Source organism: Hakea prostrata, chromosome 7 (genome assembly GCF_041222555.1).
Source record: "Hakea prostrata isolate BN-2017 chromosome 7, UWA_Hpros_2, whole genome shotgun sequence".
Lineage (NCBI taxonomy): Eukaryota > Viridiplantae > Streptophyta > Magnoliopsida > Proteales > Proteaceae > Hakea > Hakea prostrata.
This window is the reverse complement of record NC_142606.1, coordinates 10114609-10258787: the sequence shown is the minus strand read 5'-3', so window position 1 is coordinate 10258787 and position 144179 is coordinate 10114609. Positions and strand designations below refer to the sequence as shown.

Below are 144179 nucleotides of genomic sequence, written 5' to 3'. Positions count from 1 at the left end.
GCATCGGATACGATTCTAATCTTGGGTATAATCCTTATAATCCTCATCTTTTTCTTCAAAGTTAAGGTCCCAACCTCTCAACTCAATCACTTCAATAATGTTGTTCTCCTTTGTTCTCTTAAGGGGTGTTCTTATCTTGATTCCATACATCTTCAATCACACATTTACTCCAAGTGGTGATCCACTTTCCCAGTCCATCAGGGAATTCATATCCATGGGCTCAGGGTATATGAATCATGGACTTTAATCCGGATACTCCACAGTTTATTATGGCAGGACCTTCGTGTACTCGGACCTGCAGTACGGAACATGGGTTAAAATTACGTGGGTTGTTACACAGTATCCATACCCAAATTATTTTCTTCTGTGAATGAAGGGGAGGCTGAAGCCATGCGAGCAGAGATGTTAGAAGCTATAGGCTTATAGCTAATGGCTTCGAATTTGTGGAGATAGAAATCGACTCTCAACTTTTAACCTTCTAGTGAGTTACTTATTTGAGATAGCCTTACGTTCCACTTGATACTACCTGTAATTGAACACATCAAATTCATAGGTAGTAGATTTTTGGGCTTTAAGCCCATTTATGTTTCTAGAATATCCAACTGTATTACGAATCATCTACCACGGAAGTTATACTCGATTCAGGGCCCAAGTTATTGAAACTAAGGTTTGCCTTAGCCAACTCATGTGCACCTTGACTCCAGCCTCAGAGGTAACTCTTATACGTAAGTAGTATATGGGCCATTGGCCAAACTAAGTTTTTGCAACGACCTGAACCCAACCCATCTACTCGACAGCCCAGATCTCCTGTCGTCTTATCGTCAACTCCAAGCAGCTCAGTGCTTTCTATCCTGTTCCATGCTTTCCAGTCTGAAGACTCTCTCAACTTTATGTTAATTCCAGAAAGAAGGAATCACACATAGATGATTCTAACAAGTAAACAGTCATCTTCATCCTTTCTTTTAAAAAATGATGCTTCTACACCTTTAGCTCATTAATTATCATCTTCCAGCTCTTTTGGCGTGTAACTTTAGAGTAGTAATTGATTCTAAGCTTTGTGTCCACGACAACATCACATCTGTCTTCTCTCCTGGTTTCCTGCTGGTTTCCTGCTGGTTTCCTTCTTATAAACAAACCCTAAAAACGCAGGGAAACGGCACCTGTCGTAAGCGTGTGTCGCGTGACTGATTCACAACGCAAGTGTGACTGTAACCGACCACCACATGACTTTCTCTCGTTCAGTTCAAAAGTTTCGACTGTGAGCTGCCAGTGATGATGCTTATCGATACCGACCTGGAATCCGAAAATCAAATTGAAATTTGCACTCCAACATTTAATCGTCATTTTGAATCTTTCTTAAGCCTGACTTTATTACCACATCTGACAAATGGACCATCGTTGAAAATCAGCTAGAACCAGTCCTGTAATGAAGGAAACAGGAGGAGTTAGTGTTAGTGGGATTCAAACCCACTGTGTCCGGGCAAGGCGTGTGACAGTGTATCCAATCGCACGATTGACGATACTCTATCATAGTATCTGGGGTGGTTGATTGGTACAACAAACAAAGCATCATGGAGCCAACAGCATAGATGCACGCTCTGCTCGAACATAGAGAATCTGCTTGTGGGTTGGAGCAGCTGAGAACCACGTACACTTATAACTCCCAAGTCAGATCCAACAACAATCATAGAACCCTAATTGCAAGTTTTAAGTTTAGATGATTCAATGAATTCATAGAACCCTAATTGCAAGTTTTAAGCTTAGATGATTCAATGAATTGAGAATAGTGTTAGGGCTTAGAGAATATTAGACTTGATTTACGTATAGGAAAGGATATTTATACCCCTGTTGCAATGCGAAAGACAGTTCCATGCGTGTCCTAGTCAGTGAGCAATAATTATACAATTAAAGCCCATGTAAGATAAAGGTTGATGACATGAAAAGGCACAAGGTGAACAGCCTGGCTTGCCTGTTCTGAATGCACATCCAAATCCCTAACACGCATGTGTTTGGCAATGTCATGCATGTAGCATACGTACAGTGTCGGCCCGATCATGAGTGATCGCATTATGCTTATTGGCTCCAATCACTGGTCTGCCCAATGGCATGCGAGAATTCTAAATTAGATCAGGATTGAACGGGGTCCAACACGAACAGACTTAATTATAACTGATAACTATGCTTTGTCTATTCGTTCACTGAAGATTATTCGAACAATTCAAAATCTATATTCCTGACTTTTATCCGGATTCACTTAACATTTAACAGTCATTGAGCTTAAGAGTCAAAAGCCACTATTCCATGTTACCGAAAGAAAAAAAAAAAGAAAAAAAGAAAAAGGCATTCTACTCGGGAAGAAAAGAAAGTCAAAAGAAAAATATCTTTTATGCATATTTGTTTACTTTCTGCTCCGTCCAAGACTCAAATCACCACAAATGGATGCGTGATTACCATTCAGTGCCTCATTTGAAGACCTTATCAATAGCTTTGCATCAGATTCGATTTCGACAGATGATTTTAACACTTTTTTTTCTTCTTCTTCTTTCAGTAAGGTCCCATATCTAGGGCTTGCTATACTGGTTGGCATGGTTTTTTCCGAATTTCGACGTGGACAATGCATGATCAAGTATCCACAACTACAAGGAAATTTTTCTGCATGGAAAGTTTCATGAAACTTCACTTGTTTGAATTATGTGACAAGACAGAGAGTTTATGGAGTATACGTACGTCTCCTTGATAGTGAAACTTGGGATCGTTACACACTCCCAACTCTCTCCCAACTCTGCGGAGTTCAATTCTATTTAGGAAACAGATAAACCCGTCGTAATGTCTTATTTTGATTAAATAAAATAGATAACTTCTCTCATTTTAGGATTTGTATATTGAAAAATTTTAAAAAAAAGGTACATCAAACACATTTTAAAGTAGGCAAAATCATTTTCGAAAGTAATTCTCAAAACTATTATGCCCAAAATATGCATGCATATATAAGCATGTAAATCTAAATGACTCGAATTAGAAGACTGCATGCATTGATACGTTGTATTTGATGACCTTTAGACGTTCAACTTGTGGTTGAATTGAAATTTTTTATATGTCGACAAGGAAATGCTTCTGCATAGGAAAGTTACAAGAAGCTTCACTTGTTTGGATTATGTGATTTGATGACTTTATTGTACATATATTTTTCCATCTTTTTATTGTACATATATAATATTTATTTACCAATCAATGTGTGCTTTTATGACTCATATACCTCAGAGTACAAATTAGAAACTATTATTATTTTTTTCCTTCTTAACGTAGAACTCAATATCTATACCTTGTTTATATTGGATAGAGCATCGATCACAACAAAATTAATTAAAACGCGTTATTCTAATCAAACTTTTGTTTCCAATATATTGTCTATAAGAAGCCAACCACTAGAAACAACTAATAAGTTGTGAATTTTGCTTTGTATTTGCATAAAACCATGCCCTGTGACATTTATTTGAGTGGTTGCAAATCAATTGATGACTTTGGCTACCACTTTATATATATAGGAGACTTCTTAGCAACTCCACCTCAACATATTGTATTGTGCAGTGGTGGTTTCTTCTGCTTTGCATCTTTTCAAGCATCAAGGTAAGCTTAAATATTACATTGATAGCTATTCTCTTCATATATGATATGTATTTCTTTTATTCTAACTAATCTTGTCAAGTGGTGCAAGTAGGAAGAACAATGTGAAATTTCTTTGGTTCTCATTGATTTGCATGTTTGAATTTCTTCACTAAAAGACGATACGAAAGTTTTTGATCAAAAAGAAACCAAAGAACATTGAGTAGCATCATAAAGATGACATGTTAAAGCATTTTTCTTTATTTCTTTTTATTTTTCTTCTTCTTCTTCTTCTTTTCTTTCTTTATTTTTTATTCTTTTTTTGAAGAATTGAAATATTTATATTAGGGGGTGGCGACTATTACATATACCACAGGGAGCATCGAACTGTGGCTTCTTTAATAAGAGGTGCCAAACATGATCGATTGAGTTATTATATGATGGTTACGTTTAACCATTTCGGTGACAATTTGTGTATGCAAGCTGAACGAATTGCAAAGTGGTTTTCCTTGTAAAAAAAACTTAGACTTTATGTACACTTATCTTATAGAACATATAAAGATATCAATCCATTGGCTTCAAGTGGGGTTACTTGCTAAAGGGAAGTTTTTGAGCCTACCTAACTTGATGTGAAGTTAGCACATTACACAAAAATTCACTACAAGGTACCAACAACTAGGGTGAGAATTTCCTTTGCTCTTCTGTTTCTTGTATTTGACAATTGTGTACTCTTTGGATTGGGCATCAGTGCTATTGGCTTCTGTAGACTAAACTAGGCCTCCGGTGGTGCTTCGCTGATGGGGCCAATGTTTGTGCTGATAGTGCACAGAGCTAATGTTGTATAGGTCGCACTCGATAAAAAGTCCGAACATTGCGTAGCAAGGGGCGGGGGCGCTAGGTTGCCACTACTGCATCCCTCTTTTTCTTTACCAAAAAAAAGACTAGGGTGGAATTCAATTGGTAAGATTCAATCAACGATAAAGGTTATACTTTTTTACGTGGGTTATCTTAATAAATTACAAACTCGTGTTGAGTTTCTTTAGAGCAATATATTATGCGTGGGTCCTAACCAAACTAACACTGTCAATCTCAACTAAGTATATTCAAATTTCAAACGTAGAAGGACTAAAATGTCCCTCGAACACCAACATTAGTTATTGGTCCACTAAAAGGACCTACATAAAAAAAAAATCTAAAAAATATTGAATGTTATCTGCATTCGAAACTTCTTAGAAAGTGCCATTGCAACAGTCTGAGAATATGATTTAGCTTTGGTGGTTATTATCAACTAACTACCAAATTATATTTGGTTTGAATACTAACTGACCTCACTACAAACAAGTGTTGGATTATGCTGCACTTGTAGATTCCTTTATAAGATTCCAACAACATTATTTTTATTCATAATTTATCTTCGGAAGATTCTTCGCAAGTTCTTGCTAACCACCCAATTATAATAAATATGAATGTTATTTTCTCCAACTTGTTCACTTTTTTATGATTTAACATCCATCCTTTTATTGATGGATACGAATCTAAATAATTAAAGTAAGAAATTAACCTTTTTTCGGAAGATATCTTTATTTTATAAACTTTATTATCTATTTCTTATTTGTATACGTATTACTAAACTATATAATATAAAATTATCCTAACTACAAGAGCTTTAAAGGTGAAATCGTCGACAATTAAATCAATGTAAATATTACGTAACTAAGTACCATTTGTAAGAACCAACCTTCATTTGCTCATATGTTTGCCATTTATAAAAAATCATGTTAGCGATGAAGACAGAGTTTTCCAACTAATATAGTCCTTACTCTAACCAATCCAATGAATTATTTAAATAAGTAAATTTTTAGTATGAAAACGTGCATGCTGACTTCATTTATATAATCTAATGAATAGATGTCCATGCAATAAGTAGATTACTATTCTTAGTTATCTTTCCTACGTCGTACTTGAACTTAAATTATTTCTTAGAGATCGCTAATCTTGAAAGCTAAGATTTATTATTCTAAGAAATTTATTGCTGATGGAAGCTAAAATCATCCCAAAGTTTAGAAAAATTTTGTGTGCAATGTGTTTGGTTTAGTTTGCAATTAGTAGGGTTAAAAATGATAAATTGCTACGCATGGTCTTGCTATATATAGATTATGCTTTTATGCTTTCACCTAATCAAAATTAGAAGTCACCTCCCCAAAAAATGAAAGGTCCTTAATCCATTGGGAAAAAGAATAGTGGTTGCTTACCTCTTTAGGTTTCATGTCATGTGGTGGAGGACCACACGACGAAGTAGTATTTGAATAATACCCTTTTGCACAAAAATTAAGGGCACTTTTAATATGAATTTTTATTCTTATAACTTTTCTTTGTTTGATGTTTTTAAGTATTTATTTTGTTTTGCATAATGGAAAAAACATTCATAATCTATAATGAAAATTCATTTGGCAGACTATAAAAATTGTTATTTTGCATAAAATCACTTAAAAGTTAAATTCAAATGGAGGGTGTAATAATAAAAGTGCTTTTCTTTTTATTGAAAATCTTATCACCTGTTTGATATCTCACTGACAAAAAAATTATGGTGTTTCTTATTATAAGAAAAAGAAAAACTAACTATTTGATACTGTTTTGTTTTAGGTGCATGATTTTTGAAATATAAATTCAAATTTATGAAAATTTCTTCTTCAATAAATAGTTTTAATGCAAGTCATTGATTTGTTATAGTAGCTCTTCTTTCTTATTTTTTGGTTTAAGAAGTAAGTTTTGTCATACGCCTAAAAAATGTAATTTTGTTTCTATAAATAATCAAAGTTGTCTCTAATAGCCAATGGAGGGTTAGTAAAACGGTTGAGAACTGTCAACGCAGAGTTGTTATAGTGGTTAAAACCAACGCCTCTTAGTGAAGACGTCATGGGTTTGACTCTAGCTGAGGCATATTAATATCTCATCTCCCGGCTTAATAAAGCTCTTAAAAAAAGATTGATAACTTCACTCCTCAATGGAGAGTTCGTAGGTTCAACCATTACTAGCACTTATGTAATATCTCAATCTTCAATTATTTTTTATTTTTTAATTTTGAAAATTGATAATGAAAAGCCCCAATAATTTACAAGTTATCGGCGGAATACGGTAGAGTAACGAATTTAACATTTCTTTACAAATAGAAGATAATCGGGGATCCCGTGGAGAATTCGGTTATCAGATAGCAATCTATATTAAAAATGTAAAAAATACATTATCTCAATATTCGGATATTTTATCGGATCGGATTATTATCGGATATCCGATAAAGTTTCGGATCGGATCTTGTCTCTAAATTTTTGCCGGTTCGGTCGGGCGGGGGGCCCCGCGGCCGCGCCCCCCCCCCCCCCCCCCCCCCCCCTCACCCCCCCCCCCCCTCTTTTTTTTTTTTTTTTTTTTTAAAAAAAAAAAAAAAAAACCCACCCACCCACGTTCGCGGCCCACCAAACACACAAACCAAAAACGGAGGGGGTGGGTTGGTTTTTTTTTTTTTTTGGACAAACGGTCCCCTCCATTTCAGGTTTTAGGTCAAATTTAATAAATAATTTTATTTTATTTTAATTTAATTTCTTTCTTTGGATGAAACTGATGGATAGATGCCACGATCCCACGGCAATTTCAAGCTGCCAACCGTCGAACAGCAGTGGGAGCCACGTTGGTTTAACTGACCCAACCGAAGTAGCCACGTGGAATCATGAAAAGAGTACTTAGAAAAGTGTGCCCTCCACGTTATCTCGGTTTGGAACAATTTACCACAACATCCCACAGAAGTCTTAAAAAAGAGGAAATGAAAGAATCGATTTAAATTCCCGTAAATAACCAAACCGACGTCGAGATTCTTTATTGCTAACAGAGGAACTCTTTCCATGTTTTCTATTTTTTTATACCAAAATAACTCTTCCTATATTTAAACGAATTACTAATTACTCAAGGGGTAAAAGTGGACCCAAAAAAAAAAAAAAAAAAAAAAAATCCTTCATAAAACAAAACCCGCGCTTTCCCGGAAACTTCGTCTTCCCTTTTATCTTTCCTTCCTTTCTTCTTCAATCTGAATGCGTTGTAAACTTCGTGGTTGAAGAGCCATAGACGCGGAGAAACAACGCATGAGACAGAGAAGATACGAGAAGAGGAAAGTAAGACTGAAACCACCAAGAAGAAGAGTTTCTGCATCGCCGGCAACGAGTTTCCGGAAAGTTGCTTACAATCTTTGAGCACCTCTCAAGTTTCCAGGTAATTTGTCACTGTCGATTTGACACGCAAAAAAAAACGCGGTTTCCTAGGGTTACGAAAACCGTGTTTATTTAGCTTGAAAACAGGAGAAAAAGAAAGAAGAAGTAATGTAAAACTGAACATCTAATAATGGAAAAACGATTGAACTGAACGAAAACTGTTTTTTCTTGTGTTGTTGATTATTGTATTGGTTATATTATTCTCGATCTGTGATAAAATTTTTACGCCGGACCAGCAGAGTTAACCACCGGTGTCATCTCTCCTGCGACAGTATCGTGAATATGGCAAATGGTTCATCGCCGTATCACAGACAGTTCGACGTGGAAAGTTCAGGAGGAGATACATTTGAAGAAGATGAAGGGTCGGCAGGTCCTTTTGATATTCCTAATACCAAGAATGCTTCATTGGAGCGGCTCAAAAGATGGCGGGTAGGTTTTCAGTTTTGATATGGAAATGCAAATATCACTGCAATGGAATCTCTCGCATTTTTCATAATGCTCATTTGTTTGAATTAGTAGTGTGGTATATTGTGATTTATTATATTGAGGATCTTGATTCTCGAAAATGTGGCATACTTTCGTGAGTTTAAATGTGGAATAACGTGGTTATTGGAATTGCGATGCAAATGCAAGACAATGGATGGTATTCCGAAGGTTATGAGGTGCCTAGCATAGTAGGGGTTGATGTTGAGTGTTGAGTATTGACTCATTGCTCCTTAGTTGTGACAACATTATTATTTGCTGGCCATGGAAAATGATGAATTCAGAGATAAAGAGAGGGAGTGGTGCTACTATTTATGGTCAACAAATAAGTAAATTATGAAGGACCTGGAAATGCATCTTAACCAGATAAGAATGGGGAATAAAATTGCTAAGTTCAGACGAAGCTGAATGTAAGTAACAAAGGAGAATATGGACTGAACTTTGCGGTAAAATATGAAAAAAAAACTTCAGTAGTAGTTATGTTTATGAGGACTAACGCTCTAGATTTTGCTCTTGAGGGAAATCTTACCCTTTAGAAAGAGCAAGACCTTGCTCGAGATCTGGTATTTTTCCTAGGCCAACTTCAGTGAACTCGAAGGCCTATATCGGGGAATGCTCAAAGTTGGGATTTAGCCTGGATTAGGCATTTTAAACACATGGTAGCCTTAGATTTGTGAGAAACAACCCTAAGCATGAGTTTTAACTTGACCCTAAGTTTGAAATTGAAATGTTGCAAGAATGAACATGTAAGGTTTATATAAAACATGAAATATTGAACCATTAGAATATCTAAATGAAAATCAAGTGATAAGATACGTCAAATAACTTAAATGCCTACATAATTTCATCTATGTGAGTACAATAGAACATCACATTCTCGACTCTCGAGAATACAATAATGCAACCATCATAAGTTCAAAATAAATCATAAGTTTATACCAAGAGTGTTGGGTATAGCTCATGTTTCACATTTTGTTGCCGATGACCTTCCCTTTGCAGCAGCAGCATGCAATGGTCCAGGAGGGCCGCCATGGTGGGGGTGTAGGGGGCGGTGCTCTGGGCTTGTAGAAGTCTTATATCACTTTGGGCCTTGGGATTTCCTTTGCAATTTCAGTTTGGGCCCAAGAAAAGCTGCTGTGGCTTAGGGAAGCTGTTGATGAGAGAAGGTGACAATCTGGCAACAAATATGGCAAATAATGAACCTGGGAAGTTGTCAGTGAGATGGGAGGCAATACAAGTTGAGATTTTGACTTGTCTTGCTTGAGTTGTGGGACTTGAAAGGGTGGCTGGACCGAGATCTCGGGTCACACCGAGATTGGGTTTTTATGAGACTCAACCAAAGTCTCGTCTTGAGCCTTCAAAAAGGTGAAATCTCAAGCGAGAGCATCTTACGAGATCTCACCCCCTGATGAGGACATTATTATGTTGTTGGATGGAGAAGCTCTTCTAGATGGCTCATTTGTTTGAGGGATCATGAAGGGAGAAAACTTTGTTAGTGTGTTTTGGCTGTGTTGACAAGAATTTTAGGTGTCTTGGGAAAGATAAAAAATTCAGGAAAAATGTGAAAGGGTGATAAAGAGGTAGAATGGAGTGTAGGCTGCCAAATGCTTGGATGGAAAGCCTTGTAGAATTTTGGAATGGATGGAATCCTGTTTAGTCAGGCATAACACTATTTGGCTTGACTTCGTTGAGAATCTTTGTTTTTCAATCTTGGACCTACCAAATTGAACAAAAACATTGTTGTAGCAGAAACACTCACAAAGGGTGACTCGAAGTGATAATATTTATTGATAATCTGAGTTGGTTGCCTTTCCAATTGAGTGGAGGGGCCTATTTATATACATAATAAGTTGGATTTCAAATCTAACTTAAACTCCTAATTGAACTCTAATTCAAAAACAGAAGCAATCTGGACAGAAGCTAACTGGATTTTTATATTTCAGTACTTTACATGAATTAGGAACCTATATCGTGAGCCTTTTAATGACTTATTAAAAAATTAATTGAGAGAATTACTGAAATACCTGTCAGATTGGGTAGAACAGAGAATTATGAAACTGCCACTAAAATTACTTAAGACTGAAAAAAGTATGAAAAAGCAATAATGATCTGAGTGCTGTTGAGCAACAAGCCTAGGAGCTTCAGATGGGTGTCTAAGGGTAGGGCAGCAAGTCTAGGGTCCCTAATTGGGTTCTAGATTTACATTAAGTCTCTCCATCTTCAAAAAATTCATCCTTGAATATCTATGTGAGGGGGGAGTAACATGTCCCTTACTTGCAAAAAACCATGAGGGCATGATAAGTCAATATGCTCTTGTTCAAAATCAGTGGCCATCTCATGGGGTCTTCTTTAATCACAGCTTCTGTTGGTATTGGTTGTCTTGATTATGTCCTCATGATCCTCCGTAGTGCCATTCTTGCCTCGTTCTCCTCCTCTTGGGGAGTGCTCTCAATTGCATTTTTGCCTTCCACTATGTTTGTCTTGCTTGTTCTAATTGCTTCGTCTTTAAAGATCTTTTCTACTTGTATAGTCTCTATTGTCTAGTTTCAAATATGAAATCTCCTTTAGGTAGAACAGGGTTGACAACTTGGTCAAGGGCTTTTTGAATATCATATAGGGAAGGTACTTCATTAGATAAATCATCTGTTTGGCAAATTTTTTTTGTTTTCTGTTGTTTTATTCCTGTTTGTGTTAGCCCTGTACTGTTGTCTTCCACCTGTGGAATTTTCTTTATTGAAACTTTAGGCAGCATCTCTTCCTTGAGTTGTATGAGCTTCATCTCTATGGGAGGACCTACTTCTCTTATGTCAAGGGAAAAATTCAAATATGATTCTCCGCCATCATTCTCGAACTTCTCCCCACGAGTAGCTAATGGCTTTTTCTCTAAACCTGTCCCCTTTTGATTGTTGCATATGGAGTATTCTGTTTGTGTGTGTGCACGTGCATTTCAGCAGGTAGGTTGAGAGGTTGAAGTATAAGCTTTCTCCCCTTGTACATAAAAATGCATTCATTCCTTCTCCCGGCAACAGTTACATCATTATCAAAGAACCAAGGTGTTCCCAGAAGCACATCTGTAATTGTTATGGGACCAACACTAGACCATACTTACATTGAATAGAATTTTAACTTAAGGGGTACTAGACATCTCCTAGTTACCTCCAATTTGTTACTATTTAGTAGGGATACTTTATAAGGCTTAGGAAGTCTTTTAGTCTTTAGTTCAAGCTTTCTAATGGAGGATTCTAAGACAACATTGGCACAACTATGACTATCAACAATTACCTGGTGCATGAATATTCTTTTCTTACATGGTGGTTGGTTCTACCATGACCTAATACCACTTGATATAATCTCAATTGAATGAGGGCCCGGTCTTCGAAGATCTTCAAGAGAACCAACTCATATGGGGAGGATAGGTTTGGTTTTAGGGGAAAGAGTTAGGTTAGGTGTTGCAGTTAAAGAATGTCCAAAAGGGTCAATTGAGCTTTGAAATTCTTAATTTTGGCCCATGGTGAGTTGTATGGTCATTGAGTTTTGGGTTTATTTATTTAGGAATTTTAGGTGGTCTGTATACATGTTATGCATCCCCCCATTAATTAGAGATGAATTGATTAATGAATATGACTTCTTCTAAGGGTCTCGGTGCTGGTTGGTGGTGCATGGGGGATTGATACCACTTTCTTTGATTTCTTCTTTTCTTCCCGAGAGGTTCTTCTATTGTTCAAGCTGCTATTCAAGAATATCTTCAACACTAGTAAGTTTATTCCCAACCCTAGTGTTTCCAATTCCCATTCCATGAAAGCCCAACATAGCAGTCCAATTCCAGTTCTGACACCGATAGACCCCAGGTTTTCATATCAAGGAATTTGTCCCATTTCTCATGGGATGGACCAAGTATTGTTAATACCCTAAATATCATTTAAGAGCATGTTACTTTTAACCATGGAGCAGTAATCTAACTTTTCCCTTAAAAAGCAAACATATTGATGCCATATGAATTGGGGTTTTTTTTTTTTTTTTTTTTTTTTTTTTAAAGATATTGGAAGAACTGGCCCTCATTCACTTGAGGCTACATCATCTTAATCAAGATGAAATAAGTGCCCCTTCACCTATAATTGTGAAGGATGATCAGTTTGATGGTATTAGCGATGGGTGGAAATAATGGTTTGTTGGTAGGATGGGAAAAGTTGTTTAAGGGGGGGTTGGTTGGTGTGTTACATACTTACATGCATGGTATGGAATCTTGGAAAATTTTAGATTTCAGGTATCTTGGGGTCATTGGAATGAGATACAACTGCAGAATGAAGTTGAGTCAGTAACGATACTTTGGTATTTTGGTGAAATTTCAAGAATTTCAGGGGGTTGTAATTTTAAATTGAAATTTGTAAAAGGATATGAAATTAGACTATGTCTGGGATGTTCTACTTATGTCTTATGTGTTTATCATGCACATTTTCGTGAAGATTTAAATGTTTTCTTGATTATCAATTGAAATTGCTTCTCATTTATGTCAACTTATACTTCAACCATATTTGGATTTGTAAAAGTATAACATTCATTTTCATCCATACAACTGAGCATGTGCAAATCAAGAAGACCAATTTGTGTTGTGTTTTAGTAAAAATAACCTTGGGAATGTGTTTGTTGGCCTTTAAAAGGGGTTTCCACCAAAAACCATGTCAAGGTCAACCTTAAGATCCATTGAAACTATCAAACCTGGAACAATTTTGTACTAGTTTTTGCCACAATTTTGAAATTTCAGTGTCTCAACCTGGTTGATACACTGTAAGGAAAACGAGTTAACCTTGGTTACATGAGGGGAAAGTGGCTCAAGTGATCTAACAAAAGTGGTATCTTTATTTTTTTCTATTAAGATCTGAAAGGGTCTTTTTGACGGGTCACTGAAGGGATCCAAGTATGGTAAAGAGGTGACTGCTTTGCTGCATCTTTTTGGTGGAAATTATAATGTTTAAACATTTTGTTGCAAGGACTGGTTGCACCTATTCAAATCCAGTCTTTCTTGATAAGACGTCAATTAGGAACAGGTCGTTTAAAATTTGTGGCTTTAAGCTGATTTGAATGAAGGGAAACGTGTTCAGCTACCAATTCCCAAAGAATGATTACAATTATGGGGTGTTTTGAAGTTCAACAGGTCGAGAATGAGATTGTTTCAAGAAAAATGAAACAAATAAAAGAAAAATTAGTCTCGAACATTAGTTCAGAAACTCATTGGGTTGGGCTGGGGACAGTCACTTTTCATGAAAGCAACCAGCTGAAAATCTTCCATGTGAGAAGGAATCATGTTGGGATTAGGTCCTGATTGTAGGCAGACGAGGAGCATCCACATGGTGGGCTGAAGACAGCATCTCCTCAAGGTTCGGGCTGACTTGTGAAGAATGATGCGTGGAGTCTGCTGTAGGAATTTCTTCTAGTTTATTTATTTCACTCTTCTTGTTAAAGTTGCTAAAAGTCATTCGTTTGGTTTCCTTGAGTTTAATGTTATTTTAGTTATTTCACATCAGGATATATCTACCCCCCCTCACTCTTCCATTGTGGTTGTAATTACATCTATTATTTTAAGTAACCTAAGTGCATTGTACAAATATCACATGCCAAGTAAGTTGTTCGGTTGAAGTCCCTGGAGAGAGGTAATTGTTCTGTTTCGTAGTGAGGGACAAACTGCCAGAACACTTGTACTGGATTACTCTGTTCTTTTGATCAATTGCATTTTGTGTCTTACAGCAAGCGGCACTTGTGCTTAATGCTTCACGTCGATTTCGTTACACTTTGGACTTGAAAAAGGAAGAAGAAAAAGAGCAGATAAGAAGAAAGATTAGAGCACATGCTCAAGTCATACGAGTAAGGTTATTTATGAAGCAGATAGGTCTTTCCTTTGTATTGGTTATTATAATTTATCTAATTTTTGACTTATTCTTTTATCAGGCAGCTTTTCTTTTTCGAGAGGCTGGGGAACGAGTGAATGGTACTACTTTACTCAATCATAATTGCTCTGTTATGTTTGTAAATTAGATCTTGTAAAAAAATATGAGCAAAAGGTTCTTTAGATTATGTTGGAGAATAGGTGCTAAAAGGTTATTGTGGGGAAATTACTATCTGAATGCTTATGTTAGGCAGTCAGTTTAAACATGTTCAAGGTCGTAATTCACAATCGGTCTCTCATCCCTTCTCCTCAAAGTGGGAAATCACTGTTCACATAATCTTTTAGAGTGGTACCAATGCTGTGGATGCTTGTCTTGTTATCAATCATTTTTTTTTGAGGGTTTGTTAGACAAATTCTTCCTGTTTTATGTAATTTAGAAAATAACCAAGCCGAACTATGTCACTAGAAAAGCAAACCAATCACACCTCTAAGGTGCAAAATTTAATTTTTTTTATTCTAACTATGTTATACTTAAGAAACAGATCCAGTACAGCCTGTAAGCCCCTCATCACTTCATCCAAGCCCCATACCCAATGCAATCCCTAGGCCCTAGTTTCACCCAAAGATTCTTTTTTCAAAACTTGAAATACGAGGTCTAATTTGTTGAAATTTTAAAATTTGGAGTTCAAAACAAATTGATTTTTTTTTTGGTAAGATCAAAACACTTCCACAATTCCTTATACCTGTTAATTTCCCCATCATCTAGTTGAAGAAAATACACCATCACTTCCTAACAATGATCCAACTCTAGCGCTCAGCACCCTGTTTAGCCTACTCAAATTTGGCAGGTTCACAGTAGATGCTGGATATTGGCTTCAAGTGAGGGCAACATCACCTGGTACCTGAGATGTAAAGTGTAAGGTTGAGGTGGAGGTGAAGTGCAGTTTTTTGGCTGCGTACTTGTTTCAAGAAAGGAGAGGGAGGGTGATGTAGCCCTACATTGAAGTGGATCAACTAGCAGCCAGTCTTGTATGTTCTCAATCCAAAGAAACTAAGGGTTTAGGGTTAAAAGATTCTGGGGGTATATGATTGGGATATATAAGAAGACAGCTAATGGTGGTTGGATAGTGTTGGAGAGATGTAGGGTAATGGGGCGTATGGATGGAAGGGAGGTTCTTGAGATATGGGAAGAAAAGATATTTGAATGGGGTGAAATTTGGAGAACTTAGGTAATGCATGGTGTATGTTATGTAGGGATGATCTCTAAAGGTTGGGACCGTTCTAATGGGGCGATAGGTGTAGTTCTAGGTTAAAAATTTGGATTGTTTGGAGTGTACAAAAAATTTTCAAGAAAGGGGCTTATAACCTTGCATTTTGGATGGTATTCTGGTTATATTCTTGATTAGAAGAAGGGGATGATAGGCATAGGCTTTGGGATGGATTTCTAATGGCTTCTAATGGTTAAGTTTGGGTTGGAGGTAGGTCTTGACAGCTATATGGTTTAAGGAAAACGAAAGTAGAAAGAAAAGGGAGTTTAGGGTTGGGAATTTAGAAGGTTAGAAGAAGAATTGTGTTTGGGGACGATTCAACTTATAATTTTAGAAAACAACAACAGGTCAAATTGTTGATAATAAGATTTAATCTTTTAGGAAATCCAGGTAACAAGGAGAAGTAGAAACGCAAGTGTTAATTCTTCCTAGTCCATGTGTTCTTTTTTCCTACTGCAAGTTCGTTGATGGATTTTAGCTCCTATGGGAATTTCATTTGATTTCTGTTTAAATATTTCTAATGGTGTTTTTCCTGTCAAAAGGAATGTTTCTTTTATATCCATGTTTGCCACTTTGCCTTTGGCTTCTGTTTCAGTTTCTTTCCTTTTTGTTTAAGAAAATTTCTGATTATTTTCTGGTGTTTTAGATTTTCAATAATTTTTGTCGGTTCTTTTGAGACACTGCCCTGAGTATGATGGCTCCTTGTTTATACTGTAGTTGACATACTTAAGTGTATTCCGGATAAAGCTATTGTATAAATGCTTTACGATGCTTATTCTTCTTCTTTTTTTATTATTATTTTTTGTGCTTTTTGGGTGAGGGGAGGAGGCAGGGCTTACATGAGTCTTTATATACTCTTTTATTTTGGGTTTTATCAATTTCTCGTTTACTAGTGTCTTTTGCCTTTTATTATTTATGATTTGATGGGATTAATGCACATCTGTTTGATGTAGTGGTAGGCCCTCCAGTATCTCCACCTTCAAGTGGTGTGTATACAATTGGACAAGAACAACTTAATTCACTTAACAGGGATCACAATTCTTCGGCTCTACTAGAATATGGAGGGGTTAGTATACCACAAACCTATCCTTGATTAACTTCTGCATTTTCTCTACTTTAATTTTACTTTACACTTTTAATTTTATTTTTGTTTCAGATTAGTGGACTAGCAGATCTGTTGAAAACTAATCTAGAGAAGGGAATTAATGGAGATGATAATGATTTGCTAAGTCGAAAGAATGCATTTGGCTCCAACACATATCCTCGCAAGAAAGGACGGAGTTTCTGGGTAGTTATAAATGTTTTGATTTGGAGTATTAATGTCTTCTTCATCACCATACCTGTGCTCGTAGGAGTCACTGAATTTTCATCGGAATCTTCTGTAGATGTTCCTGTGGGAAGCATGGCAAGATCTAACGCTTATTATCTTGATGGTAGCTGCAGCAGCATCTCTTGCACTGGGAATAAAAACAGAGGTTAGCTTGACTGTCAGGTCACAAACCAGGTGTTTTTGTGTTGGTAATTAATGAGTTTGTTGGCTATAATGGTGGATATAAACCATGGTTGCTGAGTGTATAATATGCAACATAATGTCAAAGTATTGATACAGCTGAATGCGTTCTTTTTGACCATGTTAGACGATACAGTGCCAATATGTAACTGTGTACCTAATTGTTACAGGCTGATATAGACCATGGTTTGAGGAATTTGTATCCGGTTGGCCGACTTGTATCAGTATTGGCCTTCGTGGTCAATCCTGTATTGGTGGATCGGTATGGACAGGGGTATAGATGCCCAAATAATAATAAAAAAAAAAAAAAAAAAAAGAAAAGATAAAGAAAACGGGTAAATCTGTCTGATCTGGCTTGGACTGACTAAAAGCCTCTGCTCAACACAGGCTGCCAAAACCCAAACCCTGAAATCTGACTTTTTGAAGATGACCTTTTCATATTCTAAAGTTTGATTAAAGCTGAGTGGATGCTTCTTAAATTTGAAATAACATAGGTTGATTAAGCAAGCATGGATTGCATTAAAGCTCATCAAAAGGGAGATCATGCATGAAAGCCTCTTAGTATAGGTGATCTTTTTGGGGCTTGACTCTTAGTTTTCCTGATGCAGATCCTGCACTTAAGAAGACACCTTTTTTGATATATTCTAGCAATAGTTGATTAGATAAGTAATCTAGTGCTTTATTCACTAAAAATGCAGGTTATGAATATCTACTCCCAAGTGTTTTGAACCCTTTATTAATATGTCATTAAATTTCCTCTGTCCAGTGAATATATTTCTTTTAATGATTTTTTTTTTGTTTCCTCATCTTCTATTTAATTTGCTTATTGGAAACATATTGACTTAATACAGTAAGCCTGGGTTGTTCTTTTTGTGGTATTTCTTGTGAATTTTCTCTGACTTTCTTTTCTTTTTTGTCTGTTATATATTTTGATTTTATTCACTCATGTTACTTCTTCTTTTATAGGGTATCAAAAAAGGATGGTATGATGGGGGTAGTATCGCCTTTGCTGTTATTCTTGTTATTCTTGTTACAGGTACTTCTCAGACTGTTTGATTATGGGCATCTTTTTTTCTTTTCTGGATGCTTCTTGTTACAAATTTTTTCCTTTGAAATGAGAGATTGCTATTTATTTGGAACATTGAATTGACTACAATTTTTTCCCTGCTGTGTGGTTCCTGTTATTTAAGCAAGTAATCTTTTGTATTACTGACCAACTTCTATCCAAGAAGGGACCCATGCATACATTCGTTAAAGGTCTTAATGACTGAAATATCGTACAGAGACCATTCCAAAACCTCCTGCATTGTGAGATTCATCCTACCATCATTGCTCCATCAGCAGCCAGCTAATATTGAAACTTAGGCTCAACTTATGGTTTCAGTCAAGGTATAAAATTAGGTTTTGTTTCGCCATTTCAACCTGGTCAAAATTGGCGAAATCTTGGCAAAATCTGGTACAACTTTGTACCATATTTCGATTGTCAATTTCATTGGGGTTTAGGTGTTTTTTTGGCCTGGTTTTCGGTGTACGACCTAGTTTGAGGGCAATAAACACAATGGAAATGTTATTTTGGCCTAAAACCTAACCCAAAAGTAGTGTTCTTGATCGGCACATGCCCTTTAAACTTAATTTTTTGCCATTATGATTTAAATGACTTCTCTGCCCTTTAAACTTAAATTACACCAGCTACTATTTAAATTGAACCAGTATTTTAACCCCCAGTTTGAACGAATTAACCAAAAAACTGGAAAATAAATTAAGTATGAGAATTCCATACTCAACTAATGTATCCATGTTTTGTGTTTCTATAATATAAGTTATATAACAACAAAAAACAAATATAAACCTTTTCCAGAGTTATGTTTATATGCAAATGACCTTTTGCCATTACTTAAATGTACATCTTATGCCCGTTTCCTTTTTATTAAAGACTACAATGCCGGTCATGAGTGTGCTAAAGAGCTGGTTTGTGCCCCAAAAATAGAGAAATGAACTAGAACACCCATACATAATTTGGTCTTCTTCTGTTAAAAAAACACAGAAAAAAACCATCTTTTTTTATTTTTTATTTTTTATTTTTTAAGTGTTACCATACAAAGCCTAAGAGTTCAGAAAAAACTAGCTTATTCCTATGTATTCTACTTTGCAAATAAAAGACAAAAATAAAGTGGACAAAATATATACTGGCCTGTTTATTATTGGGTTTCCAGACTTGGTCATGCTGGTCCAACCAGTTAAGTGCTACTGCATCGCGCTATCTTTGATTCATTTTTGGGCCAGGGCCTGATGAAGCTGATGGGATCTCTGAATGGCCATGATTTTGTTTAAGGTCTGGCAGAGCTGGAAGGTCATTAACTCTGGTTTTCTTGTGCCCTTGTCACTTCTTTAATGTGGTGCTTGCTGTGTGAATTACGAGAAGCATCCCAATCCTGCTGAACCTCCATATTTTGAAAGCTAAGAAGCATTTCAATGCTTGTAGGTCCATGTTGCAGATGCCACATGCTCCTCCTGCTTAACTTTTCATCCTCCTTGATTGGTTCATTTGCATTTAATTGAAAACTCACCTTTGTGGGTATATACTAGAAAGAAATTGTAGTCTTTTGTTACTAATGGTCATTCTATTTTCATGTCTTCAGCTATCAGTGATTACCGACAGTCGCTTCAGTTTCAAAACTTGAACGAAGAGAAACGAAATATACATATGGAGGTGTGTTCTTATACAACGTGAGAAGATGCTACTTGATCATCAAGATGCTTATTTTTTTTCATTCTAATACTTGTGAAATTGATATGGTTTATCTAACCATTACTGCAGGTTATCAGAGGGGGTAGAAGAGTAGATGTTTCCATATTCGACATTGTTGTTGGTGACGTTATACCCTTAAAAATTGGCGATCAGGTCATTGGATGATAACTACTTCTTGTTGGCCATACAATTTTCTTTATTGGTTAATTTATACTATTATTTAATTTCGTATAGGTTCCAGCTGATGGAGTCTTAATTGCTGGTCACTCTCTAGCCATTGATGAATCTAGCATGACTGGGGAGAGCAAGATAGTGAGCTATTTTACTTCCTTCTGATACTCTTTTATTACTTACCATATGAGAGGTCAATAATCTTTTCTTGTTTTCCAGGTTCATAAGGATCAGAAGGCACCCTTTTTGATGTCCGGATGCAAAGTTGCTGATGGCTATGGAACTATGCTGGTAAGTATCATGTGTCCTATTGTGTTGTCCAATTTGAATAAGTTCTCATGGTGGCACATATGTTTGTCTTGCTATACATATGGCCATGCAACATGCCTATAAAATTATCACAGCTGGTGTATTGTCCCTATTTTCTTAATTTATTGAACTTTCTAATCACTTGGTAAAATTTTCAAACAGTTAGGGGGGGGGGGGGGGGAGGAAAAAAGAATTCATGTAGAAAAAATAAAAGCAACATGTGAAGCAGATGAGTTGTGAATGGTAAGACTTACCTACATTTTATAACCATTTTGTTCTTGCTGATAGGATCGGAAGTCATTATTGTTTGACAAATAATGAACGACACCATCTCTGTCTTTTGTTCTACCACATTGTCATTGTTTTTTTTTTAATTCTAACATCTCACACCCTGCCGCCCTTTCTAATCTATCAATCAGAGCGTATAATTGCCATCTGCAAATGATTACACAGGAGGTGTGTTCGTCGAACTTGGTAGATTAGGCCTCCTTGTCCTTGAAACAGTGGTGTCTGTAGCTCAGAGATCTAGGGTTGCCAGGCTATTGAAGAACGTAGCTGTTGGGGATGCCCTTGTGGAGCGTCAAACCTTTGTCGCCAAATTTTTTCCCCCTCTTTTCATAATGTCCGAGAATATATATTCTTTGAGTTTATTTTTGGATTAAATCAACAGAAAAGCTCCTCAATGAACCTCATAGGATTAAGAGAAAATTAGAAATATATGTGCGGAGATGGAAAAGATTGATTTTTTTTATTTAATCAACAGAGAAGGGGTTTGTAAAAATGAAAAGAGAAGAATGAAAATTAGATGAATGAAACTGAAAGCCTTGTAGTTGAGTGCTGTTCCCTCTCTCCCCTCTTTGTACATTCTTGCTTCCCCCTCGGGGTTTATGTCTCTCTAAGGTCTCCTTGCCGCTGCATTGTAATCCCTCGTCACCTCTTCAGCCTAATTAAAGTGCCAAAAGCCACTCCTAGCATGCCTTATTCGGTCATGAATGTCAGCCAACCACCAACACCATGGCCTTTGAACAGTAACAGAAGTATGATTTGGTATCAAAGCACTTCCAGAATTAACAAATACAATCGGTATGATGCTTCAATTAATTTCCTTTATCTTCCTCCTCTGGAGTTCTGTCCCCTCTTTCGTGAATCCACCCAGTTGTGCTGAAGAGAGGAGTGGAAGGTAGTGGTGGAGGGGGATACCTGCTGAAAATAATGGCAATTTGGTCAACGTATAGTTTATTCTGACATTTTCTTGTTCCTGGTTAATGTACAGGTGGACTTGTTAATCTTTTGGGTAAGAAGGGGTGGGGGTGATAAGTAATCATGCAAAACTTGCTGGTATCTTTTAATTATGTGGCAATTCAAAAGTTGCATGCAGCCTTAAAACTTCCCTATGGTCTAATGACACTAGGACTATAGCCCAGCTTAGTGAAAACTGATTTATAATCTCCAATTAATTTTGAGCCTACTATCAAAACTTGTTAAAAGTAAGTAAGAAGAATATAGAGGTAACCCGAAAGACCCATGATTGCACAGGTCCCTATTATGGCTTTTCTTCATCCACATGTGTCATGCATCAAATCAGCTTTCTTAATCTTTGATATTCACCCCCACAAAAGAAAAAAGGAAGAAAGGAAACCCCAAAAGAATCCGCTTTTACGAGGAATAATGCTCATTAGGTGAGTTATAGCTTTTTTGTCATGGTTACACATTGAACTCATTTTGTTACACTTTCCAGGTAACTGGCGTCGGAATAAATACAGAATGGGGATTGCTGATGGCCAGCATCTCGGAGGACACTGGTGAAGAAACGCCCCTGCAAGTAATTTTTTAACGATGTTTATTCTCTGGCTGTTGATATAACTTCTGGTATCTTGTGCATTAATATCTTTTGTGTATGAGCAGGTTCGCTTAAACGGAGTTGCAACTTTTATTGGTATTGTTGGACTTGCTGTAGCTTTTGCTGTACTGGTTGTCCTTTTGGCCAGGTAACTGAGCAGCCAATGGTTAATGTATGGCTACAGTTGCATCTTAATCATTAAGAGTAGATTATGCCTTTGAGATTTTAATCAATTGGATATTTATCGAATTTATCTAGGTACTTCACTGGACATTCCAAAAATTCTGATGGAAGTACTCAGTTTATCAAGGGGAAGACTAGTCTCAGTGCAGCAGTTGATGGAGCCATTAAAATTATCACTGTTGCGGTAATTATTCTTGTCATTTGATTTTCTTCAGCCAGTAATATCAGTGAAAAAAGCATATTATTTTTCTTTTTTGATCTTGTTTGGCGACAATTCTTGCTGCTGACACAATTTACAAAACGAAAAAAGAGGCAAGCTTCAGGAAAGAGAGGAATCAAAAGGAGAAGGTAACTTGTAGTTGGCATCAAATAACCAAAGTACCATGAACCATCCTCAAAGGATGCAAGACCACAAGGCACACCTTCCCAAAGATTTGAAATCATTTAGTGTCAAATGACTCTTCTCAAGCAGAAAATGCTGACAGATAAGACAGATCAAAACAGCATTCCCACTTTGCTTCCCAAAAAGAAAAAAAAGAGAAAAAGGGGTGGGGTGGGGGGTGGTTTGGATAACCTCTTCAAAAATTTCTTGCTTCCCTGTGTAGCTGCCTGGATCTGAGGATAGGCTTAGGCAGTTGAGGATTGGTTGGGTCGTTAGGGTTGGTCCAAGGGAAATATGATTCCTGTTGCATCTTGATGTGGTAGCCCTAACTTCTTTTACTTGAGGATTAATTTAAGGATTAGCCTATTTGATCCTGAAAGTCATGTTGAATCCTTCCTCTGACCTGCTGTGGTGATCACCCTTCATCACTCATTGGTGCTTCATTTAGACCTTCTTGGTGGGACTGGCTCCTATGCTCCACTCTGCTACATAGTGGGACCTACACTTTTTTACCTTGAAGCATAGAATATTCTCACCCATTTATTCATTAGTCTTCACATGTTCCGTTTTCTCTTAGGAACTTTTGTCTGGTGTTTTTACCTTGACCTTGACTTTACAATCATTAAGAGAGCCTGAAACTAACTCAGAACTCTGTCAGCATCCTTGTTATAGGTGCTTGTTAGCTGCTATTTGTTTCACTAAAAGTGCATGTTTACCCTCCTGTGCGAAGGGTGAGGTGGTCTCGTAATACCTTTAATCCAATGAGCATGTGGACCCAATAAAATAGAAATATGGGTTCCTTTCCAAGCTAGTGAAATGGTTCTTGTGTATGAATTTTTCCGGGTGGTAAAATGGTTCTTGTGTATGAATTTATAAGTAATGATTACTAATAGAGAGAATTTGTGGTGCGACTTGTTTTTTCAGGTCACGATTGTGGTTGTTGCAGTGCCTGAAGGGCTTCCTTTGGCAGTTACCTTAACGTAAGTATACTTTTATCTTTTGTGATCTCTTTACAACTATATAGTAATTGTTGTAATGTTGTCATACCAGATGTATATATATTTTTTTAGCTAATTTTCTTGTCCTTGTTTCTGAGACAGTCTTGCATACTCAATGCGGAAGATGATGGCAGATAAAGCCTTGGTATGGTTTGAATTCAGAACTAGTTCTGGTATGTGGTAGGTGTCTTATTTTTGTTACAGTGTTAAAAGATATTGATGGGCAGGTAAGGAGGCTTTCAGCGTGTGAGACTATGGGCTCAGCAACAACAATTTGTAGTGATAAGACTGGAACTTTGACCTTGAATCAGGTCTGTTTTATGGAGTTTCAGATTATATTTTCTCTTTGATGTTTTAAATTAATGCAATTTCGATTTTCCAGAAATCTCTTTTATATAATTTCTTGCATTGATATGGTCAAATTGTTTAGCAAATATTCAAGTGCAAGTTTTAGTGGTTACATTTTTCTTTCTGTTTACAGATGATTGTGGTTGAAGCATTTGTTGGTGGGAAGAAAATGGCTTCTGTGGATAGCACTGAGCAGTTATCTGCTCCTGTTACCTCTTTGCTGGTTGAGGGCATAGCACATAATACCACAGGCAATGTTTTTATGCCTGAGGTACGTTTTATTGCTATACAAAGTTAAATTTGGCAGACTGGTACTTACTTTGATCCTGTTTTATCTTATGTCAACATGGAAACTAGGTTTGATGAAAGAGAACTAGGTGTGTCATCCATTCATTATGTAATGATATTGTATTTCTAACAATATTATGTGATGCTTAAACATGTTTTGTGCCTCAGGCAGCATGAAATTGTTAACAGCAACCGAAAATTGTAAACCAGAGTAGATATGGTGAGACAAAAGAGAGAGAAGGAAGGAAAATGGAGAAGAATGGAGGAGGAGAAGAGAAGCTGCAGAAGAGCAGTCCTCCCCCTCACGCATAGAATATATTAGCAATGGAACAGCTTCAGATCAGATTTGGGACGATCTGGGACAGATCAGATCTGTCCTATATCTAACTTCCTTAATTTAGAAACATAAAATCTGGAACCAAATAAGTGTCAAGGCCAACCGCAAATCCTAGCTTAACATGCACCCCCCAGCTGGATCATACAAGTCACCCATGCCCAGCTTGGAACAACTATCCTTGAAGATAGGCCAGAAAAGAGGTTTGGAGAAGGGATCACAAAGCTGGTCCGAAGAGGAAACAAAAGGTGTTTCAATATTTCTTGTAAGAGCACATTGTGTTGAAGCTGACAGTCAACTTCAATGTGTTTTGTATGCTCATGGAACACCTGATTACTTGCAATATAAATGGAAGCTTGATTGTCTCAAAGCATTTTCATTGGTTCATTGATCAGAAGTCCCATCTCAAGAAGAAAGGATTTTGGCCACATTAAGCCTAGGTTATTTGACATAACTCTAGCCCTCAATTTGACCCAATGCCCATTGCTGACATACCCAAGCTTACTAGTTCATCCTACGTTTAAGATATTGGCTCCTAGTTGGTCTCTTTCATCTGACAACTCTAAACCCTAGATTCCATGATTTTTTTATTATAGAAAAAATGCATCAACCTAACCCTAGATTGCTGGAATTCAACGTTAGCACAGTTTCCACCATTAAAACTTAACCTTCGACTGTAGAATCCCAAGCATAAATATATCCTAACCCTACCATCATACCCTAGTTCTCACCAAACACTAATCTAATTGAACCCGAGGCCCCATTTATTGATCTAGCTGAACTTATCAGTTCATATCAGATCCTGGTTATTGGTTTCTAATGATCCCATCCAATCTAGAACTACATTTAGTAGTATCAAAACCAAATTCTGGATGGTATTTACTGGTATAGCACTGAAGGCTCTAGAAGCTGATGCAAATTAGGATGTCTTCTCTATCATTTTCTCCTACAATCTCTTCTCATGAGGGTTACTTTCTGAGCGGTGCTGTTTTCCAATCCTAGCCAAATTGGGAGAACCCTAACTAGTGAACTGAAGGGTGTTAGTTTAGGTGGAATTTTAATTCTTGGGTGTAATTAATTTAGGAATTCCATTAGAATTATTGTTGTTTTTGGAATTTTAGCTATTTGTAGTCTTATATTAGTCTTTGAAGTTAGGGTTAACTCTGAACCGGGTGGGAGAGCATAAATTCAGCTTATTGGAAATAGTAACTAATAATGAGATTTGTTTAGTAGATTATTATTTGGTTGTTACATTTTCCTTCTTTCCTTTGCTCTGTCCAAACACCCTGCTATTGTGTGTGGAGCTTTATTTCAAATCCCCTTGGTTACTTTATGACAATCGAGCACTTTTCTATGATGCATTCACACTGCCTGCATCATTCCTATGGTATTCAGTTGTTGTACCTTTTTTTTCTTTCCAAGTAATGTACAGATTCTCATTTTATAGAGTGTACAGAATAGATCTCTGTAGGGTGTCTACCCCCTCTCAAATTCTATATGAATATTTCTGAATAATTATTTACAGGGTGGTGGAGAAATTGAAGTTACTGGATCACCTACAGAAAAGGCCATCCTTAGTTGGGGAATCAAGGTAAATCTTCCTTATGTGAATATCTATTGCCTGTTCCCTATGGTCTTTTTCTGCCTGGATCTTATCTTTCCTTTTTTTTATATATTTTACTTTCATAGCTGGGGATGATTTTCGATGAAGTGAGATCAAAATCTTCAGTTCTTCAAGTTTTTCCTTTCAACTCTGAGAAAAAGCGTGGTGGTGTTGCCTTACAAGTGGTAAGTAGGTTTCTTTTTCATTCATATATCATTTGTTTTTCTTGGGTGATCGCATTTTATTGATTAAATAAAATTAAAACAACCCTTCTCTTTTCTTCCTTGAAATGTTTATAAAGTGATCAAAGCATTGAATTAAATTCATTCCCCTCCTCCATCCCTATAAAATTATTGTTAAGGATTTCTGTTTTCTTCTTTTATGTATTTAGTCTGTGGATTTGATTTATTTTATTTTATTTAGCATTGGATATATCATTCATTTCAATTCTGTTGTTTAATCCCATTTATCATCCAATGATTATGCTAATTTAATTGTCTTTATTTTCAGCCCAACTCTGAGGTTCATATTCATTGGAAAGGGGCTGCAGAAATAGTCCTAGCCTCATGTACCAAATATCATGAAGCAGATGGCAGCTTAAAACAGATGGATGAAAATATGGTAAAAACGGAGTCTTATCACTATTTACTAAGGTAGTTTTCGTAGTGGTCGCCTTTTTGGTGTTGTTTTGTGTCCAGGGCCCCTTCCAATGCCTTGGATGGCCTGGGTACCATTAGAACTGTGGTAATTCTATGCGTATAAGAGAGGAGAAAAACTGAAGTTAGCAGAGAAAAGATACTAATGGTGAAAAGATGGAAAGAGGAATTTATGATGTAGGATACATTGTGCATGGATATTTTGTGTCTCTATTGTATTTTTTTGGAGAATTCTTGTCATTTCAAGTCCTGGTTACGTGATATTTGCTGGCATGATTGGGCCAAAAAAACCCTACAAAGTATTTAACGACCCTCTTGGATCCCTTGCCCACTCCTTTTTCCTGCCCCCCAGATGTGTGTTTTTAAGAAGGCTATTGAAGACATGGCTGCTGGTAGCTTGAGATGTGTTGCAATTGCTTATAGACAGTATGAAATGGATAAAGTTCCAAAGGATGAAGAGGAACGAGCACACTGGCCATTACCTGAGGATGAGCTTATCTTGCTGGCCATAGTTGGTATTAAGGTATATCTTCTTCTTGCATTAGTTAACTAAGTTTGAGTTTGTAGTGGATGTGGTGCTTATTAGTTGGTTGAACTCAGGTTTTATGAAATTGTTGGCCGGGTTAATTCTAGATACTCTCAAGTTTCAAGAAACTCATAATTTCTAACTAAAAAACTCTCTCTTAGTGTTTTCTTTAATTTTTTTCCTGCATCAAGAATGCTAGGTTCTTCTTTGTTTCTTTGGTTGTACTTACTGTCAAAATATTATGTTGATTACTTGATTGGCATAATTTTAATGTCCTTCCTATATATTGTTTTCTTTTTGTTCAGAGATTTTTTTTTATCATGACTCCCAACCTAGGAACCGTTCCCCTTACCCTGTGAATGAACAACTTTATTTGGTGTTGTATATTCATGTTTTCATTTCTATTTTTGTTAAAATCTAAGGCCTCCAGCCTCCTCTCCTCAATCTCAGCCTTTAACCACTATTTCTCTTTGAATTCATATTATCTTATACTACTATGGAGGAATTGTTGGCATTGGTGCAAAGTCACACTTGGGACCTCATGCCCTTTCCTACCCACTAAGTTCCAAATCAGACTGAACTGAGGCCTTTACCATTTGTTCTGGCATTCGTTTAGACATGCTTTGGTCTACACTGATTGCCCCCCCCCTCCCAACAAAATAAGCCTGACCTGCAGGACCGATACTAGAACTGAACTATGCCAAGCTGAAACTTGACCTACTAGGAACAAAAGCATACCTAGGTATAGATTCTCTTTTTTCTGAGTTCTCTTTCCCCCATGTTTCTCACGAATCTACGGTCTTCCTCAGCCCCTGACTTCTGAGCCATAGGTGGTCATGGTGGGACTGGGATGCTGTCATGCCATGAGCACCAGAGGGTTGATTGAATGCTTTGAGATTTGAGCCCTGAGAGTGAGATGGTGACTGAAATTAAGTTTGCGACAGTATGAGGTGTGACCGGTGAGCCCCTCAAATGGTGAGACTGTGAGATTCGGAGTTTGTTCACCCCCAGTTGGTGCAAATGGGAAGCGATTTTACAACTCATTATATTTTGGAGGAACAGGGACTGCATGGGAAGTTGGCTTAACAGATGCCAGGCTGTTTGGCAAGAAGAATGGGAGAGGAACTCGCAGACCATGAAGAAAAGGAGGCCAAAGTACTGGTTGTGTCACTGTACACATGAACAGTTCACAGCTCGAACTTGGTGAGAATATTCTTAGATTATCTTAGTTGGCCTTCCATCTATTTCAACCCCAGCAATAGGGTAGACCTTTTTTTGTTTTGCGTATTTGGGGTTTCTCACTTTTTTCTGAGAGAATCCTTAAATTTCTCAGCATATTTATTTTTATACTTGATTTTAGAAAGTTCCTATAAATTCCTCAAGGCTGAGAATCCTACCTAAAAAACTCAGAAGCGTTTAGATTATATTCAATGTTAGAAGCTTTCTGTTTTTATTGACCTTATCTTTGCTCTCTGAGCTGTATGTATGTAATTAGTTGTTCACACCCCATAATGATTTTGAAGTTAATTGAGTGAAACTTTGTGTTGAGTTCATGTTTGAGGGATAAAGGGCAACTGTCTTGCTGAGAGGGCTAGACTCCCAGGATTGAAGGAGCCTTGCTGTTGATGGCTAAATTCATCTGTCCTTTCTACTTTGAAATTTGCTTGACTGAGGATTAAATCTGCTACTGCTACTGCTAGAAGAGGCCGTTGAAGTAGATGTTGTTCATCTTGGACCATCAATTGATGTGCTGTTGCTGTTGATGATGTTCCATTTGATCCAGCTGCCGTTGCTGCCCAGAATTTGGTCGATTGTTGCAACCTTTAGCTCCTCAGGTCTTTTCTTCATTTATTAAATCTTGACGGGTTTTAAAACTTCAAGTCCAATTCATTTCCCTTCAATCATCCATCCATCCACTTGGTCACTTTCGGGAACCCCTTGAATGCTATACTTTTTAATTTCATCCCTCACCATGGTTGCTACTCTGACCATCGAAGTCAGACCAATTTCCAGTATGGTTTCAGCAACATCTGACTCTCGTTCGATTTTGGGGTGATTCTGCAGCTCTACTAGCTACTTTGGTCTGCCGCAACCTGGCTAATATCTTCGTTTTTTGAATTGATTCAAATTTGCAGGAAGCTTGATCAGTCTAGTTTGGCTGGAAACCCTAAGCTTCTAATTTCCATCCAAAGTCCTATTTTAGTTTTATGGGATTTTACTGCAATTCCTCAAAAAACAGGCCCCACTGGTGGCACTGCCTCAGAAAATCACACCTTACGTTTAGGTTCTCCAAAACTAACGATGGCACATGCTGTTAAGAGAAGGGTCAAATAAGATTTCCAAAATGGCTGTAAAATGAAAACCCAAATAAGTTTAAACCAAAGGAAGATGAAGTTTGTTCTTGTTCACCTTCTTCCATCTGCTGATTCCTTCTCGTGATCTGCAAACCCTAGGCCGACCTTGTTAGGAAGCCCGAAGTGCTATACATTTTAGGTTACTGGATCTGGTACATCAACGTTGTTCACCCAGTTGTCTCTCTGGCGTCCAAAATCTCTCAGAACTTGATGTTCCCTCTCTTCTGCCAATCCTCACATTTATTGTAGTAAAGAATGTCCAAAATGGTCAATTGGCCCATGGGTAGGCTCTATAGATAGTAAGTTTTTTATTTTTGGGTTTACTGATGTAATGGGCCTAACTTATAACCCCATAAAGTGGGGTCATTGATGGTATTAGGAGTCCTTTAATTAGTCAAATTAGCAATTTCAGAAAGTCTACATATAATGTATTTTCCACCGCTTAGAGATTTTTTTTTTATTTAATAAATATGACTTTCTGTAGGGGTTCTGAATTCTGCTGCTGTTTGGCAGTGCTTAAGGGATTGCTAACCTTCTTTGATGATTCTCTTCTCTTTTCTTTTCCAAGAGTTTATTGTATTGTTCAAATTGCTGTTCAAGAATATCTTCAACAATAGTAAGTTGAATTATTCCCAGCTCTAATTCTTCTTCTAATCTTCTAATTCTCAGTCCCTAGTTCTCCCTTTTTTCTTTCTATTTTTGTACCCGTGAAAACTTACACCAATATAAACATCAGAATGGTCCAAACTTTAAGGATCATCCTTAATATACTATTACCTAAAATTTTCCCAGGTATCACCCTATTCCAGTAACATTTCATCCCATATCTCAAGAACTTACCCCGTCCATATATTACTCTAAATCTGACCAAAATTGCCCAACCAATATATCTTATGTTCTTATGTATCCCAATTAAATTTCCCAGAATCTTATAACCCTAAACCCTTACCTGTTGAGTTAAGGTCCTAGAAAGTTGGCCCTAGTTGAACTCCTTGAATTAGAATTGCATAACTCATAGTACGCATTAGGTTTCACTTTTCTTTGCGACTTAACCACTACCAGTTTGGTGTGCATGCTCAAGAAATCTTCATATATTTTGAAGCAGTCTCTTCAAGTAAAGGATAAGGTTAGCTTTACCAGAAATATTATCGGCATTGTGTTACTCCATTTATAAAATTGACTCTTGTAATCTTTTTATTGGTAGTTTAACATGTTCTTAAGGAATCATTTTTAGAAGTCAATTAATTTTTCCCGCTTCAAATAAATTGTGCTACAGTTTCCTTTGCTATCATTAAATTAACTGTCCCAAAATTCTGTTTACTTTCACCATATGCTTCTAGGCTAATGATGACATTCTGGTATAGGATCCTTGTCGCCCTGGTGTCAAAGATGCTGTACAGCTCTGTACCAACGCTGGTGTTAAGGTAGTATAATATTTATATCCTGTTCAGTTTCTCTGGATGCATGTATTTTAACTTCAGATATGCTTAACCATGTAACTTAAGATCTAAGACTTGTCACAATGCTATGGTTAAGGTACAAAATTTGTCAAAACTGTATTTTTTTTCTTTTGTTTCTATTACATTGATTATAGTATTATACATTTGCGATGACAATAATATGAGTCTGGCATATGAAAATGGAAGCTAATGGTACTATTGATGTGAACCGGGATCTAGGGTTTAATCGATTGATGCAAGCTCTAGGTCTGGGTCCACCTCAAGATCCTCTTGAAGTGAATCAGCAATCTACTAGGGTTTGTAATACCCTACGGTTGAGGGATTTGGGCTGGAAAGAGGGTTCTAGGGTTGGGGATAGGGTTAGGTTCGGCTATGGTTTAGAAGTTAGGTTTGAATTCTATGTCTAATCCTTTGCTTTAATTTTACTTTCAGAATTGAATTCTTAGTCTAGCGTTTTGGAAATTAGGGTTCTTGAGATTCAAGGGTTTCTAGTGTTTGAATTGGGGTTAGGGTCGAGGTGTTTCTTAGAGTTGAGGGAAGTTGATTCTAGAAGGGCTTACAGTTTGGAAGAATGGTTGAAGAGAATTAGGAATTTGAAATTTTAAGGTTTTAGGGTTTCTGATGAAGAAGATGAAGATTAGGTTATACTAGGGGTTTTGGGATAAAGGAGGCGCTATAATTAGGGTCGAAGGTAGGGTATTGGGAGGGGAGTCTAGTATCTAATAGGGGTGGGTATTGGTTAATGGGAACATAGGGTTTTAGGTTGGGGAACAGTGTTTTAAGAATTCCATAAGTTGCTGCAAGGATGAGGAAGAAGAAGAAAAAGAGAAGAAGCTCTTCTTTTTTTTTTTTTTTTTGGGGGGGGGGGGTTGTTTGGATGAACTAGGGTTGAGGAAGGGAGGGGGTTAAGAGAAATAAGGATGAGGGAGGGAAATAGGCGCTGCCTTAGGGTAGGGGAAGAAGGGGAGGTGATTTGCGATGGGGAACTGGGGGGCAACTACAGAAACTGGGGAAGAAGGGGAGGCGATTTGCTATGGGGAAGTGGGGTGCAACTACAGAAACTAGGGAATGGGGGAAGGATGTGGATGGGAGGAAGAAGAGGGAAGGCTAGGTAAAATGAGGGACATAATAGAGAAGAAAGAAGGATAAATAAGAGAGGGGAAAGAAAGGGAAATCTGAGAAGAATTAGACTTGAAGAAGGGGAAAAAGGAGAAGAGGAGAGGAGAGAGAGAAGGGGGCTGCAGACGCCCAATGCTAAAGCTTCAATTCGTCCTTCTTCTCTCTCTCTCTTTTCCTCATCTTCTTCTTTTTTCTTCCCCCCTCTAGAAGTCTTCCTCTTCTTATTGCAATGTAAGGGCTCATTTATAGCTTGGTCAAAGCTTTACAAGAATTAAAAACTTAGTAGATTAAAAATATAAACTAATATCCTAATAATTAACGACAATAGAATCTTATGGGATTAGAAAACTATTTTAAATTAGAAACTACGAGTTTTATATTTCAGCCACATGCATAAATAACTAATATAGAAACTAAACTTAAGGTTCTGAATCTTCCAAGAATAAAATCTTTATAAAATCTGATCTTGGGTCCCACAAAATCTTGTATGAATATTCCCAATATGCCAAATAATGGGCTGTGATACTGTTCACGTGAACAATGTTTTGACCTCTTTTTGGCCTTCTAAAAAACCATTTGAATTGAATGGGCTGGCTGGAGTTGGCCTGCTCCGTTGTTGGTTCACTTGGTCCTGGTTGCATACTAGTCGTCCTGCATCACTAGCGCTGGGGTGGAGTTTATTACACTTGAATTTTGCAGAAGATTCTCTCTTAACAATTGCCACAAGTCCCCCCTTTAGGGAACCCATGACTCCAACTTTGATCCTTCAAATCCCAATTTCATTCATAATCATAATCTAATTTGTTACAAGCTGGAGAAACTTATTTCTAGCCTTAAAAGGAACTCACAATGGGACTCAACTTTTGAAAGTAATTCAAAGTAGGAGTCTTACTTGGACTAAAGACTTGTACTCATACCTCACTCTAGTATGATCCAAATTGAGAGACAAAAGTAGATATGGAATCCTTATAGGAAGTAGATTGTGACTAGGAGAATCCCTTAGTATTTGGGAATCCCAACCTAACTTGGACTTTTCAATGACTCGACAAATAAAGACTCAAATTCAAGAATAAAAGTTGATCTAGGATCCAGCTTACATACTGGATCCAACTAAAGGAGTCCTTCTCAAGTGAGGACTCTTAGCTAGACTAGGACTCTTTCATAACTTAAGAACAAAGTACTTAATTTGATAAATAATACTAGAACTCCTAACTGGACTGAATCAAACTAAGGTCAAATTGGGTTTGACTTGGGAACCCAAAATGACCAAAATATCTCTATGCTGGGCCGAAATTCCCTCAGCTGCTGGTAGGGCCGTAGGGTACTGGCAACCTCCATAGGCGTTCTTTGGGTGGTCCTGGATCTGGTTCACATCAACTATCCACTCAATTCAACCAAAAAAAGACGAGTATCAAGGTTTGTTGTAGATCCCTGACCTGTCTTATACCATGGTTCAAGAAGTTAGTTTTGACCCTTGTTGAAATCCTAAAAATGGTCATTTGGTGGGTCCGTTACACTCTATTTTGGTAGTCAAAAAACCATATCATCAGCTGAAACTTGGCAGCCACTCTGGTTGTTAAACATCTCAAACACAATGTAACCCCTTGGGGGGGGGGGGAGTGTTCACAAAAACACAATGAAACCTAAGATTGTTGGAAAAAAGAAGAAGCTCAAATTGTAAGTTTGGTTTCATACTGTAGGTTGGCTGTGTATGCTGTATCTTGCCGGGAATTCTCAAAAGATAACATATGTTATGAATTATGTAGTACTATAGCATAACAAATATAAAGGAACCATTTAAAATGTGCTATTGCAAGTAAAAGATGGGGAAATGTTGTTTGACAATATTACATATCAGAATGTTGCATCAATGGTGCAAGTGAACAGTCATTGACTTCACAGAAGTTCACATTAAAGCCTGAAGGCACAAGTCAGCAGAAGTCCTCTGCTCTTCCTCCTAGCCTCGTACTCTGTTAATAGCACAAAGTTTTCAGCGATTCAAAAGATGACGATAATTGTTGCTTCTGACAAGTATTCCTTGATTCTTATCAGAGGATAATCATGTCTCGGTGTGTCAAAGGAAACACTTGAAGTCCACTGCAGCCTGATGCAGGCCTAGGCTTTAAGGTCAACCAAAAACGAGCAAACCAGGATCTATGGTGAGCAGAAGTTTGGGCCAGAATTTGGATTTTGGTTGATTTGAAGGTTACAATTAGGTTAAAACTAGGCTTCTTTATTGGGTTGGGGTTAAGTTAATGATAGGGAATTTATGAGTGAAGCTCTAGGTTTTCACAGAAGAAGTTTAATGCTGAATATGAGGTTTTCAGAGAGATTAGATGATGGAATTTTAGGGTTTAGTGTTGGAATTAGGGTTGGCTGTTTAAATTGAGTTCTCAAGGGGCTGTGGTGCTTATTTCTTCCAATTTCGAGAGAATTCTAATGGTGGGAAACTTGTCTCTTGAAAATTAATGCCAAATGGATATTAGGGTTTATAATTGGAATTTGGGGAACAACAGAGATCCAGTGAAGGGGATGATGTATAGGGGCTGTGGGTTGATTTTTAGTGCAATCTGATGGTGGAATATGTGTTTTTAGTGGCTGGGTTTCAAAGAAGACAATAATGAAGAAAAAAAGGTAGTTAGGGTTCAGGAATTTAGAGGATTACAAGGAGAAGAGTATGGGTTGTGGATAATTCAACTAATGAACAGCACCTTGAATGGTTGAAGATGTTTGGGAGAAGAAAAGAAAGGAGATGAAATCGGGCTTGAGGGTATTAATCCCATATGCGTAGCCCAACAGTGCCAGAACTTGTATAAAATTATTCAAATTGTCTATTAAGTGATGGGGGGATGTCTTATATATTGACCTAAATTCCTTGATGTGACTTATAAAAAGACTCCTAAGCAATAAAAAGATTCAACGAGGTAAATGAGATTAAATCAGAATTCTATTTATCTATTAAGCATCTTAACCTAACTCAAACACTGAATTTAGCAACTAATCCTGTGTACTAATATTTTCCCCTCACTATGGGCTTATAAATTAGGCCCATTACATCACTAATACAAGATCAAGAAGCCTATGGTCTATAAAATCCACACATGGGCCTAAGCTAAGTATTCTAAGGTCCGGTTGACCTATTTGGACATTCTTTAGCTCCCCAGTATCACATTTGCAACTAGTGAATATTGGTATGTCTAGCTGGCAGAAGTTTACTTATTTTCAGATATGGACTACAAGGCCAGAACAGGAGCGTAAGACTATGAACTTATCCGTCCATGTCACGAACACATACAATCACAGGAGCGTTAGCTGTATTCATAACACATTGTATTTATAGATTTTTTTTGTCTAAGTTAATTAATCCAGTAATTGAGAGACATTTCCAATGAGCAGGTACGCATGGTCACAGGTGACAATCTTCAGACAGCAAAAGCAATTGCTTTGGAATGTGGGATACTTGCTTCAGATGCCGATGCCACAGCACCAAATCTCATTGAAGGAAGGGTATTTCGTGCGATGTCCGACAAAGAACGGGAAGAAGTAGCTGGGCTAATATCTGTATGATCCACGCAATTCCAAAAACTTCTATTAAACATTTCATACCCTAGTTGTACACTTTAATCATACTCACTAATATTGGTCTACAGGTAATGGGAAGGTCTTCTCCCAATGATAAGTTACTACTCGTGCAAGCATTGCGGAAGAAGGGTCATGTTGTTGCAGTGACTGGAGATGGCACTAATGATGCGCCTGCATTGCATGAGGTACTATATTTCCGTAGCTGTTCTGAATTGTTAGACTTAATCTGCAGACTATTACATTTAAAAGTGTGACTAATAGCTTCTACTTTTCTTCTTTCTTGCACTCCATGTTGGTCTCTCATCTTACTTTTTATGATCCAAATTTGGTATTGCAAATTTTTGAGGGGTGTATTAATGCTTTAAATCATTATATTGGGTTTTAGGCTGATATAGGTCTTGCCATGGGCATTGCGGGAACAGAAGTTGCTAAAGAAAGCTCAGATATCATTATTCTGGATGATAATTTTGCTTCAGTTGTAAAGGTTAGTTTTTTTTCTTTATCAAATGAATGTAATAAAGGTTCAATTTTTGCTTACGTCAAATAAATATGAATTTCCCTATTTTTGACAATGTTTCTTCTAAGTAATTGAATGCATTCTTTCAGTTTGTATTCTGTCATAGTGTTACGAATATAATCATTATACAAGCATTTGTTACTGTTGAGGCGATTTTTCCCCTAGTCAGTTCTTGAGGAGATTATTTTTATTCTTTCATAGAAAGGAAGTGTACAGCTATTACATACGACCTATTTGCTTTCATTGGGATGTGAACATTATTGGTATTTCATGTGCTTGGTCTAGGTTGTCCGTTGGGGGCGTTCAGTCTATGCAAATATTCAGAAATTCATCCAGTTTCAGCTTACTGTCAATGTAGCAGCCCTTGTAATTAACGTTGTAGCTGCAGTTAGTTCTGGTGATGTTCCTTTAAATGCAGTGCAGGTTTGAAAATTTTCTCTGCCCCCCCCCCCCCCCTTATTTAGGCAACAACACACCCTTGGTTAGTTGGTTCTTTAATTTTTATTCTTCTTCAACCTTGAAAATTTTTTCTCAATCCCATCACTGCGCTCCTTTCTGCAGCTTCTCTGGGTTAATCTCATTATGGACACTCTTGGAGCACTTGCATTGGCCACTGAACCTCCAACAGATCACCTCATGGAAAGGACACCTGTTGGTCGAAGGTAAGAGTTCACGAGTATTGAGGAAGATGCAAAAATATGTTTTGACATGGGAGAAAGTAAAATTTTCTTTAATAATGTCGGTTATCTGTGGTTTCATGCTGTCTTACCACTGATGCTAGTATATCCTGGTAATCAGTGAATGGAAGACTCTTCTCCCTAAACAAGTAACCTCACCATTACTGATTTGCTATGTGTTGGACTCCTGGAAGTGTTGAGGGTGACATGCTCTGCTCGGATCAGCTCAATTTTCGTTGAAACCTTTCTCCAATTACTTAGCTGTTCTCTTTTGGGTCACTTGCAACTGTTGTTTACCCTTCCCAGTTTGTATTAACTTTTCTTAAGTCCCAGGCTGAGAGGTGACCTTATCTGTTTTAGGTTTCTTGCTGAGGAAAAGTCTCATTGATTACCTCTCTCACTCTGTATTTCAGGGAACCTCTTATTACAAATATCATGTGGAGAAACTTAATCATACAGGTGCATTTTGTTCTTAGCTCTTTGAACATCTCCTATTAGACTTGGTGAAAATTGTAATTCTATAATGTTTCTTAACATATTTATATTTTCTGTTAGGCAAAAAGTCTGTTACCATAATCTGTAAAAAGAAAAAATGGCAAATAGAAATTTATTTCTATATTGTTCCTTGATGGTGATTAATTGGTAATGTGGGTTTAATGCCAGGCTGTTTATCAAGTGGCTGTCCTCCTTACCCTCAACTTCCGTGGTATAAGTCTACTCAACTTAGAGAACGACAATGTTGATCATGCTAACGAAGTGAAGAATACCTTGATCTTCAATGCGTTTGTCCTCTGTCAGGTAAGCCCTAGAACCCCTTCAACAGATGATGACATAAAGGGACTTGTACTCATTCATATACATGAACGTGTGCATAGATGTTCATTGCTCTAAACAGCTGTGCATTGTGATGTGTTCTCTATATCTGAGGTGTTTATTTCGTTACCTGCTTTTTAGAAATGGCCCATTTTTTCAATTGCAGATTTTTAATGAGTTCAATGCTCGAAAGCCAGATGAATTCAATATCTTCAGTGGTGTTACTAAAAACCACCTGTTTATGGGGATAGTGGGAATGACTCTTGTTCTACAGGTAAAGCTAGTTTGCGCAGCTCTATTTTCCCTTCTTTTTTTCTTTTTCTTTTTGGGGTCCTGCATAAAGTTAAGCACTGTAAACTTCTTTGCTGTCAGATCATAATCATTTGCTTCCTTGGGAACTTCACGACTACTGTTAGGCTTAGTTGGAAGCTATGGCTTGTTTCAGTTGCTATTGGTTTTGTGAGGTTAGTTCTATGGTAGCACGTAAAATAGTAATATTGTGATTGGCATGTTTTACATTGCTGATGTTTCTAGCATTGGTAACGTTTTAGATTAATGTGTATCTAACCATGACATCTCTCATGTTGCAGCTGGCCTCTTGCTATTTTGGGGAAACTCATACCAGTTCCTGCAACACCTTTGAGTGAGCTATGTACAAGGCCTGTCCGACGCAGACGTGCCGCCAGTAATTAGAACCCTCAGTGTCCATACCTGGTAAAGGCACATAATTTTTGTTATTTAACAATTGGTGTCTGGTGTTCGGTTGGGTTGATTAGCTTCTTTTTTGGCAGGTAATTGCGAGCATATGTAAGGATCTGTTTTACTCTGCTTTCATCACGTCATACACAGGCTGATAATATACCCTGTCTTCCCATATTTTGTGGATTGTAACGAAAGAAATTACGTAGTCATTTTTCTTGGCTCCAAGTTGTTAAAAACAGGTGATATTGTATAAAAGAAATTTACTGTTGGAATCCAACTCCAAGTCAATGTGCTGCTTTAACATTTGCGAAGTTAAATTTTAAGCAATGATTTCATTGCATCCAGTTTTACTCTGGTTACAGAGTGACAGACTCAATGAGTCAAGTCTACCAAATAAAGAAAATAAAAAGACAGACCCGAGGAAGCAATCCGGGTCCTTGATGCTCGTGAGTGTTCAGATTCATGTCTCTGAGCTGTTTGAAAGGGGCTCCTTTTAAAGACGATATGAGCTCTGCAGCAGCTGTAGTAAGACGGGAAGGACATGATCGGGAATTGAGTTCTTGGGGGTTGGGTTGTTACTAAATATTTGATGGAATGGCAGTGAGCAAATATGGCAGTGAGGTGGGTTGCCTCGAATCAGATGGTATTTTTCGGATAAGAAACCGACATTATCAGTTCTAAACATGAATGAATGTGGGTTTTGGGATTTTGCTTCAGGCCTACCCAGGACCGTCATGCGAAACAATTCGAGCCGTCTGACCAAGATCGAGTTTTTGATCTCGACTTGACAGTTATGCACTGAGTGAAATAATTTCGGTGGGTTTCTTTAAACAATCTGAGTCATAGATACTCCATTTCGTCTTTGGGGTTAACGGAGAAGTAGTCATTAGATGGTATTCAACAACGAGTTGAGCTCTAGAAGATAGATACTCCATTTCGTCTTTGGGGTTAACGGAGAAGTAGTCATTAGATGGTATTCAACAACGAGTTGAGCTCAAGTCTTCTAAGGAGGAGAAGAATGAGAAAAATTAATCAATTCATGAATTTGTCTTGGCTCATTAGGTCAGATCTTTAATGCCTAGTTCCCTTCTTGTGGTTTTGTTTTTTGCGTAGTGATTTGTTGGTTTGGGTAGCCAGGGTAGGGTCTGTCTATGTTTGCTTTGTTTGCTTGTATTTCTTTCCTGTTCTCCTCCTCCCTTTCCTCTTTTGATTAATGAATTCTTTATTTCTTTAAAATAAAAAGCATATCCAACCGTTTCTTTAAAATAAATTATATTATTAAACCAATTTATCAACGTCAAATCTTCGTTCCAACTTAGACCTTAAAATAGATTAAGATATCCTTTCAAAAATGGATCCATCACTATCAACTATTGCCCAACACATGCAACTTACCAGCTTTTAAGGTTCACCAGCCATTTGAATTTTTCACTCATTTTCCTACAAAAGCCCGACTCAGTTTTTGGACGTTATTTGAGTCCTTAAAAAAAAAATTTGTTGATGCTATTCTATATATATATATAATTTATTATTATTATTATTTTGGGTAGAATAATCTGCATAGAGGAGATTCGGCACTCAATTAACACAATAAATGTTTCCCCAAAAGACTAATGAACACAATAAATATACAAGATTTTTTTTTGGAGTCAAAATACAAAGATACTTAAATGTTGAACAATTAATGCACATTTCTGAAGTTCAACCGCTAGATACAAGATTAATTCTGTCTTTTGATAGATACATACAAAATTGAATATTCATTACTATTATAACTTTTTTTGTTCTTATCTACTTTATCTCGGCTTGTGCGGTTCGTGCGGTGACGGCGGTGAAGCTCGTCGTTGGTCATCGACACAAAAGCTTCCTTCCGATCCCCCTAACCCCCAACCCCCCTTGCACTCTCTCTCTTTTGTGTGTTTCGTATATTTTGTAGAATAAACATTTAAAATCTCTTCTTTCTCTCTCGTTGATTATCGAGGAAAAATTAAATATTAATTACTTAGCTGCTTTTGTCTTCTCTCTGTTGTATCTTTCCTGAAAATCCAAACTCTTAACTCGTCTTCTTTCACTCTCATTAGCCCACCCAGAACGCTTATTATTCTGGTTCAGAAACGGAAACCCCGTGTTTCCAGAACCAGAGATGGGAGGTTTTTCAGGGCTTTTCAGATTTCTGGGCTTGGGGGATTCTTCATCTCTCATCTTCTTCTTCTTCTTCTTCCTTCTCACTTTCTGTTTCAGAGCTGTGATGGCTGATGATGGTGGAGGAACAAAATCTAAATCTCCTCCCCCAAACAATGGTGACCCATCTCCACCGCCAAGTCCCAATTCCGCTCCTTTCAGGCCAAGCATTGCTGTGATAGTTGGACTTTTAACGACCCTTTTCTCTGTTACGTTTCTTCTTCTTCTGTACGCGAAACACTGCAAGAGAAACAACGGAGCTAGAGGGTATGCAGGTAATCACGACACAAGACTGATGATTGGGAACAGAAAGAACTCTGGAATCGATCGGTCGATTATTGATTCGCTACCGATTTTCCGATTCAGCTCACTTAGGGGGCAGAAGGAAGGGCTCGAATGCGCTGTTTGCTTGACCAAATTCGAATCCATGGATGTGCTGAGATTGTTGCCCAAATGCAAGCACGCGTTTCACTTCGAATGTGTTGATACCTGGCTAGATGCTCACTCAACATGTCCTTTGTGTCGCTACCGAGTCGATCCAGAAGATGTTCTGCTGGTCGACGAGTCGAGAATCGGAGACGAGAACGATGAGCAGAGAAGAGTACAGGAAACAGTAGAAGACAGAGAAGCAAGTGAGGTCAGACCAAGCTCGGCCGGGTTCGAACCTCGAAGGGTTTCTGGTCGACACTCCTCGGCCGGAGAGAAAACGAGTGGGTTCTTACAACAAATCGTCGTGCAACGATCTGACGGTGGCGACTCGGTGGTTCCGCCACCACCTGCGGCTGCGGCTGCGGCTGTGTCAAGGAGGTCTTTGGATATCGCAAGCTTATGGAAGAAAAAGGAATCTGTGACCATCGGTTGTTTTGACCGTGGATGCCGCAAAGACGGTCTGTTGCTATCAGAAGGTGATCAGTTGGAACGTCGATTGGAGCACCGGATCATTGTATCCGATGGTGGGCTCCAGCAGCGGTGGAGTGATTTGCAGCCGTCCGATCTGTTGTTTCTTCGGTCGGAAATGATTATCACAGAGAGTGGACGGTACTCGTCGTCGATGAGCGCTCGACCGTCGATTTCGACGAAGCATCATCAATACAATTCTTCGCAGTTACACCAACAGCAGCCGCAGCAGCAGCAGCAGCATGACGAGCACCAGAGAAGGGATGATGACAAAGACATTGATGGTCCTGGTGGTAGTGGCAGGAACGTAATAAATGCAAGAAGCGTGTCCGAAATCACGGGTTTGAGTAGGTTTTCAAATGGTGCTCATGAAAGAGAGCGAGAACAACGAGTAATAAAGAGATGGTGGGCTTGGGCTTCTCAACGAAGACGTACGCGTCAGCCCAACAGCTAGCTTTTGCACGTTTTGCAGGGTAGTGTACGTGTCAGTGCGACAAGTGAGAATTAATTTTCAGAGAATAGAATTTTTAGTTTTTACACGGTTAGTAAAAGACAAAACTAACCCTACCTTTTGCTTGAACGTGAAAAGGACCGATAGGTATTCTTGGTTGAAAAGACAAAATTGTCCTGATGGTGATTTTGGTTTCTTCATTTATTACACTTAACTGCCACCAACAAAGTACTATGGCAGTAGTGAGTTGGCGCAGTAACCAAAAAAAAAAAAAAAGTGAGTTGGGGCCGAGTTGAGAACCCCAACCTGGTAAAGAGAAGAGAATCAAGGGAAAGAATGATTTTTTTCTTCTTCTTCTTTTTTCTGATTTTTGTTCTGGCGTTTTACGGTCTGACCAGAATCCAGCAGTTCAGCACTGAGGTTCTGAGCATTTCATTGATGTTTTTGTTCTGGCGAATTGTGAATTGTGAGTTACGAAGCAATGAGGAGCAGAGAAAAGCACAGTATTTATTAGGTGTGTGGGGCCTTCTGTTCTTGGTCTCGGCGATTTCGACCTAAGAGTTGTCGTTGCCTGTTAGTTGAGTAGAGTAGGGTACCCCAAGAGTTGTATCACGTGGGGGCCGAACTCGTCCGTTTGTGAAGTGCTTGGCCTGGATATTTCTAGAGTGACCAATCGATATGGAGGATTTTTGGAAAAACATGTCAAGCTGTAAGGGTAGGGTATGGGCCGCCGAAAAAGTGCTCCCCGAGTGCTCTTCTCAACGACGGCTGTAGATCACGAATTACAATTTACAGGAGGACCGAGGACCCATGGAGTTAAGGTGATAGGATTTTTCTTTTTAATAATTTATTTTTTTTTACTTGTAGGTTCACATAATTTGTGGTTATAATGCGGTCGGTTCTGCGCAATAACAATTCAACGACACTCAGTACCATTGGATTAAAATTTCGGTCAAGAAAAAAATTTCGACAGAAATGTTGGATCCGACAATCCAAATTTTTGTAGAACAATTGAATATTAAATGGACAAGATTGAAGCTTTTTGGAAGGGACTAGTGAGAGCTCAAAACACTAAAATTATTGCTCACTCAATGGATTCCATTCCGGTTTTGATTTAAGTTGGTTTGTTTCTTTTGATTTGAAGTAATTTCAAAGTATTATGATCCCGGTTTTGCTCACTCAATGGATTCCATTCCGGTTTAATTTAAGTTGGTTTTCCTTTGGCGCTGATCCCCAAGGAGAAAGGTATTAAACACTTAAACCAACAAGTAAACTATTATATCCCCTTTCGGTTTCTCTCCCCCACATTTTAACATATCTTTTTCTTCTTTTATAGAAGAATGAAATCAAATGGGTGAAGACAAAAAGAACAAGTTGTGGGATGTCGAGTAGCTTTTATATATTGGAAAATTTGGTTGGCTCGTAACAAACTCTTATTTGAAGGTGTAGAATTCTCTTCATTGCAGGTTGTATAAAATGCTCTAAGGTGTGCAAATCATCTTTTGAAATATCAATTTGTAGTTTTCTTTTCACTTCCATTATCCCAAATTAGGGAGGATAATGTCCACGGGAGAGCACAAATAGCTTAGTGAATTCTTGCAGAAAGAATATGAGAGTTCGGATCACTTCTCCGTTGGTGGAGAGGTATGTGCTCTCTTCACGTATTTTCACTATATTATTAAGAGTGGGGTTAACAACGAGACCCACTAGAGTCACTCTTCTAAATAAAAGATCCTCTAAGCTTCTTAATCTCCATGACCAAGTCAATATACTTACCATGGAGTCGAAAAGTTTTCTTCAACAGATTGAATTGCTGCCATTAAATCAGACCTAATCTCTACTCGTGATACATGCATTTTGCTTCAGTTAATGCGCAGGATTGTTCATGCAGACCATTGGATCGAGATTAGTCGGTCGAAATCCGATGATCGAGTGTTCTGCTGAACGTGTCCTGCGCATTAAATACGGAGGACATAAGCAAAGTCCGGGAAACACTCAATGCAAGTGCAGTATCCATGCCTTTAATGTCTAGGACACAAGCAAGGTGTCCGTACCAGTACCACTCAATACAAGTGCCTTATACATGCCTTGCCTTGCCTTGCCTTGCCTTACGAACCTTAGTTCCAAAAACATAATAATAGTAATAGAACAACATTATCTATGATCCAACGTCTTACGTCTTCCCCTGTTCTTTCAGCAGTTCTACTCTCCTTCTGCTTATTCTTCTTATTGCTTCTGCTTAGATCTCCTTTGGTTTACTTTCATGGCACCATGCCAAGAACCGAAGGAGCTGGAGCAATGCCAAGTAGCTCCACCATCAGGTTCTGTTCCTTCAGGGGTCTCATATTTCCCTCTCAGCTTCTTTGATCAACTCTGGTTATCATTGCCACCCCCACAATTCCTCTTCTTCTATGACTACCTCTACCCAACAACTCAATTCATCCAATCTCTCCTTCCTCGTATCAAATTCTCACTCTCTTGCACATATTTAAAGCTGCCTAAAGTTGGCATCTTTCATCTTCTTCTTCTACTTTTTTTGGATGAAAGCAGATATTAGCTTGGGATCCACTAATTTCTGTCGCATGATTAGATGTTGTTATAGCTAAATTAACAAACCAAAGTTGGAGAATTGGGGATGGGAATTTTTCGTACTTAATTATTTGTGTTGTCTTAGCAACATGCATTAACCTAGAGATTACATTAAGATGTCATATTCTTGCAATTGGCTTTGGTAAGAGAGTTGGTAGTGCATGATGATTGATGCATATCTCTCTTATTTCTAGCCCTTGATATGTTGCTTCATCAATTCCTACTTGTATACCAAAAGTGTTGCCTCCAATTCATCCACTACATTTAATTTGCCAAAATTGATGAACCTTATATGTCCACCCGCATAGAACCCCATGCTCCATCCTGCAGTTCTTATCCTTTGGTAAATATCCCTGCACACATTAAGACAATGTTAATAGTCTGTGGCATATTAGTGCAAATATAATCTTCAAATTGTCTAGGTAACACATAGTCATTTTGTGTTGAAATTGGTTGTGGATTTAGACAATTGTCTTTGTTCTTTTGTAGTTGTAAATCTACAATCCAATGGTTTACTTGAGAAAGCACCATCAATTGATTGTGTATTTTTTGTGTAAATACCCTTGAATTTCTCTTTTGCCAAATGAAATTGCTAAGTATTTATAAAAACAGATAGAAACCATGTAATATTTGACTTACCCATTTGAGATCGGAAATTTTGACACAAACTCATAAGAGATGTATCGCTCCAATTTTCCGTTCGTAATCCCAATGGGCCAGCAACATGAATTCTTTTCACCCAATAACAAGATATAAATATATGCCAAATTGTTTCATTCTCCTTCTCGCACAAAACACATTCAGGCCGGACATTTGTCCACTGAGCTAATTTGCTCAGACCAGTAATCTTGCATTCAAGACATGCCAAAAGAAGGCTTTAAATTTTGGGTGAATTGGTGACTTCCACATATACTTACACCATGTCGCAAATTGGTATCCATGGGATGAAAAGCACACCTTTACTATTGCATACAAGCCAGTTTGACCGAGAATTCCCCATTTGGGGAAAATAAAGACCACGACTCATTTTGGTCCGAAAGAGTAAATGGCAAAGTTATAATGGGGGTGAGGTTAGAGGAAAGTGAAGAGATCTCTTTGTTGGGTATTTGTAGGTCATTGAAAACTTCAGCCACCGTTACTCGTCGTTTTCATAGAGAGAAATCTTGTAGATGTGTCAGACTATGCCTTCGAGAATGTATCAATGGATCAAACCAAAAGGATGTCTGTGTTCCATTCCCAATTTTGCGAATCACCATTGTCCTTAGTTGAGAAAGAATATTGGTGATACTATTCCAAATCCACGATCCCTTCTTAGTTTATCAAGGTGGGCCTTCGATAAACCAAAATAACATTAACTACTATGATTATGTCTTTCATAAGGGCTCACATGATGGCCCATAGATTGGAAATGGGCCTGGGCTTACATATATAAAGCCAAGAAAGGAGGGTTTAATTGACACATTTAATAGAGTCCAAATCCTCTATCTGAAAGAGTAGAAGATTTTGCTCTTCCTACACTCTTTAATCATATATTTAAGAGGGAAATTCACCTTTAAACACTAACAAAGTTAGGGACAAAGGCAAGATTCAACAGGGGGGGAGGGATGCAAGTGCTAATATTTCACATATGAAAGGACGGCTAGATAAGCCAAAAACAAAAGAAAGACTGCCAAAAGAGAAAATCTTAAAAAGGATTGAGGTGGTAGTCCCCCTTGACCTTAGGGTTGTTCTTCCTCTGGACAAGGTAGACTAGAAATGGACTTTCTTCTCAAATTTATAGTGGAAGACGGTGAAAAGAGCACAATCCTCAAAACCCACCATTACACATTAAGGAGGAGATCCCACTATGAGCACTATTTATATATAATATAGAGAGAGAGAGACTAAAAATAGACCCTCTTCCAAATGTGGTGGAGGCCGCTGTGAAACACAGTCATCTCCTCTACCCTCACAGATAGAAGATGTCAACTCCATTCAACCCATAGCATTATTGAACCACATTACTCCAAGTAACTTTTTATATAGAGCCCTAAGCTGTAGAAAACTGGCGCCGTTTAGTGCAACTTGCACTCGTCTTGTAGCTTTTGTTGGTACGGTAGACACCCATCACTCAAAAGTCCACCGTAATAACATCAATTTAAGGTAGTAAAACATAACAAAGGCAGAGAGGATAGAAAAAGTTGAAGTCATTTGAAGTTTTTCTGAAATCAAGGTTTAAAGTATTGGTATTGAGTATTGTATCGGTCATGTGATTTTAAGAGACGTATCGTCCTGTATTGAGTATTGTATCGCTCTGGCTAATGTATTTTAGTGTAATTCAATGGAGAGACGTATCGTATTGGTTTGGTCAAATATGGATACGTATCGGCTAGTATCGTATAGTATCGTGGGATACTTTAAACCTTGTTTGAAATCATGTAAAAAGAAGCTAGCCTTTAGTAACCGTACCTTGTACAATGATTTCTTATGGACAATTTTATTAAATAGAAAAGCTTACAGTGTGCTGGGCCAGGGCTAGGATTGACCCAGTTCTTTATTGTTTCTCACTTCAACCGAATTCACAGAGATAGAGATAGAGACTTACACAATGTGCTAGTGATTCCCAGAGGATGGAATAGTTATGGAACTCTTGTGAAGGGTCAAACCAAAGTTTCATCTCTACTCTCTATCACCTTTCCTTCTTACAAACACATTTATTTGAAACGAGATTCGGACCTCGACCATCCATTTCGATTTTCAATACAGTTGAAATGAATAGTCGAAATTTTGATCTCGACTGTGGACAACACATGTTTAATATGCACCATTCAAGTTCACTCCCGTGCAAGTGCCTTTAATGTATCGGACACAAGTACAAGCAAGGGCTGTGAACCACTCCGTGCTTTTACCAAAAAAAAAAAAAAAACCACTCCGTGCAAGTGCTTGCCCACGCCTTCCCCATGCCTTGAACATGCCTTGCCCTTGATTAAATAGTAATAAAGTAAAGCTTGCCTTACGAACCTTAGTTCCAGAAACATATTAAGAATATAACTATATAAGTATATAACAACGTTATCCATGATCCAGCCTCCAACGTCTTCCTCTGTTCCTTCTGCAGTTCTACCTTCTACTCTCCTGCTGCTTATTCTTCTAATTGCTTCTGCTTAGATCTTCTTTGGTTTACTTTCATGGCACCATGCCAAGAACCGAAGATGCTCGAGCAGTGCCAAGTAGCTCCACCATCAGGTTCTGTTCCTTCAGGGATCTCACATTTCCCTCTCAGCTTCTTCGATCAACTCTGGTTACCATTGCCACCCCTACAATTCCTCTTCTTCTATGACTACCCCTACCCATCAACTCAATTCATCCAAACTCTCCTTCCCCGTATCAAATTCTCACTCTCTTGCACCCTTATCCACTTCTACCCTCTCGCAGGAAAACTCTCATGGCCTCGTGATTCTCCCAGACCCATCGTCCGCTACACCTCCGGCGACTCTGTATCACTAACCATAGCCGAGTCTGACTCCGACTTCGCCTCTGTTTCCGGCGACCAGCCAAGACAGGTTCATGAATCCCATCTTTTTGTTCCTCACTTGCAATCTTCTGGACCAGTTCTTCCATTGCTATCAATACAAATCACAGTCTTCCCAAATTTGGGTTTCTCCATTGGAACCGCAAATAATCATTCCTTCATGGATGGCACAGCATATACCCACTTCATGGCGACATGGGCTCTGTTTTCCAAATTAGGAGATGCAAATCGAAATCACCCACTTCCCTATTTGGACAGAACGGTAATCAGGGACTCAAGTAGGATTGAGAAGGATTTCCTGAACGAGTTAGACAGGTTTCTTGGATCAGAATCGGTTTCTGGAAATAGATGCTTAAGAGTTATGGACATGAAGCTTGAAGCAGACATGTTTCGAGCTACGTTTGAGCTCAATCCAACCAACATTAAGGCACTGAAGAATCGGATTCATTTATCCACCTATGGGGCAACTTGCGCTTTCATTTGGGTTTGCTTGCTCAAAGCAGAAGCAATGGCGGACAGCAACATCACTTACAGTCGAAGTCGGTTTGTGATGAATGTGGAATGCAGGGGAAGGTTAGAGCCACCGATTCCAGCAACATATTTTGGGAATTGTGTGAGGCCCTTTGTGGTTGTTGGAGAGAGAAGTGATCTGTCAGGGGAAAATGGAATTGTTGTGGCAACAGAATTGATAAGAGAAGCATTGAGGGAAGTGGAGAAAGGAGCTCTGATAGGTTTCGAGAATGGTATTTCAGAGATGCTAAATTTGGAATCGGGACGAGTCATTGCAGCTGCTGGGTCGCCGAGGTTTGGGTTTTATGGGCTGGATTATGGGTGGGGAAGGCCCAAGAAGGTGAAATTTGTATCAAATGATCGAACGGGATCCATATTTCTGAAAGAGAGCCGTAATTTAGATGGAGGAGTCGAGATTGATTTGGCTCTCAAAAAGAAAGAAATGGACGTCTTCGCTTCACTCTTTGCCACTGAGTTAAAGGGCTTCCACCCTCGACTCTAGCTTAGCTTAATCTCTGGTGGGTGATTTTCAGAAGAGTGAAAGGGAGAATTTCATCACCCACTTGGTTGTTTTTTTTCTTTAGTTTGCAAAGCCTTGGAACCTTGGTTTCCAAGGCTTTGCCTTGATAAAACCAAGGCTTTGCCTTGATTTGGATGTTTCTTTTAAGCATAAGGTATGGGTATATTTTGTAGGGCTTATCGATAATTTCATATCTTTTTATTTTAGCTAAGGTATTATTGTCATTTTATTTTCTGATGTTAACACCTTTGGAATGTTGTTCATTTGAGGGGATCCAAACATAATATATAGGGTAATAGGGACTAGACCCTAGTTTAGCCCCAATTTAAAAAATGTAAATGTAAAATTTCCTATTGTCTATTTGTAGTTTGAACTATTAAAACTAAATCGAATGGCTCAAACAGAATCTTAATGGGCTGTGTTTCGGCTTAGGGGTACAATCCAAAACTAAATCGCAACCCGTTATAATCCATTTTATAGTTTTACACTAAATATTTTTTGAATTGGCTCTCAAAAAAAGAAAGAAATGAATATCTTTACTTTAGTGTTTGTCAAGAGATAAAAGATCTCAAAGCTCGGCTCTAGCTTAATCTTTGGGGGTCATTTTTTGCTGCGTGAACAAGAAATCCTTTCACCCTCCTAAATGGTTCATGGAGAATATGGTGGGAGGGTGGGGAGTATATTTATAATTCTCAGTGATATAAGTAAAGGTATAATGGCATTTTCGTATCTTTATATTTTACCATCTGACTTATTCTTTTAAGGAGACCCAAACATAATATACAAGATAATTGGGACCATACCCTAGTTTAGCCCCAATTTAAGAGATAAATATTGAATTAACTGTTGTTTATAGAATTTAATTTTACTCCAAGAAAATGGAGTTTAATGACATTCAAGAATAGAACAAGGGTATAAACCGTTCACTTGCAAACAATAACGGAATCATTCTAAGTAGTACTAGTTTCTAATGTGAAGTATTCTTAAGTGAAGCATTTTCTTATGCACAAAATGATAGACAAACTCAATATACTTAGTGTTGGGAGGGCCTTTGATAAACCAAAATAACATTATTTACTACGATTATGTCTTTCATAAGGGCTCACATGATGGCTCACAGATTGGACATGGGCCTGGGCTTACATATACAAAGTTGGGAAAGGAGGTTTTAATTAACACATTTAATCGAGTCTGGATCCTCTACCTGAAAGAGTAGAAGATTTTGCTCTTTTTACACTCTTTCATCATATATTTATGAGGGGAGATCACCTTTAAGCATTAACCAAGTTAGGGAAGATGGCATGTTGGAAAGCAAATAATCTATCATTTGCAGGAAGGGGAACACTAATGCAGTTTGTAATTTAATCGATGGCACTGTATCAGATGCAATGGGTCAGATTCCCAAAGAAAATATACAAAAAAATTGATGGGATTTGTCGACGGTTCTGGAATGGGAATCCTGGGAAGCACAGACAACTGAATATGATTTGTTGGGGAGAAATTCTGCCAACCTAAAGAAAAGGGCGAATTGAGATTCAAGAAAATGGATGATTATAACGCAGCTTTGTTACTTAAACATGGCTGGCGGATGATCACTCAACCACAGGCATTGTGGGTTAGAATTCTGAGAGCTAGATATTTCAAAAATTGTTTGGTTTTTGATCCCAAAGTGGGAAAGAAAAGAGGGTCTTAGACATGGAATAGTATCTCAAGTATATTCCCACAACTAAAAACAATGGTGAGTCGGCAGGTAGGAAATGGAATGCAAGACTTCTTTCGGTTTGATTCCTGGCTACCACAGCAACAAGAAATGCTGTCAAATGCTTAAGATTTTTTCATATGGCAACGGCGGGTCATGGTTGCTGAAGTATTCAACGACCTCCAAATGATTGACAGGGAGATTTCCTCAAACTCTCCTAACCCCACCCCCATTCTAAATTTGCCACTAATTTGTCGGACCAAAATGATGTCTGGGTATCTCGGTTGTTTCCAAATGGGGATTTTTCCGTCGAATTAGCTCTTTGTACAATAATGGAGTTGTGAGCATCACCTTAGACGGATCACATGGATATATGGTGGAAGTTCATGTGGAAATTGCCAATTCACCCTAAATTTAAAGTCTTCTTTTGGCACGTACTGAATGGAGGTTTACCTATTAAAGCTAAACTTACTCAATGGAATAACATCCAACCTGACTGCATCTTGTGTGAGAAGGAAATGGAAACTATCTGGCATGTCTTTATATCGTGTGACTACACAAAGAGAATTCATGCGGCCAGGCCATTAGGCTTGAGAACGGAATATTGGAATGACACATCACTGTTAAGTATGTGTCAAAATTTTCAACGGCTACATGGATCTTCTTTGTGTTCATAATCACTGACTATTTTATATGGCAAGAAAGAAATTGTAAAGTTTTCTCACAAAAGGTGCCAGACCTATTATCGGTACTCTCTCATGTTAATAGATGGATTGTAGCTTTACAGCTACAACAACACGCGAATGAGAATCTTGAGAATCTACCTAATGACTCAATGGATGATGTGCTGATATCTACTTGTATAGAAGAACATATTTGCGCATTTATACCAACTAAATCTAATATTGTGTTAATGTGTGCAGGAATTTTTAACATACAGATGAAAATTGTTGGATGGAGCATGAGGATTTCAGTAGATGGACATATTCGGTCCGTCAATTTTGGCAAGCTGAATACTGAAGATACATTGGAAGCAACATTTGTTGGACTACAAGTAAGACTTAATACTACAAAAGATCAGGGACTTGAAGTGGGAGAAATCTGGAGTAACCACCGGGCATTACCAAATTTCTTACCCAAACTTGTCGCTACTTTTTGGCCAATACATGTAATAGTTAATTTAATGCAGATAACTAACATAACACAATCTGTTATGTTTGATGCATTCCCATTCTCAGTGCTCCATCAATGGGTTGGTAACCTAGCTCTAATAGCAATAGAAGCTAATGGCTTGCAAACTAATATTTGTAAGTGTTTTTATTTAATATAACTTTCTTTTTTTAAAAAAGAATTAAAAAAAAAAAAAAAGAGGAAGAAAGAAAGAAAGAAAGAAAGAAAGAAAGAAAGAAAGGTAGAGAGGATAAAAAAAGTTGAAGTCATTTGAAGTTCTTTGAAATCAAGTAAAAAGAAGCTACCTTTCAGTAAATGTACCCTGTACAATGAATTCTTATGGACGGTTTTATTAAATAGAAAGCTTACAGTGTGCTGGGCTTGGGCCAGGACTGGCGCACTTCTTTATTGTTTTTCACTTCAACCGAATTCACAGGATGTGCTGGTGATTCCAAAAGATGAAATAGTTATGGAACTCTGTTGAAGGGTCGAACCAGAGTTCCATCTCTGCTCTGAATCACATTTCCTTCTTGCAAACACATTTGTTTGAACCGAGATTTCGATCTTGACCTCCGTTTCAATTCTCAGCACCTTAGAAATGAACAATGGAGATCTTGACCATCAGCAACACATGTTTAATTCACAACATTAAAGTTAAATGTAACACATGTTTACAAATTCACGTCCATTACAAGTCTGTGAACCACCCTATGTAAATGCCGTGAACCACAAGCAATGGCAGGACACTAGCAATGTCTGTGAACCGCTGAACCACTCAATGTATGTGTGTGAACCACTCAATGTAAATGCCTGTGGACCACTAGCAATTGCATGACACTAGCAATGTATGTGTGTAAACCACTCAATGTAAATGCCTTGCCCTCTACCCAAAAAAAAAAAAAAAAAATGCCTTATCCGTGATTAATTTGTTAATAAAGTAAAGCTTGCTTTACGAACCTTAGTTCAAAAAACATAATTATAAATAGAACGACATTGTCCATGATCAACCTCATACGTCTTCCTCTGTTCCTTGTGCAGTTCTACCTTCTACTCTCCTGCTGCTTATTCTTGTAATTGCTTCTGCTTAGATCTTCTTTGGTTTACTTTCATGGCACCATGCCAAGAACCGAAGGTGCTAGAGCAGTGCCAAGTAGCTCCACCATCAGGTTCTGTTCCTTCAGAGATCTCACATTTCCCTCTCAGCTTCTTCGATCAACTCTGGTTACCATTGCAACCCCTAGAACTCCTCGTCTTCTATGACTACCCCTACCCAACAACTCAATTCATCCAATCTCTGCTTCCCCGTATCAAATTTTCACTCTCTTGCACCCTAATCCACTTCTACCCTCTCGCAGGAAAACTCTCATGGCCTCATGATTCTCCCAGACCCATCGTCCGCTACACCTCCGGCGACTCTGTATCACTAACCATAGCCGAGTCTGACTCCGACTTCGCCTCTGTTTCCGCCGACCAGCCAAGACAGGTTCATGAATCCCATCTTTTTGTTCCTCACTTGCAATCTTCTGGACCAGTTCTTCCATTGCTATCAATACAAATCACAGTCTTCCCAAATTTGGGTTTCTCCATTGGAACCACAAATAATCATTCCTTCATGGATGGCACAGCATATACCCACTTCATGGCGACATGGGCTCTGTTTTCCAAATTAGGAGATGCAAATCGAAATCACCCACTTCCCTATTTGGACAGAACGGTAATCAGGGACTCAAGTAGGATTGAGAAGGATTTCCTGAACGAGTTAGACAGGTTTCTTGGATCAGAATCGGTTTCTGGAAATAGATGCTTAAGAGTTATGGACATGAAGCTTGAAGCAGACATGTTTCGAGCTACGTTTGAGCTCAATCCAACCAACATTAAGGCACTGAAGAATCGGATTCATTTATCCACCTATGGGGCAACTTGCGCTTTCATTTGGGTTTGCTTGCTCAAAGCAGAAGCAATGGCGGACAGCAACATCACTCACAGTCGAAGTCGGTTTGTGATGAATGTGGAATGCAGGGGAAGGTTAGAGCCACCGATTCCAGCAACATATTTTGGGAATTGTGTGAGGCCCTTTGTGGTTGTTGGAGAGAGAAGTGATCTGTTAGGGGAAAATGGAATTGTTGTGGCAACAGAATTGATAAGAGAAGCATTGAGGGAAGTGGAGAAAGGAGCCCTGATAGGTTTCGAGAATGGTATTTCAGAGATGCTAAATTTGGAATCGGGACGAGTCATTGCAGCTGCTGGGTCGCCGAGGTTTGGGTTTTATGGGCTGGATTATGGGTGGGGAAGGCCCAAGAAGGTGAAATTTGTATCAAATGATCGAACGGGATCCATATTTCTGAAAGAGAGCCGTAATTTAGATGGAGGAGTCGAGATTGATTTGGCTCTCAAAAAGAAAGAAATGGACGTCTTCGCTTCACTCTTTGCCACTGAGTTAAAAAAGGGCCTCCACCCTCGACTCTAGCTTAGCTTAATCTCTGGTGGGTGATTTTCGGAAGAGTGAAAAGGGGAATCTCATCACCCACCCACTTGAATGGTTCTTTAAGCTTTAGATATGTCATCGCCTGCCGCTACAGCTAGAGTCGGATTCCCGGAAAGCAATAGAGCTTTTGGATCCATGTTGTGTGGATCGTGGGAGGTTTGGTCGTTTAGTTGAGCGAATTGGTGTTTTGCTGCATGAGATGATGAGTACGCGATGCGTATATGTTGGACGTGTTGCTAATAAGGCTGCTAATTGGATGTCTAAGTTTCCACTCGATTTGGAGTGCTCTTGAATGTTCTTTCAAGATGTTCCCCACGGGTTGGAGGAGATCCTTCAGGCGGATTCTGATGCTGCTTCCTTGTAGTTTCTCTTTGAGTTCTTAACTCCGTTGTTTTATTATTGAAAGATATGTGGTATTATAATAAGTAAGGACTTATTGATAATTTCATATCTTTTTATTTGACTGAGGGTATTATTGTCATTTATTTTCTGATGTTTACCCCTTTGGAACGTTATTAATTTGAGGGGACCAACCATAATACATAGGGTAATAGGGACCCGACCTTAGTTTAGCTCTAATTAAAAAACATAAATGTAAAATTCCCTATTATTTGTAGAATTTAACAGGGGTGTTTCAATTTTTAGTCCGAATTGCCGGCCGAAATCCAACTTTATTGCGCTGTGTTTGAGCTTTGTGATCAGTTTCATAACTGATTTAGCCTTCCGAGGTGGCCTCCTGACCCCAGGGTCAGACCACATCTAACATTATTTTGCAGGTCATTCTCCAGTGATCTCAAGACTGAACAAATTTTGGACACATCATACCTAAATGGTTTTTAGAGAATATGGTGGGAGGGCAGGGAAGTGGGGGTATATTTGTAATTTTCAATGATACAAGTGTACCTATACTGACATTTTCATATATATTTGATTTTAATTGAAGGTATTCTGATCATTATTTTACCATTTGACGCGTTCCTTTGAAGAAATCCAAACATAATATACAAGGTAATAGGGATCAGAACCTACTTTACCCCTAATTTAAGAAATAAATGTTGAATTCCCTATTGTTTGTGGGGTTTATTTACAATCAAGAATAGAACAAGGGTATAAACTGTACACATGCAAATAGTAACGGGATCATTCTAAGTAGTATTAGTTTCTAATGGAAGTGTTCTCAAGTGAAGCATTTTCTTATGCACAAATTGATAGGCAAGGTCAATATACTTAGTTTTGCACTTGTGTCTTTTATTCAGCATATCTATATTATTATATTTTGGGTGCATTTGTAATTGAAAAAGATTTTGGATTAATTACTTGTATAAGAATAGAATTGCAATTGTATGATATTAAGGTTTTGAGTTTTTCTATAAATAATTTATGTGGGATAATATAACAAAACAATACAAATAAATAGTAGCACTTTGTAAGGTGTGAGAGTGGTGAAGATTTTCAGATATATAAATTGTATGTTTCGCTTGTATTCTTTTAATGGTTGTGGATCCTTCCCAACAGTTAAGTGTGCACAGAAGACTAAATTGATGGTCAAACGAGAACAAAAATCCATCCAAATTGTGAATTTGAAAATGCGACACGAGAGCTCATTAACATTAAAAACAGAAAGATCTACACATTGTGGATCTTCAACACATAACAATATTTTTGAAAAACACTCGGGTTTAAATTCCGGATAAGCATTCTGGTGGAGGGGTTTGGTGTCTGGACCGGTCTGTGCAATAGTCATAGACCATGTGGTTCACCCTGACCCACCGATACTTTCTGGCTTGATATGAGTTGAGTTGTTGGTACGATGGTCCATCCCACCAATTGTTGGAATTATTATTAATGCACCCAGACCCAGACTCGGTTGAGCCAACAACACCACAACCTTCAATATCGAAATCCTTGTAATAAGCATAGAAGGGAGCCTTGGACCAATCAATCTTCTCCATTCCTCCACGTGTCGCCCAATTATCGGCTTCCCAAAGTGTCGAGTAAATCCCCATTGGCTGTGAGTTTGGGTATGGAACTCCCTTCGCCTCATTGTTCTTGTAGACTCTTATGGGAACATCATCCACAGAAAACCTGTTCCAAAGAATCAAAATCTCAAGGCTCTTAAATGGAAATAGCTAGAAATCCAAGGGTGGTAGTTAGGGATCCTCTATGACATTATTGCTTGCCCACAACTCTTTTTGAGGCCACATATTTAAAGCTGCCTAAAAGGAAGATTGCCTTTATGGAACCTACGGCAAGGTGGGCCTTTGATAAACCCTAATAAAGTTATTTACTATGATTATGTCTTTATTAAGGGCTCATTTGATGGCCCACATATTGGACATGAGCCAGCCAAGGCTTACATATACAAAGCCGGAAAAGGAGGCTTTAATTGACACATTTAATTTAAGTCTGATACTCTTACACTCTTTCATCACATATTTAAGAAAGAAGTCTACCTTTAAGCACTAACAAGATTAGGGACAAGACCAAGATTAAATATTGCAGAGGGAGAAAATCTTAAAAAGATAAGGGTGGGGGAGGGGCGATAGTCCCCCTTGACCCAGGGTTGTTCTACCTCTAGACAAGGTAGACTAGAAATGAACCCTCTTTCCAAATTTATAATGGAAAACGGTGAAGAAAGCGCAATCCTCATATCCCTACGTTCCACATTAAGGAGGAGGTCCCACTCTGAGCACTATATATAGAGAGACCCTCTTCCAAATGTGGTGGAGCCCATTGAGAGGGGATCATAGTCCTGTCCTCTACCCTCACAGATAGAAGATCCAAGTCCATTCAACCAATAACATTATTGAACCACATTACTCCAAGTAGCTTTTTACATAGGGCCCTCAGCTGTGGAGAACTGGTGCCCTTTAGTGCAACTTGCACTCGTCTTGTAGCTTTGGTTGTTACTGTAGAACACCCATCACTCAAAAGTCCACCGGAATAACATCAATTTAAGAAGGTAGTAAAAGATAATAAAGGAAGAGAGGATAGAAAAAGTTGAAGTCATTTGAAGTTTTTTGAAATCATGAAAAAAGAAGCTAGCTTTTGGTAACCGTACTCTGTGCAATGAATTCATATGGACGGTTATACTAAATAGAAAGCTTACAGCGTGCTGGGCCTGGGCCATGACTGGGCCCAGTTCTTTACTGCAACCGAATCAGAGAGAGAGAGAGATTGAGAGAGACTTACACAATGTGCTGGTGATTCCAAAGGATGGAATAGCTATGGAAGTCTTGTGAAGGGTCGAACCAGAGATTCACTCTCTGCTCTCTATCACCTTTCCCTCTTGCAAACACATTTGTTTGAACTGTGTAAGGCTGCCCTGTTCTGTTCCCCAAGAACTCAAAGTCCAGCTCGTCTCGGGTTTCGTTTGTATCTGAGTTCATCTTCAGAAGGGCAAAAGATGGTCTCATCAGGGAAAAAAGACAATGAAAGATGCACGGAAATGAGCCAACAAGATTAATAATGCATGGACTCACATAGAAAGCTGTGACAGTCCCTGCAGAATCACCTGGAATCAACTTTATGTTCATGCTTACACGTCCGAACATGTATTTGTTCTTGGATGCAAACCCACAACCTCAAGAGAAACACAGAGAGTTAGCTAGCATTATCTCTGAGAGAAAGAGAAGGAGAGAGAGGTTTTATGGAGTATACCAGAGGTTTGGTCAAGGAGGAGTTGAATTCCGGTGCCATTGTCCATTTGCTTGAGATGGGTTTCAGCCCAAGTGATGTGAAAATCCTCCAAAAAAGTTGCAGGTCTCCCCATTGATGGAATGGTGAAGAACATCATCTCCACGGAGATAGCCAGGAGGAGAAAACCTAATATATTAGTTGCCATCTTTAGCTCAGATCCTCAAACGAGAGTGTGTGAATGATGCAATTTGAGCTCTAACAGGAAGGAGATTAGCAGATGACTCTTTACTTTTTTCATGCCGAGTTTCCCACTCCAAGTATCTGTTATATATAATTTCATTTTGGAAAACCAGGTTCAAGAAAAGAAAAGCTAATTATTCATCAGGGACCGCAAATGCAAATGGCTGTTCAATCCTTAGACAAATTCAAAATTCCATCCATACTAATGCTTCTGGCCCACACACTAATGAGACCATTAGACCATGACCACTAGGGGCAACGCTAATTTAATATTGGTGGGCTAGGTTATGGGTACCAAGATTTCGCTCAGAAGTCAGAACACAACAAATTTTTGACCTAATCATTATCATTAAAAAGAAATTCTAATCGGATGGCTAAGAACTTGTCATTTTTCTGACGCATTTTCATTTAATTAAATAATTCAAAAAAATGAGAATATAATGATCTCAAAATCAAAATCGATCCAATTCTGACAGAACCAATTGATCAACAGATAGCGCTGACAGTGGGGAAAAGATAACTTCAAAACAGCTCATTTGGAGCTTTGGTGGATCCTAGTGGACCACTAGGTGGTCCCCACTACTATATCTTGTGGATGGTCGGTAGATGGTTCTACTTTTCCATGATGATGATATGGTCTACATCGTTTATGGTGATTGTCTTTTGTGGGTCGTTGATCACAATGTAATTCAATACGAGCATGACACGTGGATCAATTAATAATTCTGTAAATTAAAGTTAGCGGTCCTAATATGGCGAAGAACTTCAGTGCTGCATACAACCACGATCGAATGAATGATTCAGGTCAAAATCTCAACCCCCTGATTGTCTGTTGTTGTTTTTTAGTAACCTAAAAAACTTAAAAATAAATACAAAATGAGTGGTTAAGATTTCGACCTCAATCACTCAATTCGATCATGGCCATATGTAGCTCAGTACTGTATATTAATGTACAACACTAAAGTTGAGCCCCTTATGAATGCCATTTGATGATCACAACAGGTCAGAAGCTACCATATCCAATTCAAAGATAAGATGACATTTTTGGATAATGTCTTTAATGGTCGGAATGGGATGGCTTTTGAATGTGGTATTCTGAGGTTTATATCTGTAAAAATTTCAAGGGATTGGTCAAAGAAGATTAATCTCTATAATTATTAAAGAAGTTGGAGACTTCGAATCTCCTTAGGCACCGTTTGGTTGTTAAGTCTAAAACAGCCGAGAAAACAAAATGGTTGAGAAAAAGTTTATTTTTCAATGAAATCTAATAGTATGACTTGTTTTGTTTAATAGGCTAAACAAATTGGTAGAAGTTAAGGAAATTTGTCTGTTGATGTTGATGTGGTATGTTATTTTTTTTTCACTTCAATTATTTTTAAAGTTCTACAAAATCCTTTAATTTTTTTTTCTGTTTGATTTCACTACATATGGGTCCCACAAATTCTCATGGACTCTATATGTGTGAACGATTGGAGAATTACGTATATCAATTCCTTGCTCTCAAATATCTCACTTGATACAAACAAATCAAGAAGTCCTTACAATATTCTAATACCAAGGTGTAAATTTATTTATATTGTTTTAATTTTGCTTATGCAAGTGTGCATTCAAGTGGGAGACCTTGAGAGAACCGTTTGGTATCGGTACAATAATTGTAGATCATATACTTAGATTGCACCCATTTCATTCTTGCTTGGCCTGTTGAGTCTAGACCTTCCTTTAGCCAAGAAGTGTTGTTGGAGTTGGATGAACAGGAAGAAGACCCTGAGCCTGAATTGCTCCATATGCAGGCTTGGCAATTGAAGTTCTTATATGAAGCTATAAATGGTGCCTTACTCCAATCTGTCTTCACTAGGCCACCCCTTGTTGCCCAATCATCAGCGTTCCATAGACTCGAATATATCCACATCGGTTGATCTTTCGGGAATGCAATGCCACGCGATTCTAAGTTCTTGAACTCTCTAATGGGTGTTCCATCCACTGAGAAGCTGAAATACATCAAAGAAAAATGAACGAAATACATATATCAATTTAACCCAATTTGGTATATGGGCTCTATAGCGGGTCTTGGATCATAAAGGGTTTGAATCAACTTGTTTTACCAGTTTCGGAGTTTTTGACAAACTACTCTAAGTACTTTAGAAAGAGAGAAGAGGGGCTCTTACAGTATTTGTCGAGGATTCCAAAGTATGGAATATGAGTGGAAGTCAGCAGTGGGGTCAAACCAGAGATAGAACTGCTGCTCTCTATTGCCCTTTCCTTGGGTGAAAACATTAGTGTGGAGAATATAAGGATCACCACTAAGGTTCCCAAGAAACTCAAAATCGATCTCATCGTGAGTCGACCCAAGTGATGAAAGCTGAAACAAATAAGCACCATATATGGAACTAATTAAACTGATTAATTAGTGATCAGGAAGAGTAGTTAATGATTAAGCTAAAGAAGCTTACATAGTAGGAAGTAACTGTTCCAGCAGAATTACCAGGAACAAGCTTGAGCTTCATATCGATCTTTCCAAATAGATATTGATTCTTGGACCGGAAACCCGAACCGGAAGTTTTGTCCAGTGACAAGGTGAGAAGCTCTCCGTTATTCAGAATTTGAGCTCGGTTATCACCCCAAGTGATATCAAAGTCTTGGTTAAAGTTTCCAGAATGGGAAGCCATGAAAAAGCTACACAGAAGAGAAAACAAGAACAGTTTTCCTGTGGAAGCCATTGTTGATAGAACAGATTAGACAAATTGATGAAGCTTTTGAGGTTATTACTCTTATTTATACGAACAACCCAAGGGAGAGGTGAAAGAGTGAATTTCAGAGGCGGCTTTCCGTGGGGACCAATTGCTATATGCTACACAGCTGGAGAATGGTTTGATCTGAGTTTTTACGTAAACTGATTTCCAGAATTGTTTTCTCCCATTTCCTTCTTTTGTTTTCTTCTTGGGCGAAGATCCTTTTCAGGGTTCTAGTAAGTGGCAATTACTGGTGTTAGTGTTGGGTTTAGAAGTCTTGTAAATATGTAGGTCTATATAATTATAATTGAATTAGAGTTTTGAAACAATTAATATTTGAACTGTATTAAAATTGTAATTATATTGGAAGTGGAGTTTTAGGTTTTTTTTTATATATTTTTTTTAAATAGTCTTTATAGAATAATCTACTTGAGGTGTGAGAGTGTGAAATTTTCTGAAAATAGTGAAACTTTCTGTCTCTGGATAAATAAGCAGAAAACTTTGTTTGTGTTTTCTTCTTTGTTCGTGTTTTCTCATCCATATCACCAACCCAATAAATACTTATGTAGTCATTGTCCAAACGAATGATCGATTAATGTATTTATAGCACAATGATTGTTTGTGCAGGTAGAACTAACACCCTTTTTAAGTGCAAATAGGAGGAACAAGTCAAAATTGTAATTCATTATTCATTGCTTCGGAGACTTTGTTTCAGAAATTGCATGGTTTAGGCAGATGTGCACATAAAGCCTGCAGCCGTCACATTTAAGATTCTTGCTTAGCTCAGTAAAGTGGGTGATAGGTAGAAGTTATCTTGCATTCAAATACCTTAGAGTTCATTTCCCCAATCTTATCTCTAACACACATCAATAATTGATTGTCCTAAATGTGATAGTTTTACCTAAAAAAAAAAAGGGGGGAAAATGTGTGATGGTGATTCTTTAATTCGAATAGTCTCAGAACTCAAAGCCTGATGAATCTTTGTTTGGACTTATTTACATACGTGAAGATGAGTCTGCATTCTCTGTCCATCAGGTAGACATTTGCAATCGCTCACACTTCATCATCATACAATAAAAGTGGGACTCAGTGAAAATCCCACTTCTGATTCATTTTATTAATAGTTAGAAGTGGGTCTTGCTTGTATTGTGTAGTGAAAAAGTATGAGAAAAATACAAACCTTTATGTGACATATAGAAGATTCAGACTCTATGAAAATGACTAATCACCTAATTTTACGACACCCCATTTATGAAAATATACAACTTAATTACCAGTTGTGTAGCAATGTTAGTGTCATACAACCCACTTCATTTTTCTGATGAGGAATGACCAAATCAAAATTCTCTTCTGAATTCTGATGGGCAAAGTCCCACATCAAGAGCATTGAGAACCTTATATTATCTGGGTAGAGAAGAGAGGAGGATAACGATGGACTCAGCACCTTTTCAATCAATCCAGCTGTGAGTAAGAGCACTTCAATTCAATGGGAAAGTTTATCTTCAATTATTGGTACATTACAAATTAAATATCTTTTTGCATTCTATATATATGGAGAGATAACCTTAGCTTTCATTATCAAAGTGGGTTTAGCAGTTCTTGGAGAAAAAATTAGAATGGGATTAGAACATTGGTCAGACTGAGCTACACGCAGAGAAGTCTTAAGAAAAGATGAGAGATTGGAAATTGCTGGAATGTCCATATAAATCAAGCTGGAAAGTTTTTCAGACGACTTTTCTTTTGGGTTTTCTTGTACGAGAAAGAAAACTCCAAATCTCTTGGGACCAGGTGGTTCTAATTTTCCATGAAACAGCTTGATCATGTTTATTATTATTCTATTTGGTGAGCCGTCGACCAACCAGTTGAGCATTATTATAAGTAGTTTGGTGGTTTTAATTAATGTAATAAATGAGATTGGTTTTGTTTGTTGGTCAAACATGAATTCTTTCCCGGATTGATATCCTGTCCATTTCTAACAAGCAAATGGACCTTATAGATGTGTGACAAGTGTATTTATAACACATTAAAAGGTTGAGATCTATTTACATATTACATCAACTTTTATTTACTTTTATTATTTATATATATATATATATATATATATATTTTTTTTTAAATTTAATCACAATCATATAATGTGACTTGCAAATGAATCTTAACCAATGCAGGGTTGGTAGAGTGGTAGAGATTCACATTTTTCAGTGGAGAAGTCGTGGGTTTGACCCTTGAAGATAGCGTCTCTCCCCTAAGAATGTAATCAAGGTGCGTGCAAGCTGGCCTGGATGAACTGGAACCTCAGCTTTCTAAAAAAAAAAAAAAGTCAGTCTAAGTTCATTAATATAACCCATCAAAAGAAATGGGCCTGCTATCAAATAGAAGAAAAATGAAATGGGCCTATGGTCTTAACAAGAGTGCGTCCATGTAAAAATCCCATGAAGTTTATGGTCTATATTATGTGTATCATTTCAATGGAAGTGATACACAATTACCTTCCCTTTCCATCATGAACTCAAATTCGTCATAGCTCACCTTGTTTTGTTGTCTCCCCCTCCCTTCTGTCTTCAGGTTCTTTGTTGCTCGACTTCTTTTAATGAAAATTTCATATTGTTGACAAAACCAGCAAAACATCGATATATCGGCAACATTTTGCCGACATATGCCTATGACGTTTCACCGTACTTTCTATTTCTACGTTGTCTTCTTCTTTTTGTTCGGTGATCTAATTCAATTTCAAACGAATTTGAAAAGAGTGATGGCTTTGTCGTTTTTTCATGTTTCCAAAATGCAAAGCCTGTTGGTGCCACTTCTGGCGATGTTGTTACTTCAAAATTATAAGTTCTCTTTTTTAACATCTCTGTTTTAGGTCCAAAACGGCCAAAACGGAAGAACTAGAAGCAACAGTTGTTCACTTGTTCCAGATCCCCATCGATTTCACAAACTTAGGGTTGCTGTCTCATTCATCACCACCCCAAAACAAGGTTCTAAATCTAATCAATTTGCCGGCAAACACAACATAACCTCTAGAAACCTACAATTTTTGTTGACAACAGATGGGACGTTACTTGAAGCTTGAGAAAAGAGGAGAATCTTCTTACAAGACTGCAACGGCGATTGAGGATCCGATCAGAAATGGCGACTTTCCCGACATTTCGATCGTTGACAATAAATAATATCGACGACTTTTGGAAAAACCCATATCGCTCATGACCTCGTGGATTTTGTGTCGGGTTCTATTGACATGGCGATATATCGCTGCGCCGACTTTTGGTACCTTAGTGCATAAGGTAAGTTAGAGGGTTCCAAAGTGGGCATACGGTTTCAACCTGTCTTGATTGGTGGGTTCTCCATTTTATCCGGGTCAATTTTTGAAGGTAAGAAATCTTGGTTTTCTATTTTTAAGGTATAAAATATCATGATGTACTTGGGAATTTATTAATATTAGATTCCAGCCGGTATTAATTAAATTTCAATCAATACCTTCTTAAATAGGTACTCCTATTCATAAATGTTTTTACACATCTCTCTATTTAATTTTTAAGTAAATTATATATAAACCTCTTGGGTCGGTAACCTATTAAGTTTATATTCTTAAAATTTAATATATTATAAATGTTCATTTGTGGTTAATGTAATTAATATAAAATTAAAAAAAGACGAATTTATTCTTGACCCATATTCTTATAAGTGAAAGAAAATAAAAAAAAAAAAAAAAATTGAAAATGGGTCGGATTGTTCTTCACTTTTTGTTTTCTTCGTTGAAAAACAACAAAAAGTGTTTGAAGATAAAGATGGATAATTTAGGTCTGTTTGGTTACATGATTCCAGAGATTTCAAATCTCTGGATTTAGAAATGGAAGATTTATACTCGTTTAGTTGTGTGAATCTCTGGATTCATGAAATCTAGAAATTCATCTTTTTACACTAAAAAATGTTAAAACATTTAAACCATGACTCTATAAATGTTTTTTTTTTTGGATGATTTTAGGGCCTGTTTGGTTACTTGAGTCTGTAGATTTCAAAAATTTAGAGATTTCAAATCTACAGACTTCAAATCTTTAGAGTCATGGTTCGTAAAATTAATTGTTTGGTTAGTTTGAATTTTTGGAATGAAATTTCTAGATTTATCCTAAAAAAATATTTATTGAATTATGGTTCAAATCTTTAAGGCTTTGATAGTATGGATGAAATCTCTGGATTTCACCTCATACCCATAAATCTACAGATTCACACAACCAAACAAGTAAATATCTCCCATTTATGAATCCAGAGATTTGAAATCTCTGGATTCGCTTAACCAAACAAGCCCTTAGAGATTTCATTCCAAATATTCAAGTTAACCAAACAATTAATTTTATGAACTATAACTTCATAAAATTGAAATCTATAGATTTGACATCTCTAAATTTTTAAAAAATCAGTAGATATTGAGTCATCAGCTAATCCCATTTAAATTCCTAAAACAAAATAATTAAGATGGACTGGATCTAAATTTAAGTAAAAAATTGGGGTGGTTTCTTGCCATATTTGAATCTCATGATTCATGAACTTTTAATAATAAAGAAAAAGAAATTCATGAACTTTAACAAAAAAAGAAAAAGAGATTCATGAACTATCACAAATTGCATTTGACTCTTTCTTTTTTTGGGGGTCGGATTTTCATTTTTCATATTTGATGATATTTATTATCTTTTCAGATTATAATCACCTATTTTTTGGTTGAATGCCTTTAATGCATTCGAAAAGGATTCTAAGATTATGGAAAAAAAAGGTAACTTTACCTTCTGATCACCAAAAATAGATTTTCACCTATAAGTAGTGAACAGTGACTTACATAGTCATCTAGATAAGCTTAAGTGAGGTCTTGTTTAATCCAAGAACAGTAATTACCAATTTTCAAAGAGTGAGTTTGAATTGCTCTCGTTTTTCTCCTATACGTTTTCTTCTTCATTTTCTGTGGAACGTTTTATATTTTGTATTGTGGAGAGTAGATTATTCAGATCTTTTCTTTTAGATGCTGTTGAAGACTATTATTGATTTCTTATAATTCTTTTTCTTCTTCTATAATGTCTAGTGTTTGTGATTCTCGGTGTAATCGTAGTAGGGCTTATGATCTATTTCATCTCCTATCAATGGATACAGGTACGAATGAATATGAATCAAGCTCTACCCAGTTTTGTATAATTGTTTATAAATTTTAATGGATGCTTGCATATTGATTGATGAATTTTCAGGGCGAGAAAATAAGACTCCACCATCATCATCATCATCATGAAGATAAGAAGAAGAAGAAGAAGAAAGTTGTTTTCATTTTAGGTTCTACAGCCAGTGGAAAATCAAAGTTGGCTATTAATCTTGCAACTAAATTCCATGGAGAAGTAATCAACTCCGATAAAATCCAAGTCCATAAAGGTTTGGATATTGTAACAAATAAGATTACGAATGAAGAAATGGCAGGCGTACCTCACCATTTGATAGGAATCTTAGATCCTGAAGCAGAATTCACACCGTCAGATTTTTGTGAACAGACATCTTTTGCTATGAGTTCCATCTTCGATAGAGGAAACCTCCCAATCATAGCCGGTGGTTCCAATAGATATATAGAGGCATTGGTCGACAATGAGACCCTTAAATTTAGGAACAAATATGACATTTGTATCCTTTGGGTTCATGTCTCCCTTCCAATTTTGAAAGAGTATGTGTACGAAAGAGTAGATAAGATGATAGAATTTGGATTGGTCAATGAAGTACGCGAATTTTTTGCGCATGATGGAGACTACTCGAAGGGTGTCCGCCGTTCTATCGGAGTCCCGGAACTTGATGCCTATTTTAGAGCAGAAGCTAGTGGTCGTGTCGATAAGGAGACATTGGAGAAACTCCTCAAAGAAGGAATTGAGTTGATGAAGGCCAACACATATGACTTGGCTTGTCGCCAATTTCAGAAGATCAATCGATTGAGGCTTGAGAAAGGATGGAATATTCATGTCATTGATGCTACTGAGGTGTTTCATCGGCGAGGTACTCAACGCGAGCAAGAATGGGAGTTGCGAGTGGCTAAGCCGAGTGTGGAAATAGTGAAGCAATTTCTACAATAGGAGGGTCAATATTAGGATGAAATCCATTGGCATTTATGGCATTTCTAGTCATCTTTTTATTTATTTATTTATTTTTTTTAATTTTTATGATAAAAGTAATTACTTGACTTAGTTGTATCTTGAAAAAGGATTCTATAAATAATTTAGAACAAGATGGATACAAATATGTGTTTGGCATGTGAGATTTTGTGTTGTTTTAGTCTCTTATCGTTTCTATTGTCTTGGTAGAAATAAAATAAATCTGCGTGACCGACAAAGGAGTTTCGATTTGATTGATTGAAATATTGACGCGTGTTTAAACTCAAAACTGTCAAGACAAGAGAAGGATTCTTGATTCGAAGTTATCCATAAATGACTTTAACAGTTTTTTTTTTTTGGAAGAAGTAGCTGATAATATTAATAAAAGAAGAGACTATACATGAGATTACAGACGGTAATAAGTTCCGCCAGAGGCGTCACTATAAACAAGCTCAGCCAACCTGGGCGGAAGAAGGTTACAATCAAAGACCAGCTCCCCCGGCACGGAAAGAAATCCATTAAAAAAATCAGTACAAGTATTGACCTCCAGAAAATTATGCTTGAATAAACACCCTTGAAATTGTGACGTCATCACTCTGATGTCTTCCACAATGTCTACCGCCTTCCACAGAACTGAAGACTTCATCAACACCATCGCCAATGCCTGAGCAGAATCTGAACAGATAATCACACGGGGAATGTGTAGCTGGATAGCTTAAAGTTAAAGATACATACTTCTTAGTGGAGAGGTCATGGGTTTGATCCTTGCAGACAACATCTCCCCCCTGAGGATGTAATCAAGGTTCGTGCAAGCTGGACATAATGAACCTCAGTTTCCCAAAAATTAAAATTAAACTTAAATCTACACAAAAAATGCTTGCTCTGCTCACAAATCTGAATAAATTGGTGTAATTTTGGCCTGGTTCAGTCATAGTCAAAATCCATCATTTTGCAACAATACGTCTAAGAGCTAACCTCATGATAACTTAACTTTTAACCAAAAAAAGGGAAAAATCCCCTCGTGATACCATTTTCAGAATTGTTATTGGAAAATGGTAAGGTAACTTATACCACCCAAGCCAGTCTTTTGCGTGATTTTTTTTTAATTTTTTAATTTTTGTGCAAATAAATAGAAATACTAGCGTTTTGTGTCATTTATACAACCTATTTCTACTTTAAAAAGATTAAAACAATAAAAAATAAAAAGCAGGTCTCAACCTATTTGTTTTTATAAAAATTACTTTCTTCCTTTTTACATAAAATACAAGTGACTTTAATGTTAAAATGATAATTTATATTTTTTTTATACCTTTTTGGTTATCAAAATTCAGAGATTTCAAATCTTTGAATTCATGAATGGGGATCCAAATCTCTGGATTCATGAATCGAAAATTTATACCTGTTTAGTTGTAAAACATCAGTGAATTCATGAAATCCAGAATTTTTTTTGCCTAAAATCGTGAATTAAGACATTCTTGAGTATTATTAGGTGAAATCCATGGATTCCATTATAAGTATTAAATTGATGAAATTTGCGGATTAGTACGAAGTAACCCTACGGAAATTCGATAGATTTGAGGCTAACCAAAGAATTAATTTTAAAACAGGCCTATTATTATATAAAAGTTTTGGATTTTCTTCCACGTTTCCCTCCATTTTAACTCAAATCAAACTTTTAGATTTTCTTTGGCATTTCCCTCCATTCTAACACAAATTACGAGAGAATCGTTCACATCTCCTCATTTCCCTCTATGCAATCCTGTGAGGAGCCGGAGCCAACCAAAAACTTCATTACGAGAGAAATTTTCACATTTCACAGACAAAGATTATAATCTCCTTTTTCCATTTTTCAGTGTTAGGGTTGGTTTGGCTTCTGCAGTGGAGGTTTCAGTCTTCAAGGTTTGAACTCATTCGATTTGTTTATTAGGGTTTGTTTCTCTTTCGTTCTCTCCAATGGCGTTTTCTTTTGTGGAAAGTGGTTTGGATAATTCGATTTGCTACGTTCAAGACAGGCGATTTTGTTTGTTAGGGCTTTTTTGTTATTGTCTGGTTAGGATTTTTCTGCTTGCAATGAATGTTCACCCAGCTGCAAAGAAACGGAACATCACCTTCGGGTTCTTGAAGGCTAATAGACTCAAAGGAAGGCAGAAGAAGCTTCTTCGACTTGGAGCTGCCGTTCCATTCTGATGCGAATGTCTTAATCGAAGAGAATTCCGATTATGACGGATGGCTTCAGCGATGATGTGAGAGCCCATATGATCGAAATTCATCCTGAAGTGACAAAGAAGATTGTGATCAGAGGGAATAATCTTCTTGAATTGTCTCTGCATGATCTTGAGCCTGATTCATGGAGGTGTAGGCTTCCACCATGAAACATATTCTCTTGTGAATCCTGAATGCATTATGGTTATTGTGGGCTAATTTTACAGATTATATACATGGCAGCAATCCATCAGTGCTTGGCAGATATACAAATTTGCTGCTCAGATGATTCAGGATTACAACAAGAAAGCCTACCATAATGGGTCAGATCAACCTCTAAAACAAACCAGAGACTGGGTATAAGAATCAAGACTCACCCTAATATCAACAAAGAGTTATTCTCCAAAGAAATATTCTTGGATTGATGGATATCCTAATAGGCCATTTCTGGCTGCTCAAGCTGGTGATGCAACAGGAGTTGTGTCATTGACAATCAACTGCTGGCCCTTTGCATCCGGAAGTGAAACATATGTAATTATTAGCATGCATCGAATATGAATCTTCATTGATGTTTTGATCTGGGTTTGAAGTATGTAGTGGGTCTAGATATTGAATGCAAATTAGTTTATAACATTACATCTGCGGGTGTTGGAATTAAAGAGAATGTTGCTCTGCTAGAGAGATTATGGGCTTCAATTAATGCAAAAACATGGTTGATTTAAGGATCTTTGCGGCTTCGATTCTTGATGATGGAAGGCTTCCAGATTATGGTTTGGTTGATTTGTGTTTTTCAGTGATTGGAGTGGTGAGACAGATTGAGTTTGCAACAATTGATACTTATACTTCTTAAAAGATTGGGAATAAGTTGCTTGGGGTTTGGAATGGAGAGAGCTATACAATGTAAGAAGAAAAAAATAATAATAATAATAATAATAATAATAATATATATTTTTTTCAACAATTAATTAGAAGTAGGATTATAACTTGACAAAAGGATAAATAAGTAAAATGATAACTTTAAGATTAATTTTGAAAATTTTGAAAAAAATATATAAATGCCACATCATCAGTAAACTAACCTAACACAACGGTAAGGAAACATTAGTAATTGTAAATAAAGTAAATGGTTGAATTAGTAATTTTAAAAAGTACAAGGAATGAAATTGTAATAAAATTAAAGTGCAATAGTAATTATCTCAAAAAAAAAAAAAAATGATAATCAACAATCAATAATCGAATAGATAATCGAATATCTGATAAAGTTTTGAATTTGAATTTAGATGTCTTTTCTAAATTTCTGCCTCACTTGGACTTGATACTAGAGTATCCGAGCCAAATCCGACCCATTTACAGGTCTATAGTTACAAATGTAAACTAGAAAAGTGAGAGTGAAAATAAAATTATACATTCAATTTGATAGTAGATAAAGATTAGTTTTTATTTTTTATTTTTTTTGGTAAAAATAGTAGATAAAGTTAGATCTCACAGGGTAGTGCTATCCATCAGAGGGAGCACAGAGTGCTCCACGACGGCTTTACCACCATAAATATAGGGGGACCCAAGAGTTGGGTGATGGATTCTTTGGTTTTATTATTATTTTTTACTAGTGGGTCCCACATAATTTGTGTTGGTAAAGCCGGAGCACATAGTGCTTTCCTGACGTGGTGATAATCCAGATTCGTACATGCACAAACTCCCTAGAATTTTTATTTTTTTAAAAATTCCACTTGCCACCCTTTGAGAGTGACGTAAGAAACACTTGCAAGCCTGCAAACAAGGATTTTGAAATCTTTTTTTACGTAATCCATAGATTTTGAAGTCACGCACTATTATACTAGACTCATTTAGTTTAAAAATTTATGATATCATAATCTACTATTTTAAGATGATTTTAAATAGATATTAGAATCTAATATTTCAAGGTCGCCTTTAACAGATTCTTAGAGGATTTTCTGCTTAAAATCTTGTTAGAAATTATTAGAGAGGAGGTAGCTATGTATATATTACTTTTATTAAGATTAGAAAAAAAATTGAGTAATTAGAATTAAAAAATTTACTTAAAAGCAAGAGGATAAAAACACATGTATCTTACTTAGCTTATCTGCACCAATTTTTTTTACCTTTTAACATTTTTTATTATAATTTTTTTTTTGATAATAAAAAATTTAAATTAAGTGCTTTACTTTTCTTTTAAATAGTGATATAGATCAAGCTCTATGCTCCAATATCCTTTTTGTACCAAAAAAATAAAAAAATCAATTCACTGAGTGTAAGTGAGAACTGGATTTTGCTTGGGAGCAATGCCTCGTAGGCACTGTTTCAAGCAGCCAACGGTTGGATTTTAATTTTGATGTTTAGATTGAATCTCGATCGTCTATTATGAGCAGCACTAAACACTAACTTAAGTGAGAATAAACCTTTTTTGTTTCAAACGAGCCGAATCATTTGAGGTTCAACTTGAACCAAACCAACGAAAACAATTCTTGAATAAAACATTAAAGAAAAAATTAATTGTCTTCATTTCTTACAATTATTTTTCTATTGTGTCCAGTGTCTACTATTCTCTACATTGTCACAGTTCTTAAAATCGTGTGGATCTCCTATTTGCAGAACAAAGAACTAATTAAGCTCTCCTAGTTTGCACATTAAAAAAAAAAAACAATAATGATTTGTTTTCTTAATCATCAGTAATTTTGCATGTTTATTCATATATGATTTTTCAGCTAAATAAAATTATGACGAATATAAAAAATGATGGAGAATGTCCATCAGTATCATGATCATTATCACCGGGAAAAGAAAAAGAAAGTTGTCTTCATCCTAGGTTCTACAGCAGTGGGAAAATCAAAATTGGCTATACATCTTGCAGTTGAATTCCAAGGAGAGGTAATCAACTCCAATAAAATCCAAGTCTATGAGGGTTTGGATATTGTTACAAACGAAGAGATAGCCGGTGTACCTCACCATTTAACAGGAATCTTAGATCCTGAAGCGGAATTCACACCAGCAATTTTTTGTGAACAAGCATCACTTGCTATGAGTTCCATTTTCAATTGAGGAAATCTTCCAATCATAGCTAGTGGTTCCAACAGATATATAGAGACATTGGTTGACAATGAAACCCTAAAATTTAGAACCGAATATGACATTTGTATTATTTGGGTTTGCGTCTCTCTTCCCATCCTAAAAAAGCATTGCTTACGAGAGAGTAGACAAAATGATAGAGGAAGGACTAGTCGATGAAGTCCGAAATTTTTTCACACACGATGGTGACTATTCCAAAGGCATTCATCGATCAATTGGATTTCCAGAACTTGATTCATACTTCAGAGCAGAAGACAAGAGTGTAGATAAGGAGACATTAGAGAAACTCTTCAAAGAAGGAATTGAGTTGATGAAGGCTAATACCTATCATTTAGCTTGTCGCCAATTAGAAAAGATTTATCGCTTAAGGGATGAGAAGGGGTTGAATATTCATCTCATTGATTCTACGGAGGTGTTTAAAAAGCGAGGAGATCAACGTGAACAAGAATGGAAATGGCGAGTAGCTGGGCCAAGCAGAGAAATTGTGAGCAAGTTTCTCTATGAGCAGCCTTAATCGATAATTTTACAAGTTCCCACTTTGGAACATTGGTTTTGTAATTTTTTTTCTTCTTCTTGTTTTCCTTTTTGTACATGTTGCCGCATGCATGCGACAAACCAAATCTCCCATAAAAGTGTTGTATAGTTAGCATTGAGATACATGTGAGAGACCTTAATGTATATAGAATTATAAAGATTGACATTTTTCTATTTTTAATTGGACTAAGCATGGATACGATTTTTTTTTTTTTTTTTTGAATCTGAAGAGTTTATATATAGCGTGGGGGAATATTACTAATATAGGTGCTGCCGAATGGGTGCGAACCCAGAACCTCCCCGTGGGAAGTTGGGCTTTTAACCGCTCTACTAATGGGGGATCGATTCATTTTGATGATATTAATATATCATACTGTTATTATATAAAAGTACATATTTTTGTAATAAAATTTTTCGGTAGAAAAAAACATCTTATTTCTTTTTTATAAAGACTTCTTATATAGTTATTTGAAACTATGAATTATGAATATTCTTTATGGTAAAATTGTCCACCCATTTTTAATAAAGTTTTCATCAAAATCTTCAACCAATTCTTAGCCAAAAAATTTATATATATATATATATATATAAGAATGAATGAGAATTACACCATATTCTTCTCCTTCTTTCTTTTTCTTTTTTTTCTTTTCCGGTTGCTTGCTTCCTTTGAAGCATTGTGCGCTTCTCTACTGATGCCCCCAAAAACATGATTGCCCGAGCAAGATGTCACCTATAAAACAAACAACGTTTGACTAGTGTGGTTGAGGAACGCTACAAGCAGTCAAGTTAGTGAACACCTAACAGTTTCACAAAAATGAATACTTGTCAAACTTAGAGTGCTTAGTTTAGATTAAGTATGCCTACCTTATACAATGAATGGCTGGGTTTATATAGTCGTTAGTAAGTTACCTTAGTTGTTGGATTAATCGTAGATGTGCTCTAGGTTGTTAGATGTGTTTTAGTTCTTGTGGAACACGGTGGATGACCTTTCTTCCCCTATTCGTCCAGCAGTCTATTCCAAGAATCTAGGACTAGTCACCAACTTCTCTATCACACTTATCATTATGTTTGACTAGGCGCATATGCATGCCATGCTAACCATTTCAAACCAGTTCGGTTTGACCTCATTGCTGCTCAACCTTGTCAAGTGCTATGGGGAGTAAATTATTATTTTTCTTTCAAATATCTTATGGATTAATGCTGTGGGAGATAGATGTTATAAAAACATTAAAAAAAAAAGAGGATATATTAAATAATTTACAAAGATGTTTTTCCATATGAATTTTTTTTTCAAATGAGAAAATTTTACAATGATTTAGTTGTAGTACTAACTAAAGTCTCTAGTGCCAATCCCTAATTTCTTAAAAAAGATTGGCATTCTACCAAATTTTTTCTATTAATATACTTAGTCGATACATATATATATACATTGGCATCTCTCATTCTCACAATAAATCCTAAAGAAGAACATTAACGGAAAATTCAAGTTTCTTTACTTCTTACAAATCCTTTCTCGTTATCTCGTTTTTACTATTCTCTTCATTGTCTCAGTTCTTATAATCGTGTCGATCTCCTCTCTACAAAACAAGGTACGAATTAAGCTCTCCCAGTTTGTATATTACAAAAGAAAAATAATTTCTTAATCATCAATAATTTTGCATGTTTACCCGTATATTAATTGTTGATTTTTCAGGCCGATAAAATTATGATTGATGTCAACCAGGAAGAGAGAAAGAAAGTTATTTTCGTTTTGGGTTCTACAGCAGTCGGAAAATCAAAACTAGCTATATATCTAGCTACTTGAATTCCAAGGAGAGGTAATCAACTCCGACAAAATTCAGGTCCATAAGGGTTTGGATATTGTGACAAACAAAGTTACCGACGAAGAGATGGCTGGTGTACCCCATCATTTAATAGGAATCTTAGATCCCGGACGAGAATTCACACCAGATGATTTTTGTGAACAGACTTCACTTGCTATGAGTTCTATCCTTGAGAGAGGAAACCTTCCAATCATAGCTGGTGGTTCCAATAGATATATAGAAGCATTGGTTGACAATGAAACCCTAAAATTTAGAAACAAGTTTGACGTTTGTATTCTTTGGGTTTGTGTCTCTCTTCCCGTCTGAAAAAGCGTGCTTACGAGAGAGTAGACAAAATGATAGAGGAAGGACTAGTCAATGAAGTCCGCGAATTTTTCGCAAACGATGGTGACTATTCCAAGGGCATTCGTCGATCAATTGGAGTTCCGAGTTTGATCCATACTTCAGAGCAGAAGCCGAGGGTGCAGATAAGGAGACACTAGAGAAAATCTTTGAACAAGGAATTGAATTGATGAAGGGTAATACTTATGAGTTGGCTAGTCGCCAATGGGAGAAGATTGGTCGCTTGAAGGGTGAAAAGGGATGGAATATTCATCTAATTGATTCTACCGAGGTGTTCAATAAGGGAGGAGTTGAACGTGAGGAAGAATGGAAATTGCGAGTAGCTGGGCCAAGCAGAGAAATTGTGAGCAAGTTTCTCCATGGGCAGCCTTGATCGATATTTTTGCTAGTTCTTTGCAACATTAGTTTTGAAAATTTTGTTTACTTTTTGTTGTTTTTCCTTTTTTTGTTGCGGTATACATTCATTCGGCAAACCAATTTCCCATAAAAGGGTGTAATGGAACGCACTGAGATATACGTGAGAGGTCTTACTTAAATAAGAAAAATATAAAAAAAAAAAATAGATGTAATAGAATTCAATATTAGTAAAAGATTTACATTTTACTATTTTAGATTAGACAAAGCATGAATAAGATAAAAAAATTATTTTATTTTATTTGGGTCGTTCTTTATTTATTTATTTTGGGTGATGGATCAAATATCTATGATTTGAAGTAAGCCAAAAATAAATCAATTCTTTCCAAAGGTTTATTGAGAAAATTTATTATGTAAAGCTGAGTAATGTTTGTTATGAAATTATTGTACGGAATTTGCAAATGATTAAAAAACCTAATTAATCGATTTGTTAAATGTTGTAATGATATGAAAATTTATTATGTAAAGCTGAGTAATGTTTTAAAAGTACGTACGGCATACTACAAAATGAAGCTTCTCTCATACTCTGTAACTGTTGTACTGGGAAACTGGGATTTACCTTCTTCCCTCTTCTTTAAGACAAAAGTGACGACGGTATGGCATCTCTGGCTCGGTGTTTTCAACGACGAGAAGTCTCAGATAGATTTTTTTTTTAACTGAGACGACTAGCAGCAGCACAACACCGTCCGTGGAGCAATCAAGAGTCATTAGACTGCATGTAGATCGATCCAGCTACCAACTTGTTGGAAACAGGTTAGAATTCTTATTCTTCATCTTTGCATTGCTTCACCTTCCTAACTGCATATCATAGCTTCTTTATCTGCCACGAACTCGGCTTTTCACATTGATTTCTAAGCTCTGCATAGGTTTCTTCGAAGGAATTTCATGTATAAAATTTTACACTTTTGTCTTATTGTCGTCAACATTAAAAGTTATATATTTTCGCTGTTAATCCTTGATCCCCTTTACATAACACTTTGCTTTATCAATTTTTAGGGTTTGATTTCATGGGTATAGGCTCCTTCTAAGGGAAAGTAAGTTTCTTCTTGTTTTTTCTTCTCCTGTTATAAGTTTTGAAGATGACAGATTTTCAATTTGCATCTTATATTACTTTTCTCAAAAGTCTTCGTTGGGATACATTTGAATTTTGAAATTAATTGGAAGGGCATTTTCAGTATATAGCTGAGCCTTCATTTGCTCCTTCAATACAACCTTAGAAAGCCGGTAACAGGACCCATTTGAATCTTGGAAAGCATTTATTTCTACTATTGACAGAAGCCCTCTTCATCTTTTTATTCAGCAAGATTTTACTTGTGTTGGTGAAAATAGCCCTCTTCATCTTTTTATTCACTTTGATCTCTCGATCATCTTTCTCTCTGCTTTCTCCAACCAAACATGACGGCTCAGAAGCCCACAATGCAACAGCAACATTCAAAATTTTGTTGGAGAGGCAAAACCCCTGAAACAATCAAGGATTACAAACATTCGTATGAGGACATAAGTTGTGAAGTATCAAATATAATAGGATTTAACTCAATCGCCGAGAGATTCTTGTTGATAATGTCCTCCACCTCCCTGAACTCTGATGCTCCGTATCCTTTTCGTATAGAGCTCAATATCCTTTTTGTCCCCCCACCTCCAAAAAAAAAAAAAAATATCAATTTACCAAGTGTGAGTGAGAACTACTACTGTATCTATTTTATTTGTTTTACTCTTATCTGTTTTATCTTCTTATTCATTTTTTAAATCTACATTTTCATTTTCTCTCTCTTACTTTCTCATTCTTTTTTAGAACCATTGTGTGCTTGTGTACTATGGAGACTAGATCATTTATATTTTTCTTTTAAGTATGTGACGAATTAATGCCTTGAGAGATAAGTATTACTTTTATTTTTATGGTCAACAAAAGAGATAGATATTATAAAAAGGCTAAAGTTTAGATGAACGGACATGTGAATAGGTTAACTGAACGACTTTTGAATATTCACCGTCAGATTTGTTAAATTAAATCTGAATTGTCCAATAATATTTTTATTTTTCTCCCATTTTTTATGGGTTAGTTAAGTTTAATCTAATATCACTAGTTGTCGATTCTCGTTGGCGGTAATATCACTTTCTTCTTCCTTTGTTTCTTCTTTAATATAGTTCTTCCACAGGTTCAATAGTTTCTTCTTCCTCGGTTTCTTTTCTAGTATAGTTCTTCTACAGGTTCAACACAATTGATTTTCTGAAGAGACTTAGAGAAAAAATGCTGGTTTTTGTGGGAGATTCAATGAAACATAAATATGTGGGAATCTCTTCGAGATGGAATTAGAAACAAGAAAGAGACATGAGATCTCAGGGAAGATGAAAATTTATTTTTTACTTCTTCAAGACGACAGTAAAAGAATTACTGCAATCAAAGGGTCCCAATTTGATGAACATAGATGAAAGAATTTTCAGAGTTGATGGAGATGGAGAGGGAACAGACACCAGCGAGAATCAAGCGTTGTTTTTTTTTTTTTTGAAAATTTAACCGGTGATAGAAGGTTATCTTAACTAACACATAAATAATAAGAGAAAAAAAAATATCAAATGATTCAGATTTAGTCAACAGATCTGATGGTAGAAATTTAGAGTCGTTTAGTTAACATATTCACACGTCCGTTAAGCTACTCCCTTCCCTTATAAAAACATAAAAATAGATAGAGTTTTTTACTTGTAGGTCTCTTTAGTGGACCACAAACTAATGTTGGGTCCTCTTACTACAATATATTACTTGTAGGTCATAACAGACTAACCCGTTAGTTCGCTGTTAAGTATATTCAAATTTTAAACGTAGAATGACCAAAATTCCTCTTAGGTTATTTAATATATTATGTTATATATATATATTAACCATATAATTAATGATTAATGACCAATTATCTTTTTTTAAAACCATATATTAACACAATGTATAAAATGACCTAAGGGGCACTTTAGTCTCTTCACTTTGAAATTTAAATATACTTAACAGCGACTAAAGGTGTTAATGTGCTTAGGACGCACACGTAATATATTATATTAAAGAGACTCAACATTAATTTACGGTCCATTAAAAGGACCCACACATAAAAAAAACTCTATTAAAAAACTCAATTAGATAATTTACAAGGATTTTTTTGGTTGAATAATTTTTTTTTTAATGAGCAAATTTTACAGTGAGGTTGTTCTAACACTTACTAAAGTGTGTAGTGCCAATTTTTTTTTCCTATTAATATATTCAATCGATACATATATATACATTGCCATCTATCATTCTCACAAAAATTCCCAAATAAGAACATCAAAGAAAATTTTTATTGTCTTTATATCTTACAATTCTTTTTTTGTTGTGTCCAGTGTTTACTATTCTCTACATTGTCACAGTTCTTAAAATCGTGTCAATCTCCTATTTGCAGAACAGGTACTAATTAAGCTCTCCTAGTTTGCATATCAAATTTTTTTTCTTCTTAATCATTAACAATTTTGCATGTTTATCCATATTTGATTTTTCAGGCAAATAAAATTATGACAAAAATCAAAATTAATCTCCATCAGTATCATCATCATCACCAGGAAAAGAAAAAGAAAGTTGTCTTCATCCTAGGTTCTACAGCCGTGGGAAAATCAAAATTGGCTATACATCTTGCAATTGAATTCCAAGGAGAGGTTCAACTCCGATAAAATTCAAGTTTATAAGGGTTTTGATATTGTGACAAACAAAGTTACCAACGAAGAGATGGCCGGTGTACTTCACCATTTAATAGGAATCTTACGTCCTGAAACCAAATTCACACCAGCAGATTTTTGTGAACAAACATCACTTGCTATGAGTTCCATCTTCAAGTGAAGAAAACTTTCAATCATAGCTGGTGGTTCCAACAGATATACAGAGGCATTGGTTGACAACGAAACCCTAAAATTTAGAACCAAGTATGATATTTGTATAATTTGGGTTCGCGTCTCTCTTCCCGTCCTAAAAAGGCATGCTTACGAGAGAGTAGACAAAATGATAGAGGAAGGACTAGTCGATGAAGTCCGCGAATTTTTCGCACATGATGGTGACTATTCCAAGGGCATTCGTTGATCCACTGGAGTTTCAGAGCTTGATTCATACTTCAGAGCACAAGACAAGAGTGCAGATAAGGAGACATTAGAGAAACTCTTCAAAGAAGGAATTGAGTTGATGAAAGCTAATACTTATCACTTATCTTGCTGCCAATTTGAAAAGATTAATCGCTTCCTCTTATTCTGTTCTTTTTCTTTTTTTCTTGCTTGCTTGCTTTGATGCATTGTGAGCTTCTCTACTGATACCTCAAAAACTTGATTGCCCAAGCAAAATGTCACCTATAAAACAACGTTTGACTAGTGTGGTTGAGGAACACTTCCGACAGTCAAGTAAGTGAATGCCTAACAGTTTCATAAAAATGAAGATTTGCCAAACTTATAGTGCTTAGTTTCGATTAACTATGCCTACCTTATACAATGAGTGGCTAGGTTTATATAGTCGTTAGTAAGTTACCTTACTTGTTGGATTAATTGCAGATGTGCTCTAGGTTGTTAGATGTAGGGCATCTCCCTGGGAGGACGTGTTTAAGTTCTTGAGGAACACGATGGACGACCTTTCTTTCCCTATTCGTCCAGCAGTCTGTTCCAAAGATCTAGGATTAGTCACCAACTTCTCTATCACACTTATCGTTATGTTTGACTAGGCGCATATGCCATACTAACCGTTTCGAACCAGTTCGACCTCATTTCTGCTCAACCTTGTCAAGTGCTATGGGGAGTAAATTATTATTTTTCTTTTGAATATCTTATGGATTAATGCTGTGGGAGATAGATGTTATAAAAACATATATAAAAAAAAAAAAAAAAAAAAGATATATTAAATAATTTACGAAGATGTTTTTCTATATGAATTTTTCTTAAATGAGAAAATTTTACAATGATTTAGTTGTACTACTTAACTAAAGTCTCTAGTGCCTATCCAGAATTTCTTAAAAAAGATTGGCGTTTTACCAAATTTTTTCTATTAATATACTTAGTCGATACATATATATATATACATTGGCATCTCTCATTCTCACAATAAATCCTAAAGAAGAACATTAACGGAAAATTCAAGTTTCTTTACTTCTTACAAATCCTTTCTCGTTATCTCGTTTTTACTATTCTCTTCATTGTCTCAGTTCTTATAATCGTGTCGATCTCCTCTCTACAAAACAAGGTACGAATTAAGCTCTCCCAGTTTGTATATTACAAAAGAAAAATAATTTCTTAATCATCAATAATTTTGCATGTTTACCCGTATATTAATTGTTGATTTTTCAGGCCGATAAAATTATGATTGATGTCAACCAGGAAGAGAGAAAGAAAGTTATTTTCGTTTTGGGTTCTACAGCAGTCGGAAAATCAAAACTAGCTATATATCTAGCTACTGAATTCCAAGGAGAGGTAATCAACTCCGACAAAATTCAGGTCCATAAGGGTTTGGATATTGTGACAAACAAAGTTACCGACGAAGAGATGGCTGGTGTACCCCATCATTTAATAGGAATCTTAGATCCCAAGCGAAATTCACACCAGATGATTTTTGTGAACAGACTTCACTTGCTATGAGTTCTATCCTTGAGAGAGGAAACCTTCCAATCATAGCTGGTGGTTCCAATAGATATATAGAAGCATTGGTTGACAATGAAACCCTAAAATTTAGAAACAAGTTTGACGTTTGTATTCTTTGGGTTTGTGTCTCTCTTCCCGTCCTGAAAAAGCGTGCTTACGAGAGAGTAGACAAAATGATAGAGGAAGGACTAGTCAATGAAGTCCGCGAATTTTTCGCAAACGATGGTGACTATTCCAAGGGCATTCGTCGATCAATTGGAGTTCCAGAGTTTGATCCATACTTCAGAGCAGAAGCCGAGGGTGCAGATAAGGAGACACTAGAGAAAATCTTTGAACAAGGAATTGAATTGATGAAGGGTAATACTTATGAGTTGGCTAGTCGCCAATGGGAGAAGATTGGTCGCTTGAAGGGTGAAAAGGGATGGAATATTCATCTAATTGATTCTACCGAGGTGTTCAATAAGGGAGGAGTTGAACGTGAGGAAGAATGGAAATTGCGAGTAGCTGGGCCAAGCAGAGAAATTGTGAGCAAGTTTCTCCATGGGCAGCCTTGATCGATATTTTTGCTAGTTCTTTGCAACATTAGTTTTGAAAATTTTGTTTACTTTTTGTTGTTTTTCCTTTTTTTGTTGCGGTATACATTCGGCAAACCAATTTCCCATAAAAGGGTGTAATGGAACGCACTGAGATATACGTGAGAGGTCTTACTTAGATAAGAAAAATATAAAAAAAAAAATAGATGTAATAGAATTCAATATTAGTAAAAGATTTACATTTTACTATTTTAGATTAGACAAAGCATGAATAAGATAAAAAATTTATTTTATTTTATTTGGGTCGTTCTTTATTTATTTATTTTGGGTGATGGATCAAATATCTATCATTTGAAGTAAGCCAAAAATAAATCAATTCTTTCCAAAGGTTTATTGAGAAAATTTATTATGTAAAGCTGAGTAATGTTTGTTATGAAATTATTTTTTGGCAGAACCCCTGAAACAATCAAGGATTACAAACATTCATATGAGGACATAAGTTGTGAAGGATCAAATATAATTAATATTCCGAAAGATTTGATTGCTACTAAAGGGCCCCTCCCGGCTCATTAGTTGATTCAGTACCAACCCGCCTAAACCTGACTGACCGCTTCTTTTGCCAGTTATGCTCATCCTTTTCCTGCCCTTAGACGTAAAGGAGGAGTAAATGATTTGATATCTTATCCGAGAAATTTTTTCAGGAGCTACTCAATCGCTAAGAGATTCTTGTCGATGATGTCCACCCACCTCCTTGTAATCAGATTCAACCACAATATTATGGAATTTATTATTGGCTTCATGTAGAAGACCCAACCTGAGAGTTGACGCCTACCCTGTATGAACTGAATGCTAATGAGAAAGTTGAGATAAGAGAACCCAAATGATCTCTACTAATAACATAGAAGCCGGCCTTGTGTTTTAGAGCTTGGATTCCATGCCTCATCACAGTTAACTTTGATAAAGAAAGAGCAGGTGTGTCCAACGAGGGAGACCCATAGCAATAAACTAAGAAACAAACATTACAGCTTAATTTACTATTGCTTCATAGAAGCTTTCATTAGCATGTTATATGACAAATTAATTACATTAATACTAATACACTTTAGGTAATGATAGCCCTAGCTATTTTAAATTTCTCATTCCCTTACTGAAATTTTAGAATTTTCGCTCTGATCCTCTTTCGATGTGTTATATATCAGTGCATGGAATAAAAATTAAGATTAGAAAAAAAATTGGGTAATTAGAATTAAAAATTTTTAAAAGCAAGAAAGATAGAACGCATATATATCTTGCTTAGCTTATCTTTTCTGTTTTGGTAAAATCTTGCTTAGCTTATCTGTTCCAATTTTTTTTTTTTACCCTTAACATTTTATTAGATATTACTGTAAAACAAGTAAGAATATTTTTTTATAATTAAAATTAAATTAAGTGGTTTAGTTTCCCTTTGAATAGGGATATAGATCAACTGAGCTCTGATGCTTCAATATCCTTTTCGTATAGAGCTCAATATCTTTTTTGTACAAAAAAAAAAAAAAAAAAAAAATCAATTTACTACCTTAAACTGGCTTAAAATGAAAGGGGGCTTAGACCTAAGTGTTAGTGAGAACTACATTTTTTTTTTTTTTTTACTTATTTTTTAAATCTACATTTTCATTTTTTCTCTCTCTTTTTTTAGCCATTGTGCGCTTGTGTACTATGGAGACTAGATCATTTATATTTTTCTTTTAAATATCTTACGAATTAATGCATTGGGAGATAGGTATTATTTTTTATTTTTATGGTCAACAAAAGACATAGATATTATAAAAACATAAAAAAGATATATTAGATAGAGTTTTTCACTTGTGGGTCTCCTTAGTTGATCACAAACTAATGTTGAATCCTCTTACTGCAATATATTACTTGTAAGTCTTAATAAGACTAACACCGTTAGTGCGTTAAGTATATTCAAATTTTAAACATGGAATGACCAAAATGCCCCTTACGTAATTTAATATATTATGTTATTTTTTATGTATAATGACCAATTATCTCTTTTGAAACCATATATTAACACAATGTCTTAAATTACCTGAAGGACACTTTGGTCTCTTCACTTTTAAAATTTAAATATACTTAACGGCGAATAACGGTGTTAGTCTACTTAGAACCCACATGTAATATATTACATTAAGGAGACCCAATATTAGTTTATAGTCCACTAGAATGACCCACACACACATAAAAAAACTCTATTATATATTTTACAAGGATTTTTTTTTATGAAATTTTTTTTTTAATGAGAAAATTTTTCAGTGATGTTGTTCTAGTACTTACTAAAGTGTCTAGTGCCAATTTTTTTTTCTATCAATATATTCAATCGATACATATATATACATTGACATCTATCATATTATCATTCTCACAAAAACTCCCAAATAAGAACGAAGAGATGGCCGGTGTACTTCACCATTTAATAGGAATCTTACATCATAAAACCGAATTCACACCAGCAGATTTTTGTGAACAAACATTACTTACTATGAGTTCCATCTTCAATCGAGGAAACCTTCCAATCATAGCTGGTGGTTCCAACAGATATACAGAGGCATTGGTTGACAACGAAACCCTAAAATTTAGAATCAAGTATGACATTTGTATTCTTTGGGTTCGTGCCTCTCTTCCTGTCCTAAAATAACATGATTACAGGAGAGTAGATAAAATGAGAGAGGCAGGATTAGTCAATGAAGTCCGCAAATTTTTTGCACATGATGGTGACTATTCGAAGGGCATTCGTCAATCCATTGGAGTTTCAGAGCTTGATTCATACTTCAGAGCAGAAGACAAGAGTGCAGACAAGAAGACAGTAGAGAAACTCTTTAAAGAAGGAACTGAATTGATGAAAGCTAATACTTATCACTTAGCTTGTCACCAATTGGAAAAGATTTATTGCTTAAGGGATGAGAAGGGATAGAATATTCATCTCATTGATTCTACGGAGGAGTTTGAATGCAAGGAGATCAACGTGAACAAGAATGGAAATGGCGAATAGCTGGGCCAAGCATAGAAATTGTGAGTAAGTTTCTATATGAGCAGCCTTAATTGATAATTTTACAAGTTCCCACTTTGAAACATTGGTTTTGTGATATGGTTAGCATTGAGATACATGTAATAGAATTATAAAGATTGACATTTTACTATTTTTAATTGGACTAAGTGGATACGAATTGTTTTTTTCTTGTCTGTCATGGAGCTAATATCATCCCTTGAAGTAAGTCATCATTTAAAAGATCAATCAATTCATATGTAAATCTTAGTAATGTTTCTTAAGAAATTATTGCACGGATTTTGCTAATGATTTAAAAACCTATGTGATCGATTCGTTTTGATGATATTATATCATATTCCTATTATATAAAAGTACATATTTTTTGTAATAAAATTTTTCTTTAAAAAAAATATCTTATTTCTTTTTTATAAGGACTTCTTATGTAATTATTAAACTATGAATTCTGAATATTCTTTATGGTAAATTTGTCCACCCATTTTTAATAACGTTTTCATCAAAATCTTCAACCAATTCTTAGTCAAACTCTTATTATAAATTACTGTACAGTTGGTAAGTAAAATTAGAATAAGTGATTTATTCCCCAATGAATAGTGATATAGATCAAAAGTCAAGATCCTCTTCTAGGAGTTGTTTTGAGCCTTAGCTTAAACGAGCTCTGATGCTCCAATTTTTTTTATTTTATTTTTTTTTTTTAATTTTTACAAAAAATTACCATTTTATTAAGAGTGAATGAGAATTACATCTTCTTCTTCTTCTTCCTCTTTTTTTTGTTGCTTGCTTGCTTTGAAGCATTGTGTGCCCCAAAAACTTGATTGCCCAAGCAAGATGTCACCTATAAAATAATGTTTGACCAGTGTAGTTGAGGAACGATTCCGACAGTCAAGTTCGTGAACACCTAACAATTCCATAACTATGCCTACCTTCTACACTGAATGGCTAGGTTTATATAGTCGTTAGTAAGTTACTTAGTTATTGGATGAACCGTAGATGTGCTCAAGGTCGTTATACGTAGGGCATCTCCCTGGGAAGACGTGTTTGAGCTCTTTTGGAACACGATGGACGGCCTTTCTTTCCCTGTTCGTCCGGTAGTCTATTCCAAAGATCTAGGTCTAGTCACCAACTTCTCTATCACACTTATCGTTATGTTTGACTAGGCGCATCTGCCATGCTAACCGTTTCAAACAAATATTGTTTGACCTCATTAATGCTCAACCTTGTCAAGTGCAATGGGGGAGTAAATTATTATTTTTCTATATGAATTTTTTTTTCAAATGAGAAAATTTTACAATGATTTAGTTGTAGTACTAACTAAAGTCTCTAGTGCCAATCCCTAATTTCTTAAAAAAGATTGGCATTCTACCAAATTTTTTCTATTAATATACTTAGTCGATACATATATATATACATTGGCATCTCTCATTCTCACAATAAATCCTAAAGAAGAACATTAACGGAAAATTCAAGTTTCTTTACTTCTTACAAATCCTTTCTCGTTATCTCGTTTTTACTATTCTCTTCATTGTCTCAGTTCTTATAATCGTGTCGATCTCCTCTCTACAAAACAAGGTACGAATTAAGCTCTCCCAGTTTGTATATTACAAAAGAAAAATAATTTCTTAATCATCAATAATTTTGCATGTTTACCCGTATATTAATTGTTGATTTTTCAGGCCGATAAAATTATGATTGATGTCAACCAGGAAGAGAGAAAGAAAGTTATTTTCGTTTTGGGTTCTACAGCAGTCGGAAAATCAAAACTAGCTATATATCTAGCTACTGAATTCCAAGGAGAGGTAATCAACTCCGACAAAATTCAGGTCCATAAGGGTTTGGATATTGTGACAAACAAAGTTACCGACGAAGAGATGGCTGGTGTACCCCATCATTTAATAGGAATCTTAGATCCTCAAGCAGAATTCACACCAGATGATTTTTGTGAACAGACTTCACTTGCTATGAGTTCTATCCTTGAGAGAGGAAACCTTCCAATCATAGCTGGTGGTTCCAATAGATATATAGAAGCATTGGTTGACAATGAAACCCTAAAATTTAGAAACAAGTTTGACGTTTGTATTCTTTGGGTTTGTGTCTCTCTTCCCGTCCTGAAAAAGCGTGCTTACGAGAGAGTAGACAAAATGATAGAGGAAGGACTAGTCAATGAAGTCCGCGAATTTTTCGCAAACGATGGTGACTATTCCAAGGGCATTCGTCGATCAATTGGAGTTCCAGAGTTTGATCCATACTTCAGAGCAGAAGCCGAGGGTGCAGATAAGGAGACACTAGAGAAAATCTTTGAACAAGGAATTGAATTGATGAAGGGTAATACTTATGAGTTGGCTAGTCGCCAATGGGAGAAGATTGGTCGCTTGAAGGGTGAAAAGGGATGGAATATTCATCTAATTGATTCTACCGAGGTGTTCAATAAGGGAGGAGTTGAACGTGAGGAAGAATGGAAATTGCGAGTAGCTGGGCCAAGCAGAGAAATTGTGAGCAAGTTTCTCCATGGGCAGCCTTGATCGATATTTTTGCTAGTTCTTTGCAACATTAGTTTTGAAAATTTTGTTTACTTTTTGTTGTTTTTCCTTTTTTTGTTGCGGTATACATTCGGCAAACCAATTTCCCATAAAAGGGTGTAATGGAACGCACTGAGATATACGTGAGAGGTCTTACTTAGATAAGAAAAATATAAAAAAAAAAAAAATAGATGTAATAGAATTCAATATTAGTAAAAGATTTACATTTTACTATTTTAGATTAGACAAAGCATGAATAAGATAAAAAATTTATTTTATTTTATTTGGGTCGTTCTTTATTTATTTATTTTGGGTGATGGATCAAATATCTATGATTTGAAGTAAGCCAAAAATAAATCAATTCTTTCCAAAGGTTTATTGAGAAAATTTATTATGTAAAGCTGAGTAATGTTTTAAAAGTACGTACGGCATACTACAAAATGAAGCTTCTCTCATACTCTGTAACTGTTGTACTGGGAAACTGGGATTTACCTTCTTCCCTCTTCTTTAAGACAAAAGTGACGACGGTATGGCATCTCTGGCTCGGTGTTTTCAACGACGAGAAGTCTCAGATAGATTTTTTTTTTAACTGAGACGACTAGCAGCAGCACAACACCGTCCGTGGAGCAATCAAGAGTCATTAGACTGCATGTAGATCGATCCAGCTACCAACTTGTTGGAAACAGGTTAGAATTCTTATTCTTCATCTTTGCATTGCTTCACCTTCCTAACTGCATATCATAGCTTCTTTATCTGCCACGAACTCGGCTTTTCACATTGATTTCTAAGCTCTGCAACTTTCGTTTTTTCCTTCATTCGCAAATGACAACAGGTGGTTTTATGTTGATTATGAGAATTTAGCTCATTACGTTATCCAATAATTTCAGTTCTGAATTTTGGCTTCTCGTAAGATGCTTAGTATCAATTACCCTACAACCAGTATTACCAAGAATCTGTGAATATTTATGGAAAATCTGATGCTGTTGTTGTAAGTGTGGGTTAATAGTTTACTTTGGATTTCCTTTTTCTTTTTTTTTCAATATTATTTGGAATTTTATCGAATGGTATTTTTCAGCTATGTGTTGCTAAAGGCTCAAGACCAAGATATCTACAAGTATGAAAAACTAAGAAATGAATAGACAATGTTGTTAGGGTTAGGTTTAAGCACAATGTTGTCTAAAGCATTAAACCCTGAGTATATAGATTGGAATACCCAGACCGCTGCTCCCAGCTAGTATTTATAGAATAAATACTGAGTTCTGTTGGTAATTGGACTCTCCTACAAAGGCCCATTATATCGTTAGATCGTAACTAATATGATAGCTCATATTAGAACATAAATTGAGTATGACTCAAATACCTCAACAAATGTATCCAAATCGCTAAAGCTTGTCAACTACATAAGTTCCTTATTTTATTAATACAATCATCATCATCATATTAATCCATATATATTAGTGGATCTTATTTCTTAGTATTGATAAGTTATGATACTCATTAAGATTTATTACATATTCAAAATCTAAATAAAATCTCATAAAATTTAGAGTTATCATTTGTCATTTTTTTTTTATATGTTTTATTATTGCCATGCTTATTATAAAGGGATTATGAGTGCAAATGAGTTATCGGGAGAAAACCAGTAAATGGATGAAGAGCATGTGATTGTGAGTTATTATCATCATACGAAGTTGTGTGAGCCATGGGTTAGTATGATGCCAAAGAGTTAGGAGCTCAAACGACTAGACTACATTTGTCAACGAATTTGCAACAGAATTAATAGATCTTGGAATGCTCTAAATCAAGCAAGAATCATATGAGGACATAAGTTGTGAAGTATCAAATATAATAGGATTTAACTCAATCGCCAAGAGATTCTTGTTGATGATATCCACCACCTCCCTGTATCAGATTCAACCACAATATTATGGAATTTTTTATTGGCTGCATGTAGAAGACCCGACCTGAGAGTTGATGCTTATCCAATAAGAACTGAATGCTCATGAGAAAGTTGAGATAAGAGAAGCCAAATGAACTCTACAAATAACATAGAGGCCTTGTGTCTTAAAACTTAGATTCCATGCATCATCGCAGTTAACTTTGATAAAAATAAAAAAAAGTTAAAAAAGAACAGGTGTTTCCAACGAGGGAGATCCATAGCAATAAACTAAGAATAACATAGAGGCTTTGTGTCTTAAAGCTTGGATTCCACGCCTCATCACTGTTAACTTTGATAAAAGAAAGAGCAAGTGTGTTCAACGAAGGAGATCCATAGCAATAGACTAAGAAACAACATTGCAGCTTTACTATTGCTTCATAGAAGCTTTCATTAGCATGTTATATGACATATTAATTACATTAATACTAATACATTTTAGGTAATGATAGCCCTAGTTATTTGAAAATTCTCACTCTCTTACCGAAATTTTAAAATTTTTACTCTGATCCTCTTTCAATGCGTGATATATCAATACATGGGCCTATGATTGGAAAAAATTGGATAGAAAATTTATTATTTTGTGTAAAATATCGATACTTGGTCTCTCTCCATGTTAAATCCTATCTCGGCCCTTGATCTAACCCTAAGGCTGCGTTTGTTTGCAAAGGTGGGGTGGGGGGAAAAAACATGTGGGCCCCATGTGTAGTGAGGTGAGGGAGAACAAAAGGAAAGGAATGGGTTTTGTGGAAAAGTGGTAGTGGTGAGTCTCACTTTTTACTTTTTCCCAACTTTTCCACAAAGTCCCACCAAATATGTGGGGTTTTAAAATAGTAGGTGGGAAAGTTGGGCTGCCCACATCGCAGACAAATTTCCTTGATTCAAGGAAACTTGTCTCTCACTTTCCCACCCCAAGCAACAAAACAATAGACCATTTTGAGATTTAAAGGGAATAGTAAGAAGTCTACACATTTTTCAAGAATTTTCCCATTCCTTTTTTCCCACCCCACCTTTATTCCAACGAACAAACGCAGCCTAATTGATTCACAGGTGAGAAAACTTACTAGAGGTTTAGTTTGGTCCAACCATTGAGCCAAATCAACTTGGTTCATTAAAACCAACCCATAAAGACTCAAATTAAATCGCATTCAGTATAGGTTTTCTTCTTTTTGGTAATTAGTTGCCATTAATATTTGGAGAGTTTTCCTATTAAATAATAATTATTATTATTATAAGAAAAAGTATTTAGACAGTTTCACTCGAGCACGGAAAAACTTTGTAATTCGAGTTGTTGGGCCAAATCCAGTTGGATTTTTCTAAGATGGACTGGGCTATAATGGGTTATGTTTATGTTGTAACAACCCAATGGGCTTAAATCCTTTAATATGAAATTTCCAAAACAATTGGTTACTAATGAATTGGTTCTTATAAAAAATAAAGTTTATCCTTAACGTAAGCTGATTCTTTATTTTATTATTGGGACTAACTTACTTTACCCTCTAGGGTTCCTCTCTCTCTATATATATATTAGAATAGAGGCTGGCTTTGGGCTTAGTGCCCCGACAAGCACACTCAGCCCACTAAGTGTTTGTTGCCCAGATGAAAACCTACTTTGTCATCTTCTTCACTCTTTTCTATTGATATTTAGGTGACATTACCAATGCCTTTTTTTTTTTAATTTTTGGTAGGAACCCACACAGTAATGCAAATGTCATCAAACTATGGAACAAAACACAGCAAAAGAGTCTGGCACGTTGCGAACACAAGTTTACGAGTAAGGGAGTCAGCTAGTGCATTACATTCTCTATTAATAAATTGGAAGGAAAAATTAGACAACTGAGATGAGAGAACATAAATATCCTGGATAACATTTGCAGGTCCACTGGAGTAGGGTCAAGCTTGTAAATAAGTCTGATCATCTCAGTCGAGTTAGACTCCAAAATGATGTTCTCCAACTTCTCTTCCAATGCAAGCAAGATTTCTTCTTGAACTGCAAGAGCTTCCCCCATAAGAACTGAGTCAAAATGGGTTGGGATCGAAACACCTTTGATGGGCCTTCCTTTTGAGTCTCTCTACACACGATGATACCTAGCCCACCCCCTTGCTCCTTCAACGTAGCGTTCACGTTAATCTTTACAAAACTCGTAGGGGAATGGGCCCAAGCTGCACTTCTATGCACGCTTTGCCCCACTCTAGCTCCACCAGATATATTCAATTTGTCATGTGATATCTTTAAAGGTCTGCTTATCCGCTGGAAGAATATGTTTCCACCAACTAATCACCGAGCATAAGGAAGGATCTGCAGGAAGGAAGAATGAAATAGGGGAAGCAAACCAGACCCCACAAGCAAAATCAAGTCAAGAAGAATGTGGTGTGTTGATTCTTCTTCACCACATCTGATATATCTCAAATCTATTGACAAATTTCTCTAACTGAGCCCTTTTTCGGAAGGTAAGGCTCTAACACATGCTCTCCAGAGCATATTCTACACTTTTGGGGCTAATGGGCAGTTCCATATATTTCTCCAAATTTCTGAATCGATGAAGGTTCCACTAGATGAGGACGAAAAAGAAGGCTGAGCTGATTTTTCTTTTCTTTCATATTCAAGATATGGTGGTAAGCTGATTACCAATGCGGTTAGTAGTTAGTCAATGGGAGGCTAATAAGTGATGGATATATTTGTAATTTTATTAACCATTGGAAGAAGTGTTCTAATCCTCTATTTACATAGAGAAAATTTTTTTTAACTTGCATAGCTAAATTCTTAGTATATATTCAATCTCAAAAAAAAAAATCTTTTTTTTTTTTTTTTTCAGTGAATTGGCTAAAATATATCTCAAACATTGCCATTAAAATAATCTTATTTTTTAGATTGGATACGTATCAAAAGTCTGATCATATGAGTTGAAAATTTTTATTTTTAAAGGAGTAGAGGATCCTGACCCTTTGAGTTGAACCCTCCATGCGAGTAAAGAATCCATATCCCACACCAGCCTTTGCCCTTTTAAAGAAAATGATGACATAAACCTTTTCTTTTTCCTTTCTCAAAATAATAAACAAAAGGAAGTACATATGGAAAGTGGGGTCGACATGAAGGTTGGGGGATATTATGAGGTTTTAAAATGAATGGAGAATGATTTTCCAGTTTTTTTTAGGTGAAACATAAACGGCAAATCATCACTACCTTAAATGGTCGCGAAAAGAATGATCTAGAACAGAACATAACAACATAGCACATTATTATTAACTTAGTACTACTTTGGTTTTGATCTGGACATCTAGTCATTGTTGAGACTGAAAGGGAACTCCATAATCAATTTCCATACGAAAAGCATGCATAACGGCATAAGCTACAAGACATACTTGCCCCACCTCATAAAGTAGCCCACCCAACTCACATCTCTTCTCTTTTCTCTTTCTCTTTCTCTCCCCCTCCTTATTCCAAGTCATGCCATTAGTCTATGGGTTGAACAATGTTAGTAGTTTAGTGTGAGTTTATTTTTTAAATCCATTAGGTGTTACTATGAAATCAAAGATTTATCTTATACAATTCACTCAATATGTATAAAATGAGCCAACTTAGTTCAATTCCTATATCTTAGTTTTGAAATCATGGTGAAACTTGATAACAAGTTTAAAAAAGAAGTTAAATCAATTTAATGCTCATGGATTTTGCGCTCATTTAACTTGGTTGTTGATGCTTTGGCCTGTGGTGGTCTGTCTTCTGGTTCTAGGTGTGTTTGGCCTGTGAACTCTCCCTGGCTCCTCAATTTGTTGTCTTAGGAGCTTGGCTTGTGTAACTGCTCTTCGTTTGAATAAAGTTTGGTTTACCAAGAAAGTAAAAATTTAATACTCATGTAGATTGAAAGGAAAAGAAATCCAAGATTATTTAAAAAATAAAAAGAACTCAAACCAACAACATAACATAAGGTTTAGTCTTGATAAGGTCACTTATAATGACTGATCCAATTTCTTTCAAATATTTAGCATTCCTAGATAATTGGTTTCATGTATATGTTAATAACATTTTCTTTAAATTAAGACATGATTTTTTAATTTTTTTTTTGTTGTATTTCTATTCTTAGAAAATTTATAAAATATTTTATTCATATTTATTATATTCTAAATATATATTAAAAAAAAATTATGGTCTTGATGTGAGTCAAAACATTTCCAAACTCATGGTGATTAATTATGATTTTTCAATCATTCACCACTTAGTTTGTATTTTAGGTAAAGGTCCACCACCCTGTTGTCTAGGAAGAATCTCCTTTTCACTACATGGTGGCAACACGCAAGCTATTATATTGTCAGTTTGGTGTCCACTGAGATCAAAAAAATAAAATTAGTATGAGATTACGACATGACACTGTCTTTTTGTACTTTCTTTTTTTTACAAAATTTCTCTTGTCTTTCTTCCCTTTTTTTTTTTTTTTGGTAGTCAAACTTTCAATTAGAAGAACGGCAAGAAAAGGCCGAGGCATCCTGATTACAAGCTTCAAGAAGCCAAGGAATGGAATTAGGCCAGACAGTCCTACTTGCCACAGACTGGGCCTTCCTAACTAGACTATCGGCTACAGAATTAGCCCATCTAGAAACATAACGAACAGGGTTACCCTTTCTTCCCCTTTCTTAGATCCACAGAGATTTGGAAATGAAAAACATTTACACTATGAAAGAGGGTTATGGTTCAATAGTCTTATATATAAGAGACAATTATTTTATTTCATGTGAAGAGAACAGACAAAGAAATTGCTGGGTAAATTTGTTCTATTTATCTACTTTTATTAGTATAGGAAGTCTCATTAAACAAAAGGGTTTTAAATATTTTTTTGAATTTATTTTCATTGTAAGAATAGTGATCTATGTGAAGTGTTTTTCTCCTAATCCAACTGATATAAGTGGGGTAAAATAGTGATCTATGTGAAGTGGATGATTATATAAAAAGAGATTTTGGGGGCCATGGGAGGATCCAAATCCCCCACCATTGGAATGAAAGACCTTGTTGTTCCACCCATATGATTCCAAAATAAGTTCTTTTCCACCAACTTTTTCTTTTTCTTTCTTCACAACCGCTAAGAGTTTCTCATCCATCAATGTCAGAATCACTGATGTCTACTAGTCCTGCTTCAATAAAATTCTGAGTCACCAAGTGGAAATTTCAATCCTATGCAATATTTCAATTTCATGGGGAGAGACTTGAAACGTGAAAGTGGGACGGGACCTACTCCATGGAAAAGTTGAACTCGCACCAACTCATCTCTCTTTCTCTCTTTCTCTCTCTCTTTCTGCAAGAGACACGCTCGACACCTTGCCTTTGAATCATGAATTGGTGTGCAAGTAATGTTGTCTCATTGACGCCATTAAAGCATTGAATCTGAACCCAACTTTTCTATTTTCTTCCTCCATTATTTATAGCTTCAGGGTTTGAGGGCAACCCATGGATGGCAATTGGCAGGAGAGCCTTGTTTAATAACTTGACACTTCAGCACCTTTCCGAGAATGAAAAAGACATTTCACAAAGGAGATCTTTTTGCAGTTTCACTGTGACTTTCCCTTTTTTTTAATTTTCTCTCTCTCTCTTTCTGCCGCCCATTGAATCTTTTTTGATTTATATCAGTTGGGCTTCTCCCCTCTTGCTTTGTCTGATTTCTGGGTTTTCATTCTTAGTTGAGGAAGGAACAGCTATGGAGCTACTTCTAGACTGGAAATCATTGGGTTCTCTTCTAGCAACCTTCGTCTTCATCCGAACCGCAGTTCGTGACTTCCTTCCCCCTGAAGTGTACCAAGCTCTGAAACGCCTCTTCTCCAAGGTGTTCTCTTCACTGCAGCCCAAGTGCTCAATAATCATAGAGGAATATGACAATTCCTACACCAACGAGCTTTACGATTCCGTACAGCTCTATCTGAGTTCCAATTGCGTCTCTGCTGCTCAAGTTTTCAAGCTCTCCAAGCTGAAAAACTCAAAGAACCTCACGTTTGCCATGGATGCTAGCCAGAAGCTGGAAGAGATCTTCGAAGGGATTAAAGTCAAGTGGTCCTTTCACAGCGTGGAGAAGAAAAGCAACAATCTTGGTTATTCACGACCTCAGGAGAACCGCTACTTTGAGCTCTCTTTCCACCGCAAACACAAAAACAAGGTACAGTCTTCTTACATTCCTCATGTAATGGAAGTTGCGGAGCGTATCAGGTTCAAGAACAGAGAGCGTAAGCTTTACACAAACAGGTCAGCAGATGAAGATGGGAGACTCTGGTCTTCAGTACCCTTTGCTCATCCTTCAACTTTTGATACTGTAGCCATTGACCCACTCCTGAAACAAGAGATCAAAGATGATCTGATCAAGTTTGTGAATAGGAAGGAGTACTATAGCAGAGTGGGCAGAGCTTGGAAAAGAGGCTACCTTTTGTACGGTCCACCTGGAACTGGTAAGACAAGCTTGATTGCTGCAATTGCTAATTTCCTAGAATTCGACATCTATGACCTCGAATTGACAGCAGTGACGAGCAATTCTCAGCTTAGAAAGCTGTTGATTTCAACTTCAAGTAAGTCTGTGATTGTTGTCGAAGATGTTGATTGCTCTCTTGATCTATCTGATCGCAATAAAAATGGAATCAATGGCGAGGAAAAGAATGAGAGGAGGTCATACAGAGGTCATACCAGGGGAAGCAACAGTTTTGGAAGCACAGTTAGTTTATCTGGGGTTTTGAATTTCGTTGATGGGCTCTGGTCATCTTGTGGAAGTGAGAGGCTAATGATCTTCACTACCAATCACAAGGAGAAGCTTGACCGAGCTCTGCTGAGGCCAGGAAGAATGGACAAACACATCAATCTGACTTACTGTGATGTCAAAGCCTTCAAGACACTTGCTTGGAACTATCTTGAGATTGCTGAGCATGAACTGATGGAGAAAGCAGAGCAAATATTGCCCATGGTGCAGATGACTCCAGCCGACATTGCAGAGATCTTTATGAGCTGTGAAGATGATGCAGCGCTGGGAATGACTAATGTGATTGAGGAGATGAAGAAGCGGTTGTTGTCTTCCGTGGGAAAGGAAGATTCTTGTGTTGCAGCAGATGGAAGCGAAGAAATGAAGAGAGAAGATGAGAACCCAGTTCCAGAACTGCAAGACGACTCTGTTGACTCGCTGAACTCACCTGATTCAGGTAGTACGGATGGATGAGAAGATTGAGACAGCAAGGTTAATGGACGATGGAGATGGAGACATGCCATGAGAAAAATGGCTCAGAGTTTGAGAGAGTATCTAGACACTCAAGGAGGTCCGAGTTATCCCGTACTTTGGGAAATGTCCGAGTCAAACTCGTTGGAGTTTTCTTTTATCTTTTAAACATTGAATCTCCTTGGTATTATATGGTCTATATTAGTATAGAAAATATTTAGCAATGAATAAGAATAAAGTTTTCCAACAACGTGTCGTTTTATTTTCTAGGGATGGTGCCATGGATGAAAGTGCCACTCTCAAAATCTGCAATCCGTTCAAGTATGAGAACATGGTTGCTTACTTGGGTTAAAATATGTTCTTGCTTCTCGAGCATCTCATCAAACACCTCAACCAACCATTCCTCTCTCTCTCTCTCTCTCTCTCTGGCGGCTTTGGCTTTTGGGCAGAGAACGCAGTCCATTTTCCAATCAGTGTCTTCGACAACCCATCACACATTCTGAGAACCTCATTCTTGTTGGATGCATTTCAAAAGTGTGTTGGATGCATAACTAAACATGCATTTTTGTTTGATGCATTTCAAAAGAAGTAACTGCAAAATGTCATTTTGTTTTAAGTTTTAATTTCGATCTAACCTTAGAAGGTCCAGAGAAAAATTATCAACAACTACAGACCACTTTTGTTAATCCCTTTGACCCAGATCAAGAAGGTAACTGGCGACGCTGAATTACGGCACCTTCCCCATCTCCCAGGCAAAAGCCAGCCTTCCTTGATAGCAGTCAGTGACGCGCTTAGCAAATCCCCGATCTCGTTTCATGCTGCTTGCCTTAATTTTGATCTTAATTTATTATTACTTTAAAATCCAGAACGTGTTTTTGTTAAAGAACGGAATAGACGAATGAAAAGGCTTCAGAACAGTAACCAAATACTAATCCATGATTCTGGGTTTTACCACTATGAGAAGAAAGGTTATTAATAATGTAGTTACAGAAAAACTAGTGTCTTTACACTTTCATACAACACCATACTGTATCAAGAAACTACAAAGATAAAGATACACTATAAACTGAGTTACAACCGGCTGAAAATATGACCACGTTTTCAACCTGAGAAAGTTCTTGAGAAACCTAAGAGGAAGTTTCTTTGTCTTCTAAACATAAAAACAATGACATAGGTTCACCTGTGACATAGATACAGTTAATTTCATTTAAATTCATTCCCATTCAGGCACTAAAAGGAGCAGATTACCCAGCGCAGGTCTACAAACAGATGCTTACCCAGAGCTGCTATTAGCAGGTCCACCATTCCTCTGACCATTATGAGAAGGTTCCCCTTTTTCTGCCAAGAAACGAACCACAACACAGGTAATATTATCTGCACTTCCTCTTTGGTATGCTTCTTGCATCAGCCTTTTAGCAGCCTCTTCTGGATCTTCTATAGACTTAATCATGGTAACAGCCTCCTGCATTAATTCAAAGGACCAAAGTGGGGAAGTCAGCCTTTTCTCGTGACTGCCAAGTAAGTAAATTCCTCGAAAAACAGAAGAAAATGTAGGCCTTAATGCCAATTTCTATTTGTGGCAAGTCTGAAAGGCCTTGTTCTTCTGGTGGCACATCCATCCATTCACCAAGATCATTCAAAGGTGCTCCAACTCCAAGGTGGAATACAGCAAAAATCATTGCAGTTGTCCTTGCAACCTTCAGATTCTTAACCCATTGCCTTGGGAGTTGGTTATTCTCTACATAGCCAGATGCTACTGCACCAATGGAAATCATTTCCAACATGGCAGCATAAAGTATGCAAAACTAGCTGAAAAATCAACTTCCAGAACATGCATTGAATGAACAAAAGTACAAATGGTTTGACCATATTGTTGAGATTGGAAGGAAAACTTGGAAGTGGTAATTTTGCAAGGTACCTGATTTGTGACAACATCCCAAAGTCCATCACTTGCAAGGATAAGAAATTCCAGGGAATTGTCAATCACTTCTTCCTACCAATTCAATATGAGAAAATTCAGCAGCTGAACATATTCATCCAAATGTTCAATCACTACTAGAAATTGATAAAAATCAGACACCAGCAACATATTCCAGATTCCTCTAGCAAACAAGAAATTTGGAAAGTCCAAATTATTCAATTTGGTCAGAGCAGGTGCCCAGTCAAAACTCTCACAATTCCCCATTACAGCCCTACTGTCGGCAAATCCAGAAAATAATAACAATTATAACCCAATAATTGGAAGAAGCTTACGGCAGAAGCAGGACAATATCCTCCAGATATCGTACTTCCAGTGATCTTTCCAGGTTTCTCCAAATTACAAAATCTCTAACTTTACCACAAAATAGTTCATTACTAGATTATTCTTTATTTCATAGCCACATAGAAGAAAGTGTCCTTATTTGTCGTCCCATGGGGTTTCTTATCCAACTTGCTAGTCATGAAATTCTTTCATAGGAAAAATCTGATCGTAAGAACACAATTTCTATAGAGGAATGACACCCAGAGGAAAACAATCATTCCAGTCCAACATTTAATGTGGTGGGGTTAGGTTCCCAGGGTGAAGGCATTCAGTCAGGGGAAGGTGAAGAACTATTACCAGCTTGCAATGTTGAATTCAGATCCTCTCCACGTTGTCACCCATCCTCCCACCCTTACAGTTGGGCTGACACGCCTGCCCTTGTACCATGGGCAGGCCATTTTGTGAGGGTGGGGGATGGGAGGATGGGCTGCCTGGGTGGAGAGGATCTGGACACTGCAATGTCCTAAGACCCAGCCTGCTGGTTCTGGAGAGACCGTAAGTGAGCCTGAAGGACAGGTTACCACAACTGACCAGATCAAAAGAAAATTAATTTTAAGGCTTTAGATTTGTAGATGGTGATGCCGGAACAGGTTTATGCAATCGCATTGGAGTGGCTGGATTACAATAGACTTTGGAAAGCAAAGCCCAAAAGGTCCAGCCGTTCTTCAAGCCATTGTGCTCAAATTCAGGTGCAAAAATGCCATGCAGATAGTAGATGGTCTCTTCGGAATTAGTTTGTGTTAGGGATATAACTGTAACTCTAAATTTCATAGTGAAGGGCCACATAATATGTTTAATGCAACACAAGTCAATTCAGTGTAAATAGTTGAGTCTATTAGGTTGGTTCTTAGTTGTTTGCCTATATTACATTATTGTTTAAAATGTTTAAACTTCAGTCAAATGCTACTTTCATGTTTTACTAAAAGACTGATTTGAGCATTAAGCACAAGATGTTTTATGAATTTTACTGGCTGCCTAGCTCTTCTTCTCTACCCTTCTCAATCTCTTTCGTCTTCCTGAACAGATCTCTCAATCCTATTTTTCCTCAATTGATCTGAACTTCCCCTTCTTTCTCCCCTACAATACTTGCTTAGCCATAGTTCTCCTTGAAAGGAAGTCCAGTCTTTTATCAGATTTCTCTATACAGGTTCATTATTAGAACACCAATAATAGAATCTGGTTGAGCAAAATAATTCTTCAACCCCTTCTCGGAGACTGATCTATGGTTCTTTTACTGTTAGATCTGTTTCCGACATGCTGTCTTACTGCACAGTTTCCAGTTTCCAGTTTCAAACCTTTTCCATCTCTTATATTTAGAAATATTTCCTATCCTGTATATTTGTAACTTCCACCCTATAAGTTTCTCTATTAAACCAGACGAAACAATAACAAAAGAGAGAGGCTGTACACCTTAATATGACATCTGTTACTTGTTGACACCTCCCCTAAACCCACCCCACCCCCGAAAAAAGAAAGAAAGCCAGAGCCAAAGAAAGAGATTGGGAGTTGGTAAATAGAAGTGACCTGATGAAGTGAATAAAATACAAGTTGATTAAAAAGAACCAACAGTAATGGACCTAAAACATCCCCAGAAACCTCAATCACTCTCAACAACCGGAAGTGTGTTGTCAAGGGATCCAAGCTACTTTGTCAGTTGTCAACTTCTGTCAAAGGTCCCTTTCAACACATTGGATCATCTAGATGCCATGAAAACTACAATAGAAACAGAGAAGAATGTGAAAAGAAAAAGCAAAGAAGCAGAGACTATCAGATTAAGAAATGGAGAAAACGTAGCAACCTTTGACCACCACCAAAGATGGAAAGAGTGCAGCCTGGTCCTAAAAAGCAGTAGGTTATCCAAATATAATTCCATAGTTTTCACCCAACATTCGCTCTGGCTCTCTTTATTACCATATAAACTTAAGGGGAGAATTTCCCCTCAACTGTGAAGGACAAGAAGAGCCATCAATGACCATAAATGTCTGCCCCTAATTTATGGACGGTTGAAAATGCCCCATCATTGTTGTGTGAAACCCTATGGACAACATTAAAAACCATCAGTCAAGGGATTCGCTCCTTCACTGTGGCTGAAAAACTTGGGCCCCCAAGGTGCCCTCCCTCCGCACTAAGTAAACATTTCACAGACAGATGGCTTGAAATTGTGCCCAGCCATGTGTCTATTTTCCAACCAAAAGGGAAAAAAAAAGAAGTGTTTATTTCAGCTCTCAGATGATCCAAGGTTCAAGTTAAGCCAATATCGTTTATCACCAAACCATCAAACTACCAGGGTAAATGATTCATCTGTATGAATACAATGCTTCAATAGCAAACCAATGATTTCAATAAAAACTGATTCATGAGAGTTGAATTTCACATCTGCAGATCGACTGGCTTAACGAACTAAACTGGGCCAAGCCACAGGAATGTGCCATTTGCATCTTGCCAAAGCATAACTAGGGTCATGTTTCAAGGAAAAGAATTACTGATAACACTATGAAACAATTGCCAACAAACAACAATCATCAAAAAACATATATTTATGTCAAATGATCCCTAGTGGAAGGCTGTCATGCTAGAGGAAATGCAGACTCTTAAGAAGAATGAAACTTAAGATTTTCTTCCTCAACGTGATGGAAAGTGTAAAAGGATGTGGGTATATAACAAAGTACAAAAACAGATGAAACCATTGAAAGGAACAAAATGAGGCTGGCTGCCAAGCAGTTCAGAGATGCATTGACTACCAGGACACCTATGCCCCTGTTGCAAGATGAATTCAGATCATGCCTGACTATTGTGTGCCACCAATTTAGGTTGAAATCTCTAACAGACAAATGTAGAGATACCTCTTGTTTTGAATCCTGTCCTACAGAAGGTAAGGTATGATGGTTTTAAAAAATCCCTTTGTGGTCTTAAACAATCTCCATGTGATTGGTTGGACCTTTGTTGAAGGCTATGCTGAATTTTGCTTATCAGCAAAGCCAGGCTGATCATACTTTGTTTATTAAACATGAAGATGGCAAGGTTATTATTCTGATTGTGAATGCCAATGATACTGTCACGACAGGTAGAACTCACCGAGATCAACACTCAAAGCACAAGAAGTTGAGATTAAAGATTTGGGATCTCTTTGCTAATTCCTAAGAATCAAAGTTGCTTTTCCAACAAGGGTTATCTTTATCTCAGAGAAAAAATATATCCTAGATCTTCTAACAGAATTCAAAATGCTAAGTCTCCTATTGAAGTCAATCACCATTCAGCAATAAAGGTGGTAATCTGGTTGACAAGGAGGGTATCAGATATTTGGCAGGCAAATATACCTCACTTCTGGCAAAATAATGCCTATGCAGTGGAAATAGTCAACCACTTCTTACATGATTCACACACTACACATATCAGAGCAGTTTGCAGGATCTTGAGATACTTGAAATCAACCCATGGAAAGGTCTCTTATGCTCAAACAAAAGTAATCCATAATTGGAAGCCTTTACAGATGCTGATGGGGCTGATTCTATCAATGATTGACAATCTACATCAGGTTACTGTATTTGTAGGGAATCTAGGCACCCGCAGTAAGCAGAAACAGTCTGCTGTGTCAAGATCCATTGCAACGTAAAATACGAGTAGTGGTACAGGGAGTTTGCAAAATACTGTGCTAAAGATGTAATTGATTTGGGCATAGCTGTTGCCAAGCCTGAGTCTATCAGAATAGCTCATAATCTGGTTTAGCATGACAAAAAAATAAAGCATCTCGTCCTCTTTGGATCCAAGTTGAGACATATAAGACATGTGCTCCAAGGAGTCTTAGTGAATGTCAAATCAAGGTTTGATGCATCTTCTTTGTGCTAAGGTGGTGCTTCACATATGTTATTGTGCTATCTATTCAACCTATAAATAAAGTGGCCTGCGTCCTCCATGACAAAACAAATATTCTGATATTCAACCCTCTACTCCATAATCTTATAAGGCACAAACTCTGTGGGCATTTCTTATACTAGAATAGACTATTGAATTGGAGTTTGTGCCTGTCATGAATCATCTATCTTAAGTTATACAGTTTCTCCCAATTCTGGTTTGTTCTCCTGTTCTGTGATCTTACTATAATACTAATCTTCCACTAAAATTTTCTTAATAGTAATTGGTTACATTGACATCTCTAATATTGTTATAGGATGACCCAAAAGGATATGGTAGGTTATATTTTAATTGAAAATTCAACACACTTGGTATTAGTATCTTCAACACAAGTGGTATTAGTATCTTCTGCATAAGTTACTTCGTCCCCCCACCCCTAATTTTTCTGCATTAATAAGAGTGGATCTCTAGTTTAACAGATACAAATAATAGTAAGCAAAGCAGCAGAAATTGTACCAATAAATGCATTAGTTGCCAATTCTATGAATGATTGAGCTAATGAAATTGACATCATTAAATAAATGACAAGTTATGCAACATTTAGGTATTCCTTTTTCTGCTCAGACCTGAATTTCAGGGTCAGCGACAACATACTGCTTCAAAAGCCTATCACCAAATGCACGAGAGACAGCAAGAACACCACCCACTCTCCAAGTACCTGCAGCAGTACTCTTCAAACACTTGACTCATAAATTATATAATGAACCACAGATAAAAGCTAGTAAGATTATTCTTACCAGCCCACATTACAAATCCCCCAGCTTCCTCAATCCGCTGTCGTTCATCAGTTTGATCTGGCTTGTGATCGCGTGAAACGGCTATGGCTGCATGTATACGAGAACTGTTTTTAGTATGGTCTAACAAAGAAACAAATAAGGGAAAATGGATGTACAAGAAACAGCTGGTTATTTGAAAAGACATTCCTGATATTACAGCAAAAAATATATGCTCCAATGGAGCATGGAAACCATGGTAAGTGGAGGAAAAAAATAAGGAATGGAGCATTAATTGCTACATAAAAAACCAAAAGGTAGAGTAACTATAATTATATCCCATATTCAGACGGCAATGAGTAGGTTTTTACGAAGTACAAAAACTGGGGCAATCCATTTTCTTTCAAACAAACTCCAGGAAGATGCACAAAGGGAATAAAATACTTTCACGTAACTGAATTTCTTTCTCATTGCCATTTAACATAACATTGGCATATCGAATAAAAGAAAATACCAAAGTGGTACAGTGATAACTAGTTTATTCATAACAAAATAATGACATATAATCCTGAATTCCATATATATTAGTAGAAAATATAATTTTCAGATGCCTAAATATCAACTAATATGCCACTAGATAAATATAAGTCCTAGATATTCCAACCATGCAAAATGAACTAACCTGCAGCCACTGAACTGGTCAAAATCCTGCTATGAAGACATCTGTAACAATCGAAAAAACAACAAACTCTGCAATATCCCTAACTTAATGGGGTCGACTACATGAATCCAAATAAAACAAAGTGGGGGAAAAGTGAGGGACTGAGGTTTGACCAAAAAAGGGAAAGAAGAGACAACAAAAAGGGGGATAGGAAAAGATATGAGAAACAAAAACTAGAAAATGACCAATCTCTCCTTCAGCAATGTCTCGGATAGAGTCTCTTCCCTGCCACTCTAGCCTTCACCTCACCCAATCTCTCCTTCAAAATGACCCCTCTTACCCCGCTCTTGCTAAGGAGGAAAAGTCCCTCTCCTTTGAGCTTTCTTCCCTACTCTCCATGGAAGAAAGCTTCCTCCGTCAGAAAGCCAGAATCAAATGGCTCAAGCTTGGGGACTCCAACACTGCCTATTTCCACTGATCCCTCAAAGCCCGAAATAACTTCAATACCATCCCCTCTCTCATTTCCAATAATGGCACCTACATTTTTTATCCAACCAGCATCAAGGCTGAGATCGTCTCCTTCTTCTCCAACCTTCTCTCCCCCCACCCTTCTCTGCCTCCCTCACCCCCCCCCCCCCCTTCCCCCCAACCTCATTAAAAAATTCATCGATCCCTCTTCCTTCTCTTCTCTCTACGCCATTCCCTCCTCTGAAGAAATACTTCTTGCCATCCGCTCCCATAAGCCCAATAAGGCCCCGGGTCCTGATGGCTTCAGTATGGATTTTTTCCTTGCAAGCTGGAATTTCATTGAGAATGATCTTGTCCATGTCATCCGCAGCTTCTTCCTTAACCCCTCCTAGCTTTCCTCCATTAATCAAACATTCCTCTGTCTTATCCCCAAGAAGCTAGGTGCCTCTTCCCTCTCTGACTTCCGGCCCATCTCTCTCTGTAACCTCCTATACAAATTCATCTCTAAATCCCTAGCGAATAGGCTAAAAAATGCGCTTCCGTCCCTAGTGAGCCCGAATCAATCGGCTTTTATCTCGGGCCATAGCATTGCGGAAAACATTCTCCTTTGTACGGAGATTGTCCGGGGCTTTGATAGATCCTCTCACTCCCCAACTGCGCTCCTCAAAGTTGATCTTTATAAATCTTTTGACTCTATTTGATGGGATTTCATTAATGATGTTCTCTTCTCCATGGTTTTCCCACCCCCTTTCATCCACTGGATCGAAACCTGTATCTCATCTCCCGCTTCTCCATCTTAGCCAATGGCTCCTCGGCGGGCTTCTTCCCCTCCCGTGTTGGGATCCACCAAGGCTGCCCCCTTTCTCCTTATCTCTTCTCCCTCGCCTTAGAGGTCCTCTCCCGTATCCTTCAAGCTGAAACTGACCAGCTCCTCATTTCCCCCATCCCCAAGTGCAAGTCCCTCAACCTCACCCGTGTTGCTTTTGCTGAATATCTCATGATTTTCTTTAAAGTCGATCACCAATCCATTTCATCCATCCTCTTAGCCCTCTCGCAGTTTAAATCCCTCTTGGGTCTTCGGGTCAATCTCAACAAGTCAACCATTTTTCTCTCTGGTGTACTTGATCAGATCCAAACCTCTGGCTCCTTCCCTGTGGTTTACCTGGGTCTCCAGCTCATCCCCGGTAGACTCACTCGTCAACACTGTCTCCCTATGCTTGACAATATCCAAAAGAAGCTGCAACTCTGGAAAGGTAAGCTTCTATCCTTTGTAGGGAGAACGGTCTTGATCCGCTCTGTGCTTCAGTCCACCTATCTCTACTAGTGTGGGATCTTCTCCATTCCCAAGTCCATTATCCACGCGACGGAATCCTTATTTTGTGCCTTCCTTTGGAAAGGGCAAGACTCCACGCATTTCATTCGCCCGATCAGTTGGTCTTCCTTTTGCCGCCCTACCTCTGAAGGTGGCCTGGGAATCTGCCGGATCACTGATGTTAACCATGCTTGCCTCTTCAAACTCATTTTGGAAAATTGCCTCAAAGCATGATTCTATCTGGGTAAGATGGGCCTACTCCTTTTAGCTCCGGTTTGACTCCCTCTAGATTGCTCCTATGCCCTCCAATCCATCATGGGTTTGGAGGAAAATTTTCCTGCTCCAACCCCGCGCCATCTCTGCTATCTCCATCTCCATCTCCTCTGGCTCCTCCACCTCCTTGATCTGTGGCATCCGATGGGCAGTCTATAACCACTTTGGTCTCCGTACAGTCAATGCCACCCGTATCCCCAAGTCCACCCCCTTGTCAAACTTCATCTCTAATGGGTCCTCGATCCCTTCCCCCCTCCTCATTCTCACACAGGTTTGGGAATCTCTTCCCCTTATCACCAGCTCCACTAGAGACCTCATCATCTGACTCCCTTCCCCTTCCAAAACCTTCACCACTTCATCAGCCTGGAACCTCCTCAAACCTCATAATCCCAAGCCCCCTTGGCCCCCATTGGTTTGGTTCAAAGGTTACATTCTCCGTCATTCCCTTACCCTTTGGAGAGCTCTCAACCAAGCCCTTCCCACCCAATCCTTCCTTATTAGCCGCCACAACCCTGCTAACCCAAATTGCATCCTCTGTTGGAATAGCTTGGAGAACCTTGAGCATCTTTTCTTTTCTTCCCCCTTCTCCAGATCTATCTAGGGAAAAACCATAGCCTCCATTTGGCCCCGTTCAAGGCGATTCTATGGATTCTTCATAGATTGGTCTTGGCTTTTGAGAAACTTTTCAGACTCTTCCATCTGTGATCGAATTGGTAAGCTAGAGTTTTGTGTCTTGATCCATCACCTTTGGTGGGAGCGCAATCTTCGGAGATGGACCTCCAAATCCCGCTCTATAGATAGGATTTGGAATGCCATCTATTTTGATGTATCTTCTAGGTTGTTAGTTTTGCCCTTCCCCCTGTTGATGATACCCCAAGGAACAAGCTTATTGTTGTCTCCTGGGGCCTAAGCTCTTCTCTTCGGTCTCCTAAGTCCTAATTAGAGACCTTGTTCTCCTTTTCTAGTTTTAATATATTTATTTATTAATCCAAAAAAAACTTCAAAAAAAACTTCAAAAAAAAAAAGACGGAAGTATGAGGAACGCAGTTCACCGCAGCCAATTGGGAAAATTTAGCTAAATGGGGACTGCTACAGGGATCCTTGGCTCCTTGCCTTCCAAAAGGTTCTATCCGAGATCATGCTGAGTACAAGACAATTCAACTTCTCCCTTTCTGTATTCTGTTTCATTATCTATAATATATGGATGTGCAAAACCCAACACATTTTTTTTATATCATATTGAACATTTAATATTTCAACAGCCTGTTTCCGAATACGTATAAGCCCAATACAGCCCATATGTATTAAGAGGAAACACCTCGAGTGTAAGTTTATCAGTCTAGGTGATCCTTAATAGTAAATCCTAACATAATAAGACTTGAATATATCCTTGCCTGAAAAGGTATTAAAATTAATAAAAAGGGAAGTCAAACAAAGGTTCATGAATTGGCAGGATTGTATTGGGATAGGAGGATTATATAATTAATTAAAAGGAAAATCAAACAAAAGGCAGGATTTTATTGGGATTGGCTGAACCTGAATCTAAGTTATATTAGGTTAGGACCCAAAGATCTGCAACCACTAAGTAAAGAAAAGAAATCCAGATTCATTAGCAGATCAGGAACAATCTGGACAAATCTAATCCCTTGTCCTCATCCATTTTGAAACCCATTATTCATTCATGAGATGAGCTATCTTAAATCACTAATACTAATAAATTCTAAAAGTAAATGTCTATGATAAACCTACTTTGTCCAAGCAAACATCTGAAACAAATCAGACATCTTATTATTCAATGCTCACCATTTCCACCCCTACAAATAACAGCTCTTGAATCCCCAACATTTGCAACTAGCAAACGGTCACCAACCAGAACTGCAGTGGAAGCAGTCGAGCCAGCATCTCTATTCTGATTATGTTCTGATTTGAGAAATTCTGAGTCTGTATGACTGTAGGCATCAGCTGCAGAAAATCAAAATGACCAGGAATCATTATTCAATGATCATATAAATTGAGGTAACTTAATAATTTACATATACATAATGGAGATGCAATAGATACAGGAAAAACACCTATAGCTGACTTGGTATCAGAAATGAACTTCGGATGGCTAATCAAATTACTGAAGAGGTTCTGCTTAACATACTCTGCAGCTCGAGCACCCCCATGACCTAAAAGAATAGGACACATAAATATGCAGAAAGTTCAACAATTTTCAGCAAAACATATGTAGAGTCAAAAATCAGGATACTACAACTGGACCATAATGAAATTAAATGTGTTTTCAGGCTATGACAAAGGAGCCCCACGATTCCATCTTTTAAGGCAAACGACATTCATGTCTTGTAACTGTATTCTTGTTCAGTTATGTAGATGCATTCTTCTTCTTCTTCTATTTTTTTTTTTTTTTTGGGCAGGGGGGGGTGATATGAATGTATTCAAAGCACATATTCAAGAAGACAACAATTATGATGTAAATAATATCCTTACCATCAAAAACTCCAAACAGCCCAACTATCTCCCCATCAACACCATCAATTCTGGTCTCATAAAAGTCTTCCATTGATGACCTCTTCCCCGGAGAGCTCGCATATCCATAGCTGAACTTCCCATTTTGACTGTTGCAAGAGAATACACCCGAGGTTAGCAGTAGTACTGAGCCATCCTCAATATGACATATAAAACCTACAGAACTTCTAATAGGTACTCAAAATAGTAAGATTATCAAGTTTAGCATTTTAGATTATAAGGAAACACTCTGGTACTGAATATAAGATGATCTCGTCTAATGCAATTCCACATTCTGCATCAGCAAATTAGTTCCAAGTCACTGTGAATATTGAGTGAGGATTTACTCAGAAGTATAACAGAAACACTACCAATTTTCTAGCCAAGAGGCATGGTTCGATTCCACAAACACCTTTCATGCTTCGATTCAATATATCCCCAATATATGAAACGACTTTCTAACCTTCAACCCACAAATGAAATGACAATTGGCGTAATCCAGGACAATATAGAAGTGAATGACTAGGATTATGCTGTACTTTTCAATTATATTTAATGTCATAAACCAGATAACACCTCAGAAATTTACTTATATAGCAACCATGTCGGCACCTATCCCACAAGTCTGATGAGTGGATCGTCTTTAAGGTTTCACTTTCACCGCTTAAAGGACAACTAGGAATTGGATAATATTAACCAAATGGTCTAATAGCACTATTAGAGGGGAAATTAAAAATAAAGAGTTAGTACCTATGGCTCTGCTAATAGAATAGAAAGCTAGAATTGTTCATAGTCATTACTCATTAATCATATTTGATGTTTCACCAGCCTTTTTACTTTCTTTGTTAATATAAAAATATTGATAAAGATAGAGTCACAAACAAGCTCAATCAACACCAAAAGCCAGCAGGTGTGTCACCACCTACAACAATTGTTGTCAATACATAAGAACTCCAAAGCAATTGGGATCACAATGGAATACATTTCCAGAACACTAGATACACCTTATGACTCCTGGGTTGACCATGAAATCCACTAAATCATTTGCATATCTTTGCTTGAAATGAAATCAGCTGCTTGAGATCCAAGAAAATCTTACAAACTGATACTAATGTAGCCCTAGATTGGAAAGGATCAACAGGCTCCAGTTAACCAGGATCTTGTGCAAACCAGCCAAGTTCAAGTAGGCCAAAATATGGTGTGAGATCCACTTTAGGTTAGGGTTAGGTCACAATTAACGTTTGAAGGTAAGGCTAGGACCAATGAGTGATGACATGTGACGACTTGCATTGATAATGCATAGTGTCTGAGCACAAGAAACAACAGGTACTTGGCCCAGCCACATGACAATCTAGTAAGAGAAACAACACTGTAACTAAATTAATGTAGTGATGACATGTAATTGCAAGTAATTGCCTTCTTGTTGTTGAAAGGAAGCCAACTCAACAGTGCGTGTGCATAATGAAGTAACAATTCCCAATTCCATCCTTCTCTTTGATCCTTTCCTGTTTGGATCTTTCTTGTAGTTCGGTGTTTGTTCCTTCAATATATTTATTCATTCATCCAAAAAAAAAAAACAGTTTCATTACATCATTTTTATGCCAGTCCTTTTCTCTTTTTTTTTCCTCGAGTTGAAGTACAAAGATTCAGAGTAAGCTCAATATAACATGATCAGAGCCATCAGATTTTGAATTCTACAATACCTGTGGCTGTGCTACGAAAGAACACAGTCAACGTGCCCTAAATATCATTAAAAAATAATACATAGATACAAACCAAAACCAGAAACAAAACAAAACAAATATGACCAAGGACAGGATAAGAATCACCTCAATCCCCCACCAGTGACAGGGGAGTCATCAACATGACTTCCGCTTGGTGCAAACACTGAATTCTGATAACCCATGATATCAAGTAACCTTTGAAGCGACCCTCTTTACCTCTCTTTATACAAATGAAAAATAGACAGAATGACAAACCACCAACTTATAAAGAAAATCCTTCACAGTGCATGTAATTGAAGCCCAGGTATCTCGCTAAGTTTCTCATCACCCACAATCACGATACTTTGAATTCAACCTGGAAAGAGTAGCTCCAAAATTAAATGATACATATGGATCCAATAACACCAACAACAATATAATCAAAATAGAAAAACAAAATCCAAAATGAATGACACCGCGATTTCAAAACCACAATAGAAATTGAAACACGCAAAAGGGGGAAAACTCGAGTAATCATAAAAGTTACAAATGAACCAAACAATGGACCAACATATATTGTTTGGAAGTCAGCAGAGAGTTGAAAAAAAAAAAAAACAAAGAAACACAAACATACCTACAAAGAGCGAAAGAGAGAATACCTGAAACGTTGCCATGAGAGAGCAAAAAGAGACGAAGAAAGAGAAGCTCTAACAGCGATTAAAGGAGAAAACGACGAAACGAAGATGGAAAAGGGCGAATCAGAGCCGCGGTTTCCCTAAGTTTTCATTTCATTCTGGATTTGGATTATAGATTTTAGATTTTAATTCATCGTGAACGATGGAAAGTGAAGAGAGAAAGAGAGATCAAGCAAAGAAAATATTTAACAAAAATAATAAATAAATAAATAACAAATCTATATTTTTCAGCGTTGAAAATGGGATCAAGAAGATAATAATTAAGAAAAAAAGAATTTTGGCTTAAATTGAAACAAGGTTGGTTTATTTCATACCAAAGACTAAAGGGAGAAGCTAAATAAGTAAGTGATACGTGTCTCTGGTTCCGTTCCGCAGGGGAATACTGGATGACTCGGTCAATACCAACAATGCATAACGCCATAACCGTTGGCCAGAGGCCATAGTCTCCTTTCTTTGTTTGTTTCTACATTTACACGTGTCGGTCAGTTTCATGTCTGGGACCCACACTTGCCTGATCAAGAACCTGCTCTTTGACTTTTGTTTGAAGCAATCAAGACCCACGGATCTTGTGAAAGATTTCCCACAGCCGTCGATTATATATTGATTAAAAGACTTTTCTACCAAAAAGAAAACTTTAATGAAAAGACTTTGACCATTGATTGGATCAATCGGGACCCACATATCTATTATAACTACCCTGGGCCGTTGATCACGTGAAACCTAGATGAGGCTCTGGTGGTTGTGATTGTGCGTTTCACCGTCGAGAGGTTTTTGCCTAATTGATAGGAAGACCAACAGCTTACGTAGTATGAGGTCAAGCGTTTGAAACTCTAAATTTTAGAGTGAGGAGCAACGAATCAAAATGAAAAATAATAATAATAATAATAAAAAAGTGATGCCACCTGTGCCTCTCTCTAACTGCCGGTGCACCACGTAACCCAAACTTGAGACTGGAGAGGATAAAGATAAGTTTGATTGAATCAATATACACTAACAGCTATTGAAAGCTTTTTGAGATGTGAAATCGATGCAAATGACCTGCTTTGGGGGCCCATGGATCCATTTAAGTGATAACGATGTGAATTGGTGTGGAGTGGACCCTCACGGGTGGGTTTGCCAACTTGGAATCATTATCCATTTTCAATTCTGCGTTCTACTTATTTCGAGTGGGCCTTGGGTTTATTGATTTAAGGCATGGCGTATCCTCTACTATCACATTGTGGAAGGATAACCGGTCTTATATTTTCTATTTATTTTTTGTGGAACCAGTTTGTTAATAATATCATCATCAACCATAAAAGTTCATAGGGACACGTGGTGTTCATTGAGAGACTGCTGTTGGACGGCCACTTGCTTCAAGCATGGTAGAAGATTTGAACTCAAAGAGAAAACTAACAAAAAATAGAACTCATATTTTCGATTTAAACTCAGAGAGAAAAATAATAAAAATACAACTTACATTTTCAACTTGTCTACGAAGCCGTAGATCTCACCTACTTATTTTTCGAACGAAGAGTAAGGAATTCTTCTACGGAACCTTGGAACCCTAATTTCTTGACTACCCCACCATGGCACCATGGAACTTCCTCGACGTGGAGACAGGCCTCATTAAACGTAAAACAGTGGCTGGAACGAAGTCCTTGTTCTTCACGTTTTTCAGTCATATCTTGACTTCCGAAGCTTTAGAATAGACATATAAATACTTTACTTTATATTCAAACCTCAAGTAGAGATCGGATTGAACACCATGAACTATTTGAAAGCAATGATCTCATCATGTATTTTTCTGCCACATAGCATCCAAAGTTTTTCACAAGAATACAAGATGATGAAACAAAATACTTTAAATATTATAGAATCTGTAATTTACGGCGGTAAATATCTGTTCCTTTCTAATACATAAACCCATCCAGTGATCCACATTCAATCTCATTTTTAAAGCTACAAACCCTTAGATTCCCACTTTGTTGAGGTGATACGCTACAACTGAAGTACAAGATCAACAAGTAAAGAAGCTGTCAATTCTATAAGCTTTGCAAAATGGTAGCTATAAGTGAATTAATAACAGAAAGAGTTGACAGCTTGAGGAAAAAGAATTTACTTGTTACAGGCTTACAGATATTCAAAAATTGCCGCAATAAATAAGCTCATTATACAACTCTTAACCAACCCCCCCCCCCCCGCCAAAAAAAAAAGAAAATGGTATACAATGAATTCAAATCACTAGAGAATCTCATCGATCGCACACCCAAAACCCTCATAGGAACGAGAACAAGAAACACCGAGGTAAAAGACCAACCCCGAACATATCATCTGTGGTAGAATTGGAGATTACCCCCTTTAGAAAACTCAACCCCAATAGAAAGTTGACGAAACAAGACACTGCGCATTTACATTACAGGTACAAAATTGAGCTTGGACCAAGTCCTGCAACATCTCCGATCTTCAAACAGAGAAAATTAGGCATCTCCCTCCCTGGGGTTGATTATTTTCTTTCTAGTTCCTGTAAATGGCCAAGTATCTAATACAGCTGTGATTGGAGACGTCATATTGCTAGTCTTCCAACAGAGACATCACAGGAATTCCTTTGCTGTTGAAACTTGAGCACCAAACTCGTAATTCATCACCAACTTCATAGTCACTCCTGCTATTAGTCTGTATGGTGAAATGAAATAATTGTAAACGCAACAAATAGAAAAACAGAGAATCTGATTTCAGCAGAATGCATCATCTTAGATAATTATTGCCACTCTGAATAACAAAATAAACTTGCATCCTTTGACAGGCAAACAATACTCAGGATCATGGGCAAGTGATTAAACGCAATGGGGCAGGATAACAAGCAAGATAGCTGAAGCTGACTTCAAAGTTGAAAGAAAGGACAGATCATTTCCAATGGCTTCAACCAGAGTGCAATAGCCAAAAAATGATCAAGCTGCAACACAGGAAAAGGAAATTTTTGGAAGCACTTTGCTGAGCTGGGTATTCAACTGGGAATACATGCATTTCCTCTCCTTTAGACATACAAATTCCCCTCAAGTAACATATCCACACTTACAAGGTTTAATTAAAAGTTTAGAGTGAGTTCTATGGAATATCCAAATAACAATTGCACTCAGATGATGTTTAATTAGGAAATGTTGTCCAAACCCTAAATTCCCAGACAGGTATCAGAAATTGTTGGTTATTTATGGCCAACCTATGAAGCAAGCCACAGGGATAGGTTACCAACATTACTACTGTAAGATGGGTACCAGAAGGAAGAAATTGACAGTGGATATGGCAGTTTGTGCAATTGAGGACGTCAGAACAGCAGGGAAGAAGAGGAGTAGGCGGTGAAGCCGAAAGATAGAAAGTGGGAGAGAGCTCACAGGTATGACTCTCCCCTGTTACACTCTATTTATAGACTAGAAATTACTCTCAGTTTAAGAAAACTGAGTTACAGCAAAAAGAAAATGTAAATATGCATAGATTACATAGGATGTCCCAAATCTACTAAAACAGAAACTATACTAAGGAGATAACTTGTCAACCAAGCAACAAGAAAAAGAAGGTAAACTAAAACTAGAAAGTAACTATACTAGGCAAATTCTGAACTGCACATGGACAAGAATGTCCATGACATCTTGGCCATGCTAAACCATAATCGTCACAGACATCAATTAGGTCCTAAAACTAACAGAAATGAATGTCATCAGTTAAGGTACAAAAACAGTAAATACTGTGAAAATGCACCAACAGGAGTGTAGTGTATCGTGCATCACCAAAATAATGTAGACTTGTAATTTTCTTTTAAATACTTTACTTTATTGTAAATAGACTTCGATTGCAATACTTGAAACAATTATGAGGCTTCCTCTAATTCACTGTGGTTCTAAGTCATTCTCTCCTTTCCGCCATCATTTTAAATTTCTCTTCTTGTTTCTTCACTTTCTCTTGTAGGTGCTGGTTTACACGATAGATACTGTCACTTGGTACTAGAGCCCCTCGTATCTAGCATTGCTTCCTTGAAAGACCATTTCCGGAGCTCTGTTCTCGAGGGCTGCAGCACTATAGACATGCAAAATCTAGGGGTTCTTTTCTATGGTTGTTACAAGCTAGCAGCGATAGGATCTGTAAGGCAGATCTGTCACAGGTTTTAGAATTATTCTTTTATGTTTTATCTTGTATTCCTGCAGCCACTTTGTCAGGGGCAGAAGAGTCATTTGCTTTCTGCAAAGCTTTATAAAAATGGGATCCTGTGATTCAAAGAATCATCAACTAATCGCAGCTTCTTCTCTGAGGCTTATGGCTGCATATTCCTCCACTGTCCTTGATCCTCTTTCTCTCATCTTTCTTGTCTCTGGCTGATCACATGGACTGGTATTCTATGAATGGTATATTACCGGCTTAATCTACCTACTGCTAGCAACTTGTGTGGATCTTCTACAACATGAATTGAGAGCAAAAGCATCAATTAGCATCATGAAACTGACCACAGGACCTGTCATTTTCATCTTAACACTTATCTGATTGCAGCTAAACTGATTTGTGATTTCTGCCGAGGGTCACAAGATAACCTCTTCTCCTCCAACTGACTCCACTATCAATACTAACTTCCACATCAAAGCAACTGCAGGTATTCAAGCATTGTTCCTAAGGAAAAAGCTTATGATAGAGTCCCAAGAGCTTTAATGTACTAGATAAAAGAAATATTGCAAGTAAATAGTGAACATAATTAAAGATATGTATGATGGTTTAGTGACAAGTGTAAGAACAGTGAGCGGACAAGGTAGGGCATTCCCAATTAAACTGGGCTACATCAAGGATCAGCTTTAAGCCCATGATTATTTGCACTAATAATAGATGCTTTAACCAAACAAATTCAAGATCAGGCCCCTTGTTGTATGTTTTTTGCTGATGATATTGTTTTAGTAGATGAGACACAAGTAGGATTTAATACCAAGTTAGAATCATGGATAGCAACTTTAGAATCAAAAGGCTTTAAACTAAGAACAAAAATGGAATATCTAATGTGTAACTTTGGTCGTGACAGGACAGACAATAAGGTGGTGAGACATGATGAGTAGCAGATCTACAAAGTGATTATTTTAGGTACCTTGGCTCAATCATAAACAAAAAAAGTGACATAGAGGATAATGTTTCCTAAGGAATTAAAAGGGGTGGACGAAGTCGAAGGTGTGTCTGGAGTCTCTTGTGATCGTCGTATTCCTTTAGAGCTCAAATGAAAATTCTATAGGACTATGAAAACTAGGAAGGATAAGGTAATGAACGATCATCCTAGAGAAAGAATTGGAGTAGCTCCAATAAACGATAAACCACAAGAAAGTCGATTAAGGTGGCATGGCCACCTTCAATGGAGGGCTTTAAATGCCCTTGTGTGGAGAAGTGATTTAATCTAAATCGAAGGAATTAGAAGAACTAGGGGCAAACCTAATATAACTTCAAGGAAAAGTGGTGACAAAGAATACGCATAGCTTTTTCTTCCAAGTTTGTCCTCCATCTAATGTAACTAGGTTTGACAAGTATAGAGCACCCCACGCTATGGGCCCAAAATAGCCCACAAATCATGAGGCACCAAGAGCTGGCCAAATTTCTTAAGGGGTATTTTGATCATTTTACCATTTTCCCCTTCAGGCCAAAGTGGTTTAGTTGGTTCCCCCATGCAATTTGGAGCCAAATAGGAACTCCATTCCCAATTGGATTCCTTGTTAAGTAGGAACTTCACTTGTTTAAGTCTCTTGTTAGGAGTTCTAAGTACAACTCCTCTTCTAGTTGCTAAGGGGAGTTTTTAGTCTTAGAAGAAATGCTATTTCAATTGAATTTCTAACTGAGTCCTAATTAGTCTTCTATTTGTTTATTGAGTCCTATTTTAAATTGTCTTATATGTAAGGCTATAAATAAGCCATATCAGTTGTATCAATTCATATTAGGTGGAAAAAAGATGAGTTTGGAGGCAAGGTGTGTCGTGGGATCCGAACTCCAAAGAGGATCGCCATGACTTGAGAAGCTTCAAGTTCTCTGTAGTTTTCAGCTTATTCCTCCCCTGCGGCAGCCCTAAGCTAAAAGCATCAATAGAACCTGCAACCACCTGACAGCCACCTTTTTTTCACCTAGTAAGTGAAACCCCCACCCCTCCCCTACCCGATTACAACGGGTACTCTCCCAATCCCAAAACCCCTAGGATTTGCAACCCCTTCCCCCATCCTTCTCCCAATAGGATTGCACCCCTTCCCCTCCCTCATCCAATACCTCTTCTTCCAGCAGGACCCAGCTTCCATTAGTTTTATGAAATTCTGCAATTCATCTTCTACCTGTAAAAACCCTAACTCAGAGGTTGGAAGTAAAATTCAAATACTAACAGAATTCTGTGCTCAACCAAACCCTAGCACCAACACGGCAGCCAAACCTTAGTCCCTTTCCCCTCAACCCTAGCCACCCTCCTTAGAGTCATCGACACATCAGGAAACTTAATTTTAGGAACCCTAGCTTGGGAATCAAATCTGAGGCTGGTATTCCACAGAATCAGATTTAATTCCCTGAGTTTCCAAGCCCTAACCCTGCTGGCCGAAATCTATTCCCTTCCCCAATCAACCCTAATCATCCGTAAACCCTAGAAACTCTATAAACATAGACACTAGCTTCTCTCCAAACCCTAAACTTGGAAGTCAGTTCTGGATTCTAAATTACAGCAAAGTTTTGAACTGCATTATGAAGACCACACAGTCCTAACCCTTGCCAACCTCTCCTAAAACCCTAACCATTTAACCAGCCCTAGACCTTGACCCACAGGTTATTGACCCTAGATAGCTGCTGTACTACAAGAGTTGACTGAAATCAAACCAAAAACCGTAAGATTGAACCTAAATTACTGCTGGTTCTATTAGAAAGAGGTTCCTGAAGAATGGGCCCAGACCTGGGGTTACATCACCATCTATAGATCTAATTTCTTTTGTATCTATGACTTCTTTACTTTTCAAATAACCCTTACAAAATCTGGTTTATTACAGAATTGAAAATCCAGCTTATATGTTACCATTTTTTGATGGACTCCTATCACAATAGCTTGAGCATCGAATTTTTTGATGATTGGCAGTTGCGCACCCATTATTTCTATTTGATAGACTGACAGGTGCATTGATAATTACTGGAATATGGTTGCAGTGCTACGTTTTGTTATTATTTTGTTCAGTCCACGTGTAGTGCTACACGTGAGGGGAGATTGAAGACTTATTCTATATCTACTCTAGACTTCTAAAAGAGTATTATTCGTGGTTACTTTTATCTTAAGATGGTATTCTACAGCAACACCTACCTATTTGGTTTGTTTAACCTATCTACTTGGTCCGCAGTAACCCATACTACCTTTTACCTACCCATACTTCTACTTACTACTTGCCTTCTTGCAAAGAGCCTTTGTGGAGATTCCTCCTTACTACTGGTATTATTTGGATAGTGCTTTTGGTGCTGCTATACTTATGGATATGGTTCCTTTGACTTGAAGTTTGTTTATTTAAGTTTCTGTTGATTATCTCCAGGGTGTTCTTTCCATGTCTATCGACATCTGCTGCTGCTACTTATGCTCAAAATTAACAAAGTTTTTTTTTTAATATCTTGTTATTCCAAGTTGAAGCCCTAGTTTAGTATGTTCCCGCTTGATGGGAAGTGTCAAAAGTTTGTTACTTAGATTACTAGGTTTCCTTTATTAGTTGGATTTTCTTCTTCTAAATAGCCTGCATTTAAGATGCACTTTCAGATTGACTAGAATAAATGGTGTTTGTGTTTGTGAAGAGACTGTGGCTGTGTGCCTTCGCACTAAGCCCCCCCCCTTCTTTTTCTTATGTCTTCCCTCCCCCCTTCTTCTTCCTATCCTTCTACCTTGTTCTCTGTGAAGCCCCCTATACTACTTTGTCCTATTCTGTGATTATGTAATTTGCACCAGATATTGTTGAGTTGTAATTTTGTTTTGGTTATCTACCTTTGTGGTAATTAGACCCAGGTTCCAATTAGCCTAAGACAAACAGTACAGTTACTATAATATAAGGGGGGGATAGGGCACACCACAAAAGCGACTACTACAACAATTCCAGATTACTCTCCATGATAGTCTTTTTTCTCTTGTAGGTACCGGTTTACAGAACATAGTCACAAAAACCAAATAGCTGCAATGCAGTATTTCAAGTAAAAGAAAATATTAAGGGATGAACAGACCTAAGAAAAAAAATTATTAATGAAAATAAAGAAACCATCACGAGGTAGCCTAATCAGTAAATACCAGTAATAAACAGATACAAAGAAAAGAAGTCAAGAGGGAGTCACACACCTCAAACCGATACATCCCACGAAGTCCACCACCCAACTCAAGTACCAAACCATGTTTACGTATCTGGTAAACCTTGGCAGTCAGTTGGTCTCCAATCTTCAATGTTTTTGCACTAATACTAGCTGCACCAGCAGTACTTTTAACATTCACATCCTCTTTGGAAGGAGTACATGCAGACTTCTCACCACCTTCATTTTCATCTTTATTTCCAAAAATTGAACCAATAACGTTTTGATGCGATGCGAAGTCAATATTAGACAGGGGCGTATTGAGGCCTTCTCCAGTTCTACGAGATGGAAATGGTTTAGTAGATATAAGGTTCTTCCCATTTTTCTTTGCATCTTTCTGACCAAAAGAAGTGGTTCTATCCTCTTCATCACATTCTGCAACACTTCGGATAAGGATTGATGGTTGTGAATAAGTGAAAGAAGTGTCACCACTGACTGTTTTGCTGACTGGAACCTCTACCATGTTCGAAGACTGGTTTTCTTCACAGTTAGACACATCCTCGACAAATGCACAATTCTCAGATGATTGTTTGATAGGATTAGAACATCCTTCAGCTGGAACCTTCATGGACACAGGACTGGGTAGAGTTGCTTTGAGAGAGAGTTTAATATTACCCCGTACATCCTGCCCAATGCACATAAGTGAAAGCTGTTGTCCTATAGACACTACTTCAGAAACTCGGGAGACCTGCAGAAGAAATGGTTGTGATTTCTAATGAATAGTCTGGGACCACAGGAGGGGAATTTTATTATGAAAAGCAAACTATTACGTTAGCAAAAGGCCCTGCTAATAAGATTTTTCTGAAATCCAACAAATAAAATACACGCAACATGAAACAAAAAATTCTGCAGAATCTACATTGACAGAATATTCGCTTTTGATAAATTAAAATCTGCAAATGAAAATGTCCAAATTGGTAGCACATCACCATATTCAGCAAAAAAAATTGCTTTTGACAACGTTTGAAACAAACTAAGACATCTGGAATTGATTCTAAATTAATTACTACGAGACTGATGGTAACCAGGCCCAAAACCCAGACCCAAAAGGCCCTATCCAAAGCTCGCCGTATGCCCTACGGGTATTTTGGTCATTTTTCCAGCCGTTTTGGGGCTCAAGAAGGGTCTGGTTGGTACCCCCCATAATCCAACGGTCATGGATCTATCTTTAGTTTTCAGATCGGAGTTCTCTAAGGGTAAGCTATTGAGTTTTGGGGCCAAAATACTTGGTAAAATTTAGAGTCCCAACTGGAATTGATTCTAAATTAAGATTCCCTTTGGATAATTAGATGATATTTTCCCAGATGGTTTATTTTAGTTGTGGTTGAGTCTTAGGGGGAATCTATTTTAAGTTGATTCCAATAGATCATTAATTATTTATTTGGATGGCTCAGCTTATTTGTAAGGGGATCCTAATCTATAAAGGAAACCCACTTAGGATTATAGTCTTTAGTAGGCTATAAATAGGCCAGTTTTCTTTGTATTTTCGTAAGCCTGATGATTTGATTAAGAATATAGGACCGTGGATCCTGTTTGAGAGTGGGCATGGTAAATTTTTAAGTCAAAAGATCAGCAAACTCTGTCTAGCACTCTTCTTCCAGAAATTCCAGCAAGCTCTCAAGTATCCAAGTACAGCAATCCAAGCCCTTCCCCCCCCCCCCCAACCCCGCCTTGCTGCCGTACACAGGCAGCAGCCTTCCCCAAGCCCCCATGATACCCCAGCCCCTTCCTGCCACCCCATGCAATCTCCCTAGGCCCTCCCTGAACCCTCCCCTCTCCAACCGTCTTGGCCTTCTCTCTATGTCTCTTTTTCCTTGTGGCAGAATCAGAAAAACAGGAAAACAGAGAAAAACAGAAAAAGAGAAGAAAGAAAAGGAAGAGGTAAAAAATTTATTGTTTTCTTTTCAAAGATCCAACCCATAGATAATTTGTTGAGCCTCAAACTTAATCCCCTTCCATCCCATCTAGTTTTGTTAACCCATACCCCACTTCCACATTTAGATCATCAACTTTAGTTAACAATTTTATCCATCCCCCATTATTTTGTTACATCCCATATTAATTTAGGGTATCTCAAACCATCCCTTGGGTGATTTGTCAACAATCCATACCAATCCTAGCTTATCTCTAGGGCCTTCCCATAAATCTTTAGAGACCCACAAACATCCCATAATATTTTTAGACTTACTTGCTGGAAGATTCTGGGTAACTTAATTTTAGGAAAATCATAAAAAGGAAAATCCTAACCCTAAAATTGGGTTTTTCATCAGAGGTATCATTGAAACTGTGGCCACAAACAGTTTCAATTAGAGTGCTCCTATCAATAGAAAATAACAAAGACAGGCTTTTGTGTCAGTTGGATGAGAAGAATGCTGAATTTAGCAACTAATCCTGTACTAGCATTACCACCTGCTTTATGGGCTTATAAATTAGGCCCATTAGATTCATAAATCCAAAACTAAGAAACTTAAATGTCTATAGAACCCACCCATGACCCAAATTTAAGTATTTGAAAGCCAAATTGACCCTTTTGGATATTCTTAATTGCATCAAGGGATACTTTAGTCACCAGATTATTCTCAGTGGACCAAAGTTGTAGCCTGAGGTCAAGGCATCCAGACAGCCTCTCAGCATACATTGTTAGGGTAATACTGTGTAAGAAATTGCCCCCCCCCCCAACCACCTCCAGGACTCTACTTCTGCAGAAGCCTATGGCACCTGGCTCACCCTTATTCAGTTCTTATTTTCTCTTTTGTTCTTTTTTTTTTCTCAACTCCATAGGGTGGCATATATAATTCAAAGAATAGATGGTAATGAATCATATAGGAGAGTGCAGCACCTCCAGCACATCACCAAAACATTTTATTTTTTTAATCTTTCTCCTCTTCTCTCCTTCAGCTCATACTCGTTCTTTAGTTGAACCAATCCATACCTAGTTCCTAACTGTTAAGTGGTCAAGTTTTGCAATGAAAATTGAAATGTAACCCGTCTTAGCCATACCATTCCCATTAAAGGGTTGGACTTGCCAAATCATTCCGTGTAGCACATTAGGTGCTTAGTGCATGTAATAGTAGGACCAACCACATGAATCTTTCCCATCGTGAGAAAGATGAAAGAGGGGGAGGAGGCAAGTAGTCGTTGCCACCGCTGCCATTTTCATCACTGTAGCAGCCATGTAAGTTCTTTCTTCCTTTCCATTTCTGGCTTGGGGGTGGGGGACTAACATTGATAGGTCTTGGGTTCCTACTCCCATCTTGCCCTTGTTGCTGTAAGTTGTTATGCAGTATCTGTGATCAGACAAATTCCTTGATCTTCTTCTCCTGCTGTTGCAGGGCATGGCAGGGGACACAGCTGCTGCTTCCTGTATTGCTGAGTCCACCATTGTACTAGGTCCTAACAGCATGTAAGGTTTATATGGTTTGATGTAGCATATTAGGTCTGTGGCATCAACAATCCAGTTTCTAATGCATATTAAGACTTAACTCCTTGATTCAACCAAGTATTGTTCTCAAAAACGTGCACAAGTTCCAAAGTACCTTTATCTTTAAAAAATATGCATAAAGTAAACTTTACAAGCCCATGTATTCACTAAATATGACGGTGGCATGGCAGTGTCCCCATAGTTCTCAAGGCGCTGCCTAGGCAATGTCTTGTCGCCTTCTTGTCCCTCACACCATGGATATAAAGATAGAGACAGAAAATCATATAAAACTAATCAACATCTTGAACTGCCAAAACTAAGGAAAACATGCTTCAATGGGATGAGGCCCACTAATTATACAAATAGTAAGTAAAAAATGACCCATGGTATTACTGAGAGAATATTATTCAATGACAACAGGCCATAAATGAAGCCATGCCCAGTCCCACATAAGACCAGCTATCTATAGACATTCTGACGTTGACCTCACTGAGATCTGCTAACAATCAATATCATTACTGTAGTTACTGTCTGGAATAAGATACAGATATAGTCTAGCTTTGTGCGACAGTGGAGTATGTGTGATGACATCCCTATGAAATGTTAAAAAGTTAGACATGAAAAAGGTTGAAACAGTTACAAACCAATGTGCAAGACATAGAAGTCGTTCAGCATAAAAAGATGCATGATTTTAGGAGTGGAAATGGTGAAATAGCAGTGAGAATGACAAACAAATCATATTGATGCAGCAGCAGTACAAAAATAAATCCACTCAAAAGATGTATACACAGGAAAGAATAAACTAAATATACTCTCAAAGTGGATACTTTCAACTATGTTACATGCCTGTTCATGAGACAACTCGGAGATATGTAACAGCCCTTGCTGGCCACCATTGAATTCAACAAAAGCCCCATATTCTTTGATTGATGCTACAACACCTTTATAAATCCCCCCAACTTCAATCTCACGGCCAACAATAAAATCAATCTGAGGAACAAAAGAGGATTGATATTGTCATAGAAAAGGTCAGAAGAAATTGGAAATTATATTCACTAGAATCACATAACTAAATCATGAAGTAAGAATGACTGGCAATATCATTCGACAGGATGAAGCAGCCGTTTAGTTCTAACAAATGATGGAACCATTCTCAATAGCAAGCTTCAATTGGTTAAATTGGAAATTCTTTAAAATGTAAACTCATTTTCCCTTAAACTTTAATCTATTCATTGTGAACTTAACAAGTCCATGAATTTATGTTGTGAAGACTAGCCATCCTTAAAATGGCATGGAAGTGTACATGTACTAGCACTATGCATTATACAAATCAAGGCACTGAACTTAGTGAACTACTCACAGTAAGTAGAAAAATATCTGCTAGAAGGGTGTATGTGCTGACTCAAGAAATTGCAGCCTTTGTTTGGCTCATCCTTGTGACTACACACAACACCAAAGGAAACTACTTATAGTTGCCGTTGTTTTCAAAAAGTCTCAGAAGTTAATATCTTGTGCAGTGGTATTTTTTTTTCACTTCACAAATTACATATGAAAATATTTTAAGGCAGAAAATTAATTTGTCTTTCATTTCATAATATGGTTTTTAATAAAATAGAAAATAAGAAATATAGCTAGTTTCAATAGAAAAACTATCAGGGAGCAGAGGTTGGCTGGACTACATGTCCACTATTGAACCACTGGTTACCACAAATATCTGTTGTGGCAGGTAGGATCATAGGGTGGTGCCAGAAATATTAAGGTCCACCTAGGCGTCCAAGGTGATTTGAAGGGAGCCTAGGTGGCTACCACCTTACTGTAGAGAACCTTGTGCTCGTTAATTGGTATCAAACCAGATTCTGGCACAACTAGTAGAATTGTGTTTATATATTTTTAATTTGTTTACTTAAGAGTTAATATATTTGTTAAGATATGTGTGATCTACCACTTCAGTGGTAACCACACTATGTGGAGTCCACCACATATTGGATTAGATTTGATTTTATCCTGCCTAGTTTTATCTTATTTTGTTAGCATCTATTTATTAGACTAAGATATTACTTTCTATTTTAATGTAGCTTGACAAGCAAGCAATGCTTAGGGAGATTTGTCTCCTTTCCTTCTTGTTTTTTTTGGATGAATAAATAAATATATTAAAACTAAATCCAGAAAAAGGAGAACAAGGTCTCTAATCAGGAGACCGAAGAGAAGAACTTAGGCCCCAGGAGACAACAATAAGCATGTTCCTTGGGGTATCATCAATAGGGGGTGGGGCAAAGCTAACAACCTAGAAGATACGTCAAAATAGATGGCATTCCAAATCCTGACTATAGAGTGGGCTTTGGAGGTCCATCTCCGAAGATTGCGCTCCCATCAAAGGTGAAGGTTCAAGGCACAGAACACTAGCTTACCAATCCGATCGCAAATGAAAGAGCCTGAAAAGTTTCCCAAAATCCAAGACCAATCTTGGAAGAATCCATAGGATTGCCTCGAAAGGGGCCAAATGGAGGCTATGGTTTTTCCCCAGATAGATCTGGAGAAGGGGCAAAAAAAGAAAAGGTGCTCAAGGTTCTCCAAGCCATTCCAGCAAGTTTATTTTATGATAGTAATATTTGAAAATATTATAACCAAATTTGAGGATACAGGAAAGGAAGATCTCTAATTTGGAAATTTTCAATAATAAATACACTTTTCAGGGGGAGAGCTGGACCTTGCACAACTCTCCATTCACTCCTCCACCACTTCTTCTGTCTTCCTTCTGTTCTCTCTTCTTTATAGTTGTTCTAATTGTAATTTTATTTCTGTAACATTGTATCAGAGCAGCGACTACAGATCCCATTCTGAAATTAGAAAGTTGCCATTTTGAGAGTCATCTCAAAGGATATCCTGATTCTAACCAGTGCTGCCTATCTACTGCTATGTGCTCAATTATTGGTATTATAAGCATGAACAAGACCATGTTCTAAACAAGGTTATGAAGGCTTGAAGATTTAAAGTATGATTACATAAAAAACATGTCTGTGGCTCAGACTATCAGAATATCTGAATACTAAAGATAACACCATTACTCAATGAAGTTATGGTCAAGTTCTAATCACATCATTCTACAAAATAAATTCAGTGAATACAGACAGAACTAAAATCCTAAAAAAATGAAGATCTACAACAGGTTGCTCAAGAGCTCAGAAGAGAAAAAAGGATAAAATTCACGAGCACACAACACTGCTGCATTAGTTGTTCCCGGGTCATAAAGGAACAGTAACCAAGCATGAACAAAGCTTACCTGAAGAGATGAAAGTAAACAGGGTTTGGGAAAGTTGCTTTTTCTTTTTGCATTTTTGAGGTGGGATTCATAAAAGTATAGAATAAACTAGTAAACTACTGATACTACAGCACACATCACTACATTAAATCTTTGTTCACCCAGCCAGCCAATACTTGTGTCAAGGTCTTGGGACATTTTACAGTTGTAGTTTCAACTAAAAGTATGTATGGCATTGTTCCTGCTAGCTCAACCAGCAGGAAGTGACTCTAGGCTTCAAGAAAAAAGACATTTGCATATGTACCGGTGAGGTTTTATGTCCTAAAATGTTTACTTTTCCATGTAAAAAATTTCACCTATACAGCAATATAACCTTCAATCTAAAGAAAAGCTTACAGAAAAAAAAGGATTCAGGATGACTAGAATAAATGAGAGAACTTCTAATGCAGCCATACAAAAAACAGAGATTCTACCTTGATTTGGAAAAAGAAAGAAGGTACTAAGAACAAAGCTATAATATTCGGAATGACCATCATACTTGCTATTAAATCAATTAGCATCCAGCGCACTCACCAAACCATTATGTTACCTATACAGTTACACCATACTAATTTGAAATGCCGGGAAACTTTCTAACAGGTAATCTCAACCCTTGAGAAAACCAAAACAAATTCTCTAAGGATTCTACTAGTTCACAGGGATATAGACCAACTTCAGAAGCAAACGTTACTCCAAAGGGCCTCTTCAAATAAATCTAATGCATCAATGAAATAGCTTGATTAGAACTGGAGATGTACCTTCCCTTGTGCCTTCTCCATTATCTCTTGATTCTTAGCATGGATAGTAAGCGCCCCATCGCTCACAGAGAGTCGGGCACCTAAATTTTCCAAAAAGAAAGCAAAATAAACAACTATTGCAGAGAACAGATCCACAATTAAACAATTAGGCTGGTACTTCTCCATATCCAGGGCAACCATTTAGATTCCTACTTCCACATACACCCTGAAGCACAAATCCAATTAAATGGAGGCTCTCTTGGGTATCATTTTCCGTTCTCATTCTGGCTTATTATCATTACTGACAATCATCCTTTTTTCAAAATGATAAACTGTTCGGCAGTTACAAACAGAATTGATCATGGAATGAAAAGAACGTTTGGAACCTGAATATGAGTAAGCAGTTCTATAAAATATTTTAAAACATTGAAACAAACCCATGTACAATGTTAAGTGCAGTGAATAGATTCCCCTTCTCCCATCTACTCAACTCCTCTCCTTCATGGTTCACGCTTCACAGTTCACAATTCAGAGTTGTGTTCAAGTTCCAAACCAAAGTATTCACTTCCTCCCATTTCTAGCTGGAGCTCTGACATGACATACTCTCCAGTTAAGATCTAAGTTCCTATCTCAAGTTTTCATCAGAAAACTCAAGGGTTGTATGTATTGAGTTCTAAATAAAGAAGCAGCAGAGGAAGAACCAAGTAGCTCCATCCAACTGGTGTCAACAAAGTACAGAAAATTATGTGACTTAAAATGGAAAATAGTAGAAGGAAAAGTAGAAGTATAACTGGGTTCATCAAGGGCTGAGAAAGAAATCAGATTGCTTTTGAAGTGAATCTACAGAGATACTGCGAAGTAAGAGGATTACAGAGAGAGAGAGAATTAGCTTAAGGGAGTTTGGAGTTGCAAATCTGCCAGATGAGGAAACAAGCAAGTGAGCTGCGCAGTTGTGAGATGAGAACTTGCAACAAATAAGCTGCTCAATGCTGATGTAACCAGGATCGGCACCCATAGGGCAAGGCAGAAAATGGGCCCAAATCAGGCCCTAAGTGACAGCCATATGGGTGGCCAACCCTGTAAGCAGCAAAAGTGACATTTGCCCACCCCCTTTGATGTCCCAAATGGCCCAGAAATTCCAGCATATTTCTAGAAGCCAAGATCTACTCTTTGATTTTTATTTGAGTTGTTGGTTAGAGTCCAGGTCTCTTTAGTAATCCTAGTTGAAATCCTATTTTCAAATGGATTCCTTCTTAAAGTGGGAAGTTTAATTATGCAAGTCTTTAATTGTTAGGAGTTCTTAATTAGAATTCCTCATCTAGTTGTTTTGAGTTTTCTTAGTGTGACAAGGAATTCCGATCCAAATAGAATTCCTAGTTGAAATCTAGTCCAAGTAGTCTTCTTTATTTGTTGAGTCCCAGTATGATAGTCCTTCAGTTGTAAGGCTATAAATAGAGTCAGCCCTGTGTAAACAAATTAGTGGATGATCATTGAATAAAACACAATTGAAGGAAGACTTGGGAGTTATGGGTTCCTAGGAGGAAGCCCACGGCCTAGGAGTTTTGAAGTTTCTGCAATTCCAGTTTTCTCCTTTCCTCTACAAACTTGCAGCAGCCATTGAAGACGACTTCCATAACCCTTACCTTCAACAACTAAGTCCATCCCCAACCCCCTCCTTACCCTAATACCCTCCCTTGCGTAGCCCTAGAAGTCTAGAACCTCTCCCCTTTCCTCTCTTTCTTCTTGTGGCACTTCATCTCCTACCTCAAAACCCTATTTCTTCTACATGTCCATAACAACCCACCCAAACCCTGAATCTTTTTGGGATCACCTAACCCTCCCACCCCCCCCCCCCACAACACCACCTTCGACTACCTATGCTACCCCTAGCCAACCCTTGGGAATCCTGGAAATTTAGGAAACATAACTCTAGAAACCCTAGGTTGGGAAATTTAAGTCTGAAATTACAAATCTGTGAAAACAGATTTAATTCCTTCAATTTCCCTCCAGATTCTAGCCTGACCAAACCCTAGTTTCATACCCTTAAATCCTAGAAAACCCTCAACTCATCTTCTTCATTAAACCCCAACTCTAGGACTGAAACTGAAGTTAAAACTCAGAAAACAGAATCTGTTTTCAGCCTAGAACCAATATAAGTCCCTGGCAGAACCTGTTTCACATCCCCCACAACCCTAATAGCAGCCCTAAACCCCAAAACTTAATAAACCCTGGGTATGGGAAAATTCTGAAATTGAAATCTGATAAAACCAGAATTATTTGCTTCAAAACCCTAAACCTTAAGTCAGTCCACTGAACCCTAGCATTCCAAAATCAATCCTATAACCCACTACCCTAGCTACAGGAGTTTGAAGGGGCAAACACTCATAACCTCAGGGCATAATTGATCAAAAACAAGCTGCTTTCCACCTGTATTTGCTGCTGCCCACATCAGAAGACTTAGTTGCAGGATATTAAACCCTAACTCAGTCAAATATCCTAAGCTGTAGGGTGTATTGAAGCATTATTAGCTGCTGTCCACTGAGATTAACTACACGTTGACCTAGAACAGCAGGGTTTAAATCCTAAATCCCTACTGGTTCACTGGGAAAGGATCCTGAAGACTGGCCCCTGACTTGGGGGTTACATAAATGTAACATGCTTTTATTGTTTAAGCCTTCAAAAAGACCATTGGTTTTTACCCATAATACATAACAACCTTTTGAGTCCCTCTCATTTGGGTGTGTTTCCATTTCAATTTAAAGAAAAACAAGTATCAAAAATAAAACCAAACACAAGAAAATGAGAAGTTGTTGGAAAACGAGAACGAAAAATGAGGGCCAAAGGGTGATCCATGGTCATTCTTGTCATCACACGTGTTTATCAGATACAACCATAAGCATTTACCTATCCAATGTGTTAAAAATATGTCTTGATAGGATAGACAACCTAAGAAAGAAAAATCTCCTCTCCCCCCCCAAAAAATAAAGGACTACATTAGAGCACAATGAGGAAGCCACAAACAAAACTAAGTAGATAATAGTGTCATCTGCAATTATGGAACATGCTTGATTATGTTCTAAAAAGAAGGGTAAAAAACTGTCCACTTTTGTTGTATTTTGAGCAACTTGGGCCTGTCCAACATCCCAAGCAAGAACTGAGTTTGTTTTCTTGTTCAACCATAGTTTGGAAGGCTGTTATTTAAATACGAACTCCCTCCAACCCAAACCTGCAGGGTCAATCTAACTGAAATGGTTAACCAGAAACGGAATAGGTGAATGACTAACAATCAAATGCAAATGAAATTCATTGTCAATCTGAGAATTCCCTTACAAACACCCCAGCAAAGCCTACTGTTACTAAACCAGTTAACTCAACTCAGTTCACTCACCGAAAGCAAGCTTGCTCCCCAAAAAACCAAATTCCTTTTCCCTTACGTTCTCAAGGTAATATAGCCCCCAAAGACCCAACACACACACATTCCATGTCACCCTCATTAATTTGATAACCTACAACTACCCTACCTCTATACACCCACATGGTGTCCTATCAGTGAGCCTTGGAGGTTCAGCCTTGGCAACCCTTCCAAGGTCCGGGTACTTCTATATTTGTGGAGACTATTGAGCAGTGGGCAGAAGGGCGGGCCTGGCGCAATGGTGGAGTCTCTCCATTGGGCGCTGGAGGTCGCGGGTTTGAATCAGCCTCTCTGCAAAAAGCAGGGGTAAGGCTGCCTAGAAAGTCCCTTCCCCAGACCCCACAGTGTGGGAGCTTCGGCACTGGGTACGCCCTTTTATTGAGCAGTGGGCAGCAGGTTTGCCCAGCAGGTGAGGCTTTGGAAGATAAGCCTAGGCAGAAAACCTCTATTTTCTTCTCTGCTTTTCGTTTTTTATTTTTAATTTCCAGTGATGCTTTCATACCAAATTCGGAAGTCCAGCCTTCATAAAACACCACAAAACTCCATTAACCTGCAACTACGGATCTATTAGTTTCTGCCCATCAAAACCTAACACCACTCAAATCACTGCAGCCCCCCCCCCCCCAAAAAAAAGAGAGAGAGAGAGAGAACTTCATCCAACGCAACTTTCTAGTGCTAATTACCCCCACAATCCCGTTGTTAAAGACTCCTAGTTTTATTCAACCACATACCAGCCTTGCCACGGACGCCAATACCAGCCCAAAACAGTCCTAAGGTGTTCTCTAACCACCCCTAAGATTAGGGTTTCATATTCAGAAGTCAGATTTCATTAAAACTCACACCAACACTTCCCAATGGGCACGCACACTATTCTCTTAACATCCCGTCCCCATCCAACCATCGTAAATCCCAAACAGTGCTCTCCTACCTTGGCACCCGAAACCTAGTTGGTTCAGAAATTCGTTACGATCTTGGAAGGTTGGCCCTTAATTGAACCCTTCAATCCAAGGCTACACCGTTTCCCTTTTCTGTTCATTTTGTGTGCGTCTGGAGTAATCTGTAGTCCATGTTCAACAGTTAAAATAGATGTGAGTTAGATACCCAAGGCTGAGGTAGCCAATAACATGGCCTTCTTTCATCTTCCCTATCTCCTTTCTTTGCATTCAAACCCTATTAATCCTGTGCTATTGATGCTGCCGCAACCATTCTGAAGGACCATCGAAGGCTGCAACTGCTTCCAACCATCATCAAAACTGCTGTTGCTACTGCTGCACCAGTCAAGCAACCCTTCTGGTGTTCCTGCAAGATGTTTTCTGCTGCAACTATTAAAGCTTGACAACTTTGCTGCATTGGAGCATAGATCCAGCCGACTCAATCTCAATCCTGGCCCATGCCATTGCCTGGCTTGTTCCACAGCCATTACCATCTACTTTCTAATTCAGTCCATGACATATTTCATTCAACTCGTCAAAATCAGACCAAATTTCAGCCAGCTATCAGCTTCACCGGGTCTCCATCCAATCTAGGTTTGCATCCCAACAGGTGGCTGGTTACTCATGCAGAATCCTAGTTTCTCATTCGGAAACTGTTGCCGTATCTTTTGATTGCATCATTGCACTACCAGAATTTGGAAAAACTATCAGTGGTGTTTTAACTACAGTCCATATCATTCACTTGAAATCAGAGCAAGTTCTACAATCTGGTTGCCTAGAATATAACCTTCTAACTTCTGAACTAGTTTCTAATTTGACTTAGTGGCTGGATTTATTTACTGATTTTATTGGAGCTTGAATATCATAGTTGAGACTGTTACCTTTTGATATACAGTCTTACAACAAGTCCTCAAGCATTGCTTTATGTGGGAGGATTATTCAAATTGAGGCCTTTGAGTGCAGCAGTAAGGAGGAGCAACATGTCATTATATAGATAAAACACCATGTTTACCAAAGGTGACTTGGGAAGTAGTGAGAAGAGATATCAATGGACTGTACTTGAAAACAAACTTTACATTTAGTGTCAAAATGAGGAACAGAATATTTTAGCTGATGCCACTTAAATGAGAAACGGATTACTAGAGATGAGTTGAGTCAGGACTGCGATAAAATAGTACAATCAATAACCCATCCCTGCAGCCCTTCCATCTGTAACGATTTCTGCTTAGAAAGTCAATCCAGGCAATACACCTCCTATTTGGCAGAAAAATCTTCAGATTTGTATGTCGAGTTTGAAATCAAAGAGTTTCAACTGAATTTTCTGGCTAATCGTTAACCACAGTAAGCTACAATCAAACGTCCCTGCTCTCACATAAAGAGTTTATCAAAATCTAGATTCTAGTTTAAAAGCTTTTACTAGATATTCAACTTACAGTTTCAATTGCAGGTGCAAGTGTGCAACTACTGAATACTATTCATGGTAGAACTTACTATACTCATATTCAGATTAACTATATGGTTCTGCATTACCCTGATTGCTGAGATACAGGCTGCATGGCTTAAAGTTCAGTCTTAGCAATCACTAATTTCTGGAGGTGCTAGAATTCAGACGGAGTTACATTGAGAGCCTTTTCAAGTTTGAAATGCACCTGTTTCTTGTTCGATTTTCCTCCTTTGAACACCTTGAGGACCCATCAACCGCCTAAGGGATTCGTTGCTGAACTTCAGGGTAGCTACAAAGGAATAAGCAAACTTGTTTACTAATTCACACAGACAGATGTACAACTGTATATAAACAAATTTTAAATGAAAGAGAAGACCTCTACCTAATCGTGGGGAATTCTTATCATCTAGAGTGCGTGGTGTATTTATCTCACGCTCCATATGGTCCAGGATTTGAAGACGACCCTTTAATGCAACATCCAAACTCTCACAGATAATGTCCAAAGGAATTCCAGCAGGTTTTATATCCAACTGTATAGCAGTTATTCCTTTTCTTGTCCCAGCAATTTTGAAGTCCATATCGCCTAGATGATCTTCTAGACCCTACAGGAGCATGCAATTATTCATGTGGTCAATACACCCTTATCTTCATCAAATGAGACATACAAGTTCACACACAGAAAGAACAAAAAAATGAAAACCATGTGCCCATAGGGAAGTAAAATACTAGTCCTGAACTTCTAACCAAGCATAGTACACCAATTGATGCAGGAAGTATCTAGAAAAAATATTTACTAAGTATTTATACAGTATGAAAGGGTTCACAACTTAGAAAACAAAATGTTGAATGGAGCGGAATAATATTGTTGAGGCATTAATTTTTTGGAAGTTCCTACATTCTGGATCATCTCCAGCGTGCCTTGCATCTGTATGAGAACTGCATATAGATCATTACTTGATAGTAATTTTCTAGGAATTTGCTTCGAAAGCAAAAACTTTTGGGTCATTCATAAAAACTTACATTTTTTCTCCCTTGCTGAAATTTAACAATAACAATGCAAGAAAATCAAATTCTCACTAGATGTATTCAATTGATAGTTGTACAGTAGTTTGAGAGAGAAGACAATCAATACAATACCTGTTTGGTTCTACAATATTCAAAAATAAGTATCATTCAATTAGCAAACAACATGTGGCAGGGTACTTGGTTGAGTCGATAGAAGCATCATTGAATGCTAAAGGACAAGGGAAATTCAAAATGATTTTGTGAGCGTGCATGAGAGAGAGAGAGAGAGAGAGAGAGAGAGAGAGAGTCTGGGTGGGTGGGTGTGGCATGGGTGTCTATATTATGCAACCAGACACTTTTAAGTTTGGCTAAGACAACTTTCAAGATGGGTTAGTCCATCAGACTGAGAACACTGGTTTTTTCTATTTTGGAGCAATTTTCAACAAGGGTTCTCTTGGATTGCTGAACAACACTCAACAACCACAGAGTGGTGGCACCAATTCAGATGAATCTTGGCACTATAGCACAAAAATTCAAGAAGAATATCAAGGTTTTAAAAGTTAAAATTATGACCGCGAATTCCAGGGAAAGGAACTAGAAGCATTAAAAGACGGTATATCTAACATAGAACGCAATATGGAATGGGGGTATGGCATACAAATGGCTGTGTTTTTGGCCATAAGTCATAAACTAAGCAGGTTGATGGGCATTTAGATTTAACTCACTTTCGGACTCAAGGGTTTATTATGATCTAAACACAAAATCAAAACCAGCAATGGTGTAATCAAAGAGTTTGCCATTTATTAAAAGACCATTTTGCACAAACGATTGGTGAGCCTTGGGCCCTTGATACAACAGTGCAACCAGTTGGTTGAGGGTTCAAACTTAGAAGTAGCTTCTACTGCAAAACAGAGGGTAAGGCTGTATACAATTGCCCCACCAGACCCTGCAGCAGCAGGACCCTGGGCACTGGGATGCTACTTTTTATAGCAGAAACCAACCTAGTTACAAAATTGGCATAATAGAAATCTTACCAAAATATCTGTCAGTATGCGATAGTCCTTAATCATTCCAGTTGATGGGTCAACTTCACTAACAAGACCCACTGAAACACCAGCTACATGTTCTCTTACTGGAATACCAGCATCCATCAAAGCCATACTGCCTACAAGAGAATGACAGAGAATTCTAAGCTGAACTTCTCTATCACATACATCAATTACAGAAAATGGAAAACTATTGAAGCATGATAAGAAATGAAGCATGGAGAAGCAATAAGGAATATATAAAAGAAAAGGAAGATACAGATCCAATGGCTACTAAAGTCAATTATCGTTAGTTATAGCCACTAGACATGTTCTCAACATACTGGGTTCTGGCTGCTATAAATTTTTAACACCCAACAAGAGTCAAAAAAAATTCAGTACAAATGTTTCAACTTTCAACCAATTAAAAGCAAAATCCTAACAGGGCTCCTTGCATTCTTCGAAGATTGTTGTATGGAACAAAATGAAGAGTTTATATCTGATGACAGCTAGATCTTAACAAAGCAGCATAGAAGGATACCTCCACAGACACTCGCCATTGAAGTTGAGCCATCAGAAGCCATGACTTCTGAATTGACACGAACAGTATATGGGAAATCATCCTCAGGTGGTAATACAGCAAGCAACGCTTTCTCCGCAAGTGTGCCTAAAAGAAACCACACGAAGAAAAAAACCCACAAAAGCAGTCAAATATCTACTGGGAATTCGAGAAACAGCATAATGAGATAACAAACCAAATACAAGCTCCCTTCCACCAATAGCACCAAAAGCATAAACAACGAACCCAAAAAGTACACTCAATCATTATTCATTAATCGAGCTTTTAGTCAAGCATCTAACATCCAACACAGGCCAGGAATTGAATATTAAATTTTCACATTCCATGCTAATGGCCCTAAATTGTAGCTCAGTCAGACATGAATCTAAAAACAGAGTCCATAAAGCTGCACTCCAGGAAGACCACTACCGTAACTGGCAAGAAACAATCAACTGGGTATCGCACAAGGTCAGAATAGAAAACTTGACCCCCTTTGGTGACGTGCTGAAAAAAAAAAAGGGATTTTGCTTGGAAGCAGTGCCAACATGGCGCTGCTCAGGCAGCCGACGGCCCAGATTTAAATCTGGACTGTTAATTAATCCACATTTCCAGATTCAATCAAATTTTAACAATTTGCATGTGGATTAATTAAACGGTCCAGACTTAAATATGGACCAAGCAGTGAATCTGAGCCGTCGGCTACACCGAGCAGTGCCACGTCAGTACTACTCCCAAGCAAAATCCGGAAAAAAACATGGTTTGAGCACTAGGGGGGAGCCTTAGGGGCATACAGAATCCCATTTCTATTAAACGTATAATTATGGGATATCACCATTTCTTTTGAAAATAATTTTCATATTTTTTTAAGTTCTGACTTGTCAACAACTAAAGGAATTCACATCAGCTCATCAAAAGAAACTAATAGATGAATAATGTAGAAATTCCCTAACATCTAGTCATCAATTCCCAGCCTCAGAACTTTGGTACCAATAGCAACAAAACCTCTGTAAAGAAAGTGGAAAACACATCATATTTTTGGGGGGAATTTTGGTTCCTATTAAATCTTTGATGTATGACAGTAAGACATACCAATTCAATATAATATCTAATTCTTAAATAATAATCAGCAAAGACAACCTTGAAGTTGATAGAAGAACTACTCTTGTACTGATATCATGTAGGCTTCAATAATAGGATTGTAAAAGGGGGGAAGAAGAAGAAGAAAAGAAGAAAGAAGAGAAAGAACAAGAAAGGAGTGAAGAAAATAACTCTCACATCATGCTACTCTCTAACTTAACTTCATTCATTACAATTCTAGGTGCAGTAGACGTCTAGACCATTGAAGGCCACACTATGTAAAATGACAGACAAATTTGTAAACTCCCACGTCAAAAAAATCATTTGCATTTTGAAGAGAGCTTATTAAAACTATTCAACCACGTATAATAGCTGCTTGAGTTCAGCTTGTCCATTTCCAACATGTTTCAAAAATGCATGGTCATTAAGTTGCAATCTGCATACCAATAGTGAAGTAAGAAGTTGAGAAGTGGGAGTAAAGAGGTTCATCATGCTTCTTATTGTCTTGCAAGATGATAAAACAGTACTGTGGACAACAACGCTTCTCCTCTCCTTTGTAAACTCAATAAGTTAACCCTTTATTAGGGTGCAAGTTTAGCCCTAGTGGCCCTGTCCCTCCCTGAGCCCAAGCAGGGCCAGCTCACAAAATTTTGGCTCAGAGGGCGGGTTAGCTAAGAACATCCAGGGCTGGGATTGGGTATGGAAAAGCCCGCCCTGGCCCAGCCAACCCTGTTGCAGCCCTACCCTTTATAGAACTAGGAAAGTTTTATTCTTATAAAAACAATCACTGAAGACCATGAGACAATTAGCGTAGTGGTGCCTGTAGTTCATCACACCATAGAGGTATGACCAATTCCATGATAAATACCCCTAGCAATTACAAAACTAAAGTAAATCAAGTGAGCAGAATTCCTAAAATGTTTGGGAAAACAACTTTAACCATCAAAGAACTACCGATGTAATAAAATGATATCTAAAGAGTTTTACTGCCAGGTTTGGTGCTTCATAAATTGGTTTATTTTTTACTAATATTTATTTGGTATTAGTAACCAGTAAAAAACTCTAGAGAAAGTTTAAAAAAAAAAAAAAAAAAAAAAAAAAAAAAACATGCAAGGAAGGTGGAATATATAAACAGCTCAACAATGAATCAAATTTCCTATAGTCATGTAGCAAATGCACATAATACAAAATATTACATCCCTTTGCTCGTTGTTAAAGATTTAGGAGAATGATCACATAATTCTTTCATCATAGGATCATAAGCCTTGCTAGGTTGATTCAAATTCAACTTTGATTTCAAACGGTTTTAACAAATCACATTATAATGGAAAGAAACTTACCGTGTCCAACTTCACGCCTGTTCAAACCAACACGTTTCCCAACTTCATTTATGGAGAATGGTGGAAAACTATAGTGAAGCATAAAGCGTTTTGTTGATGGACCAACAAGAGAATCCAACCGTTGGGCATCTCCAGGCGACCCCAATGTCACAGTGCATAGAACCTGCACTTATTATTCTAAAAAGTTCAGTTTGGCATTGATGAAATGAAAATAAATTGCCCATCCAAATCAAATAGGATTGGTTTTCCACTAAGAAAAAAAGGGAAAATGTTTGTACCAACCTGGGTATCTCCACGAGAAAAGATCGAGGATCCATGCAATATTGGTAAATGACGAGATTCGCAGTATACAGGCCTAACTTCATCTAGGCGTCTACCATCAACTCTGAGTCCTTTCTCAATTATCCTTCGACGAACAACCTGAAAAATTAGAAACAAATGTTCATGCACATGCATGAATTTTGATTCCTTGAACTTTTACCAATAAATATGGCTCTAAGCATGCTAGATGGCAAAAAAAGGTGTCATGTAGCTGACCCCACTATGAAGGAAGAAGGTTTAATCATTTGGATTGAGTTGGGTTGAATTGGGTACAATATCTTGAACCTTCCTTCTGTTAGATGTTTGTGTTAGAATGTAGTAATGAGAAACCATAGACTACATCTTTTTCCTTTTTTTCTTTTTCTTTTTTTTTTTCTTTTTTTTTTGGGATAATTATTATTGCCCCCTTGTACTTTGATTTTATTTCTACTTTATCCCCTGTACTTTTTTAAATTACTATTCCAACCTTTAACTTTGTCTACAATTACTAATGCCCCCCTACCGTTAAGCTCCGTTAGTTTACTGATGATGTGGCATCTATATATTTTGTCAAAATCCCAAAAATAACCCTGCAATTATCTTTTTACTTATTTTCTCTTTTTTCAAGTTATAATACTACTCTTAATAGGAAAAAATTAACTTTAATTTCACTTTTCTTTTTTAGAAAGAAACCACCAAATAAAGGAAAGATGTGATTTTTTTTCTCTAAAAATAAATCACCAAATATAGGAAAGATGTAATTAAATAAAAATTAAAATAGAAACTAAAATGTTAAGAAATATCAAATTTAATTCAAAGCTGCAAATTGAAAATCACCTAATATATGCTGACCATTATGTATGTTACCAAATTTTCTATCAATTAGATCTTATATGCTAATTTGTTTGTAAAACTTCCATCATGGTGATTATGAAAAATTTAAGTGGAATGTGAATGTTTCAACAATCATAAGTATGTGGTCCCACAAAATCCAAAACTAATTCTAAAATATAAGATTTTAAGGATATAATTGACATGCAATATAGTTTCTATAAATGAGGGTAATGCCATATTTTTTACTTCTTAATTTTAAGGGCAAAATAGACATTTCATATTTAATGTTAACAGCAACTTAACACCATTAGAAGTGAGGGGGGCAATAGTAATTTCACAAAGAAGGGGGTTTGATTAGTAATAAAACCAAAGTATAAGGGGGCAATAGTAATTATACCCTTTTTTTTTTTTTTTTTTTTTTTTTTTGGGGGGGGGGGGGGGGGGGTGTGCGGGGGTGTGGTTGGGGGAGGGACTAACCCATTCACACAGAGCTGTTCTCACAAAGACAATCACGCACATCCCCACCATCAAATTAGGCTTATTTTAGAAAGTTAGGTTAGACATGTACTCGCCTACATAAATACTTCTTCATTCTGGGAGGAAAGGAGAAGAAATGAAGTAAGGAACAGATATGTTACATTGTTGGGGTCAGGGGGAGGTACTAACCTATTTACATAGAACCGTTCTCAGAAGTCAAAAAGACAATCACGCACATCCCCACCATCAAATTAGGCTTATTTTAGAGGGTTAGGTTAGACATGTAGGTGCCCACATAAATACTTCTTCATTTTGTGGACAAGGGAGAAGAAATGAAGTAAGGAACAAATATGTTATATATTTTTATTTCCTAAACATATATATATAAAAAACACATTTCTAGAATTATCGATTTCATTCTTTATTAAGTTTCTGACAGAAGAAAATGTAGGACTAACCCACCTACTATTTCTACTTGAAAAAAATACCAAAAGCCATTTTTCATGTTTCTATTCCAAGAAACACTTTAAAAGTGTTTGATAAAACTTGCTTCTAGAAATGTTTTTTACACCAAAACTTCAAAAGTTGTGAAAGTTCTATGTTTAATATGAGATGGAAAATGACCATCATAACCCTGTCACAACTTGATTAACTTAAATCCATGTGCCTTCGAATTTTGTTTCAAGAAACAGACAAAACAACCATTACTTGTTTCGTCAACTATTAGGCATGGATTTCAATTCTTTCCCTAAAGAAACCAGAAACAGAAAATGTTTATCAAACAGTTTTTTACCAAAGTTTCTGTTTTTCGAAGAAACACTAAAAACAGCTTCTGAGTGGGTTATCAAGTAAGTCCATACTTTGTATGAAACACAAACTTTAATCCAATTTTAATTAAGAATGTTTTATCTTTACTATGTTTTATCTTTACTACCAAGGCTACAGTTTTTTTCCAAAGCCACATAGAAGGGATACCTTCAGGTAAAAAATATAATAAAGTTTAAGTTTTACCTGAAATAATTTTAGCATGTACTTTTCTGGAAAAGTTAGAGCACAGAAAACAATCAAAATGCAAAAGTAATATCCAGCATATTACAGTAGACACGGTAGATAAACAACTTCAACAAGGAATCACAGTTAGATAACATTAAGATACAGATCGGAACTCACCTTTTTCCTCACTGTGTCAACTACCTTAGGGAGAAATTTTAAGCTCTCCTCATCACATTCTTCTTCAAGCACTCTTCTTACATCTTGTGTAATGTTATCTAAGGCTTCTCCACGTTCAAACTGTATACCCAGAACAGGAAAAATAAATAATACCATGAAGACACACGAATACATATCAATTGAAAAGCTTAGGGTTGTGCAACTGAAACGAAAGGATTGCACCTTTCCATAAGTCGGATCTGTAAAAACAGCTTCTATTGGCCCTTCTGCCAAGCTTCTGACTTTCTCAAGGGTTTTATCTGACACCATAGATAATTTATATTCCTTCTTACGCTTCCCTGCTTTTGCAGCCAATTTAATCTGAGGTTCCAGATATTTTATCGCCTGAAGGGCAAAACCGACAGTCTTAGCAACATTCAACATCACAAGAGGCAATAGAAACACCATATTAAGAATCTTATACACACCTCAGGATGGGCTAACCTTAATCCTGCTTCCAGATCTCTCTCAGAGATCTCACGGGCTTGTACATCTATCATTAAAGTTTTATCTCGCGTGCAGGCATATAACAAGTTGAGATCACTTACACTCATCTGCATCATATACCAAATAATTACAAAAATTAACACTGAAAAACACACGCACACACCTCTTATAGTTGTCATTGCAGCAAGGTGGTTCTACACAGTCAAGGCATGTTGCATAACATCACTTTTATACTTTTTGGGAGGGGAGTTAATGTAAAACATTAAACGTATGCCTTAAATTTAATTTTCACAGGTTTAGGTGAAAACCAATAAATTATTTGCCCATATACTCATAATAAATATGAAAGGGTATTCATATAAAACATAAATAATAAAATTTGGCCCTTTTAACCCCAGCAAATCCAGATTTAAAAATAAATAAATAAATCCCAAAAATTAGAGCTAACTTAGAAATAGTTCCAATGCATTATTAGCTGAACTCGCAAGCAAAAAGTTGTTTGAGGTGGCAATGGCATTGACATACAATGGAAGTATTAGAATTATACAGCTTGAAGGGGCGATTTGACCTAAATTGAAGGAGTTAAAAGAGTAGGGGAGATGCCCAGAATCACACAAGGAGGAGTAGGAGAAAAGACATGAATGTCATAAGATTAGTAAAACTGTGGCTCTGAATAGAGCTGATTGGAGAAAAAGGATCAAGTAAGCAACCCACTTTTGTTGGGATAGGCTCAATTCAGCGACAGGGAATTTACTTGGAAGTTTTCTTCTCGCTAATTTTTCTTCTTTTTCTTTTTTTTTCCCCCCATTGGTAAGGTTAAAAAGTTTTTTCAAACGGAAGAAAAGGAATACAAGAAACAAGAGAAGGTAGGAATTTCTTTATTTTCCTTCTTCATGATAACATTCTATATTTTTGACAATTTATCAAGGAACTAAATCAAATGGCATAATTAAGGCTCCCAAATGGATCAGGATTCAATAATGACAAAAAGACAACTCGCTTAGAATTGCCCTTAAAATCATTCCAACCACCATTTCAGCCAACATATGTTTGTCCATGTCATTGTCCCCTCCATTTAGGTTCCCAACAAAAGAACAAATACAGAGCTTCTTGTGATAAATAAAAAAGGACTAAAAGCTCATCAAAATAATTATCTTATCACCCTATCCATGCACATTACAAATATATGACATGTGGAAAAACAATCTGAATTATGAATGGCAACAATAGTACCATGCCCAAGAAAGAAATATAATTGTGTCCTCTCTTTTTTTTATTTGTTGACTTCCTTTATAAATCTTTTGCAGGATTCAAGAAGGCCCATTTAATATAAGCCCATCCAATCCAAAAGCACAAAAAGTAAGCATATGCTTCTCTCCAGTCTCCCACCCTTTGAGGGGGTGTCAAGAGGAAAAATTAGTATTGAAAAACCTAAAATAATGTTAACTTTTATTGAAACAAATAATAATGATGGTCATTAACAGTATTACCTCTTCCATGCTAGGGTTAATGATAAATTCCCCAAATACCCTCCCTATACGTATGACCCCAATGGGGCCATCCCAAGGGACATCTGATAGCATGAGAGCAGCAGACGTAGCATTAGCTGCCAACAAATCTGGATCTTGCTTCCCGTCAGATGAAAGTACACTTGCCATTACCTAAAAACAAAAAGGACAAACTCATCACCACATTGTTGGTAAACTAAAAACCACATGGATATCTTAACAATCTACTTCAAAGAGGAGCACCAGAAAACATAACTAGAGTTACTATCCTTATGAATAACCCCCCCCCCTTCCATTTTCCCTTTTCTCTTATCCCCATAAAAAGAAATTCCACAGACCCAAAAATGAAAAGAGATTTGGAATCAACACCATTGTTGAAACCCCAGCATGGACTACTTTTAAGTGAATAATACAAGTTGGCCACCTGCCAGTTGCTGTGTTCTTTGTTTGATAGAAAGAAAGTACATGCTTATTTATTCTGAACTCTGATATCATATGAATAATAGAGGAAGTACTCAGTTGCTTGAAAGGTTATGGATGCAACCATGAACATGGAAGATGGGTTTTTACTGAATGATCATTTAATCTGACTAAATGCAAACAGATAGCTTTAAGGCGAACAAATTCCATTTCCAGATAACTGGATTTCATAAAATTTACTCAACAGGATACTTTTCGATCATAAATCAAGAGTGATTACAAATACTAAACCTTCCAGCATATAAGTACATGCATAAGTATCACACAATGAGGCAACGTGCAAAGTAACAACAGACCTGGACTTCATGGTAAAAACCTGGAGGAAACAAGGGCCGTATAGGTCGGTCAATAATACGGCCACATAATAGCTCGCGTTCCTTAGGAGCACCCTCCCTTCGCATGAATGTGGTAGGAATCACACCTTGAGCGTATTGCTTCTCTTGATAATCAACCTTATGACAATCAATATATCAAGACCATACTCTGATCTACAAAAGCATATTTTCGTAACGGGAAAGAAAAAAAAAAGAAGGAATAAGAAAACGACTCATACAGTGAGTGGTAAGAAGTCTTTGGTTCCATCTCCCTTAGCAGAGGCAACAGTTGAGAGCACTTTAGTCTCTTCCATGCCCATAACAACCGCGCCATTCGCAAACCTAGCAATTTTCCCAGTTTCAAGAGTAATTAAGCGAGACCCAATTTCAAATTCTTCTGTAAACGTCTCCAGAACCTTTGTACCGGCAACAGGGGTTTCGGAATCAGATGATGAGATGAATCCAACACGACCACTGCAAATGCTGCGGAAGCCAAATCTTCTCCACGTCAGGAATGCGGGTACTGAAGAGAGAAGAGGGTTTCCTCTGCTACCTAGAGCTGCCATGGCGTGAAAGAGAAACGCTGCAGAGGGTTTAGGGCTTATGGGTTTTCAATATTTTAGCGCGGCAACAACGAGTTAACCCGATTTTTCAGCGAGGAAGAGTGTCTGATCGAATTCCGGAATTTTTACCAAAAATAGTTTATTGCTTGTGGGTCTCACTAAGACCACAAATTAATGTAGGGTTCTTTTAATGCAATATATTATGTGTGCCTTACCAGACTGACACCATTAGTCCAATAAGTATATTCAAATTTCAAAAGTTGAGGGATCAAAATGTCCCTTAAATTATATAATACGTTGTATTATTATAATTTTTGTTTATATATATATTTTTTTAACCATC

General features: G+C 37.3%; 8 protein-coding genes and 8 pseudogenes across 10 annotated transcripts; 12 read left to right on the top strand and 4 right to left on the bottom strand.

Annotated features, from left to right (window-relative positions):
• Window positions 1-7643: 7643 nt before the first annotated feature.
• On the top strand, window positions 7644-38993 carry LOC149009644 (calcium-transporting ATPase 10, plasma membrane-type-like). 3 transcript variants are annotated; one of them, XM_089161620.1, is made up of 35 exons: window positions 7644-7860; window positions 8132-8288; window positions 14085-14201; window positions 14286-14325; window positions 16445-16557; window positions 16648-16779; window positions 16877-16966; window positions 17968-18037; window positions 19641-19711; window positions 19820-19903; window positions 19985-20062; window positions 20141-20212; window positions 21969-22052; window positions 22136-22218; window positions 22329-22437; window positions 23560-23615; window positions 23736-23778; window positions 23861-23944; window positions 24115-24252; window positions 26129-26194; window positions 26293-26391; window positions 26717-26827; window positions 27215-27385; window positions 31107-31166; window positions 35718-35882; window positions 35972-36088; window positions 36289-36387; window positions 36706-36843; window positions 36982-37082; window positions 37511-37556; window positions 37761-37895; window positions 38077-38184; window positions 38283-38374; window positions 38501-38624; window positions 38702-38993. In XM_089161620.1, the coding sequence occupies exons 2-34, from the start codon at window positions 8142-8144 to the stop codon at window positions 38601-38603; spliced, it is 3222 nt and encodes a 1073-aa protein (XP_089017746.1). In that variant the 5' UTR covers window positions 7644-7860; window positions 8132-8141; the 3' UTR covers window positions 38604-38624; window positions 38702-38993. The 3 variants fall into 3 exon arrangements, with proteins under 3 accessions (XP_089017746.1, XP_089017745.1, XP_089017747.1); XM_089161619.1 differs by having other exon boundaries at window positions 8099-8288; XM_089161621.1 differs by having other exon boundaries at window positions 8096-8288.
• A 1482-nt stretch (window positions 38994-40475) lies between these two features.
• Window positions 40476-42891, top strand: ATL43 (RING/U-box superfamily protein). The gene has a single exon (XM_089162156.1). The coding sequence runs from the start codon at window positions 40756-40758 to the stop codon at window positions 42142-42144; it is 1389 nt and encodes a 462-aa protein (XP_089018282.1). The 5' UTR covers window positions 40476-40755; the 3' UTR covers window positions 42145-42891.
• Window positions 42892-47897: 5006 nt separating this feature from the next.
• LOC149009642 (anthocyanin 5-aromatic acyltransferase-like) lies at window positions 47898-49264 on the top strand. The gene has a single exon (XM_089163785.1). It carries the CDS (start codon window positions 47898-47900, stop codon window positions 49251-49253), a length of 1356 nt encoding a protein of 451 aa, XP_089019911.1. The 3' UTR covers window positions 49254-49264.
• A 3903-nt stretch (window positions 49265-53167) lies between these two features.
• Window positions 53168-55175, top strand: LOC149009641 (anthocyanin 5-aromatic acyltransferase-like). The gene has a single exon (XM_089161434.1). The coding sequence runs from the start codon at window positions 53249-53251 to the stop codon at window positions 54605-54607; it is 1359 nt and encodes a 452-aa protein (XP_089017560.1). The 5' UTR covers window positions 53168-53248; the 3' UTR covers window positions 54608-55175.
• A 923-nt stretch (window positions 55176-56098) lies between these two features.
• On the bottom strand, window positions 56099-58580 carry LOC149009640 (putative xyloglucan endotransglucosylase/hydrolase protein 6). The gene is made up of 4 exons (XM_089161435.1): window positions 58286-58580; window positions 58108-58208; window positions 57818-58014; window positions 56099-56710 (listed from the first exon to the last, which is right to left on the bottom strand). Exons 1-4 carry the CDS (start codon window positions 58467-58469, stop codon window positions 56305-56307), a joined length of 888 nt encoding a protein of 295 aa, XP_089017561.1. The 5' UTR covers window positions 58470-58580; the 3' UTR covers window positions 56099-56304.
• Window positions 58581-59958: 1378 nt separating this feature from the next.
• LOC149009639 (putative xyloglucan endotransglucosylase/hydrolase protein 23) lies at window positions 59959-61231 on the bottom strand. The gene is made up of 3 exons (XM_089160945.1): window positions 60955-61231; window positions 60670-60863; window positions 59959-60492 (listed from the first exon to the last, which is right to left on the bottom strand). The coding sequence occupies exons 1-3, from the start codon at window positions 61219-61221 to the stop codon at window positions 60096-60098; spliced, it is 858 nt and encodes a 285-aa protein (XP_089017071.1). The 5' UTR covers window positions 61222-61231; the 3' UTR covers window positions 59959-60095.
• Window positions 61232-66452: 5221 nt separating this feature from the next.
• On the top strand, window positions 66453-67325 carry LOC149009638 (adenylate isopentenyltransferase 3, chloroplastic pseudogene; annotated as a pseudogene).
• Window positions 67326-72299: 4974 nt separating this feature from the next.
• LOC149009637 (adenylate isopentenyltransferase 3, chloroplastic pseudogene) lies at window positions 72300-73143 on the top strand (annotated as a pseudogene).
• Window positions 73144-74868: 1725 nt separating this feature from the next.
• On the top strand, window positions 74869-75701 carry LOC149009636 (adenylate isopentenyltransferase 3, chloroplastic-like; annotated as a pseudogene).
• A 3572-nt stretch (window positions 75702-79273) lies between these two features.
• LOC149009635 (adenylate isopentenyltransferase 3, chloroplastic pseudogene) lies at window positions 79274-80033 on the top strand (annotated as a pseudogene).
• Window positions 80034-80085: 52 nt separating this feature from the next.
• LOC149009634 (adenylate isopentenyltransferase 3, chloroplastic pseudogene) lies at window positions 80086-81921 on the top strand (annotated as a pseudogene).
• A 119-nt stretch (window positions 81922-82040) lies between these two features.
• LOC149009633 (adenylate isopentenyltransferase 3, chloroplastic pseudogene) lies at window positions 82041-84981 on the top strand (annotated as a pseudogene).
• A 145-nt stretch (window positions 84982-85126) lies between these two features.
• LOC149009632 (adenylate isopentenyltransferase 3, chloroplastic pseudogene) lies at window positions 85127-87465 on the top strand (annotated as a pseudogene).
• Window positions 87466-94871: 7406 nt separating this feature from the next.
• LOC149009631 (AAA-ATPase At3g50940 pseudogene) lies at window positions 94872-96838 on the top strand (annotated as a pseudogene).
• A 656-nt stretch (window positions 96839-97494) lies between these two features.
• Window positions 97495-111441, bottom strand: LOC149009630 (putative protein phosphatase 2C 59). The gene is made up of 9 exons (XM_089160813.1): window positions 111088-111441; window positions 110555-110804; window positions 108708-108835; window positions 108290-108388; window positions 108021-108179; window positions 103528-103614; window positions 103357-103448; window positions 98495-98569; window positions 97495-98038 (listed from the first exon to the last, which is right to left on the bottom strand). Exons 2-9 carry the CDS (start codon window positions 110629-110631, stop codon window positions 97850-97852), a joined length of 906 nt encoding a protein of 301 aa, XP_089016939.1. The 5' UTR covers window positions 110632-110804; window positions 111088-111441; the 3' UTR covers window positions 97495-97849.
• Window positions 111442-113205: 1764 nt separating this feature from the next.
• On the bottom strand, window positions 113206-143915 carry LOC149009629 (polyribonucleotide nucleotidyltransferase). The gene is made up of 16 exons (XM_089161019.1): window positions 143513-143915; window positions 143256-143411; window positions 142462-142632; window positions 140953-141078; window positions 140708-140869; window positions 140486-140605; window positions 137987-138124; window positions 137705-137867; window positions 135270-135395; window positions 134738-134868; window positions 133081-133300; window positions 132904-132987; window positions 126932-127011; window positions 123722-123865; window positions 119447-120142; window positions 113206-113778 (listed from the first exon to the last, which is right to left on the bottom strand). The coding sequence occupies exons 1-16, from the start codon at window positions 143837-143839 to the stop codon at window positions 113677-113679; spliced, it is 2946 nt and encodes a 981-aa protein (XP_089017145.1). The 5' UTR covers window positions 143840-143915; the 3' UTR covers window positions 113206-113676.
• Window positions 143916-144179: the final 264 nt, after the last annotated feature.

Excerpts from the sequence above, each read along its gene's own strand:
- ATL43 (XM_089162156.1), top strand. The coding sequence starts at position 40,756 with ATGGGAGGTTTTTCAGGGCTTTTCAGATTTCTGGGCTTGGGGGATTCT.
- LOC149009629 (XM_089161019.1), bottom strand. The coding sequence starts at position 143,839 with ATGGCAGCTCTAGGTAGCAGAGGAAACCCTCTTCTCTCTTCAGTACCC. Across the intron at positions 143,412-143,512 it reads AAGACTTCTTACCACTCACT|GTTGATTATCAAGAGAAGCA; the intron begins GTATGAGTCGTT and ends GATTGTCATAAG. Across the intron at positions 123,866-126,931 it reads TGGAGAAGGCACAAGGGAAG|ATTGATTTTATTGTTGGCCG; the intron begins GTACATCTCCAG and ends TTTGTTCCTCAG.
- LOC149009640 (XM_089161435.1), bottom strand. The coding sequence starts at position 58,469 with ATGGCAACTAATATATTAGGTTTTCTCCTCCTGGCTATCTCCGTGGAG. Across the intron at positions 58,209-58,285 it reads CCTCCTTGACCAAACCTCTG|GTTGTGGGTTTGCATCCAAG; the intron begins GTATACTCCATA and ends GTTTCTCTTGAG. Across the intron at positions 58,015-58,107 it reads GGACTGTCACAGCTTTCTAT|ATGAACTCAGATACAAACGA; the intron begins GTGAGTCCATGC and ends GCCCTTCTGAAG.
- LOC149009644 (XM_089161620.1), top strand. The coding sequence starts at position 8,142 with ATGGCAAATGGTTCATCGCCGTATCACAGACAGTTCGACGTGGAAAGT. Across the intron at positions 35,883-35,971 it reads AAGTAGCTGGGCTAATATCT|GTAATGGGAAGGTCTTCTCC; the intron begins GTATGATCCACG and ends ATTGGTCTACAG. Across the intron at positions 38,375-38,500 it reads GTTGCTATTGGTTTTGTGAG|CTGGCCTCTTGCTATTTTGG; the intron begins GTTAGTTCTATG and ends CTCATGTTGCAG.
- LOC149009630 (XM_089160813.1), bottom strand. The coding sequence starts at position 110,631 with ATGGGTTATCAGAATTCAGTGTTTGCACCAAGCGGAAGTCATGTTGAT. Across the intron at positions 103,615-108,020 it reads TATTTGTAGGGGTGGAAATG|CCATAGCCGTTTCACGCGAT; the intron begins GTGAGCATTGAA and ends GTATACATGCAG. Across the intron at positions 98,039-98,494 it reads GGGATGTTGTCACAAATCAG|GAGGCTGTTACCATGATTAA; the intron begins GTACCTTGCAAA and ends GAATTAATGCAG.
- LOC149009642 (XM_089163785.1), top strand. The coding sequence starts at position 47,898 with ATGGCACCATGCCAAGAACCGAAGATGCTCGAGCAGTGCCAAGTAGCT.
- LOC149009641 (XM_089161434.1), top strand. The coding sequence starts at position 53,249 with ATGGCACCATGCCAAGAACCGAAGGTGCTAGAGCAGTGCCAAGTAGCT.
- LOC149009639 (XM_089160945.1), bottom strand. The coding sequence starts at position 61,221 with ATGGCTTCCACAGGAAAACTGTTCTTGTTTTCTCTTCTGTGTAGCTTT. Across the intron at positions 60,864-60,954 it reads GAACAGTTACTTCCTACTAT|CTTTCATCACTTGGGTCGAC; the intron begins GTAAGCTTCTTT and ends TATTTGTTTCAG. Across the intron at positions 60,493-60,669 it reads TGGAATCCTCGACAAATACT|CTTCTCAGTGGATGGAACAC; the intron begins GTAAGAGCCCCT and ends GATGTATTTCAG.